We start from the raw sequence: 139368 nt of genomic DNA, 5'->3' as shown, positions 1-139368 counted from the left end.
TTTGTTGAGATCGACCTCGGCGATGGCGCGGCTGGCGAAATCGCAGTCCAGGACCTTCTTCAGGAGGTAGTACGTGATGAGCTCCTCGTCGGTGGGGTGGAATCGGAAGCCAGGAGGTAAGGCGGCGTTGTTGTTCTCCATTGAGATCGGATTCTGCGATCTGGAGTGTTGAATTGGGGATTTATACGGGGAGAGGATGGAATTGGGGAGAATCAGAGGCCTGCTGCAATCGGCAGCGGGGATAGCGTGTGTGTGTGTGAGTGTGTGTGTGAATTTGTTTGAATATGCGTGCGTGCGTGAGGAAGTGTGCAGGTAATTCTATGTCAGTGGGGGGAAATGAGGAGAGAGGGGGAGAGGTGATGATGAATTTCACCATGGATCGATAAAGCTGATGGATATCTTCGGGTGTCAGCGGCACAGTACAAGATTGGAAAATAATCGTGTGGACAGAGACAAGGTAAATCCATCTCTACCTTTTTTCCTTTTTTTTCTTCGTTTTTTCTGCGATTCACCGCTGTAGATTCACTTTGTCATCACATGCTCTATCCTATACCTGTTCATCTAACTAGCCACGTCACCCTCTTTTTTTTTTGGAACTAATTCATTATTTACTTTATTTTCAACTGTCTCAAATAGTTAAAATTAAACTTAATTTGCTGCAGTAATCATGAATCTAAGTCCAATTCTAGCTAGCGTATTGCGTAATTTTAAAAATCAGTTATAAAAAATGAATTTTAATGTTTTTCTTAATTTTTTACATAATGAAATATTCTGATTTTTAATATGTACTGCTGTGTTATTGATTTGACACTCATATTGTAATGCCAAAAACTCTGATAACTTGAAATTATAGTTGCATAAATGTACTCCCTCGTCCTGGTTTAGGAGTTAGAATTGGTTATGGATGAGTTTTAATAATTTAGTGGAGTGAGTTATAAATAAAGTGAGATGGTGGAGCCGTGGAGTGTATAATAAATGAAGTGAGTTGGTGGAAAGTGAGATACTTTGACTTTTCGGTTTTTCATTTTTTTTGTTTATTTTTATGTAGATAATGACATTTGGTTGTAATTTTGATGAATAATAGGGTAAAATTTTATGTCCAGATATGGAAGATTCTAAATATAATTCTTAAATTGAGACGGATTTTTATGGTAAAATGTGACTCTTAAACTGGGACAGAGGGAGTACTGTAGTAAAAGATTAATCAATGCCTATGGCCTATGGAGTATTGTTTTAAATTGATAACACAAAATTTTCGAATATGGAGTAGTACTACAATTTCTCCAAGGCCAAATCCCAATTGAAAATTAGAAAGATAGTAGGAGTATTAATATTCTTGGCTTTTATAAGTCCCATTAAAGTATACTCCTATATATAAAAAAAATAGTAACAAGAGATTTGCAATTGGTAATGGCTAGGTAAGGCTCTACTCAGGGCTATCATTTACTAACTACCATAAGTTTTCAGAAAAAAAAAACTTGTATGTTAAGCGATGAGTCATTAATTTAGTCAACGAATTATCCAAAAGAAAGGACTACTAATTATCTTAACTGGATGGTTAAAATTTCGCAATCGCATTAACTAACTAATTAATGTCCTACCTTTTTTTGTGCCTAATACTAGAATTATGCTAGATGCAATGACATAACCCTATTTTCAGTTTTGAAAAATGGAGTATTTTTCTACTTTCACGTTAATATTTTAAATTTTTTAAGTCATAACACCTAATTGTAGTGTTGCATCATCTTCTGCCTAAAAGTCAGCCATGAATTTAATTTTATTCATTTCGATATAATTTAATTATTCTTTAATTTTATATATTTATTTATATTGCCATATGATAAGTAATGATTCTTTAAAATTACATGATTCAGTTTGAACCTGCTCAGTTTGATAGATAAGCTATACTATAAAATCGACAGATACTGAATTAAAATTAAAAAATTACATTAATTAAATAATGAAAATTAGTGATTTAATTTTCTAAAATTACATGATTCAGTTTGAACATGCTCAGATTTCCACAACGAGCTAGGCCTTCGTGAAAAGAAGGAAGCATGTCGACTCAATTATTAGAAATGAGGCCACTTTGAGATAGATTGCGCTCGCAACTCTCTAGATCTAACTTCTTAATTGACTTAATTAGTTGTATGCGGTATTATAACAATCATTTTCCTCCCCTACGATCTATCAAATTTCGATAGTTTGTATATGTAAATCTAGAAACAAGAAAAAATGAGCGAATTTATAAACGATCTAAGTTGTGAACTGTCATTGCAAGATTACCAAAAACGAAAATACAACACCATTATATTATATAGTGAATGACCTATCAATCCTTCATATAAGTACAAGTGTGTGTTGTTTCTATTTTCATTATACCCTCAATCAAGCACATATTAAATGCTCTAGATGTGCTCTCTTTGATGAAAAATAAAGTACTACAAGAAGTAAAATTATTTTTTCTTCGTCCACACCTTGACACGAAACTTGTAATCAGACATCCATTCGACCAATAGTTGACTTTGGAGAGGCATGAGAAAAGACAAGAGATATGCAGCTGTAGCATAACTTATAACAAGTTACTTATATAAAGATGAGAGAGAGATAGATAGAGAGATGACGACAAGTGAAGTAAGGTGCGCGCCGCCCTCAAGTTTAGGTGTGGCAGTGGACGTAAAACCCCAAATATACACAAATATTGAGTATGGCGTGACCAATTGGTATTCCACCTGCTGCTCACTGTAATGGGACCACACCATCACACACCAGATCAACCCCTCTCTCTCCCCTTTATTTTCTTTTTCTTTTTCTTTTTCTTTTATTGGATTGAGTAAATTGTTAAAAAGAATCATGATTTTGGTTGAATCCTTATCCATTCTATAATTTTTAAAATTTTGTTTACAATTATGTCCCGGTGAAAATTGTTCTTGGAATTCATCTCATATTTGTATAGCATTGTTGATGAGTTAAACGATATAATTTGTAGTACTTTGTTCTTGAAATTTTATTTGAATAATTTTTATAATTGTAGGATAAATTAGAATTTGAACAAATTTCACGCTATTCAGTAACCAGATTATAGTTACACCCAATTTACAAATTTGATTTGATTTAATATTTGGCAACCCGCACTCTTTGGGTTCGATTGTATGCATATTTGAATTTATTTTATTTTACTATATTAGGTATGGTAAACTGTCAATATTAATAATTTAATTTGAATCCTGATCTGTTGTGCAAATTTTAAAAAAAGTTCAAAGTTTGGATTTATTTACAATCAACTCATGATAAAAGTTCTTAAGTAAATCGTAAGTATGTGATATGAAAATCATTAAATCATATATGGACATCATCCTCGGGTCAACTTCTTTATTTTCATTTTATTTTAATTTTATTTATATTATCTTATTTTCTTAAGTAGTAGAACATATTGTCGGAAAAATCATGGAGTTAGGGTAAATGCTGGTCTGTCAAGCAATTTTAAAAACTAGCAAAAAAATCAAAAGTTAGATACGTTTGCAGTTATTTCATATTGAAATAGTAGTTGGTATGACATACTACGTCCCAAGTTATTTGAGGCGTATTTCATTTTGGATTGTCCCAAATTACTTGAGTCATTTCTTTTTTGGTTAAAAACAAAACATCTAATCAAACTTACTTTATTCTTTCTTTTGTTTTACTCTCTCCCCTCTCTCTTACTTTATTCACTCTTCTACTTTATTTAACTTACTAAACACAATTTTCTTAAATCCAGTGCCAAAAAGAAACGTCTCAAGTAACGTGGAACGGATGGAGTATATTAACATTACGAAGAGTGGAGTTAGTTAAATAATGACACCCTTTTGTTAGAGTACATTGTTTGGTTGAAAAAACAACAAATTAAAATATTGTATGTAGGTTAATATTTTTTTTTATTGTGAGATAAATTAAAATTTGATCAAATTTTATACCACAATTTAACTAATCTAGTACTTGTAGTATTAGATAACTAGATTTCTAATGAAGCCCAGTTTACAGATTTGCTTTGATACCTCGTCTCATTGAAATTAGACTACCCGCGGCTCTTTGGGCTCGCTGTTTGAAATGCTCATTGAAAAACACAGGGCACCCAAAATTTATGGGTCCAAAATAAATTTATGGAAAAACTGTAACTGTCACAATGAAAAATAGTGGAGTATTCATTTTGTGAAGTTTTTGGACTTTGTTTGTGGTAAACTGTATTAAATGCCAATATAATGCAAGGTATTAATACTATGTTTAGTTACATACATCTAGTTATATGGCACAATTAAAAAGTGAAATTATAATGGTTTATTTCAGGTATAAAGTAAAAATAGTATTTCCTACATTCCACGGCAAGTGAGACACTTTTTATAAGCGCGATTTTTATAAAAATGATACTGCTTGTACTTATTAAATAGTTAAAGTGGGAAAAAAGTTAAATAAATAATAAAATAAAGAAGACTTTTTTTTAGTAATTTATTCATGTTAACCATTTTTTATATAACTAAAATGTTAAGAGTTACTCCCTCCGTACCGACTAAGATGAGTAGATGACACATTGCTTAGCCGGCACGGGATTTTAGGAGTTATTAGTTAAAATGTTTAATTGGAGAGAGAGAAGATGAATGTAAGTATTAAAGTAGAGAGATAAAGAAAGATGAATATTTTAATAGGAGTGAGAAAAAGTAGTTGAGTGTATTAACTGGAGAGAGAAAGTTACCAAAAAAGGAAATGTATCATCTTAGTTGGGGCAAACTAAAAAGGAAAACGTATCATCTTAAGCGGGACGGAGGGGGTACTTTATGTCTAGCAAGTACTCCCTCCGTCCCACATAATTTTACACAATTTGACTTGGCACGGGTTTTAAGAAATGTAATAGAAAGTGAGTTGAAAAAGTTGGTGGGATGTGGGTCCTACTTTTAGGGCATGTTTGATAAGTTTGTAATACCAAGATAGAGAATTATATATGGACATTTCTAATTGTTTGATATCATAGTTAAACTTAACTCAAAGCCCAATATAAGACCAAGACCCTATCTAATCTTACCAAAATTATAACATTAACCTTGTTTATGTATCCCACCAATTTGTCAAGTTAAGCCATGTTATTTAATATACAATACAAATTTAGATAATTTCTTTTCTATCAAACAACAACGGAAAAAAATCATATCTTTGCATATCTTGACATGAAGCCCGTATTTCTTATCTTGTTTTACATATCTTCTCATATCCCATCTTTTTTATCAAACGAGTCCTTAAAGTATTGGTTTTATAATAAAATGTGAGTATGAATAAATTAGTGGAATATGAGGTGCACTACTAAAAATGATAAAAGTGAAATGAGTAAAATTATGTGAGACAGACTAAAATAGAATATTGGGTAAAATTATGTGGGACGGAGGGAGTAGATCAAAAGTGAAAACTAAAATAATAATCAAGGCATAACTAAGACAAGACATAAAATAAAGTCGTACGCTTTGTATGTCGTTGAATTAATGGGTTCTTTCTAGTAGGAGTAGTACATTGAATTTAGCACAATTATGTAATTTCACAAAGTTTCCAATAATTAACAAAATACAATTTTTAATTGGTCCAATCAAGTTATAAATGTTCCCAATATGCAAAAATGTGGGAGCCAGTTGAAATTAATCCAAACGTCAGGTAGGAAACCCTAGATTAGGACCACCTCAAAAAATATTTTGGCAGATGCCAAATTTAAGTTCAAAGTGCAATCATGGTTGCTTGCTATATTGATACATGAACTTAGCTTTTATAACATCAAGTCTTACGTATTATGTGGGGATACCATGTCTATCCACCTGCTATATATATAGTACAAATATATCATGTTGTAACATGTACCTAGTTTAGTGATGTCGGAGCCGCGTGCTGATCGCACATGTACGTTATAGTACGTACACGAGTTGTGCTGAACACGCGGCACCCGCGGACGTATGCCTACTTGAGCATGCGAATTCACTGGCCAGTGAGACGATATGAGACCGACTATTTTATTTTATTTATTTATTATATAAACTACTGCTTTCTCAATTATGTTTTCCCTTCGATAAAATTACGTGACTTTATGTAATTTTTAGTTCTTTTAATAAAATTATGAATTTATGTTTTATTCATAACTCTTATTACAATTAAGATTTATTAAATCTCGTACCGTCCTCGATTTTTTTTTTGGCGTAGGAATAAAGTTATTTATTTGAGATTCAATATGTATTCCTTTTATTGCATTCAATCAAAATCTCAACTCAAAAGTTGGAATAAAAAATAAAGTAATCCATCCCCGCATAAAAGTTAAATTTAGACATCAACCCACGGGAACTATGGACCCAATATCAACTAGTGATTAACAGTACCATTGTTCTTTAACAATATATAAATTCAAATATATTGTGTTGAAGTCATAAAACATGTAATATTATTTATAAATTACAGCCCAAATTTAATTTAATTATGGCGATTTTTAGTATGGATTTAAATAATTTATAAATATAATTTTCAATTATCTTGGTATTTTTTAGCTATTTATACTACATCACTATTACACCACTAAACAATAGTTAAACACAATTTTCCATTTAATTACATGTAATAATTTAGTATGTTTTTAAGTACATCGTATATGAGATATACTAATATGCTAACTAATTTTAAAGTGATAACGTACATCCAATCACGTGCTGCCACGCGGCACGAAAAATGCAGTATTGTAAACACTAAAATGCAATATACATTCGTAGAAATGATAGATGCATTTTAGCAGATTGCATTTTAGTTATAGGAAGATTGCATATTTTATAGTTAAGTTTTGCATTTAGATATTGACTGTTTAATTTGCATTTTATATATAAACGGATTGCATTTATATATACTCCTAGTTTATTTTCCATTATAGACAATTTATGTTAAAATGCAAAACTTAACATTATAAAATGCAATTTGCCTATAACTAAAATGCAATCTGCGGAAATGCATGTACAACTTCACAAATGTGTAATGCATTTTTGTGTTTATAATATTATTTTTTTCGTGTCACGTGGCAGCACCCGATTGGATCTACGTTAGCATTCTAATTAAAAATGCACCCTAGCGCTCCCCCATCATATATGTTACAGAAATGTGATCATTACCAGTGTCTTAACTAAAATTAAAAGATACAAATAAAATCATCCAAAAAAAAAAAATATTATGAAGTGAGTGTTATTATTCTTGGTGTCTCATTTGAAATTAAAAAGCACAAATGAAAGCTTCGAAAAAAAATTAAAATACAATCGACAAATGTGCTCTCAATTTGAAGACTTTTTTTCGCATTGCGTCTTTAATTTTATTTACTTGGAGTGAAATGAGAAGTTGGATGTGGGACACATTTAATTTATAATAATATAATATTCTCAAGTATACAATTGGCTGTCACATACATCAAATAAATGCAATTCCAAATTTACTTGTCTATTTATGGCAAGGATGAAGACTAATTCGTCAAAAAAGTTGTGCAATTTGATGTCAACTTGCCGGCGGCGGTGGCGTCAAACTTTCTAATAAGTCTTGGATCTGAATTCTGACCCCAATACCCATTGGCTTAACCATTCTCAGTCCGTACGACTTTTGATTTTCTTTAAAATAGCATGAGGAAAATAGAGTGCATCTTTAATTAGTAGAATATGATATAGTAGTAATACTTTACCCATCTCTTCAACTTAAATTTAATTGGGTGCAAATCGAATTAATAAATTAATTATCTCATTTTAGACATAGTTTTACTGTCATTAAAAATGTATTGTGGGTGGAGAAAGTGATGGATCATGTAATAGGAGTATATAAGTTGATATATGGAGGGTAACATGTTGCAGCAAAATGATTCATATATCAACTTATTATTAACTTTGTAAACTCCATTAAATTAGACCCTTGGAAGTTGGGACTATCGCCGATCCCACATTGTGGTAGCTCTGAACCAATCCTCCGGGGTTGGGTTGGGCCCTACTTATGTTTTTAAGTTGGGACATGCATTAAACAACTATAGTTGTTGCACCATATCTTCACACATCGGTGGTGATCTTCTTCACTATAACAGATAAATGAAAAATAAAAAAACATGAAAAAAAAAAAAAAATACAAGATAAATAAAAGGTTTTGAAGTGTGGTAACTAAATATGCTAGGAACTAGGAAGTGATTTCAATCCCTCTAATTATATGCTTTATCATTGTAAGAGAGGATGACCCCACGTTGTACACTATCGGAAGCTAACTAAGTCATACTATTTGAAGCCACATAAAGGAAAAAAGGCCACCATATATGAGAAAGACATAGAAATTCAAAGGTCTAATTCTCAAACATTGCAAATATTCAGCTGTTGTTTTCTGCTTTTCGTTGGATTCCAGATACATATATGTAAGAATAGTCGCAGGTTCCACACTTTTGTTTATCAGACAATTTATATTTTATACAGATATACACAAGAACAAAGGCGCCTATAATGCCATGACGTGTACTGCTCGTTTGCTCGTTTGCTTCTGTTTCTTGTTTTTGTGTGATTTTAGATAGTACACTTGTTTTTGTTATTTCGATGATTTCATTACTTTTTATTGCTGTTATTATTCCTAACTATTTCGCAATTGATGTTATTACACAATGAATCCATGATTCTCGTTTGCTTCTATTTTCTTGTTCTCGTGCAGTTTTTGATAGAACTCTTAATTACCTTATTGTTTTGTTGATTTCTTTACTTTTCTGAACAATTTCGTAATTGTGAATTCATATTATGATTCATTAGATTCGAACACAACCACTTAATTGTAGTTTACCATAATCTAAGGCTTGAAACTAATTCTTATCTGATATTTTTGCACAAAAATTACATGCTACACATTCAATTAGACATCATGTCATCAATTGAACCACACACTAACTTCAACTTAAAAACAGTAACATAAACTATTCAAACAGTTTTATCTTATCCAATTCTCCATAAATAAATGGACATGATCTTGTTACTACAGTTGTGTAACCAACTCTATTTTATGCTAGTGACAAAAGCATACTCTTACTACTACTTATAATACACATATATCCATCTTATTAATTCAAATTCATTTAAAGCAAAACCAAGTTCATGCTCCAAACTTGGAACTCGATCTGTATTGCTATATTATAACCCAATTATTCATCTTAATCCCCAACTAGATAACCTATTTTATTAACTAGAATATATATATCCCAATCCCAAACCCCACCCCCAACCCCACAAACCCTAAAATCAAGAATAGAATAATAAACAAAAAAAAAGATAGCCTATTTCTAGACTTTCCATTGTAGGACCAAACCCACGTGAAAACAGTTCCCTCATGCATGAGAAGTCAGCCACCACCACCTATATCTATCTATTTAATTAAATAAAACAACCCCAAATCTCAATTTTTTCAAACCCCACTTAAATACTCATTAATTAGTACTTGCCTTCCCACAACAATCACCAATTTTGACATTCCTCCCTATTTATACACTCTCTCACACATTCCCCAAATCCCACATTCAATCCCCCCCCCCCCCAAAAAAAAATTTAAAAAGAAGAAAAAAAATGAACAATCAAGCCTCAAAAACATGCAAAATCCAGAAGAAGCGGCTGAGCCAGGAGCAGGTTCGGCTCCTGGAAGCCAGCTTCGACTCGGGCAAGAAGCTCGAGCCGGAGCGGAAATTCCAGCTGGCGCGGGACCTGGGGGTCCCGCCCCGGCAGATTGCCATCTGGCACCAGAACAAGCGGGCGCGGTGGAAGAGCCAGAGCCTGGAGCTCGACCACGGCGCCATGCAGCTGCGGCTCGACGCGGCGCTGGCCGAGAAGAGGGAGCTCGAGAAGGAGGTCGGCCTGCTCCGCGCCGAGTTGAGGCGGGCCCAGGACATGCTGGGCGCCGCGGCTCGGGGCGGGGGAGGGCCGCCCGTCTCGTCGCAGCTGTCGAGCTGCTGCGACGAGACGGGCGGCGGAGGGGGCAGCTCGAGCCTCAATGAGGACGTCGGCTGCTCGGCTAATTGGCCGAATGTGGAAGAGCTGTATGCTTGTTTGATGGCTAAGCCGGTTTCGGAAGTTGTGAATGAAAGAGATTATTGGGTATAATAAACTAACTTTTTTTTTTTTTTTTTTTTTTCATCTTTTTGGTTCAAATAAAGTTTCATATAATATTTATATTATATATAAATATATAATTGAATTTATCTCACTAATTTATTCGGGCAAATTATTAGAAAAATCAAACTCCACGTTTGTTAAAATTCTAACTTTAATAGTCGAAAAACCATGATTTTATTTTGTGAAATTGTATTTGGTCACCGTCAGTAAGTTAAACGATGCTATCATATATTAAAAAAATAACGACGTTTGCTTGATTTGCGAAACTTCATGGTTTTGCGATTGTTTTTGAAGTTATGGGAGGGATGTGAATTTGACAAAATTTTATGATTTTTTGGTGATTTGTTGGACTAAATTTGATCACGTTTGGGTTGTTTGTTTGTTCTTTTGGTTGGGAATATACATGTGGCAAGGTAGATAAGAATTTTTGAGAGTTGATTTCGATATTAGTTAAAAGAATTCGTGGAATATTCATCATGTAAAAGTTTGGTGAACCACTATGGTATTCGATTCTATGAAGGATGCAAATTCTTTTGGTACTTGGATTCCCTCATGAATAAAGGTTGAAACTCGAGATATATTGCTATTGGTGTTTTACGTTTAATTGACGAAGATATATATCGATAAAACATGCTACTTCTATTATTCAATAGTATTAGATATAAGATGGATTGGATGTTATATTTTGATGTCAATTAAAATAATTTGGGATCGATAAAGAGTTTATAGCTATTGTGAATTCTCGTGTTGGGGTATTGAATTCGTTGCCAAAATTGTTTGAGGATCGTATATGTTCAAACTAACTAGATCGTGACTTGTTTTTATAATTTGCCTCTCTTATAGTAATAAAAAAGTTAAAACTAATCAATCTTTAAATATAAAATGACGGATTAATTAGTCAATGTTTTCTTATATATTCTGTTCGTCGTCATATAACTAACTATAAAAGAAACAAATATCAAAATAAATTAAGTTGTACGTGACATTCACTTCTAAAGGTAACACACTAATCGATCTGACAAGCTTGAAGACAGACGTATCAATAAGCACATGCAGTATCATACTATGTACTTTTATGATTATGCTCCGATTCCGATTTGAAATAGAGAAAACCCGACATTCCACATAAAAAAATTAACACAATAACCAATTTGACAAGCTTGGAGAAAGACATATCAATAAGCAATTGTAGTATCATAGTATGTACTTTTACGATTATGCTTCGGTCGGATTTAAAATAGAGGAAATCCGATATCCACATAGAATGCATTTGGATCGTCTAATCTTAATTTTGAAAGCGAGATAGGCGCGAAATGCAATTGAAATGCTTTCTACCCTTAGATCGTGATTTGAAACTCTATAGTAGATTCATCGATCACTTTTTCCCTCAACTTTTGGTTTTGAGCTCAGCTCATTAAGAGCAAACTATCCAATTGTTGAATCCATACATTCACATTATTTAACAAAGATTCCATAGAAACATAATACTAGTACTAGTTAACTTATATTCTGTTGAAAATTAGTAATTATTTAAAAGAGATTATATGAGGTGAGCTATTAAGTTCATCTATATTTCCATAAAATTCACATTGTTCTCTAATAAATGAAGTGCATGAAGGTTTCTTAGCAAAATTTTCTTCCTCATTGTTTCACATTGCAAGGTTTATTCCTCATCATGACAAAAGTTTTGAAATTCAATATATTTCCCTATATTTCCCCAACCTTATTCTGTTATTCATCTAAAATCCCTATATTTTAAATATTTTCAAGCCAATTTTTTATTGAGAAAAGTGCATAAATTTTTCATTTTAGAAATTTCATAGTTTCATAACATATATTGATGGATATAAATACACACAACCATTTCTTTTATAAATGTACACTATTTATTTTTATCGTAAATATTACCAATGTTTTCCTATAATAAATTATTTTAAAAAAAGAAAAAATAAAATATTTATTTCATACACCGTAGTATTTTATTTCCAATTCTCATAGCAATAATATTTTTTATAATTTGTGATTTAAATAAATTACTAGTAAATATAAAAACATACTATTTGAAATTGTAGCCCTCAATTTTAGCTTGACGGCCATGGCCACTCGGTGCCTTCCCCTGCTTCGCCGAGCCCCTCTTCTCTCCCCTCATCCGCCGCCTTTCCTCCACCTCTCCTCACTCTCCACTTCCATCAATCAGCCCAAATTCAAACCCTCAATCACCCGTTGCTGCGCCTCAATCGAAGAATCCGCGCCGTCTACTCTCACGCAATCTGAAATTCCAACAATGCGCAGAAATTCAAACTGGAAGCCAATGTGCTTGTACTACACCCAAGGCAAATGCACCATGGTAAACACGCTCGAATACCTTCGAAACATGCTGTTAATTGATAGATTAGTTGGATAATGTGGAGTGATTTTGTGTAGATGGATGATTCTATGCATGTTGAGAAGTTCTGCCATAGCTGCTCGATTGAGCTGCGGGATGGAATTCCGGAGCTGAGGAATCTCCGGGAACAAAAGTTCGATTACTTTCTGGTGCTCGATTTAGAGGGCAAAGTTGAGATTCTGGAGTTTCCTGTGCTGTTGTTTGATGCGAAAACTTTGGATGTGGTGGATGTGTTTCACAGGTATTGTACCTTTTCCTGCAATTGGTGTTGGCTTACTTGTACCTAGATAGTTAGCTTGTTAATTTTCTTTGAGGGGATGGTCACTCTGGGTGATAGACTAGGGAAAAATTCCCAATTCGGGGTGATTTTAGAAAAGCGGTTCCAACCTTTTTTTGTATTGTATGAAGGTAAACATGTCAATGTTAACAGCGTGTTTCAGTGCTATAAGCGTGTTTAAAGAGAAGGCGGAGGTTTACACGCCATGAGAATTGGCGTGCTGTCATGTTTCCCTTTCGTAGAATGCAAAAAAAGGTTCACATTCAGGGGACCTTTTTTCTAGAATCATTCAAAACGAGAATTTCGCGATAGATTAGATTGATGATAAATAGGGCTGTGTTTTTGAAGGAGGTGTTTAATGTTTATTTTGAGTGATAGATTAAACGTATGATTGAGTGTTCTATGGTTTTGGATGATCAAACAACCTCAAAATTTATCAATCCATCACATCACCTAGAGGAAACACCCCCTCATAGTCTCCTTTTCACATGGAAATTCTTTTGCTTTGAGATTCCTCCCTATGGACAAGACTTCAAGATGCTCACGTCTCCTTCAGCCACCAACTTGCTTCCTTACTATATCCGCACCATCCTTCGATCACAAATAAGATGCTTTCTTTAGATCAATCGTTGAGTTGGTCTTCACATCCACATTCATCAAGTTCCATCACAAGGAACTGCGCCTTTTGATGCCTTCATTCGGACTCACACTTGCAACCTTTTGATTTATCTATCACATGATTTTGTTTGTATATTTTGTTGGGTGCTGTTTGACTTTATCTGCTGCTAAATCTGGGGCAAGCATTGGGTGTTTACCATGCACCGTGGTATTTATCAAGATTAACTCACTACTTATCAGATTTCTGTACTTTCTCCTTACTTCTTCAGGTTCGTAAGGCCTACAAAGATGAATGAGAAAAGAATAAATGAGTACATTGAGGGAAAGTATGGTGCTTTTGGGGTTGACCGGTATGGTCTTTCTCTCAATTACTTTGTTCTATTTTTAGTTCTATTATTCTTCTTACATTCAATTATTTTCTTTTGCTCTGCATTGGAGGGTTATTACCTGGATTATGTGGATTTAAGGACCGCCTTTGCAGATTACATAGAACACATAACTAAATTATATCATCGTCACTCAAAAGCGGGTCCTCTTTTCCTTCATCAGAGCCAATCATATTAATATCTTCATCCTCATCATCTTCATCCACAAAAGTATAAGCAGGCATAGAGTTTGAATCTTTTTCCTTGTATTTGTGTGACCTCATTGTTTGTACAAGCCTTCACTGTCACTTATCTGACATCATTATCTTTTAAGACGCTTTGTTCTTCATTGCTCTCTTCTTTTGGCTCCTAGCCTCCTATATTTCTTAGAGATAACCATATGATGCATAATTTTGATAATTGTTGCTTGCTTCAAAAACTTATCCAAAATATGTGATGTTTGTAGTGTCTGGCATGACACAGCCATAACGTTTCCTGAGGTCATTGAACAATTTGAAAGTTGGCTGAGAGTGGAGCGCAATGTGGGTAGTAGGTTATGGACAGAGGAGGGAGATGGACGTCTCAATGGTGCAGCATTTGTAACTTGGTGAGCTGCTTGCTAAAATATCTATGTTCTTGGAAAATATACAAATGCAACATGCTGTTTGGTTGATGAGTATGCCTTTGCATTATCATATGATAATATTTTAAACCTTTATGAAGTCCCCTTTGCTTGATAGTTCATATGCTCTGTAATTCCATTTACTTTGTTTTTTCCATTTTCTTTAACTTGAGCATTTTACCCTTGCTAGTTCCAAATGACATGATTATTGTCACATTCTTGAATTAGTTCGATTCATTTGCTTATATTGTTATGACTAATGCAATTGGTATGCACCAGTGGGAATTGGGATTTGAAAACCAAAGTACCCCAGCAATGTGAGGTATCCAGGATGGAGCTTCCACCATATTTTATGGAATGGATCAATCTGAAGGACATCTACCTAAACTTCTACAATCGAAGGGTGAGTAACCTACATGCTATGCTCCATGTGTCGATCTGGTAATCAAGATTCATATTTTTGTCCTTATATATCCAAGCTTGATGGAAATCGATAACTTTGTGAATTCGTGCACCACTTGTTGAATCCATATCGCAGAGCCTGATCCTAGCTTATATCCGTCCCAAAATATATGTTGTTGGTGCTGTATGATTATGTTGTTGAAGGACGATGGCTTACTGCACTTGTAGACCTTGCTTCTTGTTACGTCTGTCCATATTCACTTGGACATTGCTTGTCTGGATGCAGGCACCGGGAATGCTTTCAATGATGAGAGAACTCCGTTTAAAACCATTAGGAAGCCACCATCTTGGCATTGACGATTCAAAAAATATTGCAAGAGTGTTGCAGCATATGCTCACGGATGGCGCCTTCATGCAAATTACCGCGAAAAGAACTCACAGCTCCCCTAGCGCTGTCAGATTTCTCTTTCAGAATCGTATCTAGTTTCTCGGTAAGTAATGAGGTCGACTTTCCCCTCAGACTGAAATTCACAAGCTTATGGTTTATTTATGTGAATTGTGAGTTTTCGTTAGTGGAGTTTTGAGCTGAATGTTTTTTTTTGTTAATTGCGAGGTAGCTAAATTTGTTGGAATTTGGAAATATGTGTGTGTGTGTGTGTGTGTGTGTGTGTATTTGGTTTAATTATGTCTCAAGGTTTAAACTTTTAATCAACTACAAAAATATTGGAGTACATTTTTCTTGTTTGTTGTTCTGGAATTTTCCTCTTACATAAGCATGGTAGCATTAGACTGTTTTCTGTGTAGAATCACAAGTTAATAAGGGTGAAGCTTATTGAGTGTGTGTGTGTGTGTGTGTGTGGATTTCAGGTATGTGTACTGCAAATATTGAGTTTCATTAGTAGAGTTTTGAGCTGAATAATGTTTTTTGACTTGTGAGGTAGCTGAATTGTTGAGATTTGGAACAATTTGTGGAAGTGTGTTGGTCGTTCTGGATTTTTTCCTATTGCATAAGCAGGATAGCATAAGGCTGTTTCCTGTGTAGAATCACAAGCTAATTAGTGTTTGAAGCTTGTTGTGTGTGTGTGTGTGTGTTTGTTGAGTGGACTTCAGGTCTTTTTATTACATATATATACACATTCATCAAAAATTGGTTGAGCATATGGATGGTGGAGATTTTTATTTAGAAGTGTTGAGTGATTGATAAATAACTGCAGGGTATGGCCGTGACAAAGTGAAAATGGATCACAAGGAGGCTCAGGGGGTTGCTGAGAAAATGAAAGAAAGGTGAGGACCGGGAGTGTGGTTGGATCAAGTGTGGCCGGCTGTGTTTGTACAGCCCTCTCCATCTCCGGAATAGGCAGAGTTGCACTTGCTGCCCTTCGGGAACTTGGCTTTGTTGCCGCTTCTCCACAAAACTCAACGAAACTATCTCGAGTGAGGTAGGGAAAGCATATGGCAGGATGATGTAGGTTCACCTCTTTTGTGTAGTTATCCGAGTGTGTTATAGTTCAAGATATGCTCTTTTCTTCACATCCATAGCCTAGCTTTCGGAAAAGAACTTAGAACTTTTCTTCAGATTCATCTGCTTTATATTGGTGAGTAATTGTTCTACTTATGCTTGTATGTGTTGGTTGATTAGTTAATGTTTGTTTTAGCTACCTAGTCAAAGTTAAGATGTAATCTTCTTCCCCATATGTAAAATATTGATTGATGAATTTCTATTTCTACATTCTGCAATATTTTGGATGCATCCACTTCCCCTCTCGTAAACTTAATAATCTTGTATCTTGAAATTGAAAAACGGGCGAACCTCACTTGCCACACACAAATGTTGATTTTCTTTTCTGGTCAAATACCAAAAGTTTAATGCGGCCAACAGTTTATCTGGAAGAAGATATATCAAAAGAAGTAAAAACACAAATAAAGAGATTTACTAAAGGCCATGCCTGGTAACCCTATCAAGAGAAGTAGTAGAAAACATAACAGAGTCACCGTGAATATCATCTATCAGAATGTGACTCTCACAGTCATCTATCAAATAGTACTCCCTCCGTCCCGCTTTAACTAACTTTTATCATTTTTACAAAAATAGAGCAGAAAAGTCAATAGAACTGCTAAAGCGGGACGGAGGGAGTATTTGTTTCACATGCCTATGTTCCTGGCATAAACCAAATTCACTGTGTGTTCCAAAACAGAGTCATATGCACAAAATATCATCAATCAGAACAAAATTTGAGTCATTTGTTGCTGCCAAAATTTGAGTCATTTGCTGTTGCCAGTTTAATTTATGTGGGGTTTGGGTGCAGCTAGCTCCATCAGTTTTTAGGCTAGTTCTTAGCCGTGTGGAGGAATTGTTGATCAATTTTTGATCTAGGCAGATCATCCAAACTGATATATCTTCTTTGATAGGGCTTGTGTCTCTAATGCAGAGCATCCCCACTTCTTAAGCCTCAACTATTGATCTTTCCCAAAGCCTTTCTTCAATGCTCTTTTTAGCAATTTCATTGCAATTCCCTGTACGAAACGTAGAAACTTTTAGACGTATGAACTTTTGAAGCATATGCATGGGCCTAGGAACTTTTACCTTTTGTGGCGACATGTGAACAATCTTAGCCACTTCTTGATCGGAGAGTTGGAGATAGTCCACGTGAAGCAAAGATGACGAATTTGTCCTTCGGTCCAAGTTTGTAGTTGAAAATGGAAGGCTCTGATGACAGAACTGGAAATCTTTCGTGCGTTGTCTTGTATTTCTCGTCCGACACTAGTCTATTAAATTCCAATGTCCTAAGATAAGCGTCTGCGATGGACCTTGTAGCCTGAAATTGAACAAAATGTTTTCTGTTATAATGATACAATGGATACCAGCAATGATTAACATTGAGTTTCTCACCATTGTTAAGTCATTCACACGATACTTGCCATCTGTCTTTTCGAAGCCTACATCACGTGAATCGATTTGCTTCCAGACCTCCTCCCGCGCGTGCTGTTCACTTGCACAATGGTTCACCGAGGTTGTCACAATATTTGTTTTAGGCTTAATTAGGCCCCATAACACTGCCTTAGAACTTCCCGCAGTCACAACGCGTACCTGCCCCATTAGAGCCCTCGAATGCCCGACATTCGCTACATGTACAAAACCTACACAAATAATACCTACCAAACAAGATGATCCTACACAGAGCATGTGTGGTGTAACCTCCTTTTGTTCATTGACCAGCTCAAGAAATTGGGTGTTCAAATTCAGAATTGCTTGTTTTAAAACGTTGTTTGAGATTTTCCCATCAGGTGACGTTAATCCCCCATCACACGAGTAACATGCAAAGTAATTAGCTATACATGCTTTTATAAAGAGAACAAAAGACATCACAACTTCAACTACATTGATTCATGCAAACAAATTCTAACATAAAAACAACAAACCGACCTGTTAGAATTAGGGTTAGGTCGATACGGTGTATTGTACCAAAAATTTTGTATCGCTATCGTATCGAAAATATCGATATGAAAGAATTTCATATCGTTACCGTATCGAAAGTTTCGGTATACCGAAATTTCGGTATGAATAATATCTATAACGTTATCGTATCGAAATTTCGGTATATCGTACCGAACTTCAGTATACCGTTCTGAACTTCGAAAGTTAGTTATTTTTATGTCTTTTTCATTTACCTTCTTCTCTTGGAGTCCATTAAATTTTGAGAATGTATAATTACCTTTTTAAGAAGATAAATGAAAAATATACCTTTTCCCCTTGGAGATGCTTTTACCGATTCCCATTGTCTTTCAAGATGAATTGGAAGAAAATGCAACTATGATTTTTCCTTCTTGTTAGCAGTTGTTAATATCAGTGCTAATTAAACAACTGAGTTTCTCCCGCTAATTTAATCAATGAATTTGCAAAAAACACCTCTGTAATACCGTAATTTCACTCTGCCCCATTATAATAAGTAATTTGCACTCAACTTGTTTCCTCCTTTTCCATTTTAATCTGTTCCCAAAACGATAATTTTTTTATAATTTCATAAAGTTATCATTTTATATTTATAAACCCTTAACAATTTTTATAATCTTTTGCCACATAACTTTATCATGATAGCGATTTCTAATGCGCTTGCATTTTAGATGATCCGGTTCTGCTAACAGGTTTAGCACGTTCCGTCTCAAGAAAAATCACATGTTTAGACCTAAGAGCATGAGCAGTAGAGCAATAGTGCTCTTAATTAAGAGTTCGCTCAACACTATTCTGGACCCTACACCACTTTTATCCATATTTTTTCTTTCATTCCTTAACTAAGACACAACACTTACAACAACAATTCCTTTCATCAATATTCATGATTCCCACTATTTCACGAATTGTTCATTTTAATTTTACTCAACCAATATAATTTTAATTAAATATTAATAATGAAATTCTAAAAATGCATTTATATTAAATATATCATCATATTACCCATAAAATTTAGATAAAAATAGAAACTACAAAATGTAGTTACTAAATACTTCCTCCGTTCCATAGTAATGAAGACATTTTTTTTGGCACAGAGATTAAGAAAAATTGTGTTAGGTGAGTTAAGTAAAGAGAGAATAAAGTGGAAAATGAAAAAAGGTAGAGAGATGAAGAGAGAAAAAAGTAAAAGAAAGTAAAGTAAGTGTAGAAAAATGTGTTGACTCTATTACTATAGAACGTACTAAAATGACAAAATGACTCTATTACTATGGAACGGAGAGAGTACAATTTATTAAAAACAATAAAATTAAAATTCATCGAACAGACTACTCATCCCCAAATTTCGCCTAAACATGTTCGAAGGGTGAGTAACCTACATGCTATGCCCCATGTGTCAATCTGGTATTCAAGATTCATATTTTTTTCCTTACTAGCTTGCATAGTGACTCCCTTATATATCCAAGCTTGATGGAAATCGATAATCGCAGAGCCTGATCCTAGCTTATGTCCGTCCCAAAATAGATGTTGCTTGTCTGGGTGCAGGCACCGGGAATGCTTTCAATGATGAGGGATAGTTCTGCCCCCAACCAATTTAGATTTGAAGTTTGCTTGAATTGCTTCCATTCTTCCTCTCCTATCCATTGTGAGTGACTTTCCCACCAACAACGACCTTTTCACAGTGTATTATTCCACATATTTTATATACTGAATCCGTTATTAGCGGAATACGTAGAGATCTGTACATGTCACTATTGATAAAAATATTTGCAGGGTGTCTAGCTTATCAACAACCAAAAAATCATGAATTTGACATTTTTCGTAATTGCTCCACATACCTCTGTTGAAATCACACGTGATGTAACAACCAAACTTTGGGTTTTAATCTCCTCGAATCTTCATATTTACAATCACCATAAGTTTCACAACAATCAACCCCGATTCGGCCACATTATGAATTTGAGACACGTATGCGCCACACCAACTACGCGTAAAGACGTAAATACTTTACCATAGAATAATCGCTAAAGATATCAACTTAACAAATTTTAAAATTGAGGGACTACTACATATTTAAGTTTAACCACATGTTCTGATTTTCAATAAATTAATGTGTAGCCGTTCACGCGCTGACGCTGCGTGGCTTTCAATGGTCCGTGCGGTAGGGGCTGGTTTCAAGTTTTGAGAGAGGGGGAGACCGACTCGCGTGATGATGAATTCAGCAGTCCGTAGCTGGCTCATGGCTGCGGCATGCAAGAACGGAAAGGAGCGTGGGATTCTTCCTTGTCCGAAATTACTTCATTTCATGGTTAATAGACTCGTGTTACGTGACTTCTTGGACTCTTCTTGCTCAGCTCACCTCGTCACTTTCAACTGCCCAAGTGAATTGTTTTAGCAATAAAGCCTTTCCTTCCCATTAAATTATCGCAACTGTCATTACCCTACAACTTTAACTTGTTGATTTTGTTGATTTTGTTGCATGTGACAATTGGACTACTACTTTCGTCAAAAAGTGAAATTAAGTTTTAAAAAGTGGTTGGTTTTAACTGATCGCCAAGTTTGTGTACGTACATGGACATGCTAAATAGAATTTCCCATGAATTTGGGATAAAAAACTGCAGGTAATGGAGATGAGTTTCATCAAGAAAATTACTCCTTTGTAGACACGAAAATACTGGTTTGAAATCATCTTCATTAAGGGTGGATGCTGTTAGAAATTTGGGCTTCCACATGACTAATTTAATGTATATGGCTATTTTTCAGTTGCCCAATTAAAGTGATCCATTAAAGTTTAAAGTTTGGGCTAAAGTGTATTTATTTGTTATGAAAATAAGTGTAGATACCATATGGGATTTTCTATTTGATGAGGGACCGAATAAAAAATAAAGGGGTTTATATTTAATATAAATATAAGCTAGGGTTATAGGCCCCAGACGTCAGAAGAACGTTCAATATCTTTGTATTCTCTCGGCGGACTATTGTGAAGGACGTCTCTGATCGTTTCGAAGATCCATAGCCGCTGCAAAGCAATTCCGCCTTTCAATTCATTATGGATTAAGGTACGCTTCCGCTTCACAGTTTATGCTCCTTCTCTATAGTTCTCTATTCATTCAATTATTACAACAGATGCAAGTTGCAATTTGCTAGTGGCAAAAGCAAGCAAGGAAAAAGGAATCAGAATGTAATGATTAATCACTTATTATCTTCACCAACTCACATTGATGGGAATGACCATATACAGTACAGTATATGTTAATACCTCCTCAAACTTTTCCACCATTGACCATATCTCTCTCTCTCTCTCTCAACACAAGAAAGAAGCCATGTCTGATATATCACAGCCAAAGAAGCTCCACATCTTGATGTACCCATGGGTAGCCATGGGCCACATCACACCCTACCTCCAACTAGCCAACTCCACCTCCTTCCTCCTCCCTCCAAAGCCCCTCCTCCGCCTCAGCCACCTCAACCTCCACCCTGACCTGGTCCACTTCCACCCCATCACAATCCCCCACGTCCCCCTCCGACATCGAAATCATTCATAAAAACCCCCTCGCCATCGCCTTCGACGCCACCGCCCCTCAAGTCCACTCCCTCCTCCTCTCCCTCAAACCCGACCTCGTCTTCTACGACTTCGCCGATTGGATCCCCGCCCTCGCCGCCGCTGTCGGCGCCAAAACCGTCTGCCACAACGTCATCTGCGCCTCCTGCATGGCCATCGGCGTCGTCCCGGCCGACCGCCCGATGACGGTGGAGGAACTGGAGACCCCTCCCCCAGGGTACCCGTCCTCCACCGTCGTCCTCCGCGGCCTGGAGGCGCTGTCCCTGTCCTTCATCGCGATGGACTACGGCGCCTCCCGGTTCGCAGCCACCATGCGCGGCTGCGACGCCATCGGCGTCCGCACATGCCGCGAGCTGGAGGGCGGCATGTGCGGCTACTTGTCCGACCAGTACAAAAAACCGGTTCTCCTGACCGGTCCGGTCCTTCCTCCAGCTTCGGGGCCGAAGCTGGAGGAGAAATGGGACACGGGGCTTTCAAATTTCCCGCCAAAATTGGTGGTGTACTGCGCCTTTGGGAGTCAGATGATACTAAGGAAGGAGCAGTTTCAGGAGATGGTGTTGGGGTTTGAGATGACGGGGCGGCCGTTCTTCGTGGCGGTGGCGGAGACGGTGGAGGAGGCGCTGCCGGAGGGGTTTATGGAGAGGGTGGAGGGGAGGGGGTGGGTGCAGCAGGTGGAGATAATGAGGCACCCGTCGGTCGGGTGCTTCGTGAGCCACTGCGGGTTCGGGTCGATGTGGGAGGCGCTGCTGAGTGACTGCCAGATCGTGCTCGTCCCGCGGCTGGCGGATCAGATTTTGAACACGCGTCTGCTCGCCGCGGAGCTGGGGGTGGCGGTGGAGGTGGCGCGGGGGGATATGGGGTGGTTCGCGAAGGAGGATCTGAGCGCGGCGATCGGGGCGGTGATGGATGAGGGGAGCGAGACGGCGGAGGTGGTGAGGCGGAATCATGCAAAGTGGAGGAAGACCTTTGGTGAGGAAGGGTTTATGGAGAATTACATTGATGCTTTTATCCAACACTTGTATCAACTAATTTAGATTTTATGTTTTTACATATTTCACATGAAATAAGTGTTTGCATAACTATTGGACATTCTCCGTTCCATACTCATGGATGCGTTTCTTTTCGGAACGGAGATTAAGAAAAATTGTATTAAGCGAGTTAAGTAAAGAGAGAATAAAGTGGAAAATGAAAAAGGTAGAGAGATGAAGAGAGAATAAAGTTAGAAGAGTAAAGTAACGGTGGAAAAATGTGTTGACTTTTACTTAAAAAAAGGAAATGACTCTATTACTATGAAACGTAAAAAAATGGCAAAATGACTTTATTACTATAGAACGAAGTGGGTATGTTGTTTATGCAATCAATGAAAAAATAACACAGTTATGGATGGAAATCAGTCAAATCACATAATGTTGGAGTTTTGACAATCTAATTTCCTCGATATTGACTGTTTTTTTTATTTTTGTTTCAATGATTATATTTTTTTTGTTTTTAACTATGTACTCTTAATTTCTTTTTGCCTTAACACTGGATTAATTGTTATGTGGTGCTTGATTGTACGTCAAACCTAGGATTGGACGAAAATAATTAAATAAATACTCAGCCACATGGTATAGCTTCGTTTTTTATTCATTTGATTTGATAATTCCAATTTGTGTTGAGAATTGAGATTACCAAACATGACTTGTATTCCAATAACCGTCTCATTTATTTGCAACGTGCACAAGACTTTCATTTGTGGTTTTGTGTTCATTGTACGATGATGCCATAGCTGTAGTATTTGGGTAGGAACTGTCCATCCATGGTTTTGGAAAGGGTTATATTTATAATATATTCGCTCTGTTCCATTAAGTGGGAAACATTTTCTTTTTTTAATTGTTCTACTTAATGATACATCTCCTAAAATGGAACCAATATAATTTCTACTTTATTTTCTTTCACTACTTATTCTCTCACCGCTTAACTCACAAAACAATACTGTATAAAATTCAAGACGAAAAGCACATGCTTCATATTTAGAGAGATGGAGAGAGTATGTTTTACGTCCCGAAAATATTTCAAAAAATATCCTCAACTTATAGCGTTTTCATGAAAAGTTTCGATGTGTAAAATCTAGGCGGAAAAAGTTGATTCAACTCGTTGGAGTCTAAGGTTAAAAAATTTTCGCACCTTAACAACAATAACAAACGTAACCCGAAAACACAACAAACTAACATAAAGGTATGTGCTGAAAAGAAAATTAAAAATATTTTTTACAAAGTTGAGAATAAAACGCTATCAAACCGATTTAAATTGGGATGATTGAGGATCTTTACGTACCAAAAAATAAATGACTGAGGAAAGTTGATATATATAAAGCCATCAATCGATTTAAATAATCAAGTGGTTCACGCAGTTGGCCGGCGGCACCGCCGGTTCAGATGGTTACAATCTTAAATTATCGATACTTTTTTGGGTACTTTTTCCTTATTTCAGACGATATACGCATACGTATTTTATACAACATGGAGTATATTTAAATGAAATCGAAAATATAAATTATGATATTTTATTAGTATAAGAAAAAAATTGCATACCATTTAATCACTACAATACAAGGATTTTTAATGGTTATATTTTTAGATTTCTTTTAATATGCATAAAATTTATAATATATGGAAGCAACCAATTAAGAGTCGATAATTCGGTTTATTTTATATTCATCTTTTGTATCTTTTTATCAATGATGTCACAAATGAGATGGATGTATTTTAATTTGTTTTGTAAGAGTTTCTAGCGTCCCTTATGTTAGCCTTAATCATAGTATTTTTCTTCTTAATTTATAAGAGTGAATGAGCAGATTTTAATGGAGAAACGCACTATTAGAAATGAGTCACTCACCCTTAAAATGCCTTATAATGGGGAGGGTTATCTATACTTATATAGAGGAGCTAGGAACATCACAGCTAGGATTTAAGATTTTTAACACACCCCCTCACGTGTGGGCCGGAATGACATATCGGACTTCCATCACGTGGATAGACAAGAGAAGAGATAAAGAGATAAAATCCATCATCGACTTGTGCCGACTCTGATACCATATTAGAAATGAGTCACTCGCCTTAAAAGGCCTTATAAGGGAGTGAGTTATCCATACTTATATCGAGGAGTTAGGATAATCACCAAGTCGGTGCGGAATAAGATCTAAGAGTTTTAACCCGCACCCCAACTGGCAAACGATTAATCTTCGACTAATAAATTGAGGATTCGAATTAATCAACATTACATTTGATAAATAGGAAATTAACGAATATTGAATCCTTCATTTTCTACCTAAAAATATTGTATAATCAAAGTTGGGCCATAACTTAGATGTACTGGGCTAGGATTAATTAAGAGAGAGGGCTTAATTTGAGTTAGTGTTTGAACTATTAGAGAAATCCAAAATCTCTGTTTATTTAATTGTTTCCTCTATTTTACATTTTTTTTTACTATACAAGTGATAGTGCATATGGTCAAAGAAGGTAAGTAAGTTCAACACATTAATAGTTTGTATTTAAGACATTGTCTCATCAATAGTAATTGTATCTTCAACTCTTTAGCTATATATGTGGCATGCAAAATATACAAAATGTCATTAGTAAGTCTTCAACTAAAATATTTTATAATGTAAAATTATTAATTATATTAAATTTGTTTTATTAGCGGTTAAAATGGATAGCAAAAAATTAATTTTACAACTAGTGATTATTTTGTGGATTTTTTCACTAGCCGTTAAAGTGAAAAGCTTAATCCTCTCATAATTAACTACCATAAAAACATTCAAAATCGTATCCCTTGTATATATAACCACTTTAACAAATCCAAATTTCAAATTTGTATGAGAGTATATATATATTTAGTGGAGTGTAAAAGCTTGTATTGCCTCTTCCAAACCAAAGTCAATCAAATTCTCATCTTTAATCCTTCAACAAAGGTTCAATTTCAGTTACGCTACACACCTTGTTTGTTGTTGTTTTTTAATTCGATTCGTGACCAATTTTAAATAGGAATATTTTGTCATAGATTTTTAATGTTTCAACCCTTGGGGATTTTGGATTTTAGTAGAAAAGCATTATTTAATTGTATGAATGTTATGTTAGAAAAAGGATTACAGTTAATCATTTTACAAGTTATGTTGCATATACATGTATGGTGGTTTTTGTGGATATTTGCTGAATTTTATGATTTTCAAATACTACTAATTACTAAATTGAAAAAAAATGTATGTATTGTGGTTCATCATCTTTTTCTCTCTATAGCTAGTGTTAACTGGTCTTTGATTTTGATGTAAGGTGAAGGGAGTGATTATTAATTAATTAGTAATAGTATACTTTGTGTGACGTATAGCTAGGGCGAACTGTAGAACATTATCCGGGTGGGATTGTGCTTATCGTGCGAAAGTAAGAGGAGCCCTGTGCCCCCTTCTCACATGATGGCTAAGAAGTGGAAGTTTTCGACAACGACATCATCTGAGCATCGTGACTCGAATCGGCTGACTGAGATCGCCACCCCCTCTTCACAGCGAGGCAGGAGAGCCATGCTTGTTTGGGGGGTTATACCACTTATTCAATTGATTACTCCCTCCGTCCCTGAAATTTTGTCACACATTTTCGTCCGTTCCACAAAATTTGTCACATTTCATTTTTTTTACCATTTTTTGGTAGTGGATCCCACGTTCTATTAACTTATTCTCATTCACATTTTATTATAAAACTAATTCTTAAAAATAGGACCGACATCCTACCAACTTTTTCAACCTACTTTTCATTACATTTCTTAAAATCCGTGGCCGGTCAAACTGTGACAAAATTTGGGAGACGGAGGGAATAATTCTCATTAACCTGAATTTTATGATTTTCAAATAGTACTAATGAATTGCATTGCAGAAGTATGGTTCCAAAAGAGAAGATGCACTCAAGAACTTCACTATGCGCAAGTTTGGTTCAACAACACAAGCCCGTGACGACGACCTGCGTCCCGTTGCTAAGCGTGTCCGGAGTTTCCTCCCTCCGAAGCTGCTGAGTCAACACTGGGAAGTCAAGATTCTTGGGGAAACTGATTCTGAGGTCAAGGCCAAAGATTTGGATTGTGTCTGTAGTGAAACTACAACTCTCAACTTAGTGAAAAAGGTAATACCAATACTAATTGATACACATTACTTATAACTAACTCACTCAACTCAACAATTAATGCATTATTTGTATATAGGGTCAAGATCTTACAATTGGAAAAATTGGGGACTCGGGAGCTGTACTAGGGATGAGAGACGAGAATAACGCATTCGTTCCAGTGATGAACGTGGAACAAGACGACTTTGTAGTCTTAGTGCCAGCCGGGGTACATTTTTTTCATACTCCACTACATTTTGGCATAAATCTTTCTAAATTTTTCGCAGGTTTGGGACGAGCTCTTGTACAGGGATGTGCAAGCTATCGTGGCCAGATGCCCTACATGCTTGCGTGCAGCTCGAGCGGTAGTGAATGCAGCACTTGCTAGATGGAGGCGTATGTATAACGTTTATGATGACGATGAATGTGCAGTGATCTGCCTCTTCCTTGACTCGCCTCAAGAGTCCGACATGGCAGAAAAGAGGACCAAGACCGGACTTCATGTTTGCTCTCGTCCGGAGCTGTTTGTCGAGCGAGTGTGGCTATAAATATAATGATACAATACTAGCTAGCTCGCTTTGTTTTTTCTAGTGTAAGGGTTGTGAATCTTTAAAAAGTGACGTTTTGTTGATATTTTCTGTTGACATTAGATCTTGAAATCCAACTTTAATCCTACTTTTTTTTTATATATATAATAAGAAGTGAATGGGTTTAATTTGTACATCTAATTGGATATGAGATCACATGTAATTTCATGTGTTAAATTATCATTAGTGAGACTTATCCCATTATCATGTCAACATAGGTGACGTTCGGTTGTCATAACTAATAATCATGAGACTATCCATCTAGGATTAAGTTGTGGATTATTTTAGTTGGAGGGGGGAGGCTATGACTAATTATCATGAGATTATCCATCTAGGATTAAGTTGAGAGGTTAATCTTATGAACCAAACATGATACACATTTAATCATGAGATTTAGTCTTGTCAACCGAACACCCCTATAGTATACCTAAACTACTAAATTTTTTCTCATTATATTAGGCTTAATAATAATAAAAAATTTAATTTATAAGAGCGACTGAGATGATTTTATCGATGAAATGCCGCTTCATTTGTAAGACGATTCAATCGTTGATGAATAAATTAGGGATCAAGTCACTATCACTTTGGATAAATAAGAAATTGTTATTAATTAAGTAGTACTCCCTCCGTCCCATAAAAGTTGAGACAAAACTTTTGGGCACGGTGATTAAGAATTTATATTAAATAAATAGGGGAGATGAAAAAAGTAGGAAAGATAAGAGAGAGTAAAGTAAATGATGGAATAAAGTAATAGTGATTAGATGTTTTGTCTTTTGTTAAAAAAGTAAATGACTCAACTTTATTGGGACGGACTAAAAAGGAATACGACTCAACTTTTATGGGACGGAGGGAGTACTATTTTAGAAAAATAAAGAATCTTGGGTAGTCCATTCTCTAACTAACAATATTGTATGATCAAAGTTGGGCCATAACTTTCTTGTGTTGGGCCAGAATTAACTGAGAGAATGGGCTCAATTTGAGTTAGTGTTTTAATTAGAAAATCATTGTAATCAACATGTATAATTATTTGCCGCACCTATAATAAAAAAAAATAGAGGCATTATAGAGTTTTATTTCACACAAATATTGAAATAAGGCTTTAACACTTGTACCACTCGTTTCCAAGATAGTACCACCATTTTATCGCTAATGTATAGAATTTCGAAATTCAACAGCAAAATTATCCTAAGAATTAAATCAGCCACCACCAGATGTTGCTTTCTCAGCAGCAGCTCCGCCTCTTCTCCGCCCCAATCCACCTTCTCCCCTCCTTCCCATTCTCGCATTCCCTCAATTCCCCCCTCAAATCCACCAAACAATGCACTCGCTGCTCCGCCCCCAAATTATCGATTGCGCAGCTATCCGAAGCCCCCACCGCCAGCTCCCCGCCGGAGGAGGGCCCCGTCGAGATCCCGCCCTCAATTTCCCCACTATTCGCCACCGACGACGACCCCACACCTCTCCAAACTGCCACCAGCGTACTCCTCACCGGCGCCATCACGATTTTCCTCTTCCGCTCCCTCCGCCGTCGCGCCAAGCGTGCGAAAGAGACGGTAATGTTTGTGCTTTTCTCTCTCTAGAATTTCCCTAATTTTGCGTATCTTCTGTTTGATAAAAGTCGCAGCTGAGTTTTCTTATTTTTAAATTGATTCGATAAATTAATCTAATTATATTAATAATTGATGATTAGTTTATAAATTTGTAATTCCAATATTAGCTTATTGAATATATTGAAATTTGAGATATGTGTTGAATAATTTAGCAATGTGTAAATATATGATTTACATAGCTAATTTTACTTGTTTATTTTGTGAATGAGAGAATTGTTATAAATGTATACATTGTTGAATCCACATTTAACTTGTAATTTGTGAGCTTTCAAATAACTGGTGATTTTCTTGAAACAGAAATTTAGATCATCTGGTGAAAAGAAATCGCTCAAGGAGGAGGCGTTGGATAGCTTGAAATCCGTTACGCTTTCGCCAGCTGATACCAAGTCCCCGCCTTCGCCTGTGCAGGCGTTTTTGGGCGCAGTAGCAGCTGGCGTGCTCGCACTCATTCTGTACAAATTCACGACCACGATTGAAGCTTCTCTCAACCGCCAAGCAATTCCAGATAATTATTCAGTATGTTTCTCTTCGATTCTTAGAAATTGCTCGAGATAACGAATTTGGAAGGGTTCGTTCACGTGAATACTAATGCTAAAGTTTTGTAATTTTCCGTTTCCAGGTTCGACAGATAACCATAACCATAAGGTAATTGCGCTGTGCTGCTACGTGAATCATCTTATTCGAACTAAACTAATCGTTTTTCTGATCACCTCTTGCGCAGGACGATCATCAATGGTTTATGTTACCTCGCTACGTTTGTTTTTGGTATCAATTCTCTAGGTTTGCTTCTTTACTCCGGCCAGCTTGCGTTTAACTCGTTAATGGACGAATCCGAGAATGAGGACGAAGCGCCACCAAAACCAGATGATGACTCTGGCTTAACGAGTGCCACCGAGGATCAAAGCTCCGATGAAACACAGTAATAGATACGGCGATTGGATGGCCATATTCGTAGAATTCGAGAACTCTTTGTGCCGTGATACGGTAGTGGACTGGACAGGTTTGTGTCTTCTATTTGTATATGAAGAATCATTGATCTTTCACACTAGAGAAGAATCACAAACTTCCCAATTATTTATATGAAATTTTTGGTATTATTGTTATTGCCACTTCCTTTGTGTTTTGACTATGATATGAAGCAATAATACATGTCTTATAGAACAAGAAAAACACGAGAAAATCGAGTGTCCATCGATCTTCCCTCTCAGGCTCAGTGATCATCGATCTTCTTGTAAGGGTCGCAACTCAGTGGCCGAGCATACTGAGGCAGTGGGCATGTGTTCCTATCCAAGAACTGCAGAAGCATCACTGTGATCACTGAGCTGAGAAACATCGGAATCGGGCCAAAAATCCACAGCATCAAATTGGTGGCTAAATAGAGCGATCGGAGCCCGACCACCCAGAAATTACATCCCGTTATGACTGCATTCTCGACATTGCCCGCGAGCATTACGCAGTTGGGCAAGCTTATGAGGAAACCGGCATGAAGGAAGCTCGTTGCTGCGTGGACGAAACAAACAAAGGCAATCACGAAGCTGGTGAGAATTGCCAGGTATTTGGTGTAAACAATGGTTGGACTCATGTTTCCATAGACTCTCGCTGCTACGGGTTCGTTGTTGTACGAGTTTCCAATCCATGCCACGAGCAACGAGCAGAGAACAAGGGCGATGGACGCTAGAGACATCGCTGCAAATAAGTAGTTCCCTGTCACTGTAAGTGCCTGATTTCTATCCTTTACTTCAACCTGCAAATTTGTTCATCTAAGCTTAGTTATTGTGCAAAAATCACATAATTGGAATTGATATTCGGAATTCCAAATAGTTGCAAATTTGGATACATTCCAAAAACACAATACACACATTGTTCGCGCGCGCACACGCATAACACACACACACGTACACAATTCCGTATCATTATTTAATTTTTACCATATTAATCAATTTTTACCAAAAAAATTTGGAATTGAAATTAGAATACAATTCTTTCGAATTCAATTCCAATTTAAGGTACGAAATGGGCCCTTATTAATCTTACTTCTTTTTCTTCAAAAAATGTCCACAATTTGCTTTTTTTTCTCTTTAAAAAAAATCCCTGACTTTTGAAAAGTGTTTGATCGACAGTTTCTAAATTGAAAATGTACGTTGAGGACAGTTTTTCCACACGAAAGTTGGGGGGACAGACTAACTAAAACAATATCTAACCTCCAGCAATCGCGACACCCAAAGTCTCCGGTTGTGGTTTTCATATCCGACAACTGTGGTCTCAGCCCGATTGATGCATCTGTGGAGATGAAACATATGATATCCGACCATGACCAGTAAACCAGCGGGGACTAGAATGAAATCCAAGTGTTCTTTCGTCCATGTCGGCCCCATTTCCGAATTACCCAGTCTTAGATGAAGATAGTGTATAATCCTTCATTTATGATCCGTAGAGATATCACTGTTTGCCTATGTAATTAATCAGCTGTTGATTAATATATTGGTTAGGTGTAGGTTACGTTAAGGTGGCTTGAAATTATCTAGAAGTAATTCGCCGTCGATCATGTTTATTCATAAAGTGAAGTGAATGTTACTATCAGTGAGGTAATTGTTGGGAAAATCGACCCCCCTCTTTGTATTAATTACAGTCTCTGAATGGATTAGGTGAATGTTAGTAGTAAATTTTAGTTCATGTCCCTTTCCATGCAAATCTTAAATAATAGTACTACTAATTTCTTGATCCATTACCAATAGCAATAGACGTCACGAGTTTTAATGTGAAAATGATAAAGTAAAAGAGAGAAAAACTTGATTGAAATACAATAGTTACAAATTATAGATGAAGTGGAGGTTAATGTTATAAAAATAGAATGGTCCCAAAACCCTTGTGTATATTTCCGAGCAATTGAAGATACGTAACAACGAAAGCAAATTACACATCCGTTGAGATATGAGGAATCATTTTAAAGATATTTTGAATGATCCAAAGCCATCAATCAAGATAAAGTTCTAACAAGTATAGTTAGAAAACTCGTTGATTAATGGATCAAAGTTCCTAGGCTTATCGACCCAAAATGTGGAAGATGGATGTCACCTGCTACCTAACCAATTATGTAAGCTAATCGGTTTGGATACACGAGGGAAAAGGCTAGGCAGACCATAACAACGAGTCACCTATTTACACTAAGGTCGAAGCTACCCCATAAATCATGTCAAAATACACACAAAAAGCCAAATATGTGACTCAAAAGTGACCAAAGGCCAAAGCCAAATCCCATATCCCTAGACCTTAAATGTGAAGCATGCACTCTTGCTTAGAATGTGATCATTGGAGACCTACTCTTCTATAGGAATATTGTCTAATTTTAACTTAGTTGCCTTGTACACATTCTCCATTGTAAAGATTAACTCAATCCTAGTTGGAAATATTAATTCTTCACACAAACCTACCTTACTTCTACGAGAACTAGAGATCTATCGTTGCTCATAATTAATGAAGGAGATTTTTGTTAGATAAGTCCAAAAGTAAATTGAGTATGTTTTAGGAAACAACAAATCTATGTAACCAAATTTTGTACAACCAAAAACTAGTTTATTTGTATAAAAATAGGTTTATTTATGCATTTTATTAAAATATATGGATACATATATAGTACATGGAAAGTGTATAATATTATGGTCATATATTTATGATTTATGTATATATTTTTTTAATTTTTTGGAACCATTAATTTTATTTAGTGCATACTTTAATTCAAAATTTAAAAATAATAGAAAGAAAATTCAAATATAAAAATAAAAATGAGGTTAAATGCTAATAAGTCTTTTTAACTTATCCACTTACTATATTTATGATTTTAATATATAATTAATACATCAAATATTAATATTACCTTATTTTGGTTGTACAAAATTTGATTGTTTATCATTACCCGGAAGTAAAATGGACGAAATATAAAATAATACTCCATGTTTGCATGGATGGATCTTTTGGCGCAGATTATTAGGAGATGGTCTCACAAAAAGGAAAAAAAAGGTCTTTTTTTCTTTAGTATTATTTTCACTTTAATTGGATTCTCTAATTTGTCATGTTGTGTATCAATATGGTCAAACTCGTACAAAGTAATCACATTGACCCACCACTATCATTTTACTTATCATCTTTAATAGTGTCTCCAATCCATTCTTAACCACAATTGGCACCTTTTGTGTCACATCCAAATGCTACGACCATTGCATTAAAAATTAACAGTTGGACACAATGACCATTTCAGGTGGGCTCCAAATTCAAAGGGAGACCGATTCCATCTCTAGTATATAAGTATCGAAAAATTTCATTAAATTCGACTTTAAGACTGGTGCAAACTCTCATGGTAGGACAGTTTCTGTCCCAACCAATTTAAATTTGAAGTTTGCTTGAATTGCTTCCGTTCTTCCTCTCTTATCCATTGTGAGTGATGTCCATCGCATCCCTCCTGCATTCCGACACCAACACCAACCTTTTTATGGTGTTTCATTCCACACATTTTGTATTCTGAATCCGTTACTAGTAGAATACGTAGGAAAGTGTACATAACTATTGATCAAAAAGTTTACAGCTTAAATATCAACTATCAAAAAAAAATCATGAATTTAACATTTACCGCAATTGACCCCCGCACCTTGAATCGGGTGAAATCATACTTGATGTAACAACTAAACTTTGGGTTTTGATCCTTGAATCTCTTATGAATTTGAGACACGTATGCGCCACACCAACAATATACTACAATATACTACGCGTAAAGACTTAAATACTTCACCATAGAATAATCGCTAAAGATATCAACTTAACAATTTTTAAAATTGAGGGACTGCTACAAATTTAACCACATTTTCTGATTTTTAATAAATTAATGTAATCATTTTCAAATTAATCTGTAGCCGTTCACGCGCTGATGCTGCGCGGCTTTCTATGGTCCGTGCGGTAGGGGCTGGTTTCATCATAGCGGCTTTATGTTTTGAGAGAGGGGGAGACCAACTCGCGTCACGAAGCGCGTGACGATGAATTCAGCAGTCCGTAGCTGGGCTGTGGCATGCAAGAATGGAAAGGAGCGTGGGATTGATAGATTCGTCCTTGTCCGAAATTAGTTCATGGTTAATAGACTCGTGTCACGTGACTTCTTGGACTCTTCTTGCTCACCTCGTCACTTTCAACTGCCCATGTGCATTGTTTTGGCAATAAAGCCTTTCCTTCCAATTAAATTATCGCAACTGTCATTATTATCTTTTGACCATATAAATTGTTATTCTATCTATTTAATATGGCCCCTTGGGCCTTCACGGTGCGCCTTTGGTTCCCGTATTTTGCGGCAATCCGCTCCCGAATATGATCTCCCCCCGAAACTGTTTCCCCCCGGCCCCGGACGTGTCCGCCCGCAGCCGGATCCCGACCCTTTCGAGGGTTTTCCTTACCCGCTTCGGGCCCTTTTCATCGAACCCGGGGGGCCCCAAGGGCGACGCCGGGGGTTTTTTCCCCCTTCTTTCCCTTTAAGGGGGGTTTCGGGGGCTTCCACCCGAAGCCTCCGCTTGTCGCGGCCCGAGATTTCGTCGCCCTTTGGGGTTTATCCGGGTGTCGAATCGGGGCCCAAACACACTGGGAAAAGGGATTCCCGCCGAAAGGGAAAACGGGAGTCTCCGCGGGGGGGGGAGTCCGCAAAGGGAGACGACCCCCCATGGGAAATTGGCCTAGAGGGGAATTCCATCGCCAACAACGACCCGATCCACCGTTTTGCTTGGGTTATCCGTGCGGGGCAGTTTTTTTTTCTGTTTAGCATCCGAATCGGATATGCTCTTACGTAATAAATCCATAATACAAGTGAAAGTGAAGTAAATCCACCTCTTTCTACTGCATGATCGCCACAAATACAAAACACAGCTTTATCAGCATTCCCCACTCTCCCTCTCATTACCCCCACCATTCGTAACTTTTACATCAACACCCATTCGCCACCAAAACACTAGCGCAGTAAAAAAAAAACACACACTAAAATCAAGAATTAGTAGAGCAAATGGACACAGACAGACCCCATTTCCTCACCTTCTCCTCTTCCTCTATGAAGCTCTCCAAATCCCTCCTCAGCCCCGCCCGCCCCGCCCGCGACGGCCCCCCCGCCCTCTCCTCCTCCCTCAGCCGCCGCCTCCGCCCCAACGGCAGCCTCAAATCCGGCCACGCCTCCCCCTTCTTCCCCACCCCCAAGAAGCGCGGCTTCGACAACCCCGAGCCCTCCTCCCCCAAAGTCACCTGCATCGGCCAAGTCCGCGTCAAATCCAAGAAGAAGAAGAAGAAATTACAACCCCTCCCCTCCCGCTCCCTCTCCCGCCGCCGTAGCGCCGCCGCCGAAGATCTCAGTTTCAGAAAAATCGACCCTCCGCCGCCGCCGCAGCCGCCACAGGAGAGTCATCGGAATCAGAGATGGGTGCATCTCCCGATCTCGATCTGCGAGGCTTTGCGGAGCTTCGGCGCCGAATTCAGCTGCCTCTTCCCTTGCCGGAGCTCTTGCTCTCCAGCAAGGGAAAAGAGCGAGAATAAGCGGAGCGAGCACGGCTGCGGGGCCGTGCTCGCGCGCTGGCTCGTGGCGGAGCGGGAGATCGAGCTCGTGGTCGGAGACGGAGACGGAGACGAAGAAGGAAATGAAGAGAGGAGAGTCTCGATTAGAGCTTCGAGAAGGCACGTTTTCGAGGATTTTGAGGTGAAAGAGGAAACGGCGGCGGTCGGCATTTGCATTCCGCCGCCAAATGCGCTCTTGCTGATGCGGTGCAGATCTGATCCAATGAAAATGGCAGCTCTCGCTAACCGCTTAAACGATTTAGACGGCGACGACGAAAATGATAAGCTGCATTTGGTAGGAAATGTTGAAATTGAAGAAATTGGGGAAAACGCTTCGGAATCGGAAGAGAAAGGGGATGAATTAAAGGAAGGCGTCGTCAGCAGCGAAGAAGAGGTCGAGTCGAATATGTCGTCTTTCGAGGCTCTCCTCGACCAGGAAAATGCAGAACAGTATGAAGACTGCTGCTGCACTGCTCAAGTCGAGGAAAGCCCTCTTTCTGCTGTTACTGAACCCAATGAAGAAGTTCAAAGCAGAGAAGGCGAAAGCGAAGAACATGAAAAGATGGAATTTAGTGATGTAATAAAAGATAACGACGACGAGGAAAAACACGAAAGGGAAGGGTTTAGTGTTGTAATTAAAGAGAACGATGAAGAAGAAGAAAACGAAGAAATAGAGTTGAATGCTGTACTGAACAACGACATGGATGAGGATGAGGATGAGGATGGAAATAAGGAGAAAAAAGAAGCGGAGAAGAAAGGGAAAGAGGAGGCGTTATTGCCGGAATGTTTGCTACTGATGATGTGCGAGCCGAAGCTATCGATGGAAGTTTCTAGAGAGACATGGGTGTGCAGCACCGACTTCACGAAATGGCTGCCGGAGCGGCCGCGGAGGGCGGCGAGGGAGCCGGTGGTGAAGAGGCGGCTCAGCGTCGATTCCAAAGCCAAGCCGAATTTGAGCGCCGAGCCGCAGCCGCCGAGGTCGTCGTGCTCGCTGCCGGCGGCGGCGGCGATGGCGTCGATGATAGAGCGGAAGCTGGCGGCGTGCGAGCCGTTCGTGCTGACGAGGTGCAAGTCGGAGCCGATGAGGACGGCGGCGGGGAAGCTGGCGCCGGAGTCGTGCTTCTGGAAGAACGCGGTGAGGAAGCTGGAGCCGCACGCGATGGGAGTCGGCGCGGCTGGTGTCGGCTTCTGAGCTGAGCTGAGCTGGCGTGGGATTAATTAGTGCACAGTGGTTTTGCTTCTAAGGCATGTTTCCTGTCTGTAAATCTTTTTTTGGAATTTTAAGAAATTAGGTTTGATGAATGATGATACTCAATTTTATTTTATTTTTATTTTTTTATAAATTTTAATGGAATTTGTATCTTCTATTTTGGGTGTTGTGATGTAATGTGAAGGGTATCTTCTTTTAGGATGTATTGTTTGTATATATATATTTTGTTTTTGTTTTTGAAAATATAATTCATAATGAGCTTAGCCAGGTACAACAGATTCTTTGTCCGTTTTTTCTATCGTTTTGTGCAATCTGCTCATAATAATTAAATATTCTTTCCATTTTATTTAAAGTGATTTTTCTGGAACAAGATTTTGTATAGCTAATACTATTATGTCAGTCGAGAAAATTTATTTTTATTCTTTCTATTCTGTGTCGTTCACTAAAATTAGCATCTATCCCGGCGCAAAGTGAGATACTCTCTGCGTTCTATTTTAACAGAGGTGTTTCATTTTCTAAACTCATTTTAGAAAAAATAATAATAAATTATAGAAAAACAAGTGCAGGAAATGAATCACTTCTATTGATATATGAAACACATGGGGTATTTTTTTTAGCATGAGATTTTAAAAAAAATTACTATAATAAATATAGAATAAAATAAGAAAGAATAATTATAGTAGAACTGAAAAAATATTTATCTATTAACACTTGTATTTATTTTCCTCTAATAATGCTACGAACTACTTTTATTAAGTATATCTCTTATTTAATAAATTTTGTATGAAAATTCATGTGGTCTACTACTAAAATTTGTACGTAATACTCCTACTAGTACTATGATACTACCTCTGTCCCTGAAAATTTGATACATGTTACCATTTCGGTCCGTCCCTGAAAATTTAATACACTTCATTTTTACCATTTTTGGTAGTGGGCCCCATATTCCATTAACTCATTCTTACTCACATTTTATTATAAAACTAATACTTTAAAAATAGGGCCACATCCCACCAACTTTTTCAACTCACTTTCCATTACATTTCTTAAAATCCGTGTCGGGTCAAAGTGTAGTAAATTTTGGGAGACGGAGGTAGTATTATCTATAAAAAGATTACTGTACATTTTTATTTAAAAAAAGCATCATTTGTAACGGTCACATTTTGTGTTGTATTGACATGCCAAAATGAGTTAAAATTAGAATAGATTTGAACCATATATAATATGCAATCTAGGCATGTGCCTCCATCACAATCACTAATAAGAAATGTTTGCAATCACATGAAAAAGAATAATACTCTTATATAAATAAAGTAGATTAGATTAGATAATTGGAAAATCAAAAATGGATGAAGAATGTGGAGGGACAGTCGACAGGCTGGGGTCTAGCATAGTGTTTGTATGTATTTGTCGATTGAAGCAAAAGGAGATATCAAAGACATGTGAGGTTCAACATTGGAAAATACAGAAGCAACAATTGTTGATATAATAAAGATTATGAAAGTTGCAGTCAAATGGGGCAAAGGCTGCCACCTACAAAAATCAATGCCACTTTGGCCTATTTTTCATCATATTATTGTATATTTGTACGTATATAGGAGTAATATTATTATTTTAAAATTTAAGGTTTTAATTTAATAATATAATATTCTTTAGAGGGGTAAATAATGTTCTCTTCCTCCGATAATCCGTTTTTTTGGTTTGCATAATTCTGTCTCAGTCAATATTGGTTGAGTCGTATTCCTTTTTGGATTGTTTGATTATAGCTGAGTTATTTTTTCTTGGTAAAAAAATACTTTACTCTTTCTTTATCTCTCTATCTTTTTCATTTCTACTTTATTCTATTTATACTTAATTCATTTAAAACAATTTTTCTTAAATCTCGTGCTGAAAAGAAATTTCTCTACTACAAAGCGACGGAGGGAGTATTTTCTACATGCATAATAATTTCTACAATATTGTTATACTTCCTCCGTTCCACTCTAAGTGAAGCAATTCTATTTTGATACGGGATTTTATATAATAGTGTTGTTTTATGAGTTAAGTGGAAAAAATAAAGTAAAAAAGAGAAAAAAATAGAGAGACTTATGTTTCTAGTTTTAGAAATGTGTCATTTAAAATGCGACTCCCAAAAAGGAAAAAAATAGAGAGACAAAAGGAATATGTTAAATGTTGAGAGATAATGTTACAAAAGATCAAATTTTTTCAACACAAAATTTAAGAAAATGATATTTATTGAGTTAAAGGAAGAGAATTAAATATGTAAGAAAAAAAGAATATGATAGATAATGAGAGAATAAAATAAAATTATAATGTTACTCCTTTATAGAAGAAAAATCAATCACTTTCCGTAGGACAATCTAAAATAATGTATAGTTGATTACTAGGGATATGAGTGATAATAAAATAGAAATAGTGCTCCCTCCATCTCCTATTATTATGTTTCCGTTTTTCATTTTGGTCTGTCCCATATTAATTATCTTACTTCACTTTTACTATTTTTAGTAATAGACCACACATTCTGCTAATCCAATTTCACTCACATTCTATTATAAAACTAATATATAAAAGTAAGACATCATGTCACTAATTTTTCAACACACTTTCTTTTACACTTCTGTTGCAATTCTATCCTCCGAAATCAATTGTGTTGCCTTTGTGAGCATATTTCTTAAAAAGTGTGTCGAGTCAAAGTGGACACGTATCGGGAGACACATAGAACAACATTTTCATTTTTAGAAAGGGATTGCGATAAAACACAAAATTTGATTTGTCCGATGCTCTTTAATATGTAAATGATGCGTTATTCTTCTGATAATGTATGTGTTATGTTAGATTTGAAGATACTGTTGAAATATAATTGGAAATAATCAACATATTAAGTCAATAAAATCGACAACGTGCTAAAACAAAATTGATTTGAACAAATATTCAAATTGTTAGTCGATTATCATGCTCTTGACACTCTGTGCCGTCACAAACAGAGAAACTGAAACAAGAATCACATCATCACCATTTATCTTGCAGCAGACCCGTCTCGCCCAGCCTCGGCAATGTCCACACCGCTGTCTTCTTCAATTGGCTCGATTGGTGAGCACCACTTAAAAAAAGTGCACTCTTTTCTCCCAAAACCAAAGTAGAGCCTCCCTTTTAGATTTGCCATGGCTTTTGACGATTCGGGACGAAGCAAGTTTCTTGCAATTGCAAGACGAGCCGAAGGTCACATCGCCCGCCAATCTCACCGGACCTGGTCCCGTACCCTCTCTGTAGGTCGAACGCTCCATAGATTACGAACTCGAGTCACAACAAGAACTAGTGATCTTCGTTTTTCACTCACCGTCACTTAAAATGAGAGGAAGAAAATGAATCTTATTTTATTTAGAATAAATAATTTTATTTTCAAATAATTAAAAATTATCACCAAAATGATTAAAATACGTTGATTGTCAATATTTAACGGATCCATCTATTTTGGTCTGATTGTGATCCTAGTTGAAATTATGTGATGCAATAATTCAAAACGTAATATATTGGACCAAAATTATAAAATAACCATAAATTTAGGACCAATTTTAGTCTTCACTCTGAATTACGAATTGAATAATGATATACATTCTATTTTTAAATGACAATGGTTCATCTAAATTCATTGAAAACTAAAATAGTTCAAGAAATGCTAAAAGAAAACAATCTAAAATTATCTTAAGACATTAAATATAATGTAAATTAGACTGAGGCTAATTTTCAACGTGAAACTAAGCTCCCACTATACTCAACAAGCAGCGTGAGCTCCCCGAATTGATGTTCGATAAATTATTTTTTTGTATGTAATTTATTACAAGAATGTAATATTAATTAACATTGTGATCCGATTTAAAAATGGCGAATTGTGAAAAGGCGAATACCATTGGACGTGAGCTCCCCTGCTCGATAAATTATTTTTTGTATATAATTTAGTACACGGATGTAATATTAACATTGTGGTCCTATTTAAAAATGCCGAATTGTGAGAAGGCATCACTGAATACCATTGCACGAAACATGGTCTTCCAAAGGATGCCTATAAACTTATTGTTGGAATATGAGAAATATGTCGGAAGAGTAATGATGTGTAGGAAATATATGACAGAATAATTGGTAGAATTAGGAGATGGTGATATGCGCAAACTAAATAACATTTTATTTTCAAACTTCTCATCTTGTACAAAATGATACAATTCACATATTTATAGGCTTCCTTATTTTTAAATTTAGATTTTTCTCTATAAAAATCCAGATATATTTTTAGATAATATCTATATTCTAGATAATTCTATACTTTACTAAAATTATCTGATATTCTAATACCTAATTCTAGAAAATTCTATTACATAATATTTAAATTTAGATAATATATAAATATTATATTGATGTTGGTATGTGTACGGTGTTGTAATTTACCATATATAATAAAATGTCAGTATGCGACAGTATACCGCGGTATATGAAAGTTTATACGGTAATCCTACCAAAATATTTGAATAACGTATCATATCTTATCGAAAATTTAGTGTTTACAATATTTTTTCCGATACGAGAAGTTAGTATATTGGTATTTCGATACTTTTACCCACCCATATTCCTAATTTTGATTGAATGTTTTTTTCCTAATTAAGAATATCAAGACTTTTGTGGTACAAAAATAAAGATATTTTTAGATAAATATACTAAAATAAATAAAATATACATAGAAAGTAGAGAATTCCAAAGGAAAAAAAATAAGAAAAAGAATACACCTCTCCATTTCTACTACTATTAAATTGGGTGCTATATCTGCAGCCGTTGCATTTTAACATAATCTTGATGAATCCAGCAACTGCAGAGTTGAAACATAAACAAACTCAACAAATACCTATGAATCTTCCTTGTGCATTGATGGACCTTATGCTAAAGCCATTTCTCCACTAGTTTGTGAATGCTTTGATGTATCATCTTTTTCCTTAACCATAAATTCTCTAGCAAGATCGCGAAGCTTTTCCTTGATCGAACCCGGGGAGGCTAATATATGCTGATTCCGATAGAGAAATATGGAGAAGAATATTGCTAAAGCTGTTGATGATGCTAGCCCTACAATGAGAAATAAGCCCGTAAAACGATCCAAATCAAGGCTTTCCAAGCCATCACCCGAGCAGCCTTCTGGCCCAAGCCATCTTCTTGTGATTGTATCGATCTTCCCATTCTCCTTGAGATTCAATATAACTGTTGAAAAATCGGGGACTAGTGGCGAACCCTTTCTAAACACCTGTCGTGTAAGATTTTAGTGAGAGTATGCGACAAAGTACTAATGCCCTTCTTGGTATGATGAAATGGAATAAATGTGAAATGAAACAAAAATTTCTTTGCGTTTTCATTCCATTATACCAAGAAGGGCCTAAGACAGACTACTTACAAATGCAAAACCAGAAGTCCTGAGGTGTTTCGGATCAATCATGGTGTACTTGTGGCAGTACTTGCTGAGGAAGAGCCTGAGATACGCGATTTCATCAACAATGGCGGCTACGCCTCCATGTTTGCTACCTTTGGACAAGGCCTCGTCGTATTCCTCAAACGAGGTATACTTTCTGGAGTTGTAGTCGCCTAGTATTATACCGTTGGAGAATCCGCGGGTCAAGAAGCCAGTATGGAAGCCAACGTAATCGCTTTTCTTGATCATATCGGTCGACTTGAGCTGCTGTATCGTTAGCATGGATGCCAAGTTTGCGGTGTAACTCGACGACAAAACAAGCACCACGAACACCCATACAATCACCACAAATCTAGTTAGGTTGCTCTTCACTTTCTCCCCTGTCATAATAGTAGTTCAAAACTTTAAACTAGTTAAGACATGACAAAATATGGTATTTGAGTAAGTATTGGGGACCGATATCAGTTGGCAACACAAAACATATCAATACGGATATATTTTGTACTACCAACTGATGGTTCTCATATTTAAGATAGTTCTAAAATGTTCCATCTCCGTAAAGACTATATGTATCACTTACTATGTGCATAAACAAGTGTTGAGAAGGAGAACCAGAAGATCATCCCGACTTGCTTCCCAGGTGGGCCTTGGAAATGTTCATTTACACGATGCTCAAGAACCCACACAACACATCCAATGAAGACGAAAGATGCCCCAATGGTCAGCCATAGGCCGGTTGTTAAAGGTTTCATGAATATCCAAGCGCTCTTCCTCTCATTACCCTTGATTGGGACGACAGTGGCGATACCTGATTCTGTGTAAGGGACGGTGAAATCGACGTACTTTGTTCTGTTCGCTAAAATGGTCACGTCTCCCACAACAGCATCGTATCTCTGTCATTGACACAAGGATAAGTACTTCAATGAACATGTGATCAACGGAAAAAAATCATGACTAAACAACGCTTGCTTACATCGAGATATATTTGATAAACGAGTTCATCGTAATATTCGACACTCCATGCATCCGTGGTCTCCAAAGGAATATACTCAAATGGAACAGGATAAGGCAATGATCTGATGACTTCTTCAAAAACATCAATGCAGAAACCAGTTGCTTCAACAGCATTAGTTTCTTGATTCCTTTCAACCTTGATGTACTCATTGAATCCCTTTCTGACAGGAACTCCAACTCTCAACTTCTTCCCACTTGCTGGAATCTCCCAACCTTTAGGCACGTTGCTCGTTTGCCCCGGCCACAAGATGCCTCGAAGATTCTCCTTTTCCGTTGAGTAAACCGCCTCATCACCATCCAACCTCACATCCTTTGAAATCCCATATTTCTCAGTCCAAAATCCAACAGTGTTGTCCACTTTTCCAATCACATTCACTACCTCAAACGCAGACGGCTGCAACTCCCCGTTGGTTATGCTAAAATCGCCACTCAACCCTTTCGAGGCAAAGTTTCTGAGCACACGAGCAAGTGATGAATTTCCTTTAACTCGCTCGATAGCTTGTCCTAAGGCTGTCATGCTGTCATAAGCCCACAATCCGAAAACATTGAGTTCTGTTCTGTCCATATCCGGATTCTCCGCATGAAGCCTCTTAGCGAATCGCCTAAACTTCTCGGATCGTGGAACGTAAGCCTTCACGCCTAGTACACCCTGCATCGCTTCAATAGCGACCGAATCCACAGAGCTCAGAAAACTGGTTAACGGATCAGAAATCAACCAAGCATACCCTTCACTCATCATCCCAACTTCTTTCGCCATTTGGAAGAAGCGAGACGCGAGATCTGGAGGCATGTGCACGATCAAGACCCTCGTCCGCATCCCCCTCAAGGCATAGAGTTCATCAAGAACTTGATCATCATCAGCATAAGGTGATATACAGCTCATGTTTGAGACAACAACATTGTTTTCTTGTAGCTTTGCTGTCAAATGTGGTAATAATCCACTCCCAAATTTGGTATTTTCATACACAATCACAACTTCCCTCCAACCAAAAGCTTTAAGTAGTGCTGCGATTGCTTTAACTTGAGAAGAAGACGGCCTCGTTGCTGGAGATATGACCGGAACTCTCTCCCTGTCGCCAATATCCATCACGAGGTCCGCCTGAGTGGACTTCTGTGGCCCGAGTATCGCCATCACACGCGCGTTCTTCACCAAATTGTTAGCTGCAAGGAAAAAAAAAACTAAACAAAATTAGTCCTTTTTTTTTCCTTAATCCAAACTGTTTAATATCACAAGTTGAATAGCATAACAGCATCACCAGCAGAAGCTGCAGCAACGACATCGCCCCTCGAGTCCCTGAAGTGAGGCACGATCATCACGGTGGTGTTGTGATCGCGGTTGGAGTTCCTATCCTCGACTGCCATCGTCATGCAAGCCTTGCACATCTTCCCAAGAGGCGTATCGAGATCAAGAATCACTCCTACGTTCGCATTTCCACTTTTCGACAAATCAATGCAAAAGCTCATCAAGATAAGCGTAGCAAAGCAACACAATCTTGAACTCTCCATTGCTGTATAATCCAAAATGAGTTTTTTTAAGATAACTAAAATGAAATCCTCAGAGATGTGGAAGGAATCAAATTTTCCATATTCCCTTAAATAAGTGCTCAAACTTTGCTTGAATTTAGACACTTGGTGGAGATTTTATGGCATTGGATTTGCCACGAGATAAAATAACTTTCCAAAAAGGGGAAAAAAGAGAGAGATCATGATAACGAAATTACTGACCTTTTTTTTTTCCTCAAAGAGACTAATTTCATGTTTCACACTGAATGTTCATAACTTCATATGGCTGCCTAACCATATTCAAATCCATCACATAAACAAAATGTAATAGAAAATCTGTTTGAGAAAGCTTCTGTATATACTCAAAAGTCCAAAGCTGAGTTCATACTTCGTCCAACTTGAAATTTAAAATTTCTACTATGTGAAATCATATAATTAAATTATATTTATCACATTCTAAAAGTCCAAAACTGAGTTTTTTAATAATGTCACGTGAAAAATTAATTATATAGTAATTTTAACCCAGTTGAATATTGAATAATTGAAATTTTCTTAAGAGTCCGTAGAAAATTTGACCCTCCAACTAGGAAGTATAAAGTATACAATAAAATAAAAATATTTTCATTTTAAAAAGGTTAATTGCCTATAATTCATAAAATTAACTTGATCAAATTGTGATTAGTCCAACCGCTTCTAGATTTTAAACAATAAATCATGAAGTTAAAAAAAAAATACTTGGCACATGGGTTATTCTTGTGATAGATGTTTCTAGTGGATTGCGACTTTATTGTTTAATACATGCGTTGATGTGAAATTCAATATTATAGTAGTACTCCCTCGTTCCAGATAATTCGACCCAATATTTTATTTTGGATCGTCCCTCATAATTTGTCCCACTTCATTTTTACCATTTTTAATAGTGGACCCCATATTCCACTAACTTATTCCTACTCACATTTTATTATAAAACTAATACTTTAAAAGTAGGACCCACGTTCCACCAACGTTTTCAACTCACTTTTCATTAGATTTCTTAAAACCCGTGTCTGGGTCAAAGTGTCCCAAATTATCTGGGACGGAGGAAGTATATGATACTCCCTCCGTCCCGAGTATTAGACTCACTTCTTTTGGGCACATGATTTAAGGAATTGATATTTAAATAAGTTAAAGTGGAGAGAGTAAAGTATGAGAGAGGGAAAAAGTAGGGGAGAGAAAGAGAGAAAAAAGTAGGTGGAGAATAAAATAAGATAGATGCTTTTTGCTAAAAAAGGAAACGAGTCTAATATGTTGGGACATCCCAAAAAGGAAAGTTGGTCTAATACCTTGGGACGGAGGGAAAAAAAAATTAACATGTAGCTTAAGGCAATAAAATAGACAATGATGATATATTTACCTAACATATAATTTTATTTATTCATGTTTTTGGTCGGTTAGTTGACTTAAAAACGTATTAGCAATTCTAAGTATAGTCAAGTCATCCTGAATATCAAAACAGAGAGAAAACTATGAACAAAATAAAATTAAACATGTCTAATAACAAAATTCAAAAATCACGTGCAAAATTTATGACAAACAATCTTGTGTAGGCGCTTCGCACTATCCCCGCCGCAATTAACCTCCCCCCAAGATCTACACGCATCAGTGACGGACCTACTAAGGGGTTTGGGGTCCTATGGAACCCCAACATTTTCACTATTTATACTACATATAGTTATAGTTAATTAAAATTTGCTTGTTAGCTCAAGTGGCTAACCACTACTAGGCTCGGTAGTTTCCTTGTCTGAGTTTGAATCTTAGAGTTGGACACCTCAACGTTAAAATCTTGCGTCCGCCATTGACACGCATTATGAGCGCACGCTCCCGGGAGTATATCTCTCAAATCAATCAACGCTCCTTTGTTTGTTAACGCGAAGTTTTGAGCTCAACCCATCCACATGCATGTGTATTTACCAAAATACCCTTGACAGTCATATCCACTCTCCGTAGGAACTGATGAAATATCTTCGAGAAACTGAAAAATTAAAACAAAATAATGCAACAATTAACGGCAAAAGACCTACACCTCATAATTATAAATTATAATTAATTCGTGATTTTCCATTCAAACCCATATTTCCCTCCAAATTGCAGAAAACCCCATCTTTCATTCACCTCGGTAATCCTTCCATCCTCTCTTCACCCGTCAATTCGATCAAGAAAACATTTCAAAATGTAGTTTTTGATTGTTCCGATAGTTTTCTTCTTCAATTTTCAACACACATTTCACTAATTTTTATCGATTTTTACCGAGTTGTAATTTTGATGATCATGAATCACTACTCATTGCAAGTATCTTGTTAGGGTTTTTCCGCCCCTTTTTGTTTTTCAGCTCATCGCAGGAGCTGAAATTGGGTATTTAATTGATTGCTTGTGAAGAATCAAAGATTGGAAGCTGCAAAAGGTTGGTTTGTTCGATTTCTTTTTTAAATTCCTGTTTTACATTTTCACTGCATTTAATCATATGTTTCATATCTGTTAGATGTTGAATTCAACCAATTTCTTGTTTAATTATGTGTTTGTGGCTATATTAACTTAAAAAATGAAATGTAGATGTAGAAATTATCTTGCAACAGAGATTAGCAGAGATGGATCTGTTTGCCCTGTTTCTGTTAAGCATTAGTTGATAGAGCTGATGAGTGTTATAGATTCTTGGTTTCTTGAGTGACGGCTAATTTCGTTCGTTAAATGGATATACGAGGACTTCAGAGAGTTTCGGGATTTTATACTTTTTGAGCTATATGTGTTGATTGTTTGCAGTTTTTGCAATTCACCATTTTAAGCACATTTACTTTCACCTCTGTTTGATAGAACCGATGAGTTAGTTATAGATGCTTCGTTTCTTGGAGTAACGGTTAATTTGGTTCGTTGAAATGATCATACTAGGACTTAAGAGAGTCTATCTTACTTGATGCTTGTTGAGACTGTATCTTAGTAGTTAATTATACATGTTGATTGTTTGCAGCTAAGTTTTGTCGATTTTGAGCATATTTACTTTCACCCTCGATTTTAAGACACGTGATAATGTAAACGAGGATGTTTCCCCAAATTAGGCCTGAGTGGAAACTATGAGATATTGCTGATTGAAGTAAAGGCGTAAACTGACCGAGCTAAATTTGTATCTGTTCTGTATAAGCACCTGATCAGATATGGAGCATCGGAACAATCAGCATCCAGAAACAGGTCAAGGCTCTGGCCAGCAACAGCCCGATCCTCCCGTACCTAATCCCATTGTCCCGAACGTCCCTCAGCCTAACCTACAGCCAGTTGTTCCTTTGATTGCAGTATATCAATATAGTACTGCTGTCTTCTATGGCACAGCTGACGGTGCACTATTCGTCTATTATTATCACCATTATCTTTATTATTCGTATACGGTACTGCCAAATGGAGGAGTAGTTTATTGGCCTACATTTCCTGCCCCTTTTCCGCCAATAGTACACGTAAATGATCCAAATATCAGACATCACGACCCTCCTCGTTTAGAAGCTGTGCCTGAAGATGTAACATTTTTTTTTATCCCCCTTGCTCACCTCTTGTTTTCAAGATATATCTGTTGGTCATAAGTTATGCTCTTGAGATGGACTAAATGAAGTTATGGTGATTGTTTCGACCCTTTCGTGTTGGCGGCCATGTTTAGGAGGTCGTGGCTCCCGAGATTCTTGGCCATGATGAAGATGCGGATGAGCTAGATGTTCTGCGTTACTATCCAGGTGGAAACTCTTATGAGGTAATAAGGGAGTTTATCGCTCTAATTTAACGCGCCCTGGATATGTCGAACGAAATCACGACTGATTGCTAATGAGTTTTCCTAAGGTCTTGGTTTTGACATTATATTTGCAGGAGCTTCTTGAATTGGCAGAAACGATAGGCAATGTTAGCATCGGATTATCGTCAGAGTTCATTGAACGTAATTTGAATGTACGAACGTTTGAGTCGTTGCCAACTCGTGACAAAAAATGGGTTATATGCTTGGTATTGTTCCACTACTCTCTGATATTTATTCTCAGTTTTGCTTCTTGTTTTGATTTTGGTTAGTTAAATATGATCATCTACTATTGTGACTGATTCCGGTTTTCTATGTTTAGGACGAGTTCAAGGCCGGAGATATTATCGGAACCTTCGAATGCAACCATGAATATCACAAGCACTGCATAAAGAGGTGGTTGCGGGACCATAATACTTGCCCGTTGTGCATGTCCCCGGCCCTGAGAGTCGGTTGACGTTGGCCGGAATGTTAGAACCTCTTGCAGTTGATCTCTTGGTTACTATTCTATAATCAAGAGCATTCAATATACTAGTAGTATATGATAAAAAATAATGATGAGATGATCTATTTACTTAACATATAATTTTATTTATTCATGTTTTTGTTCGCTTAGTTGACTTAGAAACGTACTAACAATTCCAAGTGTAGATCCTGAACACCAAAACATAGAGAATACTAAACGAAAAATTAAACATTCTATTAACAAAATTCGAAGATCACATGCAAAAATTAAGACAAACTCTTTTGTGCGAGCGTGTTGCACTATATCTGCCGCAATTCACCTCCCTCGGAGATGCACACGCATTGTGAGGGCATTCTCGTCTGCATCCCTGAGCATTTTGAATTTCCCTTTTATAAAAAAATCCCATTTCGTGGGAGTATATCTCTCAAATCAATCAACGCGCTCCTTCATTTCTTAACGAGAAGTTTTGAGCTCAACCCATCCGCATGCATTTACCAAAATACCCTTGACAGTCATATCCACTCTCTATAGGAACTGATGAAATTTCGTCGAGAAACTGAAAACTTTAAAAATAACGCATCAATTAACGGTAAAACCATAATTATATTATATATAAACCTCATAATTATAATTAATTCGTGATTTTCCATTCAAACCCATTTCCCTCCAAATTGCAGAAAACCCCATCTTTCATTCACCTCGGTAATCTTTTCAATTTCTCTTCACCCATCAATTTGATCAAGAAAACATTTCGAAATGTAGTTTTTGATCATTCCGAGGGTTTTCTACTTCAGTTTTCAACACACATTTCACTAATTTTTATCTATTTTTACTGAATTGCAGTTTTGAAGATCATTAATCACTACTCAATATGTATCTTGATTAGGGTTTTTCCGCCCCTTTTTGTTTTTCAGCTCATCGCCGGAGCTGAAATTGGGTATTTAATTGGTTGCTTGTGAAGTTGTCAAAGGTTGGAATCTGCAAAATCTTGGGGCTCTTACATGATAAAAAGGTTAGTTTGTTCATTTTAAAAAAAAATTCTGTTTTGCACTTTCACAGCATTTAATCATATGTTTCATATCTGTCAGATGTTGAATTCAACCAATTTCTTGTTTAATTATGTGTATGTGGCTATACTAACTTAAATAATGAAATGTAGATGTAGAAATTATATTGCAATTAAGATTAGCAGAGATGGATCTGTTTGCCCTGTTTCTGTTAAGCATTAGTTGATAGATCTGGTGAGTCTTATAGATTCTTGGTTTCTCGAGTGACGGCTAATTTTGTTCGTTGAATGGATATACGAGGACTTCAGAGAGTTTCGGGATTTTATACTTTTAGAGCTATATGTGTTGATTGTTTGCAGTTTCTACAATTCACCATTTTAAGCACATTAAATTTCACCTCTGGTTGATAGAACTGATGAATTAGTTATAGATGCTTCGTTTCTTGGAGTAATGGTTGATTTGATTCGTTGAAATGATCATACTAGGACTTAAGAGAGTCTATCTTACTTGATGCTTGTTGAGACTGTATCTTAGTAGTTATCTATACATGTTGATTGGTTGCAGCTAAGTTTTGTCGATTTTGAGCATATTTACTTTCACCCTTGATTTTAAGGCACGTAATAATGTAAATGAGGATGTTTCCCCGAAAGCACTTTAGGCATGAGTAGAAACTATGAGATATCGCTAATTGAAGTAAAGGCGAAAACTGACCGTGCTAAATTTGTATCTGTTCTGTATAGGCACCTGATTGGATATGGAGAATCGGAATAATCAGCATCCAGATGCAGATCAAGGCTCTGGCCAGCAACAGCCTGATCCTCTCGTACCTAATCCCATTGTCCCGAACGTCCTTATCCTACGGCTTCCTGTTCCCACAAACCAGTGGAATCTTACCATTCCCCTGATTTTAGAATATCGATATACTGTTGTTTTCCCCTATGGTTCCGGCTATTATTACTATCATTATTTTCATTGTTATGATGGAGGAGCAGTTTTATGGCCTACGTTTCCTGCCCCTTTTCCGCCAGTAGAAAACGTAAATGATCCAAATATCAGACATCACAACCCTCCTTGTTTAGAACCTCTGCCTGAAGATGTAACATTTATTTTTTTCACCCTTGCTACTTCACCTCTTGTTTTCAAGATATTTCTGTTGGTCATAAGTTATGCTCTTGAGATGGACTAAATGAAGTTATGGTGATTGTTTCGACCCTTTTGCGTTGGCGGCCATGTTTAGGAGGTCGTGGCTCCCGAGATTCTTGGCCATGATGAAGTAGATGAAGTTGCAGATCAGCTACAAGTTCAGCATTTTGATATAAATGATCACTCTTATGAGGTAATAAGGGAGTTTATTGCTCTAATTTAACGCGTCCTAGATATGTCGAAGGGAATCACGACTGATTGCTAATGAGTTTTCCTAAGGTCTTGGTTTTGACATTATATTTGCAGGAGCTTCTTGCATTGACAGAAGCGATAGGCAATGTTAGCATCGGATTATCGTCAGAATTCATTGAACGTAATTTGAATGTACGAACGTTCGAATCGTTGCCAACTCATGGCGAATGTGTTATATGCTTGGTATTATTCCTTTACTGTCTGACATTTATTCTCAGTGTTGCTTCTTGTTTTGATTTTGCTTGTTGTGACTGATTCCAGTTTTCTATGTGTAGGACGAGTTCAAGGCCGGAGAGATTATCGGAACCCTCGAATGTACCCATGAATATCACAAGCACTGCATAAAGAGGTGGTTGCTGGGCCATAATACTTGCCCGTTATGCAAGTCCCCGGCCCTTACAGTCGATTGACGTTGGCCAGAATGTTCGAACCTCATCAAGAACATTCATTTTTGTATACACATTTGTTTGTTGTGGTTATCATGAGATGCAGTATTTTAGTTGCCACCACACTATCCCGAGAAGAAGTATCGTGTATCAGATTGAATCCATCTAACCGAACAACATTCATAAGACTGTATTCATTCGAAACCGAACAACAATTGTTAAAAGGCTTGTAGTATAGATATTAATATGTAGTTCCACATACATTACACAAGAAAGAAAATCAAATCAATGTAAATTCTGTTCACTTGTTCTTTAACTTGAAGATGAATTCCGGGATCACGCGCTGCAGCAACCGATCTTTTTGACTGGTGGAGCATCGACGTTTATGGTTTGCCCCTTCGGAATCGCTGCCGGATCGTCGCCAACCTCAAGAGCTTTCCGACTGACCACGGAGTATATCTGTGTGAGCACTTCCGTGAAAGCATTCTCAACATTCAAGGACTCAAGTGCTGATGTCTCCATGAAATACGTCTTCTCCCTCTCGCCGAAACCTTGCCCGTCTTCGGTCGAGACAGCCCGGAGGTGGCGCAGATCCGCCTTGTTGCCTACCACCATGATCACGAGGCTTTGATCCGTGTGGTCTCGGAGCTCCTTCAGCCATCTCTCAACGCTTTCGAAAGTTACTTGCCGGGTGACGTCGTACACGATTAGCGCCCCGACTGCTCCCCGGTAGTAGGCACTGGTGATCGCGCGATATCTAGAGGCATAAGTAATGATAACAAATTGATTAGATTCATTTTCTAGAAAATATTCCGAATTTACGCATTTGATATTTTTCTAGAAAACGCTAAATCCACCTAAGAATTTGACAATCTGACCCATCATTTTGTTGCCAAGTCACGTCAAGTGGAAAATAATCCAAAATGATGAGTCAAGTTCGTCCAATTCTTAAACGATCCATGTTTTCGATATTTTCTAAATCCACCTAAGAATTTGACGATCCGACTCATCATTCTGTTGCCAAGTCACGTCAAGCGAAACATAAATCAAACTTTTTGCAAAACGAGGGAAATTAAATTATCATAAAAAAGCAAAAAATTAGTGAGGTTTAGCAAAAGGAAACCATGGAGATTTCTGAATTGCAAAAGCCAAATCACATTTCATTCTTAAACATCAATCAATGAATCTCTGCTACAGTTAAATCAGCTTAACATCCAATCAAAATCAAATCAACCTGATCTACATTCTACAAATCACAAATTCGTTCGGAAAATGCAACAAAAACGAAATTCAATCCGTTCAAATCCCCAAAGCCCTAATTCTTCCCCCAATTGAGAAGAGAAATGAGAAAATAGAAGAAGGATTACCGTTCCTGGCCGGCGGTATCCCAAATCTGAGCCTTGATGACCTTATCATCGACGCGAATGCTGCGCGTGGCGAATTCGACGCCGATGGTGGACTTGGAGTCCAAGCAGAACTCGTTGCGAGCGAATCGCGACAGCAGATTCGATTTTCCGACGCCGGAATCGCCGATCACCACCAGCTTGAAGAGGTAGTCGTAGTCGTCCTCCGCCGCCCTGTAGCCGCCCGCCATCTCCGCTTATCCAAATGCGTCAGTGTATGTGTGTTTATATAGATCGATTGGATTTGGATCTGGATGATTGGATTTGCAAATTGCAATATCGCAGGCAATTTCCCGAGAGATTTGTGGGGATTTGTGAAGATGGTAAGTGGGAAAGAGCGATGAATGCATAATGCGAAGCAAAATTTTCTAGATTTAAATTTAGCGCCATTAATGAGCTCTATGTATATGTATAAAATCCTTGAAGTATAGTGAATAGTCAATAGTCTCTGTTGAAATGAGAAACTATTATCATAGAATTTGATGGAATTCACTAAATTTTGCATATAATTATGTTATAATGTTGTAAATTTAATACTATCAATGCTGTAAATTTATTATTATTATTTTTATTCTATAATGACACATGTGTTTTATTCAATGACAATTATAGTTAACTAAATTTAATAATATGACAAATTAAATATAATATTATGAAAAAGTGTATTTTTTTTAAAACCTTTAACTATCATGATGTTAACATACATGTGTGATAGGATAAATCCAGTGTTATCACGACATACATTCAATATTTTGATAAAGTTAATTCAGTATTACAATGAAATGCTTTCAAAATTATAAATGCATCCCTAGATATGAATTGATCGATCCAATTGAAGGATTTTAACCTGTCACACCCACACCCACTTAAATAGTTATGTTTTTGTATAAATGAACTACTTTCATTTCGAACAGTATTTGGAAAAATTCGATGAAATGGAAGAGTCGCTTAATAGATAGGCCAGCCTATTAAATCAAAATATAATGGATGAATTAAATTTAAAAATTAAGTACATATAGAGTTTTTATTTTTTACGAAAATTTTAAGTAGATTCAGAGTTGAAAATTACTACTACTATTCAATTCCATAATATTGATTGTAATATGGTTATATTTGGTTACGTTAGGGCAGTGCAGCACATTTTAGTATCATATGTCCACCCCATGTGCACTCTTTGCTTTTGTCCCCAAAATTTCCTTCTTCAGTTTCTTAGTGTTTTCACTATATACCAATTGGCCCATGGGCCATACACATGTAGTAGTATCAGAGAAATGTTATCTCTACTTGAATTAAGATGAAGTCATTAATAATTTGAAATGATCTTATAATTAAGTGGCTTGTTTGGGGTGTACTTATTGAGTGGGTATATATTAATTAATTAAGCGAATTTAAGGAGACACGAATAATGATTAGCGAAAAGTTGCATGTCACATTATAACGACTGTCATGCCTCATAAGAATTCTTAATTTTGAAAAGTCTCCAACCCTTAAAAAGTTGAGTAAAAAGTAGAATGACATTGGTTCGTGTAAATCGATTAAGCAAACCCCCTAACTAGTAGTATGAATTCCTATCATAAACGAAAGTGACTCAATTTTTTGAGATAGAGAGAGTACTACTACTAAAATTGGAAATAAATAAAAATGAAGATAGGTTCCAAAAATGTCACATCGGCACGTGGTGGGCTGTTGCCCCCCTCATTATACAACCTATACTTTCCATCAAAGCTGTTGGTTCAGTCACTTAGATTATCATCTTAAAAAATCCCCCCAGCTGTTGCTAGCTGTCCAACTTCCATGTGACACTCTTTCCCTCCTATTTCTTCATTACAAACAGATATGGCTAGTATTTCCTTCTTAAATGAAAAAAGTTCTTTTTCTTGGTATGAAATTTTACACTCCATTATTATTTTATAAATTATATCAAGAAAAAATAAATATGAGAAAAGATAGATGTTTCCAAAAAAATATATGTAGCATTACACTTTAAATGGAACGTCGTGCCAAAAAAAACAAGTCATTTTAAATAAGATGGTGGAAGTACTGCCTCCATTCACGACCAACGTAAATCCTTTTTTATTATAAGTCATTTTCTCTTTTCTATTTCTTGTACATTTTTCTCAAATGTATTTAGTCTCATTTTCATTAACATTGCTTTTATTTTATTTTTTCATATTTTACTATTTTTTACTCCATTTGATCCCAACTAAGTTGAGTCGTATTCCTTTTTGGGATGTCCCAACTAAGTTGAGTCATTTTTTTTAACAACAAACAAAACATTCAATCACTCTTACTTTATTCCTCCATCTACTTTATATCTTTCTTACTTTTTAATACAATTTCTTAATCTCCGTATCCAAAAGATTTGTTTCAACTTAGTCAGGACAGAGTTTACTATTTTTTATAGTAAACTCATGACGTCACTATTACAAGTTACAACTCACAACTATCCCTAGTAGAGTAGTTTACATTTTTCTATTCAAAAAATTTTCACAACATTTACTAGTTAAAAAATTGTCCAATTTAAACCAAATAGACTTTATTTGAAAATAACAAAACGCATATACCATGTCTCTGTAGTCCTCACTCTATATATACACAGACATAACATTGTCCCATCAGACACCTTAATTTTCTCGACATCATAAGGACATCTTTTGGTTTGGTTTGGTTCGGCTCGAATTTAATTAGGTCACTTCGATTGTTAGTTATTGTCACATATCGTTGTACAAAGTGAAACAAGAAATTGGAATCACATTCTTTCAATTGAAGTGCATGGAACATTTGCCCCCCAAAGCCCCCACCACCATGGCGGCGGCGCACAACTGGCCATCGTTTCAATTCCACAATACGCTGGCCGCCGCGCCACCAAGCTCATGGGTGGACGATTTCCTCGACTTCTCCTTGATGCGGCGAAGTTCCCACCGCCGCTCCGAGAGCGACCCCATTGAATTCGTCGAGGACGCTCACGGCGGCGGGTTCGATCGGATCGACGACGAGGAGCTTCGGAACATGTTTTCCGACGACCTCGTCGCGGTCGGATCGTCGTCGAATCCGTCCAGCGTCAACCCCTCCACGCCGTCCGATCAGAACAGCGACGGAGAGATTGAGAAGAGGGCCGCGACGGAGCTCCACCGCGTTCAGCCCAAGGCTGAACCGGTGGAGGTCGACAGCTCCGATAAAGCGGCGGAGGCGCTGCAGACATATAAATGCTCCGACAACGCCGCCGGAGATCCTAAACGAATCAAAAGGTGAAATTCTGTTGAATTAATTTTGCCCATGTTTTTCTTTTAATAAATTGCAAATTTAATCAATAATTTTTGAAATCTTTCAGTTTAAACGAATAATTTTTATTTTGACAAAAATCGACCATTTTTATACTCCATTTCAATTTTTTTCTACTTAGCAAAATTATATTAAAAATTATTTTTCTCAATTAACTTGAATAGGAGAAAATCGATCATTTAATTTTTCTTACTTTATTCTCAATTATATTTATTTTCTTTCTGTTTAACAATACAATAGTTTTCCCTATTAACTTGAAAGGAAGAAAATATTAAATTGATCTCTCTATTAATTAGTATATCTAGATTCTAGATAAATAAATATTTACACCTTCTCCCAAAAAAATTGTTTGTATTTTCATTTTGGTTCGCACGTTAAAATTAGACACATTCTAATAAATGAGACATGACTCATTTCCACTATAAATATTCAAAAAAAGTTTTGTAAATATCGTATTGTACACAGCAAATAGTTGTGAAGCAATACTCATGATTTTAATAACTAAGTAAGTATTTTGTCAATTATTCAATTTTAATATGGATTATAGTAATAATTTTATTAAACTCTCTTGCAGAATCATGGCAAACCGGCAGTCAGCCCAGAGGTCAAGAGTGAGAAAGCTGCAATACATTTCTGAGCTTGAAAGGAGTGTTACAACCTTACAGGTACATCAAATAAATAACATAGTTAAATGTTTAATTCTGTTTTCATGCTAAATAATTGCCAAAAAAGTAATTATGATAATATATTAGGCAGAGGTATCTGCATTGTCGCCAAGAGTAGCATTTCTGGACCATCAAAGGCTGCTACTGAATGTGGATAACAGTGCTATTAAGCAGAGGATAGCAGCATTGGCTCAAGACAAAATATTCAAAGATGGTAACTACAGTACATTTTATTTTTCAATTATCAAAAAGTTTATTACGGAGTACAATATTTCATCTTGTCAGGTGTTAGAAGTCTCATTTTTAGTAACTCAATTCACTCGCATTCAATTACAGTATAAAATTTGTATAGTAGAGATGAGACTCACCTTTCACTCAGAATATACACACCCAATTAATTCATTAAATTCTATATCAAAGCAAATGAGACTATGGAATTTAGTCAAATTCTAGTAATCACAAATTGACATCTTTTGGTGGTACTCAAACGGTATTGATGTTACGAGAAAATTATTTTTTTCCTTTCTTTTAATTTCTTTTCTTTTTTATTTTTTCACATTATTGCGAAGACTATTTGAGCATCACCAAAAGTCGGCATTTTGTATAAATATGATACGATCGAAAAACTTTAAACTTTGTGATTCAGTATTTCATTTTTAAACATTATAGATTGAAAGAATTTTATCAAATTTCATGATTTTAACAGATATGATCCCTTTATTATTTGCAAGTTGGGCATGATTTTTGTGTAAATTAACTTTTCATTTAATGTGGAATACTAATTAGTGTAACAACACGCCTCAAATTAATCTACCTAAACCGATTCACAACGAATAAAACTTATTGTTTGACATCGGATATACAGCCCACCAAGAAGCACTCAAGAAGGAAATAGAGAGGCTGAGTAAAGTCTTCCACGAGCAAAACATGAAGAAGAATGTGGAGGCGCCACCGCCGGAGCCGCCTTTGAGCAACCAGCGGCAGGCGGCGGAGAAGGAGGAGGAATAATATAATGATATTTATTAATTTAGGGAGAGAGAAGCATCACATGGTGTGTCTCTCCCTTTTTTTTTCTAATCTAATAGTGGGACTTTTTTCTATTTTGTTCTTTTTTAAATTAGGTGGGATAAAAAAAAAAGGGAATTTATAGAAACAAATTCTTGAAAAAATTCATTATTATTTGTTTGAGTTCGGTCCGTATATAACTTTGATCATTATTTAGATAATTTTTGTATATTTTGTTTAAAGGAAATGTTGTGCTACACATATCTTTAGATTTGTCCCTATTAGCCAATTTGACTGATGAGTTACATTTATGTGACTTATAGAGATATAACCAAATGATAATTATAATTTGGTCATTGTTAGGCTGTTGGATTTTCGAATGTGATGTTAACATATGACATATAATGTCAACAAAATATCTTATTTAAACTTGGTTCGCATTTTTATGACGCAAATTGATGTCTTTCATATGTTTTATGCCGATGAACATTTTTATAAAGAAAGTTGACATTTATGTATTTTAATCCTGATGATTCATTCTCTAAATCCAACCATCAATATTAGATTGTTATCCACAAAGATAGCTTAGTAGGACTCTACCTAACTATTAGTGTTGCATACTTGCGGCTCGTTTGATAAGAAAGATAGATATAACAAGATTTGTTAAATAAGATAAGAAATGCGGGCTTCGTGTCAAGATAAGCTCGGATGAAGGTTTTTTCGTTGTTGTTTGGTAGACAAGAAATTATCTAGATTTTGTATTAATAAATCATAATAAATGAGGTAGAAATGCTATCCGATCAAATTTATGAGATACATATCTTTGTATTTAAAGGAAAAATTTGCAGGCTCGGATGGGCCATAGAAAATACCACGGGCTGACATAATAAGTTAACTATGATATCAAACACTTAGAAATAGTCATATATGTATCTATATCTAGGCATTACTAACTTATCAAACGAGCCTTTATGGGTAACAAATGTTGCTCTTCATATTTTTTATTTGATAGTGTTGTAACCCATCCAAAAGTTAGGATTGTAGAACATGAATGTGCATTTACCTTCCAAAAATCCAAAATAAATCTCTCCCTCGCTATAGAAACACGCAATATCTAGCTCAGGACAATGAAACCAGTATCCCGAGCTAGGCTAAAAAGACATTACAAACAACTTAACAGTACATTCCACATACCTAAAACAACTTCCTTTTCCTGATCTTGAAACTGGATGACCGAATGACCTCATCGTCGGCAAGTAGTGTGTCGGAGAGAATTTTCAACGACTCGGGCTTGGTGAAGTAGGTGAAAAGAAGGTAGATCCCATCCATGTACGTGTTCGTCTCTCCGGCCTTGTTCTTCTTCTTGATGCTGTAAGCAAGTGGGATCACGCCACGGTTGAACACCTCAACGTACATCCCACCACCAGCTACTAGTAACTGCACGACAACCCACATTCAACAGAGTTTTACATAAACCATAACTTGTGGAAATGAATATTCTCCCTAAATTAGCCAGGTTGAAGCGCAATTTAGTTGGCAAGATACTTCTCATTTCCCACAACCTCAATCCCATCCAATTTCACACCAACACACAAAAATTATCGACCCAATGTTGTAAAATATAACATAATTCGCCTTAATCATCTAAAGGTCTATTTGCCAGGGTAGATAACTCCGCTATCTTGAGGTTATGTGATCTAAAATGATCTAAAATTTTTGTTCTTTATCACGTTTTACCTTATCTATCTTCTCTGCCCAATGACCCCTAAAGATTGTATTTATGACAACTATCTATCAATTGATTCAATTTCTCAATTAATGGCTCCCTAAATACGTCGATAGAATCTCATTCCTATAAACTCAACTTGGAACACGATCAACTCAACTTCAGATTCATCGACAACATGAACGCAAGTACGCTTCGTTCTCGATTCACCGAAAACTTCTAAAAATTTTGAAAATAAAAACAACAAAAAATCAAAATTCATCACCTCTTCATATTTTTGAGTGAATGTGAGGCGCTCGTCTTCCGACATGTCGGGGCGGAGGACGACCATGGTCTCGTACTTCCGGAGCCCGGGCGGGCACTGCGGCTCCTCCTTGTCCTCCGCCTCCGGGAACCCCGGCGTGGCCGGCGGCGCGTCGCCTCCTTCGAGGTCTCTCTCGAAGTAAGCGAGGTCGAATTCGGCCTTCACAGCGGAGACAGACGAATTCGGCCTCGCTCTTCCCGGGGTTCGGATTTTGAAGGAGGTGAAGGCGGAGAGGGAGGTGAGGGAAGAGGGTGGCTTTGATACTGTGAGAGCACACGACGGTGGAGAGGCTGTGGAAGCCATTGTTGTTTGGATTTGGAGCGGTTGATGGGGTTGTGATTTCTAGTTGATAGATAAGGTGATTCAAGTTATCAGCGACTTTTCTTTGCTGAAAACAGCGACTTTTCTTTTGGAATCTCAAACTCATTCAAAAATACCATAAATTTTTATTTTTATTTTTATTTTTATTTTTATTTTTATTTTTATTTTTCATCAATCTCTACTAGTATAGTAAAATAAAAGTGAAAATTTAAAGATAAGGATTGAGGAAATAGAGCCCGTGACATTTACACGATTGCAAAATTAATTACTCTGGATATCCTATCGTAATTAGGCCTGAAAATTTAATTCGTGGGTTTCGGGTATTCTCGACCCAGTCTCAATATCCAATGGGTTTTGGATACCCGAAACCCGAAATTATGGATTCCGGTACGGGTTTAGGTAGTTAATGTTAGGATTTTTCGGGTTTAGGGTACCCGAAACCCGTATTAGGGTACCCAACTAATACCCGATTAAACCCGATTAATTATGTATTTGTGATAAATATTTTTATTTAGTATATGACCTATGGCCCATAGGGTAAATCTAGGGTAACTTTATTTAATCACATGTAGATTTATAAATTTTTCGTGTGCCTCACTTTTTCAAGTTTCCTTCACGCCGTTGCTGCTGCTCTCTTTTGGCCGTTTGCTCTCTTCTTTATATTCGTGTTCGATTCATATTGCATTATTTATGTTCTTACTTGTTATCTTTTGAAAATATATAGTTAATTAGTTATGCTTTCTCCATTTTATTTACATGCTCATGCATGCTCATTTAATGTCTTAAAAAATTATTTTAATCTCTTTTATGTTTCAATTTATACCAAAAAAAATTTAATTTTAAAATTAAGTACTGACTATTTTTCTAATGTCTATTTTATAATATAGAATTGTGGTCAATAAATAGTACTCACTCCGTCGGCGAATAGGAGTCCCGGTTGAGTTGGGTGCGAGTTTTAAGAAAAGTTTGAGTGTAATAATTAAAGTGTGTGATAGTGGAATGTGGGACCCATTTATATTATTATTTATTTTATTCTTTGGAATAATGAAATCTAACATTAAGAGAGAGAGTGAGAAATTGCAATCAAAGTGAATTAAAATTAATTGCAGCTTCTAAATTAAGAGAACAATGGGGTCATTTTTTATACTCCCAAGATAAAATGTCTAACCGGGACTCCTAATGGCGCACGGATGGAAATGGCCAACCGGGACTCCTATTCGTGGACGGAGGGAGTATAAGTATTGTGTGATTTTTAATAATTTATATTCTCATCACAATTTAATTTATTATAAAAGATAAATTTAAAATATAATAATTTCTGGTTGTTGGGTACCCGAATAGTTGGGTTCGAGTACCCGCATCGGGTATTAGGGTACCCAAATTCACATACGGGTCAGGTATTGGGTATGATATTTTTGAGATTTCGGGTTCGGGTACCCGAATTTTCGGGTTTGGGTACCCGCGGGTACCCGAATTTACACCCCTAATCGTACTAGTTTGTAAATTGGTATTAATTTTTATGTTATTATTTAATTAACTTTACTATTTCATAAACTAATATTTTGATGAGTAGTGATAAATGTACATAATTGTACGTATATAATCGAATTTTTTAAATATTTTACATTAAAAATCGATTTGTAAACATTGATGGATTTAAAATAAATATCATACTAATTATTTTGTAACATTTTAAAAAATTGAAATTTCTTAAATATTTGTATATTATTTATTTTTTTACTATATACTGTATAATTAATTCGAATCAAACTTGAAATCATATTACAATTTAAAATAAAATTTCTACATCACTTCTTTTTTATTTAACAAATAATAAAATTAATTTTTAATTAAATTCAATTAAATTTTAAAATTCAAAGATATTATATACATATAAAATTTATGTATCTTTTCTCTATTTTGATTTATGTTTTTCATCAGTAAAAATCAACACCACCACACACCAATAGGCACTCGAACTACCCTTATGAAAATTGTATTTTACGTTATAATTTTATCATTTATCAAGGTTATATTACTATCTTTTACCTTAAAAAAGAAACAAAACAAGATACAAAAATGTTCGTTTATACCAAATTCCTTAGTCCCTTCCAGGCTTCCAACATAAAAAAAAGAAAAAATATCCTGAATCTAGACAACTAATTGCTTAATTAATTACAAATGTCTCTTTTGCACATTCTTTATCAACCAAGGTCCCGTAGCTCAGTTGGTTAGAGCGTTGGTCTTATGAGCCGAAGGTCGCGGGTTCGAGCCCCGCCGGGACCAATCGCATCTGTTAATTTTTTATTTGTTTAAAATAAAATACTACACAACACAACTGTATGAAAAAAAATTGTTTAACATTTTCTCCTATATTACATACAACCTTGGGCTTCCATAATGATTTATTGGGAAAGTATCATTATTTCAATGTCTAGCGAATAGCGATATAAAATATGTTTCTCCTAACCATTAAAACAACGTGATAATGAACCAAAAACCTTAGGATATTGAGCTGCGAACAATGAATATGACTATATACCACATAGCATGATTAAAATTTCTATAACTACTAAGTAACTCCAAGTAAAAGAGTATGGATCAATGGCGGATCCAAAAAACGAAAACTCATGGAGTCAGAGATAGTATATCAGGTCATTGTTGATGTCGGAAGGCAAAGACAGTGCCGATAGTCATTGCTAGCAATAGAAGACGGGTGATGAAATAAAACTAAAAATATGTCCTACAAGGTGGGGAATGGATAGAGCCACCGCACCATGGGGTCAACAATATCTCCAAATAACGAATTACTAAGATGCTATTCTTCACTCTTCTAGGACTCATGCAGTGAGTGAATTAAGATGTACCAACAACCATTGACAGACACCATGTCTTTGCAAAACATTTTATTTATCTTTTTTCAAATTTACTTCTTTGTTGTTTGTGTGTGTGAGGTAAGATAGAATTTAAGCTAGATTTCAAAAGATTTTAAAGGCACTGCAGGGTAGGGGACCATGAATACATTGATGACTAAGTTCCAAATATTGATGTGTGTGTAGTGAAAGGGCATCTTCTTTATTTGGCATCTCATTTCTTAGCCCATTGGATCTTCTAGTATTGTTCACTTAGGCACAGTGCAGTCTCATTTAATGAAGCATACCTCATATTTGAAGAAACTAGTTGTGGTCTTATATTATTTGAAGTGCATCCCATACATAGAGGAGAGATATGGACTAAATGCAGTATCATTCATTGAAGCATACCCCGTGTATACTTTGATTTCTTTTTACTTCACAATTTCGATACAGTATAACTCAATTCGTAGTATTTAATTTGATCTTATTCGTTGAAGCATATCTGATAGGTAAAAGGAAATCATTCAAACCTAAAGATGTTCTATCTGAAAACTAACTGATAATAGGAGGACCGACTCACAGTCTATATTAAATCCCTCCCTTATCCGGTCTGACTCGGGGGGGTCTCGATGTTGGTGGAAAACGACCATTATCCGAACGCTCCCCAACACCCAAGCACGGATGGAGACGGGGAAGGATGAGTCGCTTTACCTATTCCTTTTGCTGGACTAAAGAAGTTGATGAGCTTTCAAGTAGTAAAAGCAAAACAAGTAAAGATATAATTAATGACTTCCAACTATCTCTTTGACACCATTAATTTCTCTTCAAGTAACAACCTAATTATTCCTAGTTGTGTCATCTAAATTATACTCCTACTAATAAACAGCTCAATTAATTGTATTTTTCATAGAAAATGCAAGATTTATGGCATTCATACTACTTCACATAGTAAATATAACAAAATTCAAACTCACTTGATCAAACCTCAATCAACATGACATAACACCAAATTAAAAGCAATTATTGAGTTGAGTACATGACACTAGTTGAACATACAAAAAACAAAGTAGCAAACGAGAAACGAAACAATACATTACACGCAGACGACCAGAGTCTCTCGATCTTCTTCCTCGTCTTCCGCACAAATTCCCGATCTCTCTATTTAAAATTATTATAATATCCATTAGACAGACACAAATAAAGATCTAGATTCATAACAGATACTGTTCCGTATTTAAAAATTTAAATTTTAAACACAACGGTTAGAGAACTTACTTATCAGTGACGAGAGCCGGAGGAGGCGGAGGATGGCTTATCGGAATAGCCGTCCTCGTTTCGCGCGTGGGTGGCGAATCCGGAGAAGCCGGAGGCGAACGGATCGTCGGCGGATGGATCCATCCACGCGCGAATTGAAGGTGTGGTATTGGACTGAAGGGTTCCCCTCTGTGAAACAAATTGATTTTGACCTAACATTTGCTGAAATTGGTGGTGCTCCGCCCATCCTTCGATTCCGATCTGGATCGGATGCTGCTGCTGCGGCGGCGGCGGCTGGTGGTGGTGGAGGAGAATCGGCTCCTGAAACGACTGCAGCGAGAGCCTCAGATCCTGGCTGCGGAGCAAATCGGAGTCGGCGAAGGTGTGAAACAGCCGCATCGCGGCGGATCCGCTTTCCGGCGGCGGGAAACTCGAATTGGAGGCGGAATCGGCGGCGGAGAGGTCGAGAGAGGGCGGAGGGAAGGCGGAATTGGAATTGTCGGCGGCGGCGGAGGGGGCGGGGTGCCAGGGGGGGAGCTGAGCGAGGTCGTCGATGGCGGATTTGGCGTGGCGGAGGAGCCAATCGACGGCCTTGCTGGGGCGGTCGTAGCCGAGGCGGTCCTGGACGTCGTAGAATTGGATGGCGGTGTGGGCGGCGAGGCGGACGCGGCGGTCGCGGGGGCCCTTGGCGGTGGAGACCTTGCTGTGGCGGTCCTTTTTGCCGGTGGAGCGGACGATGTAGCCGCCGTCCACCGCCACGATCTCGCCGCCGGCGTTCCTCATAAGCGCGAAAAAATCAGATGTGGAATAATGTTTTGATTATAAAATATTTCATTTAAAGGAAATGCACTAATAAAATTGCATTGTGTTGATTTTATTCATTTGTGATTTAAATTATGTAAAGAGAGAGAATCGAGAGATGGATTTGGAGTAGCATCACTGTCATGTTGAGAACGACGTGATACAGCTTTTGTGGTATTTGTGGGCACTCATTTTTAGTCGAAAATATCTTTAATTTTGGCTGGAATTTGTTATTTTCGGTGAATTTTGAATTTCATCTTCGTAATAATTTAGGTCGTTATGTGAATTTGTTATGTTTGGGCCGGAATAGAAAATAATAGCTTACGTGGCAGTCCAGTGGCACTATATATGACATGGTTATGTTGTTAATTTTGTTAGGCTTAAAAGCTCGGTTCAAGTCAATGTATGCTACTCCCTCCGTCCAATTTAAATTAGGAGTCACACTTTGATCGGACACGGGTTTTAAGAAATGTAAAGAAAAGTTGGTTGAAAAAGTTAGTGGAATGTGAGATCCATTTTTTTATATTGGTTTTATAATAAAATGTGAGTGAATTGAGTTAGTGGAATGTGAGGCCTACTTACTATTTATGGTAAAAATGAAGTGTGACTCTTAATTGGGGACGGATAGAAATGGAAAAGTGTGACTCTTAATAGGGGACGGAGGGAGTATCTCATATCTACAGTACCAAGATTACATTATACTTTCATAATTAATTATCTCACTTTTTTCCTAAGGTTAATTTAATCTTTAGATAAAATCTTATTTTTGCTTATCATATAATTGTAGTATCTCATTAGCATAATTGTCTAACAAATTAAACGTCAGATTTCATCCTTCATCCTGCGTGAGTGACTCTCTTCTTATTTTACTAAAGAGGATTAATAATGAGACTTATCTTTTTAGTAACAAAAACTCCATATTTATTACACGGAGGATAAACATTTTACAAATTAAGTTGTGTTTCGTGTTTCGTCTACCTCTTTTTTTTCACCTTCTCTAAAAGAGAAGACATGCCAATATTTTGACGTCAATCACCTCTGCTAATTGTAATTGACATAATTTTTTACCTCCCACGTCTGGGGGAAGATTGATAAAGAAAACTAAATACGAAGTTTATAATTTTGCTCGACACAATTACAATAAAATGAAATAAAAGAATCAACCGAAAACATATGAGCTTAAGCGTAGCCTTGGAGGCCGCTTTGTGGCGCGGCGTTTCGTCTCAATGGACGGCCCAGGTAGTTGGGCCAGGTTACGTTCTCTTGGCTTGGTTGGCTTGCTTTTTTAGATCTACTCGGACTTGTTTATAACATAATGTCAATAAAATAACTTTATTTCGAATGCATACCAAATAGATCATGATACGACATAGAATATGAAAATTTATAAACTTCTTATTATAAAAGGAGTACTTAATAAATAAAAGGAGCGTCCAACTGCAATATAAACCACATCGTCGGCTCTTTGGGCATAGTGAGAGTATATTCCATCGTTCGCAACAATATTAATATCATAGACCACATAAGATTTTGAGGCAGAAAAGATAAAATGGTCGGTGATAGATCATTTAGTTAGTGCTAGTTTCTCTTATGATATTGGTTTTCTTTCGGTTAGTTGATTCTTCCCTTTTGAATGATTCCAACTACCCCAAAAAGTAAGTACTTTAAAACAAACAAGATAAGCATAAATTGAAAAATTGAAAACAATGGGAATTAGTGAGTGATCCAAAACAAATGCTTTTTCCATAGTTCTATTTTGGGTTTAGTTAATTACATAAAAATATTGCCACTTTTTGTGGTGGGGATTGCATTGGTCGGCATTTTATTTCTTTGTTGAAATTAACACTTAATAATACTACTATAATTTATACTACTATTTTTCCTTGCCCAATTTTCTTGGTAATAGTAAGGGCACACGCAATGCAGCCGCCCGGACACGGCTGCATTGCACAGCCCATTTCTCGTTCAGCTGCCTGCCAGTCCATCTCGACCGTTGATGGTCGTCTGGCCTCTGAGAAAATCTATGTTTAATTATATGTTTCAATTACTTTTTTTAGTAAATTTTTCATTGTTCCATTAAGGTTTGTTGAAGACTTGAAGTGCATATTATTTAAAGAGGATTTAATGTTTCTTTTCCATTCAATTTTTAAGTGCATCTTTTAGTGCTAGTATTATTTAATACCACTTAATCAAATTTTCACCTCTCTATTCAATTTATATTATATATATTGGGATGAGGCAAGTGTCACGGGGAGTTGGAGTGCATTGCATATCAATCTTACTTTCACTCCTCATGGAACTTACCGTTAGAATTAATTTAAAAATATTATATCAAATTACTAAGCAAAGATCACTTTTCAACCTGCTAATATTTATATCCTCTACCAAACAAGCTACCCTAGCTAATACCCCTAATATTTAAAAAAACAAAACAATAGGATAAGGATAAAGAGACATAAATAAATTAACCCTTTGAACTAACTAACTTCAACCTCACCCTATCCATGAATTATAAGACAATAAATTGGCTCTCTCCACCGGAAAGGCGGCAAAATATTGGCAATTGAGACTAAAGGAATGAATATATAACTTTTAAATCCACGTCGGCAATTGAATATACTTCAAATGGTAATGATACCCTCACCACTAACTCCACATCATATGCATAGAGTCTCAACCCCAAACCGAAAGAGGCGTAAGCTTAATTATCATATCACGCTTGACGGCCGTCCACGGTGAGTGGCAGACGCAGAAAAAAATATTACTATCAGGAGTTTTGCTACCTTTATAGGTATCAATTCGATTGAGATGTTTCATTTTAGAATTGATATATTTTATCAATATAATAACTATATAAATACTGGTATGTTTGATTAAAATGAAAACTATATATGTTTATTGATATAAGTTGGTCTAAAATATCACAAACTTTACATTTTGTTTGTTATTTCACATGGCAGGTCAATCACCATATCCAACTAATGTCCGTGCATTTTTTATCCTACTTAGACTACCGAGTCAACATGATTTTCTACGTAGCTTTTTATCCTACTTGCCGCAAACTTAAAAAGTAGTCTAAAATATCATAAATATTTCACGGTTATCCACATATAATAAGATTTTTGCCGAAGATTATTTGGACTGTCATGGCTAACAAACAAAATGTAAAGTTTGTGATATTTTTAGACCAATTTTAAAGTTAGTGAAAAATACTAAAATTTGACCAAAGTTTATGATTTTAGGGACCAATATCCCTAATATATACTGACTCAATATTAATTTGCATATTCATGGATGTTAGTAGGATTTTGTAATGCCGACTGATATAAACTAAGTGTAGTTTTCCTCAGGAATTTGATTGCATGGCGTTCCAAACATGAGCCCACTTTAAATCTCGAGTGGAAAACCTTCCTCTAAATTTGGCTTCTTATTCTATTCTCCTTCTATAAATAACCTCTCTCCAACCTCCACATTTCTACCTTCATCTCTATTCCTACACACACTTGTAATTGACATACACACACATATATACATACAATTAACAACATGGCTGCCCTCAAATTCTGGCTTTGCTTTGTCTTGATAGCATTCACATTCTCTGCCACTCAGTCGCGTCTCCTCCCTCGCGCCTCTGCACCTCCCGAGGGACGGGCATTGATCGACAACGCCCGAGAGGCGATCAAGGAGAGCTTGGAGAGGAAAGAAACGGCGGAAAACTGGTACCACGAAGACCGGGTCAGCCCGGGCGGACCCGACCCGAAACATCACTAATGTGTTATAGCCTATAGTGCTAAGAGTGGCTGTAAAGATGGAACATTAGAGACAATGAATGTGTTTCGAGAGAGTGAGAGACATTTTTCTTCTTTTTTAATTAAAGAATCAATTTTGTTTCTCCTTTTATCATGTGGATGTGCTGATTCGAAGCTCAGATTTATTAGTTGGAAGAGAAATGTTAAATGCTAGTACTATAGTTTTTCATTTTCACATTACTTTTCCCTTTTTCCTTTTTCCCATGCTCTTTTAGTTTGATTTAATTATACAAAACAGTTGGGGTCACTTGCAACCAATTTAATTTTTATGTACTTTTGGCCTATTAATGGTCTTTGCATTTTTCAATTTAATTAGTTTATAAAAGGGAGAATGCTTTACAGCTAAGTTAGTACAGTATAGTTTTTGTAATTCACTCGGTCTCATATTTTAACTTGACACAAATTTTAAAATGGAGTATATAAAAGTAAATAACAATTATTGGAAATTAAATCCTATATTTCAATACTCTAAATTAATGAGCTTTAAAGTTAGATTTCAGTGCAAAATGATGATTTTATACTTCCTTCTCCCACTAAAAAAATAATCTCTTCATTTTATTATTTACTACTACTATTTTTTTTCCTTCTTTTATTTCATATTCCCTATGTCCCATTATAAAATGAAACGTTTTCCTTTTTAGTTTGTCCCATTAAAAATGAAACGTTTCCTAAAATGGAAACATCTTTATCGCTACTTTTTCATTTCTCTTACTTTACTCTCTCTTCATTAACTCACAAAACAACACTACATAAAAACTTGTGCCGATTTTCAAATGTTGCATATTTAATGGGACGAAAGGAGTATATTTTACCAATTCCAAGTTTAAATTTATTTCATCTACTAATTAGGATGAAAAAAAATATTATTCTATTCACAATATATTAATATATTCATTACACTCTCCGTTCCACAATAATTGTTACATTTATTGTTAGCACGAGTTTTAAGAAATGTAAAGAAAAGTTGGTTGAAAAAATTATTGGAATGTGAGGCTCATTTTTTAATATTGATTTTATAATAAAATGTGAGTGAAGTGAGTTAGTGGAATGTGAGACCTACTTCCCATTATATTAAAAATGAAATATGACAATTGTTGTGGTACAGACTAAAATGGAAAAGAGCGACAATTATTGTGGAACGGATGGAGTACATGATTACCTCACTTCTTACTAGAGGCCATGTTTATTCTTACTCGTCGTCATGAATCTTCAACAAATGTTTCTTGGCGCAGTTTTGATGCAACCCGAAGAAACAGTCGGAGCACTCATAAACCAAACCATCATCACCCAATTTCAATTTTTCCCCACAAGCTCCACACCGCCGCCCGGCGCAAACTCCATCCTCCAGCCGAACAAGCGCAACGGGACATTCGTGGACATCCACACGAACATCCGCACCCACCTTCATCCTTGAAAGCCAATCGACCGAGGGAATGCAATCATAGTGGAACCACTGATCACACTCTCCGCAGCTGTAGTGCCACCGCGGCGGCCCCTCTCCCTCCAAAATCTCCTCACATACCTCACAGAAGAACTCATCCCGACTGCTGTATCTGCCCTTTGACTCTCTGGGGGCGGCTGTAGTTAGCAGGAGAGGGTGCGGATCGAATATATGGCGAACTGTGCGTGGAAGCAGGGCGCATCTGACGTGGAGGTTGAAATCGGTGCAGCTGCTACAGCTGTAGCTGATTCCGGTCAGGGTAGAGCTGCAGCAGCTGCACTTTTCATCGAATTCGGTGGTGGGAGACATGAAGAGGAAGTGGTTGCTCCTGTGAGGCGCGTGGGTTATTGCAGGAGTGATGAGGGCGCAGACACAAGGTGAAGTCGCAGGTTGTGCAAGAGTAGGCAAATCCGTTGCTCCAAAGATGACAACCTTCGAGAGACACATGGACTATATTAGGATATTCGAATTTAGAACAAACAGCCAGAAAAATTGCGAATTTTGGTTAAATTGTGGTCCGTCCTACACTCCTAATAATTTTAAAATTAAATGTAATAATCATGAATTTTAACATTTATCAATACGACCGCTAAATCATCAACATGTTACTACGAATAGGAACTGCTGATTTTTTAAAGTAACAGTATATACCAAAATTCATGATTTTTGTATCAATTTTGCCCTGAAGTTAAGGTTGGTTTTAATTGATTAATGTAAACAAAAGAATGGAAGTCATTGAACATAAAAATTCAGAATCTTTTATTGGACAAGTAATACGCTTGTTGAATCAGAGGTGTTCTAACTCTCTTTGATTGAACCATGTATCAGAAATTATTCCTTCATATCGATGGATTCACATGCAAGATTTGATTAAACGGTAAAAGCATTCACAATGGTGGTGGAGCCTATCTCACAGCCTATCTCCATTTTTCTCTTGTCACGTTAGCATTTTACACTAGCTTATCTCCCTGCAATGGTTCGCCCTATCTCACGGCCCATCCCACAACCCATCTCATTTCTACATCAGCACTATCTTGTTTTAATTTTCTGCACTATAATGATTATTATGTTATCAAATAAATTATGTGTGTGTGGGAACCACACCAGAGAAACGTGTTTTGAGCTGGTGGGCTTCCCGGAGTGGTGGGAGGAACGGACCGGCAAACCAATCCCGCCGCACAGGGGAGGAAAGGCAGCTGTAGCGGTGGCGGGTAGCGGAGGTGAAACCGTCGCCACCGTCAGAAGCAACTCAGGAGGAGCCGCTACTAACCAAGGCGGCGGGCTACCAGTGGGCGAGGACACTAAGACCGGAACTGCCTTGGTCGGAATTGCGGCGACGGGGAAAGCTTCCACACCGACGGAGGCGACGCAAATGGAGTGGGATGGTAAGTTAGGGTTAGGCGTGGGAAACTTAACCCTAAATTCTCCAAATTCTGCTAAATTGGAAACTGACCCCAAATATTTATATAAATTACACTTTGTACCCCGCCTAGATAATCCTTCCCTATTTCGCCCACCTAAAAACCGCAAAATACAAAACCGACCCCAAACAGCCCAAAAGTCCGAAAATAGCCCAATACTTTGCCAAAATTCCTTTCAGCCCCTCAATGATTTACCCAGTTCCTATGCTTTGTGTGCATCGTTGTTAAGTAAAAGTAAAAGTTGGATTTTTGATTGTGGAGCCACCGACACAATCACTTACGATGCGTCAGATATTACTGATATGCACGATGCACCACACAATTACATCCAAACTGCAAGTGGAGAATTAACTGAAGTAAAAGGGGCAGGAACCGTGAAAATTTCACCATCCCTAACATTGTCGAATTGCTTATATATCCCGTCATTATCTCATAAATTGCTCTCCATAAGTCATGTTACCAAGGAGTTAAGCTGCACACTTTTTGTCTTTTACAGGATATCGGAACAGGGCGGATCATTGGACGTGGCACTGAGAGGGACGGTCTGTACTACGTTGATGAGATAGCTCAAACCGGAACCGCTATGCTGACTCACGGGTCTACAGAAAGGGAGGCGTGGCTTTGGCATCGCAGATTGGGGCATCCATCTACGGGTTATCTAAAAGTACTTTCTCCTAAGTTTTCTCTAGATTTAAATTGTGAGACTTGTTCATTGGCCAAGAGCCACAGACATTCCTACAAATTGAATAATACTCTAGTTGATTCTCCTTTTTATTTTATTCATTCCGATGTGTGGGGTCCTTCACCAGTTATTGGGGGTCAAGGTCTTAGATATTTTCTTCTCTTTGTGGATGATTGCACTCGTATGACATGGGTGTATTTTATGAAATAAAAAACTGAGGTTTTTGAAAACTTCGTTCATTTCTTTAAGAAAATACAAACACAATTCCAGAAAACTATCAAGGTCCTTAGGTCTGATAATGGGGGGAATTTGTGAACTCCACCATGAAAATTTTCTTTCTCAAAAATGGCCTTGTACACCAAACCACTTGCCCATACACTCTAGAACAAAATGGCGTCTCAGAGAGAAGAAATCGTACCCTTCTAGAAATGGCTCGTTCCATGCTGATCGACTCCCACACTCCACGAAAATTTTGGCCCGAAGCTGTTGCCACTTCTGTCTACCTTGTAAATCGTCTCCCAACAAGCACTCTAAACCTTCAAACCCCACTCAAAACACTTTCAGTCCATACTCAAATTCCTTTACCTTTAACCCTTCAGCCTAGAGTGTTCGGTTGTTCAGTTTTCGTCCATATACCCAAATATGAGGGGAGGGATAAATTATCTGCTTGTGCAGTCAAGTGTGTATTCGTCGGATATGGGGTAGATCAAAAGGGATATAGGTTTTATGACCCTAAGTCAATTCGCGTTGTTACTACCATGAATTGCGATTTCCTTGAAAGTGAATACTTCTTTACCCACCTTAGCGGTCAGGGGGAGAGTGATACCATAGACCCGCTAAGTCATTTGTCAATGCCAAGTCAACCCGAAGACCCTTCAATGCCGAGTCCACTGGAAGTCATCAGAATCACAGATCAAATCTCAAACGTACAACAGACCGCGACTCCTAGTGACATTGTTCCAGATCTTCCCCTACTGATACCTACTGTAAGTTCATCTGAGCCTGAAACTGTCGCTAATAATGATACTTGGGTGGCTGATAATTCTGAGACAGATACAGAGGCTCATATTGAGCCAGAAATTTGTGACTTAATCGAAGAGCAGGTGACTGAAGAGGTTGGTAGATACATGCTTCCGCATCGGTCAACAAGAGGAGTGCCACCTAAAAAATATAGCCCGGAAAGGATAAGAGGAGCGAAGGCCCGATACGCAATTGTGAATATTGCAACGAGGCATATATCTGAAATGGCTAAAGCATTTGAAGCAGCATTATATGAAGAAGAAAAAATTCCATGCACAGCAGAAGAGGCTTGGAGACACAAGCATTGGAGGGAAGCAATGCTAAAGGAGATGGGGGGACTAGAGAGAAACAACACTTGGGAAAAATGTCAAATCCCAGATGGAAAGAAGGCAGTGGGATGTCGGTGGGTCTTCACAATTAAGCGACGACCTGATGGTTCTATAGAAAGATACAAGGCACGACTGGTTGCCAAGGGATATACCCAAACCTATGGTGTAGATTATTCAGAGACCTTCTCCCCGGTGGCAAAGATGAACATAATCCGAGTTTTACTATCAGTTGCTGCTAATAGAGATTGGCCGCTACACCAGTTCGATGTGACCAATGCATTCCTTCATGGCGAGTTAAAGAAGGAAGTGTATATGGAACCACCTCCTTGTTTCAAGAATGGTTTCGAAAAGGATGAAGGGTGTTGTCTGAAGAAAACCTTGTATGGTTTAAAACAGTCTCCTAGAGTATGGGTTCTGAAGATTTACTGAGACTATGATGAAGAATGGGTTTAAGCAGAGTAACTCGGATCACACCTTGTTTCTAAAAAGGCGTGGAGATCAAATTACATGCTTGATTATCTATGTTGACGACATGATCATCACTGGAGATGATGTTGAAGAGATAGAGCGTCTCAAGGGGAGTCTATTCCAAGAATTTGAGATGAAAGACCTCGGAAACCTGAAATATTTCCTAGGGATAGAGGTATTGAGATCAGAAGGAGGAATCTTCCTAAGGCAGAAGAAGTATACTTTGGACATCCTTGCTGAAACAGGGCTATTGGACTGCAAGCCGGTCGAAACCCCAATGCTAGTGAATCATGGACTACAGATCTCTGAGAAGGCAGAACCAACGGACCAAGGGAGGTATCAACGTCTAGTTGGAAAGCTCATCTACTTATCTCACACCAGACCTGATATAGCTTATGCCGTCGGAGTAGTAAGCCAGTTCATGCATCAACCTCAAAAGGACCATTATGAAGCTGCATTGAGGATCATCAAATATCTCAAAGGAACAGTTGGACATGGAGTAATGTTCAAGAAGAATGAACAGCGAGGAGTCTATGGTTACACTGATGCAGACTGGGCAAGTAATCTAGTCGACAGGAAATCTACAGCAGGATACTTCACATTTGTAGAAGGAAACTTGGTCACATGGAGGAGTAAGAAACAAAAAGTGGTTGCACTGTCAAGCGCTGAAGCAGAGTTTAGAGGAATCAAGAGTGGATTGACAGAGATTCTGTGGCTACGAAGATTAATGGGTGAAATTGGACTAAGCCTAGAAAAGAGTCAACTTGTCAACTTTTCTATGACAATAAAGCATTAATCAGTATATCAGAGAATCCAGTTCCACATGATAGAACTAAATATGTGGAAGTCGACAGACATTTCATTAAAGAGAAGATTGAGAGTAGAGTTGTGGAATTCCCGTTTGTTCGGTTGGAACATCAGCTAGCCGATATCCTCACGAAAGCGGTCAACTCGAAGAACCTTATTAGTGTACTTTGCAAGTTGAACTTTGGAGACCTCAATGCTCAACTTGAGGGGGAGTGTTAGAAAATAAAACAAGATCAAATCAGAATCAAATCTTCACACCAAGTCCAGAAATAGATTGATCCTGCATTTAAATGTAATTGATTCTAGTCTCCACTCCAAGTCTTACCATGTACATAGACTATGTAAATCTCTATTTAAAGAGAGACCTACAATGAAATATACACACAGTAATTAAACCAAACATATTACACGCTCTTTTCCTTTCTTCCTTAATCTAAAATGTTGCTCGTACCATTTGAGAGTAACTCCTAAAATCCCGTGCCGGCTAAGGAATGTGTCATCTTAGCCGGGACGGAGGGAGTAACATTTTCTTTAACAAGCCTACATTATTCAATTTTCGCAGTCGTTCCGAGGCATCGCCGGCTCGGCCGTTTGCGTCCCCGAAAATTCTGCTAACAAAACCCAACTCACCAGAAAGTACTTTATTCAACATTGGCTCATGGGAATCCGGCCCAAGGTTTTAATTAAACTCAACCCAAGACTCATACACTTTGGCCCAATAAAACAAAATCCACCTGGGCCAACACTTAAAAGTAACCTGGCCCAATTTATGATAAAACAAAAAGAAAAGAATGAGGGAAGGAGTGAGGTTGTTCGAAAGTGTTGGGTGATTACTTCCGATTGATATAACCGATTGGATCACAATTTTTGCAGATTGAGGAGCTCTTGTACAAAAAAAACGCATGGAATAAAATAAATAATCCTCGTGGTAAGGAATTATTAAATTCAAATTGTGATTTCATCGTTACATATCAAACTGGTAAAATAAATTATTTAGTGCCTGGTGTTATTCCAAGCACTTAAAAACAATTAAAATCTATTCGTTCGAAAAACACAAGCACAAAATTAATCAATGTGCCTCATCGCGTAATAAATGAAGTTAATTAAGTCAATCGCGCAATCAACCACTTAATTAGGTCACAAAAATATCAAATAAAAATATCTAGTAACATGTATTTCACTCGAGGCATTTAAAAAAACATTAAATGCAAAATTAGAATTCAAAATGCGGGCGTTACATAAAGTCTCATTTATTCCCTTCATTTCACACCAGTTGATTCTAAGTTTTGACACGAAATCACATCATCCGACCCAAGTTGGTTATGGATAGAGTATGAAAATCACACCATCCGTCGCATCATCAGTTGAGTCATTAGTTTATCAATTTGTATGAAAATTTGTATCTACCATTAATAAGATTATTTGTAATAGACAGAAAGAGTATTATTTTACTAAGGCAAATGTATTCTATATTCATTATTTCATTACAGTGCTTCTAACTAAATGTCATGTTTATTTTGACTCATCGTGAATCTTCAACGAATGCTTTATTAGAATATTAAAATATAAACTTGTAAATATCTAGATATTATATAAATGAGTCATATTATAATGCTTATAGCACCCTAATCCAAAATCAAGATCAAATCTCCACCTTTAAATTTTAAAATGAGTGGAGAGATTAAATCTTACGAATCTCAATAAATAGTAGACAAAATACCAACAAAAGGGTAATATCGTCATTATGTTATCATATGATAATTTTCGTGAATGTTTTTTTCATATCAACAGTGTATTACAAATATCAACAATATGACATACGAATATCAACACTAGTACAAGAAAATATCTAACACATATTTATTGAGATTTTTACATGGTTTTATTGAGATTTTTTGATGTATTTGTTGATAAAAATCTGATTATTAACATTTACGAAAACTAAAATAAAAAATATCAAATTTCATCATCCGAACGTCGTCGGAACATATGCAATTGAGATCTCGTTGGAATCCTTATAAAATTATCTTTAATTTGATATATTTTTTGCAAAAAAATAATTTAAATCGAGAGAGTTACGTAAATTTAAAGTTTTAAGATGATTTTAATGAGAGGGAATTGACATTAATACCCTCTAATTTTATTTATTAATTTTCTTAATTAAAAATATAATCCGTGACATTATTTCAACCACTAGATCTTCTAATCTAATGGCTAAGATTTAGTCTTAGTTTGGGATTGCTAATTAGTTAGCAATTGATCACTTCCCTTATACAAAACAAATATCTAGATATTATGTAGAATTATCTAGAATTGGGGAAGGGAATATCTAGATATTTTGGTAGAATTAACTAGAGATAAAATTCTCTAGAATATAGATATTTAGAATATAAAAGTATTAAGAAGGAGAATATCTAGATATTTTGGGAGAATAGTCTAGATTAATAGATATTATGTAAGAAATATCTAGATTTTTATAGATAAAAATCTAGATATTTAGAATATAAAATTATGAAGTAGATGATTCTAGAATAGGAAGGGGATGTCTATAAATATGAGAAAGTTGTAATATTTTGTATAAGTGGACAAGTTGAATTCTTGAGAAGTTTGAGAAATAAAAGTGTGTCTTACTTTCCCCACATCATCAACATCTCCTAAATTATTTCCTACATAATCTACCCATCCTCCTCTCAAATATTTCCTCGAAACTAAATTACTCCAACATATATCTTATATATTCCAACAAAGCAGTACCAGAGCCATAAGTTCCTACCTGTAGTATGGCTAACTTGTCGTCGTTCCAAGTCCCCATGCTCAATAAGAGCAGTTTCGATAATTGGAGTATCAAGATGAAACTGTTATTGGGAGCCCACGATGTTTGGGAGATCGTGGAGAATGGCTACGAGGAGCCGCAAGACGAGACCTATCTATCCCAACAACAAAGGGATAGATTGTGAGATGCGAGAAAGAGAGCCAAGAAGGCTCTCTATCTCATCTACCAAGCTCTAGGGGACGACGATTTCGAGAAGATCTCGAGTGCAAGCACCGCCAAAGAAACGTGGAAGAAGCTCCAAATCTCGTGTGCTGGTGCGGAGCGAGTAAAGAAGGTACGCCTCCAAACTTTAAGAGGGGAATTTGAATCTTTGCATATGAAACAGTCCGAATCAATTTCGGATTATTTTTCAAGAGTCTTGGCGGTGTCAAATCAAATGAAAAGAAATGGTGAAAAATTGGAGGATGTTAGAATCATGGAGAAAATATTGCGCTCTCTAACCCCTAATTTTGAGCACATAGTAGTTACAATAGAAGAAACAAAAGATTTGGAGGAAATGACCATCAATCACTTATTGGGTTCGCTACAAGCATATGAGAAGAAACAAAAGAAGAAACAAGAAATTGTGGAGCAACTTTTGAAGTTGCAAGTAAGCCCAAAGGAGAAAGAAGAAAGCTCGAGCAATGGTGGTGGCCCACAAGGAAGAGGTTGCGGAAAAAGACAAGATCGTGGTCGTGGTCGAGGATATGCTCGTGGACGTGGACGTGGACGAGGATATTTTTCCAACAATGAAGAAATAAAGGAGTTCCCAAATATGGGACGAGGAAGGAGCAATCCACAGTCGAGGTACGATAAATCTTCAATAGAGTGTTATAATTGTCATAGATATGGGTACTATGCTTCCGAGTGCAGAGACACATAATCAAAAGTTGAAGAAAAGACCAATTACGTGGAGAACACAAATGAAGAAAATGGATGTGTTCTTCTAGCTTATAAAGGAGAAGTTGGAAGAAAAGATGATATGTGGTACCTCGACACGGGAGCGAGCAATCATATGTGCGGGAACAGGAGCATGTTCGTGGAGCTTGATGAATCAGTAAGTGGCAATGTCTCCTTTGGTGATGAATCTAAAATTCTAGTTAAAAGAAAAGGCAAGATTCTAATTCGTTTGAAGAATGAAGCTCATGACTTTATTTCTAACGTATATTATGTGCCCAATATGAGAAACAATATATTGAGTCTTGGACAACTCTTAGAGAAAGGTTATAACATTCATATGAAAGATTATAGCCTTTCAATAAGAGATGGAAAAAATGATTTAATTGCCAAAGTGCCAATGTCCAAGAATAGAATGTTTTTATTAAATGTTCAAAATGATGTGTTGAAGTGTCTTCAAGCATGTTATAAAGATGAGCCTTGGCTATGACATCTTCGATTTGGGCACCTGAATTTTGGTAGCTTGAAATTGCTATCAAATAAAGAAATGGTATGAGGATTACCACCCATCGAGCACCCCGATCAACTCTGTGAAGGATGCTTAGTTGGGAAGAACTTCAGAAAGCCATTCCTAATGGAGTCAAGTTCGAGAGCTCAGAAGCCATTGGAGTTAATCCATGCAGACTTGTGTGGACCAATCAAGCCAACCTCCCTCGGTAAAAATAATTATTACCTACTTTTCATTGATGATTTTTCAAGAAAAACGTGGGTATACTTCTTGAAGCAGAAATCAGAAGCATTTGACGCCTTCAAGAAGTTCAAGGCTGCCATCGAGAAAGAAAGCGGTCTACAAATCAAAGCAATGAGGACCGACCGAGGTGGAGAATTCACATCCACGGAGTTTCTGGAATTTTGCAAAGAAAGCGGAATTCGACAGCTACTAACAGTTCCGAGATCTCCCCAACAGAATGAAGTGGCTGAACGAAAGAACAAGACCATCGTTGAGATGACTCGAAGCATGCTAAAGACGAAGAATTTGGCGAAAGAGCTTTGGGCAGAAGCAGTAGCGTGCGCCGTGTACCTGTCCAACAGGTCCCTAACAAAAAGTGTATGGGGAATGACTCCTCAAGAAGCTTGTAGCGGGAGAAAGCTTGGGATCGCCCACTTAAGAGTGTTCGGGAGCAAAGCCTATGCACATGTACCAGATCAGACGAGGAGTAAACTCGATGACAATAGCAAACCATACATTTTCATCGGGTATGACTCTAACACTAAAGGCTATAAGTTATATGATCCAAATTCGCAGAAAACCATGATTAGCCGAGATGTGGAGTTTGATGAAGAAGAAGTATGGGATTTTGGCTCAAACAATGACTTCACCTTCATACCTACGTTTGGAGATCAAAGAACAGGCGAACAGATAGGAGAGGAACATCAAGAACAAACGACTCCACCTACATCTCCCACATCAGCTGTCAGAGGCTCACCACCATCTTTCTTGAATGAAAGAGCAACACAACGCACAAGAAGTTTGAGTGAAGTGTATGACGACACCCCAAGGTTAGAAGATCTCACCTTATTTTGCTTATCTGCTGATTGTGAACCAGAAGAAGCTACAACAAGGGAAAATTGGCGAGTTGCGATGGATGAAGAGATCAAAGCCATAGAGAAGAATGACACGTCGGAGTTCGAGTGGCCACAAAAGGAACGAACAACTATTTGTGTGTATAACAAGTCGGCGATTGCGCTATCTAAAAATCCAGTGTTCCACAACTGAAGTAAGCACATCGACACCCGCTACCACTACATCAGTCAGAGAATGCGTTGCAAATCAGAAAATTCAAGTCGAGTACGTGAAATCGCAAGACCAAGTTGCCGATATTTTCACAAAGCCCCTCGAGTACGAAGACTTTATCCAGATCAGGACGCTGCTCGGAATGACAAATCAAGTTTAAGGGGGGATGTTGTTATATTAAAATATAAACTTGATTTTGTAAATATCATATATTATACAAATATCTAGATATGGGGAGTGTTATATTGCTAACTCAATACCTAATTGCTAACTACAACTAAATAATAACCATTAGATATTCAAATTAAGGGCCTAGATCATCAACCACGAAATGTCAATACGATCAACAAAAAACGTCAATAAAGCCATAGGATTAATTCCATAAAATATCAATAGGGGTATTAATGTCAATTAACTTCATGTTTAGTTATAACTAACTTTTAAAAGAAATCCCAAAACGTTAAATTCATATAACATATATCAAATTAAAATTAATTTTATAAGGATTCCAACGATATCATACATGCATATGTTCCGACGTCAAAATTTGAAAAAAATTTGAAATTTTTTCAATTTTTTCGTAAAGCAGAAATGTCAACATACTATATAAAATATGTCAATATAATACATGTAGAATATCAATATAAGCAATGGGTTAACATTCTTAAAGCATTGTGTTGACATTCTCAAAGCATTATGTTGATATTTCCGAAACACTATATTGACATTTTTTTATGGGGAGTTTTGAAGGGTGAAGCATCTGAAGAAGATGAGAAAGCTGGCATCAAGAAGCAGGATCTTCAAGATAAGGCATATTCCACTCTGATCCTCAGCCTAAGCGATCGAGTATTGAGAGAGGTTTCAAAGGAAGAAACCGCAGCTGCTGTGTGGAAAAAGCTTGAGTCATTGTACATAACTAAGTCCCTCACCAACAGACTTCTCTTGAAGCAGAAGTTGTTCACATTTAAGTTCTCCGAATCAAGAAGTATTGGGGAGCAGCTTGAAGAATTCGCTAAGTGTGTGGATGATCTTGAAAACATTGAGGAAGAAATCAAAGATGAGGACAAAGCTCTTATGCTCCTCAACTCTCTGCCTAAAAGTTTTGAGCAGTTCAAAGATGCCATTCTTCTTGGCAGGGATTCTAAAGTCACTTATGAAGAAGTACATTCTGCTCTAAAGATGAAGGAGTTTCAGAAGGCAACCACAAAAACTATTGATCCCGCTGCAGAAAGTCTCAATGTGAAGGAAGACTCAATGAAATCTGGGAAGAAAAAATCACATCGTAGAAGCTCGATTACACACACAAGGATTATGGGGCCCTCACTCGCTTGGGTAACAATTGGTGGATGCGTGCATTTCTGGACATTCATTGATGATTTCTCTAGGAAAATACGTGGATTTATATCATGAAAGAGAAGTCGTACACTTTTGATAAATTTAGAGAATGGGCGCACCGAGGTAAACAGTGTAAAAGAAAACGCCATCGAGGTGTCTTAGAACGGACAATGGGTTGGAGTTTTCTTCACATGAGTTTGATAGCTACTTTTGCAAACTCAAAGGGATTAGTAAAAGGCATAGAACTATGCCAAATAACCCCCGAACGGAGAATGAGAGAGCTAACCGCACCATCCTGGGAAGAGTAAGACGCATGCTCTCTCGTTCGGGAATGCAAAGTTTGGGGAGAAGCTGCCGCAACCGGCCGTGCATCCGCTCGAATAAATGTCCATCCTCACCATTAACATGGACACACCGTATTTGAGATGGTATGGATCTCATGGAGATTATGCAAGATTGAAGCCTTTCTTGGACGCAAGGCTTATTCTCATGTTAAGAAGTAAGCTGGAAGCAAGGGCAATCAAGTGTGCAATGCTCGGGGTATTAGAAAGGTGTGAAAGGGTATAGGTTATGGTCTAAGGAGCTTGGTAACAATGAGTCATCATCAAGCCGGATGTGACGCTAGTGGTTCGCCCTATATTGAGCGTAATAAATCGTAATGAAGCAAGCTAGGCGATAACACTTCAGCTGAGGCGGAGCCGCTTGAGAAGGAGAGTCTGTGGATTTGGCAAATGAAGATCCTCAGATAATATCAAATGATGAAGTTAGTCAAGAAGTTGATGATCTCGAGAAACTATCGCCTTGCTAGAGACAGACAAAGAGTGATAACTCCTCCAGCCTGATACAACAACTCCAACTCAAGCTCATTATGATCTCAGGTGGCGAAGGGATAGAATGTTCGTAGCCATTGAACTACAAGGAAGCATTGAGAAGCAATGAGAGCATTAAAATGGATTTTGAGATATCTTAAGGGATCTGATGATTTAACCAAGGATGCAGCCTTGGGTTTCTGTGACTCGGATTCTGCCACCAACATACATCTTCACTTTGTATGGTTCTGCTATCTCTTGGAAATCTGGTCCACAATCTGTAGTAGTTCTATCGACAATAGAGGCCGAGTACATTGCACTTGTTGAGCTTGTAAAAGAAAGTTTTTGGGTTAAGGGAATTCTCAGAGATTTTGGGATTTATCAAAAGGCTGTCACTGTGCATTGTGATAGCAGCAGCGCGATCAGTCTAACTAAGCATCAAGTGTTCCACGAACGGATCAAGTACATAGATGTAAGGTTGCATTTTGTAAGAGATGAGGTGAACAAAGGGGAAGTCAAGATTCAGAAAGTGGGAACAGAAGACAACCCTGCAGATATGCTCACAAAGGTGCTGCATGTGTCCAAGTATGCACATTGCTTGGATCTGGTGACTGTGGTTCAGAGATAAGACAGTAAGGTGGAGACAAAGGGGGAATAGAAGATTGATCATTGTCCAACCTAGGTGGAGATTTGTTGGAATAAAGGTTGAGAAATGATTCAATTGGGTAGGCAGTTATTTCAGTTATGAAGAGGTTCAAGATTTGGTTAAAGAGTTAATTCTTTTCTCAATCTGATTGGTGGCGCTTCGGTGCATATAAAGACTAAATCCAGCTCATTTTTTGGGATTCATTATTCAGCCATTCAACATTCCAAGTAGAAGTCGATCTTCTTCTACATTCAATACAACATACAAATCTTCTCTCTTCTCTACAACTTCATGATCGAGGGTTTCTAAGGAGTGATGCAGAGATGGTGTTGAGTTAGTGAGTGTGTGTTGTAACTCGTTTCTGAGAGTGTATTCGAGTGTGTGTGTTGTACACGATTAATCAATAAAGCTATTCCCTTCCCGTGGACGTAGGCCTACAAGGCTGAACCATGTAATTCTCCTGTGTTCTTTCTTAGTTTCTAGGTGTTTCGATTGTTCTTGAGAGTTCTTCACCGAAGCAATTCTAGTTCAGATTGAATCTTGTTCACTGATTCACAGTATTATATACGAAATTAATAGGAAGGGGATGTCTATAAATATGAGAAAGTTGTAACATTTTGTTTAAGTAGACAAGTTGAGATCTTGAGAAGTTTGAGAAATAAAAGTGTGTCTTACTTTTCCCACATCACCAACATCTCCTAAATTATTTCCTACATATTCCACCCATATTCCCCTCAAATATTTCCTCCAAACTAAATTACTCCTCCAACATATATCTTATATATTCCAACATGTTTCTTGGCGCAGCTTTGGTGCAACCCGAAGAAACAATTGGAGCACTCATAAGCCAAACCATCATCACCTAACTTCAATTTTCCCCCACAAGCTCCACACTGCCGCCCGGCGCAAATACCCTCCTCCAGTCGAACAAGCGAACAGGACATCTGTGCACATCCACACGAGCATCCTTACCCAACTTTATCCTGGAAAGCCGGTCGACCGAGGGAATGCAATCATAGTGGAACCACTGATCACACTCGCCGCAGCTGTAGTGCCACCGCCGCGGCCCTTCTCCCTCCAAATTCTCCTCACAGACCTCACAGAAGAACTCATCCTGACTGCTGCTGCAGCCGCCCTTTGCCTCTCTGGGGGCGGCTATGGTCAGCAGGATAAGGTGCGGGTCGAATATATGATGAACGGTGCGTGGCAGCAGGGCACATCTGACGTGGAGGTTGAAATTGGTGCAGCTGCTGCAGCTGTAGCATATTCCGGTCAGGGTAGAGCTGCAGCAGCTGCACTTTTCATAAATGCGGAATTCGGTGGTGGGAGACATGAAGAGGAAGTGGTTGCTCTTGTGAGGTGCGTGTGTTATTGCAGGAGTGATGAAGGCGCAGACAACATCCATGTTGAAGTCGTCGCAGAATATGCAAGAGTAGGAAAATCCATTGCACCAAAGATGACAACCTTAAGAGATACATGGACTATAGATTAGGATATTAGTAGAATTTATAACAAATGGACTAGATTAGCTTTCGACCGCCCATACATTTACCTTTTTTCCAGTTTTGGTAATTAAACTCATACTCAATTAATTCATTATACCAGTATAAAATTAATATGCAAAAATAGATTCATATTCCACTAATATTTTCACTCGTTTCTTTTATAAAGTTAAATAAAATTTTAAAACTCATATCGAGTCAAAATGTGACTCTAAATAGCGGGCAAGTGGAGTAGATTATAAAACAAATGGACTAGATTAGAATATTAGAATTTAAGACAAATGGACTAGATTAATTAGAATATTAATAGAATTTAGGACAACTGGACTATATTAGATATTACTCCATTCGTCCATCATTAACGTTCAATTTTGTCATTTACATCCATCCACCAGTAAATGTCACATTTGTCTTTTTACTACTTTTGGTAATGGGCTCACAATACACACTTTATCCAGTTCACATTTTATTTTAAAACTAATATAATCCACTAGCCTTTGCTTTTTAACTTTCTTTTACATTTTTTGGAATTCATGCCCGATGAAAGTCAACCAATTATTGTTGGACAGAGTGAGTAGAATTTAGGACAAAAGTTTAGAAAAATTGTGAATTTTGGGTAAATTCGGGTTCATCCCCTACCTTTAAAACCAACAGTAAAGATCACAAACTTTAACATTTTTCTCAATATCCCTATATGCTCTAATTTGTGTTATACTCCCTCTCTCTCATATAAATCAAGATATTCTCTTATATTTTTGGTAATTTCTTTCTTTCTAATAAGGTGGGTGATAAGTCGTATTCTAAGCCTTGATTACTGGTCAGTATGTCATGAAATGCATGTATTATCTCGCAAAACAGTTGCTCAAGTGTGCAGAATTAAGGGATCCAAGCCAGTTGGAGACGATTCAGGCGACGCAAGTGAAAAGAAGTGCTAGAAGGGTGCAATACTGACCAGGATGCATGCCAGAGAAAAGGCTCGAGATGGAGAAGAAGGATAGCTGGGATGATCATTAACAAGGGCAGAAAAGTCAAATCGACAAGGAAGTCTACCCTAAAAGCAAGGGCAAGCCTCCCTATAAAAGAAGCCACTTGGAGAGAGAAAAGAGACTTGGTCGTTCACTCTTCACACTTAGTAGAATTCTCTCTAGAAGATCAATCCTTCAGCATTATCCAGTCTCTCGTTCCTCGCCACAGCTATGGTCACTTGACGTCCAAGAGTCTGCCGGAGAAGTCATCAATCTACCGTTCCAGCCAGTTTGTCGTAGTAGTATAGCAGTATCACCGCCCGGAGTGGCAAAACAATCGTTATTTGCTTTCTAGTTTAATTTTTACCTGTTTTCTTCGTTGGATCTGTTGCAAACATTTATTTTTGTTGCCTTTTGAAGTACTTGATGAAGATCCAAACGTTTGTTATGAAATTTCTATTCCGAATGTCTCTTTGGTTTGAGTTTGCTTCATTTTGCCTAGAAAAGCTAGATCTAGTTATCGCCTTTAATTTCTAAGTGCGTGCATGTATTTTCTTTCGAGTAGGCTAGATCTGTAGTTTTTGATCGAAATTTGTAGTTATGTCTCAGTTTGAGTTTCCGTGCATAAGGTTTCCTGTTCTGCACTGTGATCACCACCTTGCATGTTAGTCAGTAGAGGTAGTCCGCAATTTCAGCTGTTCATCTTAAGTTAAGCATTTTAATCAATGGATCTTGAGTTTGAAATTATGAATCTGAGTTTAGTCATGGAGTTTGTGTTCATATGATTTCTGTCAATACTTGGTGAAGAAGAAAGCATCAAAATCAACTTTACATTGGACCACTTTTGCTTTTTAGTTACTTTTGCTTTTGTCTCCTAGTTTTCAGTTGTACCTTCCAGACCTGTCAGAAAAGCCAACCAGCCACCAAATATACCATGTTGTCTAAATTTCCTTTTTTAGTAACTGTCTACTTTTCACATGTCTCTGAGATACCTTGTCCCCTATTTTCACGAACATAACCACGTGCCTGTTATTTTCCCGCCTACTAGCCAGTAGAGTACCATCTTTATTTCTCGTCTAGGTAGAATCCCAACCCCAAAAGCGTGGTAGCTAACCAAAAACACCCAGGAATATCACCACAGCTATCCGAACGTGTCCATCCTTGTGGGATTCGACCCTTACCTCCATTATATTAAGCAGTAGAAGTGGATTGAGGAAATTTGTTTGATACCAGGTTCCGGTTGTCGCACCAACGACTCAGCTAGGTCGGAATCTCATTCTGATCAGTTGGATACACCCTTGCATTTACACACCCAACCGAAAACCTGCACTTTCAGTGGGTCACATTCTCCACTAACAATACTATAAATACTTTTTCTTTCTATCTCCCTCTTATTTTACCAATTGTGCATTAGTTCTTGTGGCATTACATACCTTTGCATGAGAATCCTGCAGAGATACCATCCGAGTTAGGTGCTTTCGGGCAGAGCACGAGATAGTGTTCTCTGAGATCGTGAGCACGGTGCTCGATTCGGGTTGGAAGATGAGCGCAACAGCCATGGAGATAGAAATCCGGACATTCAGAGCAGCTGTAAAACGGGGGGAGAAACATATTGGGTGCATGCATTGCATACGCGGTGCCAAGATCGATTGCCATCATCGTTTTCATGGAATATCAATGGATGTTTGTGGACTTCAGAGAAACCATCACTGCTGCTGTCAATTGCAGTAATATCATGTCTTATATAGGGAATGAGACTCGTCCGTTCGTCTTCCATTGGCAAACGACCAAGGTCGGAAGCTTTTGCGTCTCGCATAAGCACTGCATTTCATTTTCAAACAAAATCGTACGACAATATATAATACTCCCTTCGTCTATAAAAAATAGTTATAATGTCCAAAAGTGTCAGATTTTGCTTTTTATCGAATGTAAGCGACTAGACGAAGAATTTAAGATATCCGCAGTCACGGGCTCTTTGAACAATTGAGCATGCATGACATAAGAATGACTGAACTCGTAGAAAAACACTCAAAAACCCTAGTTTATTTTAAATTTGGTAAACCCTAGAAACTCAAAAGAAAATAAAATGAAAAATAAGAAATTAAAAATAAATTTGGAAAAACAATAAAAAAAAAACTATTTAAGCTTTTATACTATTTCGGATGGCCAAATTCTATCATATATCATTCCATATAAATTCTTTGATTACTCATTTTCAATTTTAGAATCACACTTATGTAATATCTACATTATTCTCTATATATTCACTTAACATACAAAACAATATCGCATAAATTACGGAATAAAAGTAGATGTATACATACCTGGCTTGAAAGTTTGAGGGCTCCGGCGGGCGCAACTGATGTGAACAAGATAATCAGTACATTTGAGACAAACAAATGCCCCAAAACTCCCAGTATGTACTTTAAAACAGATTAAACATCGGGAAGAATATGAAGTAGGGAAATTATAGATGAGAAAAAGAGAATGTTGGTGTTGTTTATAATTTAGGGCATTGAGTAAAAAAGCACAATCTGGATGAATCCAGTAACCGCAGAGGTTACAAAAATAGGAAATAGTCAGCCTCTCCGGCTTCAGATCATGCTTCGTGTTGCATGCGCCGCAAGTTAGAGAAGATGACTCCCTTTGCCTAATGACCGTCAAGGCATGGTTGTGGCTTTTGTGCTTGATCTTGAGGTTTAAAACACAAAATAAGTCGAGTCGAAAGTCACAACTAGGGTTAGGGCAATGGTAGAACGAGGTCCCACAGGTTTCGTTGCAGTAGCGGCATGTATAGGAAGTGTCATCTGGCTGCGGATCTTGAACCAGCTGGTTGATCAGGACTAGGGGTTTGTGCGGGTGAAGCTCGTGGACATATTTAGGCGACAGACTGACGCATTGTTCGTTCAGGAAAAGCTTGTCGCTGCCTAGAGAGAATGAAATGGATGGAGTCGAGAAGATGGGCTGCCTGCAGTAATGAAAACATATTTTCGTTTACTTGACTCAATACGACAAGTTAAGATATTACGTAGATTTTATAATTATTTTTTAGTTTACAAGAATATTTATCTTGATAAAACTAGGAAATAAAAAAAAAAAAAAAAAAAAAAAACTCTAAAAGAAGATTAAGAAACCAAACATACTCTAAAAGACGATGTTCTCTGTCCTACGGTTATCTGACCTAAAAAAATGTGTGCTCTTATCATGTTTAATGCTTTAAAGAAAATAAGGAAGCCAATTCACTTTCCGAATTTCAATTCTATTTTACAACACATGCACAAAAGCACGAGCATATGTATTGTTAGTACATAATTAGCATTCGCCTACAAGATAAGACATGTAATGACTTCTTTAAATTCTGTTTTACTTTTCGCATTTTAATAATTTATTTCAAAAAATATGTACAAAACCAAGAAAATATGCATGTTTTCTCAGCATAAACATTTTGAAGAATTTTTGGAGTTTCAGTATTTACTTTCCGCATTTCAATTCTATTTTACAATACCGTAACTGCAAGCGCAGCACAAAGAAGAGGTTTCGCTGTCCGGATCCACAACTCTTTCAACCTCGAGTTCTGTTGGAAATTTATATGGAGATAAATGAAACAAGAACAACAAAGTGAATACTTTGTGTAGAAAACTCTTGTTGAATACTTGAATGAATAATGAGTACAAGGATCATCCTATTTATACTAGTATAGGAATGCACTAGTTGGATGAACCTACACAAATACATGTATCAAAATTTAAGTAATACATAGAATTAATATTAGAAGTTGGACCATTGGTTCATGAATCTAGGAAATGCATTAACCTTCAATAAGTTCGCTGCCGGAATACCAATCTCTTTCGAGCATCCCAAAATTAGGAGCTTCTTCTTCTAGAGCAGAGTGTGTTCGCACTCTGTAATACAAGTTCCGCGGACCCATTTTAGCGTGTGGGAGTTGGTCTGAATGAGGATAAGGACCAAGATGTTAAATTTATATTGCTATGAAAATAAATGCTTTTTTTGGATTTCCAAATAACAATGGATTAAAATAAACAATGAATTCCTAACCTAATTACAAAGGAAAATCGGATTCTGTCGGGTGATGATTCTTATGTCAATTTTGTTTTGCTCATCTGTTTCTTTACCATTATTCCACGTTTCGTATATTAAGTACTTTCACCATATGATATTGTCATATTGATATAACTTTATCACATCGTCTGTCAAATAATGTCTCATTTGGTCATTTCAACAAGTCCCTGATTTAAGGTCTCATTTATTTTCTTCATCTCATATTAGTTGAGTCGTTTGTTTTGCCATGGAATTAAAAATATTATACTTTCTAGGTTATATATGTAGATAAAATAAAGTAAGACAGAATAAAGTAAAATTACTTCATCTGTCCCAAGTTGGTTGGGTCGTATTCCATTTCGGCAATCCCATTGTAGCTGGCCTGAAATTCTGGTTTTTCTTGGTCTTGATTATATTCACATTCTTCGTCTCTCAGTCGCGTCTCTCCTCCCACCTCTGGAGAGACGGGCATTGACCGACAACGGTCGAGAGTCGATCCAGGAGAGCTTGAGGAGGAAATAAATGGAGAAAAACTGTAACCACTTCGATCGGGTCGGCCATAGTGGACCCGGCCGGAGACATCACTAATATATTATAGCCTATTGTGCTAAGAGTGGCTGTAAAGATGGAATATTAGATACAATGAAAGTGTTTTGAGAGGCATTTTTTTCCTTTTTTAATAAAAAGGTTCAATGATAATTTCCCTTTATCCTTGACGTGCCGATTCGAAACTCAATATATTAATTGGAGGAAAATGTCACATGCTTTTTTCTATAGTTTGTTATCTTAGTTTAGACTAACCAAAAAAGGAAATTGAGTCATCATACACAGATGGACTATAAAATAGAATGTTACTTGCAATTTATTATTCATTTATTTCTTTCTCATTCATCGATAATATTATTTTTCACGGACAGATAGAATATTATTTTATTCACACAAATGTAATATATTCATTACTTGATTACAGAGCTACTGGCTCGATGTCATGTTTATTCTGACTCGTCATGAATCTTCAATAAATGTTTCTTGGCGCAGTTTTGGTGCAACCCGAAGAAACAGTTGGAGCACTCATAAGCCAAACCATCATCACCCAACTTCAACTTATCCCCACAAGCTCCACACCGCCGCCCAGCGCAAACGCTATCCTCCAGTCGAACAAGCGCGATGGGACATCCGTGCACATCCACACGAGCTTCCACACCCACCTTCATCCTAGAAAGCTGATCGATCGAGGTAATGCAATTGTAGTGGAACCACTGATCACACTTGCTGCAGCTGTAGTGCCACCGCAGCGGCCCCTCTCCCTCCAAACTCTCCTCACAGAAGAACTCATCCCGACTGCTACTGCAGCCGCCCTCTGCCTCTCTGGGGGTGGCTGTGGTCAGTAGGAGAGGGTGCGGGTCGAACATGTGGTGAACGGTGCGTGGCAGGAGAGCGCATCTGACGTGGAGGTTGAAATCATGGCAGCTGCTGCAGCTGTAGCAGATTCCGGTCAGGGTAGAGCTGCAGCAGCTGCACTTTTCATCGCTGCCGAATTCGGTGGTGGGAGACATGAAGAGTAAGTGATTGCTCTTGTGAGGTGCGTGTGTTATTGCAGGAGTGATGAGGGCGCAGACAACATCCATGTTGAAGTCATCGCAGATTGTGCAAGAGTATGCAAATCCATTGCACCAAAGATGACAACCTTGAAAGATATAACCATGAACATTAGTCAAATTCTGAAACATTATAAAATCGGCAGTAAAAATTGTGAACTTTAACATTTTTCTCAATTTTCCAATATAATCTAATTTGGGTGAATGAAAATTTCTATAAGGACGAGACAGACAATCCATGAATTTATCATTTTTGTAAACACATTAACAAATATAATAACTAAACGACGTCATGAATTTAAAAATCATATACTTTGAATCAACAATATATTGCGAATAAAATAAATTGAATATTTCATCATGGAAAATCGAGAAAAAATGTTAAAATTTACTCCCTCGTTCAATTAGTGTTGGATCATATTCCATTTATTTCATGATGTGCCAGATTCTGGTCTGTCCATTGACATTTGAAATCAGAATAAGAAATCAAGAAGTTTCATTTTTTTCAATTGTCTCATCCGTATACTATATGTCGTCTTTTAAAAACGACGTGTTTCTTTTCTTATTTTTGAAATATTGCCATTTTTACTATCACCAAAAGACGTCAATTTGTGTATAGATGAGACAATTAATTGAGAAAAATTGAAACTTAGTGATTTAATTTTTCACTTTCGAAATATCTGTCTTTAAATGAGTTTTCTAAATATCATCTTTAAATGCTAAAGCCTCATTTTTGTTACAAATCTAAATCATACTTCTCTCTCTATTATTTTTGCCGTGTATCATTAGATGATAACACGAATTAATAACATTGCATGAAGGAGTTTAATTTCTACACTCCATAATTTGAGATTGCATGCAGTAGAAATTTCAAACTCATCGTCTAAGGCTGAAAAATGATTTTTACACAATATCTGGGGGGTATTATCATATTTTCCAGAAGATACTAGATTCTTTTGTGAAGGAATTTAGAGGTTGCTGGGGGTGTCTTTGCAAAAGAATGGGGTGGCATTTTATATATATCAAAAGTGGAAGGGTCTGGGGATAGATCGTAGACTTGGACGAGGTCAGCTCTGACTCCGAACGTTGTTGCGAGGCTCCGCCATAACGCCTTGGCAGATTGGTGTTGAGCAAATTGCAAGACGAGTTTTGGCTCCATGTTTTGGATGAGCCAACAGCGAAGTCGGAAGCTTGCCATTTGTTGAATTCTGATCGGTGGTTTTTGGGGGATTCAGATCTCCTTCGATGTATTCGAGTTTCTCTCGATTGCCGATGACTACTCGCATGAGCCGGGACCATACAGAGAAGTTTTTTTCCATCTAACTTGAATCCTAAAGATACAGATTCAGTTTGTTTGGACATTTTGTGTTTGGTTTGGTTGATACTCACTTGGTTTTGGCTGTTTTTCAGGCTTTGGAATGGGTGGTGGTAAGGCTGATTTTTGCCTTGAGGGGTTGAGGGGTATTGAACGATGATGAGCACTTCTCTGAGTTCTCAAAGAAAATAGGATCGAAATCTTGCTCTTGATACCATATTGAGATTGATAGTTTTGTATATTTGATTCATTGAAGAAGATAACCAACATCCATGAATTTATACAAGTGTTGGTGACTGTTGGGATACAACAATAAATACAATCTTGGAACTAGTCTACTCTTGAAACTAGATATTATAAATGTTCACTTCTTGTAATTTTTGACGTATATTTTTTGGAACTCATACAAACGTTCTTATATACATTTTTCAGAAAAATTGGAGTATTTCTTTCTGTCGTGTTCTCCACTCTCTAGTCCCAACCTCTTCAACAAATGTTTCTTGGCGCAGTTTTGATGCAACCCAAAGAAACAGTTGGAGCACTCGTAAACCAAACCATCAACACCCAACTTCAATTTCACCCCACAAGCTCCACACCGCCGCCCGGCGCAAACGCCATCCTCCAGTCGAACAAGCGCGACGGGACATCCGTGCACATCCACACGAGCTTCCACACCCACCTTCATCTTAGAAAGCCGATCGACTGAGGGAATGCAATCATAGTGGAACCACTGATCACACTCCCCGCAGCTGTAGTGCCACCGCCGTGGCCCTTTCTCCAAATTCTCCTCACAGACCTCACAGAAGAACTCATCCCTACTGCTGCAGCCGCCCTTTGCCTCTCTGGGGGCGGCTGTTGTCAGCAAGAGAGGGTGCGGGTCGAATATATGGTGAACAGTGCGTGGCAGCAGGGCGCATCTGATGTGGAGGTTGAAATCAGTGCAGCTGCTGCAGCTGTAGCAGATTCCGGTCAGGGTAGAGCTGCAGCAGCTGCACTTTTTGTAAGTGCGGAATTTGGTGGTGGGAGACATGAAGAGGAAGTGGTTGCTCTTGTGAGGTGCGTGGGTTATTGCAGGAGTGATCAGGGCGCAGACAACATCCAAGGTGAAGTTGCATTCGTCGCAGGAGTATGCAAATCCATTGCACCAAAGATGACAACCTTGAAATATATGTAAAACTAGATTAGGATAATTTAGGACAAATGTTCAGAAAAATTGTGAATTTTGGTAATATCTCGTTCATCCTCCCTACCTTTAGTAAAACTCTTAAACTTTAACAATGTTCTCAATTATATGGTCTAATTTGGGTGAAATTATATTTAAAAATTCTACAAGGATCATATCGCACGTGAACTTTATTACTCCCTCCGTCTCCCATTAAATGTCTCATTTTTCCTTTTTCGTCCATCGGCCAATAAATCTCTCATTCACTTTTACCATATTTGGTAAGTGGACATTACATTCCACTAACTCATTACACTCACATTTTATTATAAAACTAATTCTCCCCCTGTCCCATTAGAAATGAAACGTTTTCCTTTTTGGTCTGTCCCATTAAAAATGAAACGTTTCTAAAAATGGAAACAATACTCTCTCTACTTTTTCTTCTCTCTTACTTTACTCTCTCTTCAATAACTCACAAAACAACACTACATAAAATCTCGTGCCGAAAAGCAAATGTTGCATATTTAATGGGACGGAGGGAGTATATAAAAGTAGGTCTCACATTCCACCAACTTTTCTATCCACTTTACTACATAAAGTCAAACAAGTTCTTAAAACCCGTACCGATCAAATATGGGACATTTAATTGCGGACGTAGGGAGTATTTTTCTCAACCTATTGAACAAATACTAATAATTCAGCCAATTTGAAATAACTGCAGTCCAAATCTATAATATTATAAATAGAAAAGGGAAATATTTTATTATGGGAAAATTGAAAAAAAAATGTTAAAAGTCGAGATTATGACTAATTTTTTAAAATTACGAAATAAGCCAGAATTTGACAAATTAATTTAATAAATTAAGATTAGATTTTATTTAACTAATGTAATCAAAAGAATTTAAGTCAATGGGGAATTTAGAAAATACTAAGAATTTAGAACACGTTTGTTCGATTAAAGATTTTTATAGTTTTCTCTTATTGAACCGTATATCACAAATTATTCCTACATGTGGTGTGGCGTAGGGCGTACGTACCATTTTTATTGTAAAAAGGGCAAACGTATTAATTAGTAGATGATGACATGAATTTATAACAAACCTTTGCATGAGAAGCCCGCAGAGATTCTATCCGAGTTGCAGGGTGCTTTGTGGTAGAGGTATAGATAGGATTCGTGAGCATGGTGCTTGATTCTGGTTGGAAGACGAGAGCAGCAGCCATGGAGATAGAAATCTGGACAATCAGAGCAGCTGTAAAACGGGGGAGAAATATATTGGGTGCATGCATTGCATACGCGGCGCCAAGATTGGTTGCCATCATCGTTTTTGTGGAATATCAATGGATGTTTGTGGACTTCAAAGTGACCATCACTGCTGCTCTCAATTTCAGCAATATCATGTCTTATATAGGGAATGAGACTCGTCCATTCGTCTTGCATCGGTGAACGCCCAAGGTCGGAAGCTTTTGTGTCGCGCATAAGCACTGCATTTTATTTTATTTTAAAAAAAAAACTAAGAAATTAAAACTAAATTTGGAAACCCAATACAAAGACACTTTCAGCCTTTTAACGATTTCAGATGGCCAAATTCAACATATTCTATTTCACAAGCCCAATGAGAATTTCAAAGCACGCACTCAAGGTGACTAATTTTGGAAAATGGAAACACTATTATCCATATATTCACTTGACGCACAAAATAATAGTATCGCATAAATTGCGAGATAAAACTAGAGCTATACATACCTGGCTTGCAAATTTGAGGATACCAGCGGGCGCACCAGATGTGAACAAGATAATTAGGAGTACATTTGAGACAAACAAATGCCCCAAAACCCCCCCTATGTAATTTAGAACAGATGCAACATAAGGCAACATAAGAAGTAGGGAAATTATAGATGAGAAAAAGAGAATGATGGTGATTTTTATAATTTAGGGCATTGAGTAACAAAGCACAATCCGGGTGAATCCAGTAACCGCAGAGGTTACACAAATAGGAAATAGTGAGCCTCTCCGGCTTCGGAGCGTGCTTTGTGTTGCATGCGCCGCAAGTTAGAGAAGACAACTCCCTTTGCCTAATGACCGTCAAGGCATGGTTGTGGCTTTTGTGCTTAATCTTGAGCTGCAAAACACACGAAAGGTCGAGTCGAAAATCACAACTAGGGTTAGGGTAATGGTAGAACGAAGTCCCGCAGGCTTCTTTGCAGTTGTGGCATGTATAGGAAGTGGCATCTGGCTGCGGATGGGGAAGCAGCTGGTTGATCAGGACTAGGGGTTGGTGCGGGTGAAGCTCGTGAAGATGTTTACGCGGCAGACTGGCGCATTGTTCGTGCAGGAAAAGCTTGGTGTTGCCTTTGGAGAAGGAAATGGATGGAGTCGAGAAGATGGGCTGCCTGCGGTAAAGAAAACATAGTTTGGTTTACTTGACTTGATACGACAAGTTAAGATATTACTTAGATTTTGAAACCAAACAGACTCTACTCTAGGTTTCTCTGTCCTAAAGATATGTGTTTTTATCATGTTTTGTTTTATTCGTTTTTCCTACCAAACTACCTCTTAGTTAATGCATTAAAGAAAATAAGGAAGCCAATAATTTCAGTATTTACTTTCCGAATTTCAATTCTATTTTACAACACATGTATGAAAGCATGAGCATATGTATTGTTAGTACAGAATTAGCATTTGCCTGCAATTTCACAAAATACAAAACCAAGAAAATATGCATGTTTTCTCAGCATAAATATTTTGAAGAGTTTTTTAGTTTCAGTATTTACTTTCCGCATTTCTATTCTATTTTACAATACTGTACCTGCAAGCGCAGCACAAAGAAGAGGTTTCGCTATCGGGATCCACAACTCTTTCAACCTGTTCAGGATACCAATCTCTTTCAAGCTTCCTAACATAACGAGTTTCTTCTTGTTGTTCTTCTTTACCTAAGAGTCTTGGCTCTCTGACCATTTTAGCTTGTGGGGAGTTGGTCTGAATGAGGATAAAGACCAAGTGTTAAATTTATATTGCTATGAAAAGAAATGCTTTTTTTTTGGATTTCCAAATAAATCAACAATATTCCTAACCTTATTACAAAGGAAAATCGGATTCTTGTCTAGTGGTGATTCTTATGTCAATTTTATTTTGCTCATCTTGTTTCTTTACAATTATTCCACGTTTCGTATATTAATTAAGTAGTTTCACTTTTACAATAATATGATATTGATATAACTTTATCACCTCGCCCGTGAAATAATGTCTCATTTTGTCATTTTGGTACATCCGTGATTTAAAGTCTTATTTATTTTCCTTTCGTCTAACTTTAGCTGAGTCGTTTGTTTTGGCATGGAATTAAAAATATTATATTTTCTAGGTTATATATACGTAGATAAAACAAAGTGAGACAGAATATATAAAGTAAGAAATTACTTCATCCTTCCCAAGCTGGTTGGGTCGTATTCCATTTCGGTCATCCCATTGTAGCTGGCCTGAAATTCTGGTTTTGCTTGATCTTGATCACAATCAAATTCTCCGCCTCTCAGTCGCGTCTCTCCTCCCACCTCCGGAGAGACAGGCATTGACCGACAACGGTCGAGAGGCGATCAAGGAGACCTTGAGGAGGAAAGAAATGGGGGGAAAATGTAACAACTTCGACCGGGTCAGCCATACTAGACCCAACCACAAACATCACTAATACTCCTTCCGTCCACGAAAAATAGACAAGATTGAGAATGACACGGGTTTAATGTATAATTAGTAAAGTAAGAGAGAGATAGGAAAAGTAAGAGAGGGGGAGTGAAAAGGTAATGAAATGAGTGTTGGTGGATTGTGGGGTCTACATTTAGAATGATGTGTAGGGTTAGTATTGGTCGAAAACTTTCTTTTTTGAACTTAGTCTATTTTTGTTTGATGGATCAAAATGGCAAAACTTGTCTATTTTTCGTAGACGGAGAAGTATATTATTTCCTATTGTGCTAAGAGTATGAACTTTGCGTTTTGTTGCTCTTTCCGGTCTTAAGCGAGAAAAAACAGCCATTTTTTGGGATGGGAATTGTATGAATGGGGATATAAAATTTAAATTGCGGTTTTTTGGATTTCGTTTAAAAACAACACTGAATCTTCCTAAAATAACTATAAAGAAAAATCCGATTCTCCCGGTTGATGATTCTTTGGATTGGGCTCATCATGTTTCTTTATAGTTTCTACGTTTAGTATATTGAATCCTTTCACCATGTGATATTGACATAGAATTATTTATTACAGGGAAAGGAACAAGAATCAAAAGATGCAGAATATGTGTCTATTGACATGAATTATTTATTGCAGGTAAAGGAACAAGAATCTTTGGTAAGGATCACTTACGGCAAATCTTAATTCATCTCCTAATACATACACACACATGAGTGATGGACCCCACCATCATTTATTATGCATGTATGTGTGTATGTATTAGGAGATAGATTAGAGTTTGCCGTAGGTGATCCTCTCCGTTATCCCATCTTTGAACATCAAATTGAGCCCTAAAAAATGCAAAGGACCAATCTAGCTGCCATCTTCTCCACAACTCTCTCTAAATCTCCAACCGACCCGGCGAGGGGCAGCAAGCTGCATTCCGAGAGTAACGTCCCGTCCTCCTAGGGTATAATAAATTCGGCGGTCGTTAACTGGGCAACTTAAATGCAACAAGAACAAGGCTAGGGTTTCATTAAAAGGGATTTGACCTAGGTATTTAACAACTAAGGAGGAAATAAAACCAGGTTTAATCAAGAATAATCAATAAAAAGTAGCTAACATAAATGACGATCAATGTCAAGAGTTTAACAAGAAAATCAAAGGAGAAAGATATCGTAACTACGATCCAAAAACAAACGGTTGACGTAAGCTCAACAAAATCCACGACATGTCTCAATCGTCTAAGCGAAGGGAAAAAAAATAAGTTCAAAATGACTAAGTGATAATAATGAGTTTCGAAATTTAGCGGAAGCATCCAAGAGAAAGTAAAGCCATGTATGAAGACACGACTACACTCGAGGTTCAAAATATCCATCTTATTAATTAAGTTTGCTCAACACCCGCCAACGCTCGTCGCCATTCAACCTGCACATAAGGAAAACACATGCAGGGCTGAGTATTTTGAAATACCCAGTGAACTCGTTGCCAAAATATTTTATTTAATAAGTTATGCCACCCTTACCATAGTAAACTCGAGTTTTAAGCATTTAAAAAGAATATCACGAGTATCACAAAAATAATTTCTTAGACTGGCCAGTCAAACATCTCCCCGCTTTTCTCATCAATAATCACAATCACAATCACAATCTTTCCATAGTGCGACGAAAGTGTGGCCACACTTTTCGCCCACGAGACCGGCCGACTAGCAAGGACGGCTCCCGATCCCACCGTGTACACGGCCTGGTAGGGTTTGCGGCCCATACTCAGACCCGAATTCGTTTATATATATCCATTGCCACTATAGCCTAATGGAGCGTACTCACAAACTAGGCATCAGGCACACAGTATCATCAAAACAATCACATGCATGGCATAATGTTTCAAACCACCCTTATAACACCAGTCAATATTTTTTTTCAAGAAATAAGAGAGTTTAAGAATAAAGCCCACCTCGACTGCTTAGATTTCAAGTATGTTCTTTCCCTTTGTTATCCTGCTTCGCAACCGAGGTTTCACCTTTTTACCACACATGTACATACCAAGTATTAGTCCCAACATAAATTCCTAAATCATGCATGTCTCGCGTTCTCCCTTTTCCCATCGATTTATCTTAATCTTACCAATCAAAATCAAGTCATATTCATCACATAGATTCATTCACATCTTAACTCTAGATCTACCATCAACATATGTCGCCAAGAGTATTTTGCCAACATACACACACCACACACACGACGCACACACATGCACACACACACGACGCACACACATGCACACATATATTCCACATCCCCTTTATCCCACTTTCACTCGATCAAGATGCATGAGGATTCAAGAATACCGATTAATCGGTTAGATGAAGAAGAATTAATATAAGAATACCTTTTTGGAGAAAAACGAACGGTAGAAACAAAGTAGAGACTTGGTTCTTCAAAAATCTTGAGGCTCAAACTCAAATTCTTCTCAGAGGATGAAGGATTATTGGAGAAAAGTAGAAGAAAATTAAGAGAGAAGAAGAAGAGAGAGGGGGTGAAAATTTGGAGGGTTGGGGTTAGGTTTTGCTCTTATTTATAGGGTCCAATAAAATCTTTAGGTAATTAAATAGAATATTTGGAAAGATTTTATTCTCCACAATTAATTAAAAACAAATATTGCAGAGTAGAGAAGAAGAAATTAACAAAAATAAGCTCTAGGGCTCAAGCATGAAATTTTCGAAAATGGTGGCTTTTAATTAGCCAAGATTTTGTTTTGTATATTTTACGGAGTAGAATAAAATATCACGGTGCAAAATAAAAATAAAAATCCTCCCATTGGAGAAGGAAAATAGGCGTGTAGTAGGCCTTTTAAATAAGGAATGGATTTTTAATATTAACTAAAATAAGATATGGCAAGATCTCCTTGAGGTATGGTAAGATTTGCTAGAATATTTAATTATAGGTATGGAACGAAATCAATAAGGGATCAATTAAAAATAAAATAATTCTTTCCTTCCCAAATATAGGTGATTTTCGAAAATCACCTAGAACAAGTGGGGGCCGATTTTTCTCATTAAAAATAGGGAATAATTGGGTTTTGGATTTAATTTGGATAAATATCCCAAGAATTAAATTAAATCCGGAAAATTAGGATTTTCTCCAATAAAATGAGTGGTTTTCGAAAATTCCAAGGGAAAAGGTTATGGAAAAAATATCCTAATAATCTCATTCACCCATAAACAATTAAATCATCACATAATTCCACCTTTAATTCAAATATTTGCATGCCACGTCATATAATCAACAAGTTTGACTTTTCAAACTTCCAACGCAACCCTAAACTCGACTTGGTCATAACTTTGTTCCTCAATTAATTCTCGTCTCCTAAGTCATAAATTAGGAAATTAAATTCTTGGCTCTAAATTTAGGGTTCGAAAATGTGGGGTGTTACACCGAGTGTCCAACTTCCCGAGAGCAGACCGACACTTGGGATTGCGATAGGTCAGAGAGGAAGTCGCAGTTGGTTGCGGTGAGGAGGGCGAGCTTCCTGGCGTTGACGACGGATTTGGATGGGGATATCTGTGAGATGAGGTGCCGGAAGAAGAAAATCCGAGCAACCAGTCAGGCGGCAGTGGGGAAAGTGACTACCATTTGGTGGAGATCGAATCGCAGGTGGCGATTTGCAGTATAACCATATGTACCCGTGATTCGAGTTGATACATGAGTCCTGTCACCGGTAGCCTGACAACTTGGCGTTAAAGTCCTGTAATCCTCAATCGGAACCAAGCTGTATACACCGGATTTCATTGTGAGCCGACCCGCTCCTGAACAAGATTTTAAATGAAAATTAGCATAGTGTTATTTATGGCACCAAGCGCTACAACTTAAGAAAAAGGAGTAAATTTGCATTTGAATATTAGTTTGATTTTGTTCGGAAATGGGTTTAATTTCACTCTGTTTCGTAGCTTGCTTTTAATTAATTGTCCCAAGATTTTAATTTCACTCTCATCATTTTGATGTTTACAAATTGGACAATAATGGAATCGGACTGGTGCAGCAATGATGGAGATGCACTAGTGTGTGAGAGGGAAAATCTTAGAGGTGAGATTATCAGTAAAAACTAAAAAGGAAGATGAATGCATTGACTCTAGTTTGTGAAGAAGGTGCCACATAGGATTTTGGGTGTTTTTTAATATTTTAAAGAGTACATACATGTTACAATTTTATTGGTGGGGTAGCAAATGGTATATAATATGGAGGAGGTGATCCGCTCCGGCTTAAACCAAGGAAAGGAACAAGAATCAAAAGATGTAGAATATGTGTGTATTGGCCAAACAGTTATGTTTAAACCAAAGGGAGTTTGAATCATTGTGGCGCTGCCCTAAAAAATATTGTTATTAAGACCTGATTCCATCATAATAGAAAATCCAGAAAAGAGTTTATTAATATGCTCGAATCTTAAGATTAGACAGGAACGGATCCAAGTGGGTCGGGAGGGGTTGACTGACCAACCCATTGACCCATATATTTCCGACTTCACGGCAACGGCTCTGCGCCTCTGCCCTTCTCCTTTTTTGTGTTTCCCTCTTCGGGAGTATTTATTTAATTTATTGATTGGCAAAAATATTCTTCTTACATATGGAGAAAAAATTCTCATAGTCCAGAGTCTAGACGTACCAAATGAATAGTTGAATCTATAGAGTTGAATAGTTCTATGATAAGTTTGGTAAGAAAATGAATCCTATATACGAACTAGTAGGACCATATATAAATTGGAATGGATTACTAGACTACAATATGAGAACATTATACAAATATAAATAACACCGACAAAATAAATTTGACTTTATATATAACACCACCACCACCGTACTAAAAAATCAAGAAAATTATATACTAATTCAATTTTATTAAAACTACAATCTTCTGGTCTTCAAACTTCTGCACCACAAGATGAAGAAACAAAGCAGTCTATATCCCACAACAAACCCAAACATCACCCCCAAATTGCTCCATTTATGTGACTCCTTCAACCCTTGCTTCCTCAAATACTCATCCCCAGAAATCACACACTCTCCCACCACTCTCTCCACACACTCCCTCCCTCCATACTCATTGATCACCAAGCACTCAAATGGGTACTTGAACATGCTCAAGTAGTGCATGAACACCCAGTACTCCGGTATCCTCTCCTCCGCGATGAAGTACCCGGAGAAGAGGAAGAAGGCGCCCATGATCCCCGCGATCAGGGACGCCCCCATGATGAAGTCGGGCACGAGCGCGGCACAGCACGCCGTGAGCGAGCTCGACATCATCACCACCGCCCACGCGACCAGGGCGAAGTAAAGGAACCCGCCCGGGTCGCGGCGGAGGCCCACCAGCCAGTAGGCGGGCGCGCTGTAGAGCAGCGCGACTGCCCCCAGGAACGGGAGGAGCACGAGCGCGTTCGCCAGGGCATATGACGAGACCCTGTAGGCGCCTCGTGCGACCTCCCGCGCGAAGATCCTCCTCTCCTGGAGGAAGATCGGGAGGCCCTCCGTTGTCGAGGAGAGGAGGAAGCTCAGTGTGAACGCGAAGAACCCGAGGCGGGTCTGCATCACCGCCTCGGATTTTTTGCGGTCCCCGCCGTTGTGGACGTCCATGTACACCGTGCCGAGGATGGACCCCACGGCGAGTGCCTGCAAGGCCCTAGCCGTGAAGAGCTCCTTCGTGCGGAATATATTCCGCGCAAATCTCTCTCCTAGAATCGCCACCTCCTCAAAGTGCGAGTTCGCATACGATGAGGTGGCGGTCTTAGCGTTGACCGAATCTATTTTCCTGCAATTACTGCAATCGCGACTATCGAGGTCGTGACCAGCAGCAACATCGATCCGCGGATCGATGTTGCTGCTGCTGGCGACCTCGATGGCGAACTCAAGCACGTTTATATGAGGGGGGATGCGGTGGCCGGAGCTAACGAGCCGCTCCTCGAGCGACTCCAGGGAGCCGTTGTGGAGCGCGCGGCCGCCGGAGAGGAGGAGGAGCCGGTTGATGAGCTCGAGAATCCGGAAGCCGGGCTGGTGGATGGTTAAAACAACCGTCTTGTGTTTAGTAACCGCCATTGATCTCAACAAGGAGACGATGTGAAGCGCCGAGGCCGAGTCCAAGCCGGAAGTCGGCTCGTCGATGAGGAGCGCCGCCGGGTCGTGGATCAGCTCCACGCCGATGGAGAGGCGGCGCCTCTCCCCGCCAGAGATGGACCCCACTCTGGACCCCGAGATGTGGTCTAAACCGAGGTCCTTCATAAGCAGCTTGGCCCTCCTCCTAGCGCCGCGCTGCTCAGGCGGAAGCCTGAGCAGCGCGCTGTAGGTTAGGGTTTCCTCCACGGTGAGGAGAGGAAACAAGGCGTCGTCCTGTGTGACGTATCCTGAAGCCCGGCCGAACCTTGCAGGTTCGGCCGGGTTTCCGTTAACCAGAATCTCGCCGGAGATTTTTCCCGATGGGATTTCTCCAGAGAGAATCTGGAGAAGCGTGGTCTTGCCGGCTCCACTGGGGCCAGCAATCGCGGTGATCTCGCCGGGACGGGCCTCGAGGCTGACGTTGTCGATGACGAGCTTCGTGGCCGGGCTAGCCCGGCGAGGGGTGAGGGTGAAGGATAAGTTGTTGGTTTGTAAGGTGTAGGATGAAACCGGCGAAGTGACCGGCAAATCCATGGATTGAATAGTGGAAAGGAGGGAAGGAAAGGGAGAAGGGATATTTAGGGGGTGTGAGAGAAAGGGAGGTGGTGAGCTAACATGCACCAAACCATGGATATATTTGGTTAGAGAGAGAGAGAGAAGAGTGTGGAGAAGTGGCATTGGCTTGACTTGAGAGTGTTTCTTGTGAGATGGGACAAGATTTGGGGGTGATTGAAGTTATGTGCAGGTAAACTGTATGTTGACCATGCAAGGTTGGTGTTGGTGGTTTCATTTGTTTTCTACTCTATAAAAATCTAACATCTCTACTATGTTTAACCTTTTTTATTTATTTTTTACTCCTATATGTTTTATTGATGTATAAAATTATGTGCCACCATGTCATTCCATTAGTTTATTAAAATTAAATGATTAAATATAATTATAGATTAAACTAAAGAAAAGTGAGGCATCAAATTTGGTAGATTGAATCCAATATACCCCCACCAACAAACTTATTAAATCATAATCTTACTGACACAATGGAAAATGATAGCATATAGGTAAACTATGTTTGTCTAAAAACAATTGTTTGGACAGATATCACAAGTTTTTATCCAAAATTAATAAAATAATAGTAATATAGAAATAATTACAATAAATAGATAAAGATTAATTTAAATGAATTAATCAAAATATAGTTACATGACTATTTTTCAAAAATGAGATAATATTAAATTGACTAATAAACAAGTCTCACACTCTCATCATATGCTCATTGAGCTTTTCCTTTTCCTTATTGAATATTCGTTGTTGTTGGTTTTAAATCATTTCTCCATTCCTTTAAATGAACCTTGTATTAGAGTAAAAATTTAATGGTCCAAACATGTTGTCTTATAACCTATCTAGTCGATTATAATTGTAGAAAAAGAGAAAATAAATGGAGAGGAAATATTCGTGTTATTATGAATGACTAGACATATTTGACAATATATTCGGAGAACTATATTTATATTCCTAATACTCGAGGTTGAAAGCAAGAAATTTTGTTCGATTTTAATTTGATGGTGTTGATTGTTTCATTATACTCCTACTCTATAAAGATCTGACATATATCAATATTCTAATTGCAAATAGTTGATTCATTCTTTTCTTGGGTGTACATGTTATGTTTAAGCTCAAAAACTCTCATGCGTAGGTATATCGTTGTTCTCTATTGCACATATAATCTTACTTTAATTCGTTACACCTATAAAAATGTAGAATTTTTCCACTATATATCTACAATACCTATTTAAAATAGACACCAAAAAATACTACTGTATATGTTTATTCATATTTATGGCTATTCAAAATTAATTATACAAGAATCGCACAAATGTACTCTCTTCATCTCTAAAAGTAATACTCCATCCGTCCCAAGGAAGATGACCCCTTTCTTGGATGGCACAAGATTTTATGTAAATTTATTTTGTGTGTTGAGAGGAGAGAGTAAAGTAAGAGAGAGGGAATAAAGTAGAGATAAAAGTGTTTCCATTTTAAGTAATGTGTCATCTTAGTTGGAACAAACTAAAAAAGAAAGTGGGTAATCTTCAATGGGACGGAGGGAGTATTTGTCATTTGATCTGTCAGCACAAGAACTTTCCACTGTTACTATTTAATCACTCTGTTCGTTTCAAAATAATATGAATTCAATATTCCTTTTTAGTTCGTCCACAAAAATATACACTTTGAGAACTCTATCTTTTCAAAGAGGTGAAACTCATTCTCCATTAATATACTTTAATTACTTTTTCCTTCTATTTTTCTATTACTTTACCAGTTGTGCATTAAAACTCATGTTCAATTAAAAGTGCATATTCTTGTGTGACGGATGGTAATTTTTTTTCTTTTTATCTTTAATTTTACCAATTTCACAACTAAATTTTCCAAAATCATTATTTTTACAGGAAGAAGGAAATTTATTTCTTTAATTTTTAGTTATAAGACTTTGATCTTGTTTTCTTTCTTATTTTACTTCATTATTTTAATTCAACTTATCCAATTCAACAATTTTAGAGGATAAAGGATTGAGAATTTTTAAATTTTGTTATTTGTTATTCAAATTTTTTAAAACAAATTAGATTAACTAAATTTCATTATTTTATAGACAATTTACTCTTTTGTTTTTACCTATTTTCCTTCACAATATTTCCAATTTTGTTATTTATTTTTCCATTAAAAAAATCTCTTATTTTCCCTATTACAAATTACTAGGGGTGGGTAGGTACGGTATACCTTACCAAAACTACTATATCGTATACCTTACCGTAAATACGATATGCGAAAAAGTCATACCTTTACCTTACCAAAATTTTCGGCATACCGAACTTCAGTATACCTTATTTTCGGTATGACGAATTTTCATACCGATACCGTACCTCATTTTCGGTATACCGTACCGAAGTTCGGTATACCTTACTTTTGCGGTATACCTGACTTTCAACATCAATTAAAATGTAGAAAATTAGATTTTTAGAGTATTATTTATATTTAATAATTTTAAAAAATAAATTAAATATAATTTATTCATAATTATATTTATATTTCACAATAGATTTTATAATTTAAAAATATATAAAATATATTTTATATATAATTGTGTTTATATTTTTGTGATATATACCTTAGTTTACGGTATATACCTTAATTTACGGCATATACCAAAATTCGGTATGCAGCGGTATACCGCGGTATTTGAAAATTCATACCGTTACCTATCTTTCGGTAAGGTATCATAACGTATCAAAAGTCACGGTATACCGAAAATTCGGTATTTTTTTATATTTTTTCGATATGATAAGACCAGTATTTCGGTATTTGGATATTTCTCAACCCTACAAATTACAATGTCACTATTTCCAATTCGACTTTATCCAATGCACTTCCATCCCCGCGCACGCAACCGCAGTAACCGGTGGCGGCTTTCAACTGCTACGCATCGAAGCGACACCGTTTCACCCCCACAGCCGGTAACTCCCAGCTCCTCCATCACCGGCTACGCCGGTACCTCGTATATTCTAACCCCCTCCATATTTATCTACAATATTCTTTTATGTCGTATTATAATAATTCTCGATAAATCTCCAATCATTCTTCTCCTTCAACCTCCGTTACTTCCGCTCGATCGTTATCTCCACTCCTTTTTCTGTAAGTAGTCTCCTCCAATTCATCGATCGATTGTCTTTGTCGCGGTGATCGTGGATCCGTTTGATTGATAATTTGATGGTTTGACTTGATCCGAATTTTGTTCGGTTTTGGTCGGATTCAATCCTTAATTGCGGATCTCCGATTGTTAGCTTTAGCTGTTTAGTTGATTTAGCTGGTTTTTCACTTTATGATTCTGATTTTGGCTTGATTGTGTGTGATTACGTTTGTTATTGTGATGGATTTGTGATGGAAGAGTTGCTGTAGGCTATGTTGAGATTGGATTTTAGGGGGAAATAGTAGTGGAAGTACTTGTTGGCTGTGTTACTTACTGATTTGGTGAAGTGAGAGTTTCTGTGGGCTATGTTGATGGATTTTCTGGATTGACTAGCTAGCATCAAATCGAAATCTATCAGCATCGCCACCGGAACGTGCTGAGAAACGAGCAATATTGTGCTTGAATAACTATGCTAACTTTTCCAGCTCCTTGGAAGATATGAATAAGCTAGGTAGGAGGTAGCGATCCGCGTGAATGATAGTTGATAACGGCAAGCCATATGTGGATAATGGTTATGTATACTTGTACTATAAACTATACTGTTTGTTGTCGGATTCACATTCACCGATTCACGTTGTGGAAAATGTTGTTGAATTGTTAATGTATTGGGATATTGGTCCATAAAGCCAAGAACTTTTGCTTAATTCCGGTATTTCCCACCAACTTCAAAATTGGTCCAAAATAGCACAAGCTTTACATTCCGTATTTGTGTTTCCAACCCGACCCAGATAAGATATTTTCGACAAAAACATATTCTACGTGGGTAACATTGAAACGTTTATGATATTTTAGACCACTTTTTAAGTTCGTGACAAGTAGGATAGAAAGCCATGATGATTTAGCTATACCAAGTAGGATAAAGAATCCATGTATGTTAGTCGGATATGGTGATTGACCAGCTGTGGGAAATAACTCAAAATGTAAAGTTTAAGTTTGTGATATTTTAGACCGGTTTCAAAGTTCGAGGGAATACCAGAATTAGGCCAAAGTTCATGGTTTTAGGGACTAATATCCCTAATGTATTTCATGTTTTTGGCAATTTTTTAGGGCTAATATTTTTGTAATATTTCATTCTGTAGATAGGAACTATTGGTGGGTTGGCAGTCCTGTAAATGGCCGATAATGAAGAAGCGAAGGAAATTGGTCCAAGGGGAAATGAGTGGGAAGTTGTATCGCTCACCGCGTCTGCATATGCTGCTGCTCCTGGACCCGAACCAGTTGACTCAAGCGAAGATAGCATAATGATGTTAGATAAGCACGAGGGTGAAACTTCAAATGCCATGTTTATGTCTGGCCATTTTGTTTTTCCTCCAAACCAGCACGAGAATTTGCCAATTGAACCTGAATTCAACGAAGTGGACAGTGAAAAGGGTGGAGAAGATGATGTTTCTCAGTTGGGTATAGAGGATAGAGTTAAATCAGATCCGAAGGATGAAGACAGTGCAACTATTGAAGGACTCATGACTGAGGAGTTTCCTGGAATTCAGGTACTTGATATAAAAGGTAACACACTATCTCTAGGTGGAGCGGATCTGGGAAAAGATATGGCCTTTGACAAAGCGCAAAGTATTTACACCCCTTCGGAGTTTAGTTTGTTAAATAGTGAAACGGCCATGGGCATATCCAATAATAGTGGGGACGGTGCAGGAACTGATGATTCAGTTGAACCTCTTGATGCCTCTGTGGATCCTGACTTGCCAAATTTCCAGAAGGCCGTGGAGGGGGGCAAATATGATGATGCTGACCTTCCTTGTGAAGCTTGGTGGAAAAGACGGGCCTTATCAGTGTATGCTCATGCAAAAGAAGCAAATACGGTCTGGTCTATTTTCCTTGCAGCAGCTGTTATGGGACTTGTAATTATCGGCCACCAGTGGCAGCACGAAAGGTGGCAGATTTTGCAACGTAGGATACAGTTTGGTATTAATGATGAGGTATTCCCTCTTAACTATATACACTCATTTAGTGAATTGTCATCCTTATTGTATTTTCCAGAACACTATGCTATTATTGTATGTTAAGCAGCTTATACGTACTCTCGAGCTAGACTGGTGACTTCTGGTTTAATTAGATGATTGCTACTCCTTAAGTTTTCTAGTAGATGCCTTGATATTCCTGTGGAACGTATAGCCTGATAATTAAAGAAGGAAAGTAGAATGTAGAATGAAACAAGACAAATTAGGAGCAAGTGTGTCTTTGTTGAGGCATTCTACCCCTAGCCATTGTTCTATCAAAAGTATGAACAAGCACGAGAAGAAAGATGACGGAAGAATGTTGCTTGTGTATTTGAAATTGAGGCTTTGCTCTCAAAGATATTTGTCATTGTATATTTCAGATTTACACGGCCAACTGCTCCCTAGGAATAATTGTGTTTGGATAAGTGAAAAGTTAATAAACATACGAGTTGGAATATCTTTCAAAATCTGATGATTTTTTTCCCATGAAAGCAATATATGATGCTGAAGATTCATCTACCTATTCGCTCTGTGTTAATTGACTAGATTTTGTAATTTGTATGTGGTTCATGTGCAGAAGATGAGCAGGTTGCTTGCTCCCATATCCCGCCTTAAAGACGTTGTAATTGGTGGCCACAGACGGGGTTCACTGATTAGAGGGAGCGCCTCATCAGAACGCTAAGATGATGACGAAAAAGTTTCATTAGGGGTAAGAGTTCTACCGCATGTCATACGCAAGTTCTATCAAATTTGACTGTATATCTCTCGAGTCTCGACTAAGCCTGTTAATATTTTCTTCGTCATGCTTCCATCATGATGAGGTTTTTCTTGATATTTGAAACTGTGGTGTTTAAAGTAAGTTGTCAAATTACTTATTTTCCAACCTTCTGCGCTCTGATTTACTTATATGGCTGCTGTCTCTGCTTCTACTGGGCTTCATATTGATGCATCTTTATGTTATATTACTACTCTAGTATGTGAGATGGGATGCTAGTTTGTGCCAAACGAGGTTGAAGTCCATCATTTGAAGTATTTTAGATACAAAATTATAAAGTGATTATAGCTTATTGAAATCATGGAGTTTGGTTTGGTCAAATCCTGCTTAGATTGAAAACAAAGTAATGAAGGTTCAATTGTTCTCAATTGTCTTATCCGTATACAGAACGACCGACGTCTTTTGGGGATGCTCAAAACAATGTTGTTTGGTTAAAATAAGTAAAGAAAAATACTTATTTTAATAATACAATATCATATTGAGTATTCCTAAAAAGACGTCGTTTCGTATATGGATGATACAATTGAAACTTTGGGATTTAATATTATGTTTCAAATCTTATGAGACTCAATAGAATTTGATCAAACTACGTGACTGTAATCATTATTATTCCCAAAATAAGCATATGGTATTTGTAAAAAATTGGTGGAACAACCATCCATCCTTGCCTAGCTCATCAACTAATTGTGCAACATATATACCATAATACCATCTTTATTTTTCTGTCACATGCATGTGAATTGCATAAAATAGATGGGGGGGGCCTTAAGATTATGATTGTAGGAACAAATAATATTATTTTGGAATCATGTTCATGTGAGAAAATAAAAGGGCCTTTTTATTATGATTAGTTGAGGCTTTTTCAGAAGGATCCCACAAACTCCTCACTCAAAATATCCAAAACAATGCAAGAAACGATAAAAATGGCCATTTTTTTCTTCCAATTCCCATGTGAACTTCACGTGATTTTGCAGCCCATTTCATGAAACTCCCTATCCAATGTGTTTGTTCTCAATTTGTGATATTTATGTATTTCCTTTTGCAATATGTGGAAATATATAAGTATAAATTGAGAGATATACAATGTAGGAGATTTTGTTTATGTTTTTCTGATATTTATAGCTCAATTATAATTTGGTAAGTTATAACAAAACAAAGGAATGTTTTGGACTGCCTTAGCTCTTGATTTTTAAAATCTTATTGTAGATTAATTTTGAGGATTATGAAGCACTTCATATTTTTTTATTCATGAGGCACGCATCTACTTTTATACTCCCTCCGTCCCGGAGTATTAGACTTACTTCTTTTGGGCACATGATTTAAGGAATTGATATTTAAATAGTTAAAGTGGAGAGAGTAAAGTACGAGAGAGAGAAAAAGTAGGGGAGAGAAGAGAGAAAAAAGTAGGTGGAGAATAAAATAAGATATATGCTTTTTGCTAAAAAAGGAAATGAGTCTAATATGTTGGGACATCCCAAAAAGGAAAGTTGGTCTAATACCTTGGGACGGAGGGAGTATTATATATGCTTCCAAGTATTATGGAGCAATTCACATATACTCCCTTGAAAGCTTATTTTTCTATTTTGATTCGTCCGCAAATAGAATTTTCATTTTTTTTGTTAATCCATCAAGAAAAGTATCATTTCACTTTGTAAAAATAGGATACACATGGCACTACGTCTTGCAATTCATATTTTTTAAAATTCATACCGAAAAGAAATGAGACTCTTGCTTTTGAATAAAGGGAGTACTATTCATTTTTTTTCTTTTCTTATTTAAAAACAGATGCTAGAATCGAAATCGGTTATAGAAGGATGGTGTGTGCTGATGCCACACCATTGGTCGAGACACGTCAACAATTGTACAAGTATAACTGTGTTACGTGCTTTGTTGAAGACTTTGCAATGTTGTGCAAACCTTTTTTTTATAGCACAAATTTGCACATGCTCTAAGAAACAATGTGTGTTCACACACAAACTCTCACTCATGTGCATAAACATGGTGGATTCTGAAACATGATTATTGGGTCTGCAAAACCATAAATATTTTAATATAAATCCGTACACCTAAACAGTCTGATGTTAGGTATTTCGATGCATTCCTAGTTGCACTTCTTTCCACATGGCACCTCCACTACTCACACATCTCATTACTAGATTTAATTATTACACCTATCTTTGTTCATGAAAAAAAAATCTTTATAATATACGCTACAAATTTAACTGAAAAAAATTGACAACTACTAATAGATAGAATAAATAGAGATTAATTTGGTGGAGAGAATAAATGAAAAAACATGATTATTTACATGGACATAGATAGATAGTACTATCAAAGATATATTCAATCAAATACAATTTGACATTTGATTCTTTTCTTTAATATTTTTAATATGTTTCTTTTAGGGTATCAAATTTAAAAAGTAGTGTTTTGTGAATTAAGTGAAAAGGATAATTAGAGAAATAGATTGATTTTGTCAAAATAAAAGATGACTTTTTATTCCGAAAGTTCTAAAAAATAATACGAATCGATTAAATTGAGATGGAGGAAGTATATAAATGTTAATAGCTAAGCAGTACAAGACTTTAATATATATATATATATATATGGGGACGGGTTTGGGAGAATAAATTAGGTTGGCCAAAGAGGAAACAAACTTTTTACATGGAACGTGGGGTTGCTTATATATTAAAAGAGGGCCACTATTTACATAATTATTGGACAAATCATATGCCACATAATTCTACATCGTCACCTCATAATTATTTTGGCATTATCCTTGTCTTCAATTTCTCTTTATCTATATTTCTTCAGGATGATAGTACATGTGAAGAATAGGATTATAGCTAGTGATGTCAATTCAATTCAAATTCTAGTATGAATAAATTTAAAAATTGAAAATCATTTAACTTGATCGATCCATCTCGAAACTAGCCTACTAGAGATAGCATGATTAATTGATCTAGGTTTGAGGTTTTTATAGGTTAGTATGACTATAGTTCAAATATAATAATACTAGGGAATTCAAGAGACGAAACTTGTGGGCATGGCAAAGTGAAGAAGAAGATCGTGGGTCGAAAGCAGTATACCAATAAAATGAAACAAGTCAAAGTGAGATAGCAATTGACAACATAACAAAGATGAGCAATGTAGCAAAAGTAGTTTTTCTGATATTATTGTAATTTAGTTTAATAGGGCCAGAGTATATCTATGTATGTATAAAACTGTATTACTCCTACTATTATGAAATATCAAGAAGAATATCCTATATATATGTCTGTTTTTATATTCTTCATCTCACTTTCTGCGATTTGAAAATGTTTGAAACTTATACTTCATACGTTTATGAGAATAAAACGTATCAATTGGTGTTTTCACTAATATCGAACCGAACGAATCCTCACACTGAACTCACTAGCTTTTAAATTTGGATAACTCATTATTCCTCAAATAATACACTGCTCGCTTTCCTACACACTCATGCCTTCCTGGACCCTAGCTGGCAATACACATGTTCATCTTTACCCATATATACATTTTATATTTTTATTTAAATAAAACATTATATACTCCATCATTTGATCTTTTATCACACATTGATTTAAATGTTGACAATTTTTTTCTGGTCGGTTTTAACTTTCCTTAATTTTCTAAATAATAATAATTTTACACTTCATTATCTTATTTTATTTATATAATATATGTCAAATTTAATTTAATTGTCTTAAATATTTTCCTCTCTATGTCCCCGGGACTTGGCTCAGCCACTGAAAATTTAATTTAGTAAGTATGTAATAACCAAATTTAATTGAAAACATTAATAATAATAATTCTCATTTTCTTGGGTAAATAATCATAAATTAAAAGGTCACGACCTGAAGGACGTGCAAAACCTTTAAATTCAGACATTAACCTTTTATTGCTTGGCAACTGACATATAAAATAATAGTTCTTCAGTTCTTCTGGCGTGTAACTAATATAGGTGTATATATATGTGTGTGTTTTTTTTTAAATAAAGGAAGTTTAATCTAAATTAAATTTTCAGTTACAGTGGTTAGTGGTATTTGCCGTTTTATTTAATATGATACAGTGTTAGTGGACCCGCAGTTGATAAATAGTGATGATACATTGACACGTTCATATGGATACATTTTATTTATTTTGGAATAAGGTTGCATTTATTTTATTTTATTTAAGAATATGGACACATATTGTGTTTGTGCGATTTTGGATGCATCTATATACAGATAAGAAAAAATAGTAGTATCAAATAGAGGTCATACAAATAGAAGCATTAATATTGTATGTATAAAATTACAATTAAACTACTCCTAAAACTCAATGTCCATTGATATTGTTTTGCATGAAAGTCAAGTCAACCCTACACTATCATAACTAAATGAATCTCGATACAATTTTAATTATTCGATAATATATTACTCTAGTAGATGCGAATATTCGGAGATATACATGGGTTATGCCACCACCAATTCAATTTTAAAATTTTGAATTTCACAAAATTAGTTATGCAAAAATCCTGTTAATATACACATTTGTTTCTTGAAAAGGAAGAAAATATAGTTTCCAAATGAATCTATGACTTATGCTAAAAATATTATCTATAGATCTAAGCACTTTCATTAAACAGCATAAGCTTAAATCGAACAACTCAAACATTTTATTATTTTCATTTTAGCGATTTTCTCATTTAGTTTGGTGTTAAGTATACTTGAAGTTAATACTAGTAAATACTGATGGGTGTTTGTCATGTAAAACCAAGTCGCGATTCTACTATAGTCCGTCAACCCGTTGGCAATAAGATGTTACGTTCTTGCCAAGCTAGAGTAGCATCTCATCAAGAAACTAAATACATTGTCAAGTTGATTATCTGGTTGCACCAAATTGTAGATGTAGGAGGAGTTTTTCGATCATGTGCGGATCCAGCTATACTAATTGTCTCTTCTTAAATTCATAAATTTTTCTTATATAACTAAATTTTGCTCTCCTCAAATGAAAACATGGCTGCGTCCCTGTCTCTGAACCATGATAAATAATATTAATATGTATATTTTCAACTCAGACGTATTACTGAATTATCGTCACATAGTAAGCATAACATTTCATACAACTAGCTAGTTCTTACACATTCATATACTCAATTTCACAAGAAAAAAAAAAAAAAAAAAACTTAAGAGAGTGAGAACTGAGAACTTAACTAACACTAATTATTACCTTGTCAACTACATACAATAATATAGGCTCAAACCTTCGTAGTAAGTATTAATGCATATGTGATAATGTGAAGAAACAGAATAAAAAGCCAGTACAGAATGGCCGTAGCCTGCAACTCCACTTTCCTACAAAATTCATTTTCCATATAAATAAATCAAATAAATAATTTGTGGAAATTAAATTTATTCTGACTTGTTCAAGAAATTAATTTTAATTAAATTAGATGGGGGTTGAAAAATTAAAACTAAAGTGTGCTGAAACGGTCAACCCATATCGTCATTAACTTGATGGAACAATTAATTTATTTGGTGCATGATTATTTGTTGATCAACCCCACAACCTAGTATTTAATCCTCAATTATGTTTGCACTTATTTCTAAATTATCCCACTCTACTAAATAGAAAATGAAAAGATTCCATTAGTTACACTTTACGTTACTCTTAACATTATATAATTATTTTATTTATTGTTACAATTGGTTTCCTACTATCCTAATATTATAATGCCAGATGTTAACCTACTATTTTGTACAAACAAATAGTTATTACGTTTTCATATTTATCTTCTCATCATAAACAATCGTCTAATAAATAATTTATACAATTTGAAAAAATATGATAGATATGCATAATTTTGCGAGAGTTGGAAAAGGACATGGTAACACATCTCATCTTAATACTATTGAAATTCTTCAATCATAGTCAAAATCTGTACAATTTGTGTAATTTTAACTTTGGAATACAAATTATATGTGTAATTCTAAATAGCTTTATTAGTTTTCAGAAAATCATGTCTACACATCAGTTGAAATCTTGATCTCAATTTTTTGTCAATGTTCTAAGTTTCTCCTCCCAAATATAAAAAAAAGAAAAAAAAAATGGAAAAGAAATATCAGAAAAGGTAGCAAAAATACTACTATAACAAATAAAGTGGAATAATATTTGATCAAAATAACTAAATCTCACATACATTCGATTAAGTTTCTCATGATTTCACACGAAAATTACTTAATCTTTTGAAAAATGCAAAAGAGAAAAGTAACATATTGTATGATATTTAGTCAAACAATAGTAACATATTGTATGAATACAGATATGATTACAATTATATAATACGTGTAATTTTGACTTTCCAACTACAGAGATCATATATGTGTTCTTGCCAAAACTAAAAAAAGGAAAGTGTGTTACATTCATTGTAATGTTTAATTGAACATTGATAACACATTTTATATTTAATGCAAGTGTGTGGTATGAATTTACAAATATAGTAGTAGTCACTACCGATTTATGCAAATAGAACCAAATGCACATAATCTTGTGTAATTTTGACTTTCAACTATACAAAATAGGCATATTCTTATTAATAAGATTCGCAATACAATTTAAACAACCGGTGGATTTGAAGAATAATTTCAAACAGTCACGTCTCCTACACATCAACTAAATCATGATATCATTTTCTTTGACAATGTTCTAAAAGTTCACCAAAATATTAAAGAAAAATTAGATGAAAAAAAATACCACTACCATAGAAATAAAGTAGTAGCATTATATTTCTAACAACTCTTCCTTTGAAATGAAGGATTATCAAGATGCCTTTTGAAAAGAAACAAAGAAAAATGACCTTCAAACCCACTCTACCCATTGTATACTATAGTATTTATTTTCTATTATATGAATATCATTAATAATAACACTATTATGAAGTCAATTTTGTTAAATTTAGGCTTTATTAATTATTATGAAAACTACCCCCGGTGGAGCATATAAAAATAATACTCTTCCATCCATAAGTTCATAAAAAATAATCACTTTCTCACTCTAATAATATATATATTTTTTAATTTCATGTTCCACTAGTAACACTCTAATCAACTTTATTTATATTCATTTTTTCATCAATGTTGTATTAAAATTCATAATATTATCTATTATCAAAACTATCAACAAATTGAACCTGTCTAGTTTAAAATATTATTCCCTCCATCCGCGAATAGGAGTCTCATTTTCCCATTTTAGTCCGTTCGTGAATAAGAGGCCCGGTTTACTTTTACCATAAATGGTAATAGAGTCTCATCTTCCACTAACTCATTCTACTCACATTTCATTTAAAACTAATATATAAAAGTGAGACTCATATTCCACTAACTTTTAACCACTCATTTTTTTAACATTTATTAAAACTCGTGCCGCCCATAAATAAGACTCCTAATGGCGGACGGAGGGAGTATATCTTATGAGTAACTCTATGTTTGGTTTGTAAGATTGGATCTCTCGTCTTAAATCATAGATGAAAAATTAGATGATAATGAATCATAGTCATCCCTACCAACGAAATAATCCACTAACTTAACCATAGATGAACTCGTCTTAAATCATAGATGAAAAATTAGATGATAATGAATCATAGTCATCCCTACCAACGAAATAATCCACTAACTTAACCATAGATAATAAATTATATGATAATGAGTCATAACTACTTAACGACACGTTCAACTAAAATTTATTATTATTTTTATATTAAAATTCATATTGTCTAAAACTATTTTTTTTGATTGAACGTACACTCTACTGTACCATAAAAATTTGAGTGAATTTTAGTAGATTATATTAATGAAAATCATAAGTACTTAAGTGAAATGAGCTTCTTATCCATAAATCTAAAATAGAAAAATGAGACTAGTATTTTCGAATGAAGAAATACTACTACTCCAACATCCAAGAAAAATGAGACTAGTATGCAAGTAATTAAATCCAAATCGACGCCCACAGACTCTTCTCAATCAATGAGAGTGGGTTGTATAAAGAGTTGGAATATGCCAAATAACAGAAATAGTTTTTTCTAGAGAGAGAAAGTAATTAAATAAAGAGAGAGTAGAAGAGTTATCGAATTTATGTAGAGGGAAAGATAGTAGAGAAACCTGTCTCGTGAATAAGAAAGAAGGCAAATTATTTATATATATAAAATTATAAAAAAAAAACTCTTCTTTTCCCCCTCCTCTCTCTCTCATCAATACTTCAATTCCTTCCTCTGTAAAACCCACTCTGGTTTCGTTTCTCTCTCTCCCATTCACATTCATTCTTTGCTTCAACCCTTTTAAAATCACGAGATCCCCACCATTTCTCCCTTTCCCCTCTCTCTCCCCTTCTTCATAATCATCTCTCCCTCTCTCGCCATTGCCGCCTCCGCATTGCCGGCGATAATCCCAAAGACTGCTCCTTTCCCCCAAAACCACGACTCCCAAACCTAATTGAACAAATGTCGGCCAAAATCAAACCCGAATTAGGCCTCGATTCGCTCTCCGATCGCCTCCGGACCACCCTCCCCTACGCCGAGGCCGATTGCGCCGCCAACAAGCCGGATTTCCGCGAGCTCGATCTCGGCTCGCCGGTCTCCCCTCTCCGAACCCGAACCGCCGCCGCCACAACCACCACCACCACCACCACCACGAGCAGCAGCTCCAGCTCCTCCGGATCCGTTTCGGGTCGGAACCCTAACCCGATTCCGCCGCGGAAATCCGATTCCAATTCGGGAGAGCTCTCCGCCGAGAGCTCTCCCTCTCCCTCCGCAACCCGGAGCTTCAAACCGGGCCACACCCGGTCCGATTCGACCGGTTCCCACCCCGGTTCAGTGTCCTCTCCGCCTCTAAACGTGCTTCCCACCGGCAACATTTGCCCCTCCGGCCGGATTTTGAAAACCGGGATGGCGAGCCGGTCCGCGAAAACCGATGTGTTGGGTTCCGGTTCGGTTAATTACGGCCACGGCAGCATAATGCGGGGCGGTCTTGCTTCAAAACCGGGTTTAGACGCCTCCCCTCCGGCTTTCTCGAGAGGGCTGATGGTGGGGGGCGAGCCGGTAAAGAGGGCGGCGCCGCCGCCTGCCATCGGCGCCGCCGATCCGGAGGAGGTGAAGAGAATGGGGAATGAGAGCTACAGAAAGGGGAATTTTGCGGAGGCTTTGAGCCTTTATGATAAAGCGATCGCTTTGTCGCCGGGGAATGCGGCCTACCATTTTAACCGGGCGGCGGCGCTGATGGGGCTGCGGCGGCTGGTGGAGGCGGCGAGGGAGTGTGAGGAGGCGATTGGGTTGGATCCGGGCTATGTCAGGGCTCACCACCGCTTGGGATCTCTGCTTCTTAGGTGAGTTGATTTAATAAAGTTTGGATCTTGATTTCCTTTTTTGTGTTCTTGATCGTTTTTGTGGTTGCATTGGATTTCATTAGTTGTATTTTGGGGTTTGTTTTGGAATGTATTGATTATGTGATCTTAATCTGTGTTGGCATTGATATGCATTAGCTTCTTCTAGATCTGGTTGAGTTGAGCTGAGCTGAGCTTCAATGGCAAGATTGTTTGACTGTTTGTTTTCTTGTGGTAAAGTCACTGTCACTAGTTACCCTATTTTGCACTCCATCTTTAACTTGTGTGAGTGTACCTTTTCCCTCTCTTGTTTCCAATGGTTATTACTCATACACGATGGATGTTGGTGTCTGTTCTTGAGCTGCATTCAATGCGAATTGACCAATTATCGTCTCGGGTTTCATGCTGTTCTTGTTGTTAATTATCTTGGTCAATTGAGTTTCGTATGTGTATCATGTTATGAGTTTCGGACTACTGTCTTCGAATTCTTGGTTGTATATTGAGCATTAGACTGTCACGTCAGCTAGCTAATTCCTTGAAAGAATCACAGCTTAGGTCATATTGAGAATGCGAGGAAACATATTTGTTTTATCGGGCACCAACCGGATCCTGTTGAGCTGCAAAAGTTGCAGTCTGTAGAAAAGCACATGAGCAAGTGTACTGCTGCACGAAGAGGTGGTGATTGGAGGAGTATGTTGAGGGAAGTTGAAGCAGCCATTGCATCTGGAGCTGATGCTTCGCCTCAGGTTAGCATTTATTGCGTTCAACAAAGTTCGATTTTTTGTCTGTTTGTATGGAGCTTAGCGCGATTGCTGTGATTGAACCGTTTGAATTGGAATTTGCAGTTTTGCTCGTGTAGGGCGGAAGCTCTTTTGAACCTCCATCAACTAGAAGATGCATTTTTGGCGTTGCCAAGTATCCATAATTCTGGTCCGTCTTCCCATCTCCATTCCCAGTCGAAGATATTCGGGATGCTTTTCGAAGCATATCTGTATTTCGTGAAATCCCAAATTGAGTTGGCGAAAGGAAGGTGAGTTTGGAAATGTTTGCACGACTCCATCAGATACGAAAGATTAAATCTTTAAACTTTGAAGTATGAGATTAATCGTAAAATGTCTGCAGGTTTGATAGCGCTGTGACAGCCATTGAGAAGGCTGGACAGATAGACCCTCGCAACGTTGAAATAGCAGTTCTACTTGGCAATGTGAGGCTGGTTGGGCGTGCTCGTGCTCGTGGTAACGAATTATTCAAATCAGAAAGGTACACCGAGGCGTGCTCAGCTTATGGGGAAGGCCTCAAACACGATCCTTCGAATTCTGTTCTCTACTGCAACAGAGCGGCTTGCTGGTTTAAGCTTGGCATGTGGGAACGTTCAGTTGATGATTGTAACCAAGCCCTCCGTATCCAACCCAATTACATCAAAGCTCTGCTTCGGAGGGCTGCCTCAAATAGCAAGGTATAGTAAAACCTCTTTGCCTGTTCCAAAATGCAGCAATATTATTACATTTCATGGTTTAAATAAACATTACTACTTACAGCTCGAGCGGTTGAGTGAAGCTGTGAGAGATTATGAGGTGTTGAGACGGGAACTCCCGGATGACAAAGAAGTCGCTGAATCTCTGTTCCATGCCCAAGTTGCTTTGAAGAAATCTCGAGGAGAAGAGGTACATAACATGAAATTTGGCGGGGAAGTGGAGTCTGTTTCGGGTCTTGAGCAGTTCCGAGCTGCTGTCTCATCACCTGGTAAGTGTGTGCCCTGAACTAGTATGTTTTTCGTTGTCATACCAGTGAATCATCAAAGCTACGAAATGCAGGTGCATCTGTGGTCCATTTCAAGACGAGCTCCAGTGCAGAATGCAAACAGATATCTCCGTTTCTTGACACATTATGCACCAGATACCCGTCTATCAATTTTCTCAAGGTCAGTTGCATTTCTCCTTACGATTGTGCTTGTTCCGACGTTCTCATCCCTGACATTGTCCATTTCTCGTCCAACTGAAGGTGGATATCGAAGACAGTGCTTCAATAGCTCATGCTGAGAACGTCCGAATAGTGCCAACGTTCAAGATATACAAAAGGGGCACGCGAGTGAAGGAAATGATCTGCCCGAGCCCCGAGGTCTTGGAGTCATCGGTGAGGCATTACAGCATATAAGAAAGATGATGATTCTTGTTTGATATATGCATTCCTGTCTAAGAAAAAAGTCCGGGTTAGTCGGAAAAATCACACCTTGACATTAGTTCCATCTCTTGCCTAATAACCTCAATAGGATCTGTGGAATCAATCAACATAGAGTAGTAGCCTTTGCCCTTAAAAATTCATTCTTTCGTCCGATCCCGTCTTCGTCTTCGGCCCTTCTTCTCTTCCCATTTATATCTTTTTATCTTTACCATTTCTAGTTAGACCAGAGCCTGTTCCTAGTAAATGTTCACTGGAGAAAGGAGTAGTAGTGAGGGATGTGTACAATTATTTGCCTTTGGATCTTTAGTTGAAAGTTTAGAGGAAGAGAGAGAGAGGATGTGTGTATGTACATAATGTGATGATGAAATATACACAAGACTGGAAGGGCCCCTTTGGAGGAAATGAAATTGTGTGGTGGGTACTTATGTATTGGGTTGGTGAAAGAAGGATGAGGTCATTGATATTCATGTTTCTTTGTTCAATCATTTAATCAATAATAAACAAAAAATTCTACATTTTTTTTTTCATTTGGATGTTTCTTCCATGTATTATCATTGTAGACCATGTAAACACCTTCATATTTATACAGATCTTTTTTATTTTATTGCTTCTTTAATCATTCATTATCTCACTCTTACACACTGTACAAACAAGACTTTATCTTTTTGTTCCATGTTGTATTCTATTGCTCACTCTTTTTGCTCGAATCGATCTGGTTTGAGTTTAATTCAAGTTGGAGTCTTTTATCGAGTTGTATAAATAGGGATTCGTCCTTTCTTTTGCCTATCGAGTTGTTATCTTCCGTTATGCAAATCCATCGCTGTTTTACTTTCAAATTGATCATCGACTATTGTTATCTATTTTCGTCCGGGTGCTGTTATATTTGTGTAATCAACAACTTCGTTCCGATTGATCATGTCGATCGTATCATATGTTTCGTATACCAAGATATCACTTAGTATCAAGACTCGAGAGGGTTTATCAATAAGACACTAACCCGTCACATTATTTTTATTATTTTTTCTAAAGTAAAGATTAATATTAGTGTTGCAAGATACACTCTTTGTCCAAACAAAGACTTCTTTGATGATTTAATTTTTCAAAGATTAAAAAGAAATTGAGTAATGCTGAAGATGAAAAAAATGTAGTTGGATTACAACTGATTATTTACGGAGTATATTTTTTTAAATAGAAGTGTGATGTCTTTATTGTGCCATACTGAATTGAAGTTATACTGAATATAGAAAAAATATACTGAGTATAATTGTTTTTATTTACTCCTTCAAAAATAAAAGTGTGATGTCTTTATTGCAACATACCAAAAAAATAAAGTGAGACATCTTGGTTACAGCCAGGAACTACTAATTATAGTTGATGATTTGAAATAATTTATTATAGATTGGGATGGTGAGTCAAAGCCATAATCCCTTGACAAAAGGGTTTTGCCCAAAATCACATGTGAGCAATAAATATTTGCTAACTTCCAAACAATCCCCACAAATGATATAATAAGTATAATAATAAATCCCATCATTGAAGGGAATTGTAAAGCGGAAAAGCAGTGAGAAGTCGGTGGAAAGTAGAGTAAAAGAAATTAGGGTTCTTGACTTTCTATTCGATTTTTTTGGTAGTAATGTGTAATGCATTGAATACTTGCTGCATTTTCTTGACTGACAAATGCTACTGCTAACATTTATTTTGAATGGGAAATTGCCCTATATTAGAGACTTCCCCTCTTCAACTATCTTTTAGTATTAGAAATAATTATTTCAAGTGTTTTTTTTGGGTAAATTGCTAAATAAATTAAGACAATTGGTCAAATTTTGGTATGACTCATTTTTTAAAATTAAAAAAAAAAATCACGAAAGATGAAAATTTTGTAATTGTCCCACCCATCTATTTTCTGGTGAAATAAGATGATCTAGTAGTCAGTCTAAAATGCATGGACAAAACAATAATTTAAAAACGATAAGTCGATCCCGTCTGAAATAGTGTACAATCATGTGTAATTGCAATATCTCAGTATTCATATGCAAGATCAACCGTCACATTACCTTTTTTTCAAATTTTGTTAAATGTAGGACGAACTAGAATTTTTAACCACCTTTCAAGAAAAGTTACCCTTTATTTTTTGTATCAAGATATAAATCATCATCTAAGAAATAGGAGTGGACATAGTGTTGGGTGAAAAGATGGCGTGGATAACATAGGGCTCAAATTCATTTGAGAACACGTGGTTCTACAAATATACTTGTAGAGATAGGGGAAAATGTGGCATGTATATATAATTTTCTTTGTTATGGAAATGAAGTCCAAATGAAAAGTAATTTGCAAAATGGGAGAAAAGGTAATAATGAACATGGTGTTAAATTTTTGAAGGACCACTCTTTGTAATAAAGAAATTAATGCACCAAAATTGGGATATTATCTGAACCCAACTTCTCTATTCCATTCCTTGTTAATAGAGACATTTCTTTTCGGCATAGAGTTTAAGAATAGTGTGTTAAATTGATAGTGAAAAAAGTAAGAGTAATGGCGAGATAAAAAAGTAAATGAGAAAATTACTTTTTGCCAAGAATAAAAACAACTCAATTAACTTGGAACTTCTCAAAATAGAAAAATGACTCTATTAACATGGAACAGAAGGAGCAGTATTGAACTCAAGTTTTAAAAAAAAAATGACTTTTGTAAATGAAAGTGAGTGAAATTTTTTAATGAAATACTACTATAACTTTCACTTTTATGTATTGATTTCTTAATGGATTGTGAATATAGTGATTTAGTGGATTTCTCACTTTAGGAAGAGTAATAATTTTGCAACTCTAGCCAAATGTAAAATGTCGACAGCCAATCCTAGTCTATTACTAGTTGCTAAAATGAAATAAGATGATCAAACTCCCAAAAAAAGCATAGACATCAATGACGAAGAGAAGAAATGTGAAAATGATATGTAATGATAGTAGTTTCTATGAGATAGATAGCCTTTTTCATATTTATAGAATAATTGACTGCACATAAAAGAAGAAAAATACTAAAATTTCCCATGATAGGTATCGCCACCCAACTTTGTGTTGTGCTGCCTAATTTATTTTAGCCCTAAATTTGATTCAGTTACGCCAACGCATGCATGTGATTATCAGTTTATCACTATATTTTGGATTATTATTAGTAGTATTTATTACTCCTACTATTACTATTAGGGCAACTGGTCCCAATAATATGAACTCTGATCGAATTTCAATTTTTTTCACAAACTTAAAACTTTGTCATAAATGTCACGAACTTTTTTATTGTTGTCGTCAATTTCTAACGATCCCCAAGATTGAAATTAGTGTGTCAATTTAAAGCCGACGTGACAAGATAAGCGACTCACATTCCTTTTTGGGACGTCCCAACATAAGTGAGTCATTTCTTTTTTATGTATTCTCCTTTTTACTTTTTCTCTCTACTTTATTAATTCTATTACTTTATTCACTTTCCACTTTACTAACAAAACCTCATTTTCTTAAATCTCGTGCCAAAAAGTTTGTGCTCACTTATCTTGGGACGGAGGGAGTATTATTCATTTGAAAATCTGAAAAAAATCTAGAAACATCAATTGGGAAAACAAAATAAATAGACTATAAAGCCAATAACTCATAGACTCATTGCAAACGACTGCTTTAACATCCAGTTCAAATCACTATAATTATTCGTCACACATTAAATCGAAATTCTATCTCTAAATTGCATGGTGTATGATGTAGAAGCCCCACAAAATTGAGGATGAGGTGAAGCAATAATAATTACTTTATCCATCCCACAAAGTTCCAGTTTACTATTTTCGTCCGTTCCACAAAGTTTGTTCGAATTGGAATCTTTTCAAAAATAGACATTAAATACACCACTCAATCTCTTCAAAATGGGACCACTATTCCAATGCACGTCTTTATTTAATAGTACAAAGTTAACAATTTATTAAAACTCACCCTGGGTCAAACTTGGACAAATTTTATAGGCCGAATGGAGTAATAAATATAGTTCATGGCAGCATATATGCAAGGGAAATAAATATAGACTTCACAAAATGAATCCCATCAGCATACGTCTCCTATAAATCTGTAGATTCCAACACTTTTTCAGTAATCGATTTTACTTGTCAGCCACCCTATTTTTTGTGATGAAATCGTACATACTTTCACTATTTAGACCCTCTTCATTATTTGTATTGCATTCACATTTTTTGTCGGTTATGTTCATTTTTAGTGGAGTATTCTTTTTCTTTTAATTTTAAAGAATACCGTCATTTATAAATTTTAAAAATTAGTTAACTTAAATAGAAAATGAATTAGTGGAATGTGGACTCCTCCACATTTTGTAACACGGCAAATAAAACAAATTGGCCGCAGTTTCCCACCCAAATTTTCGAGAATTTGTATAGTAAACCCTTCTTTAATTTCACGCGAAGCTGGAAGATTTATCAAAATTTATGGTCCAAGAGTCGTCCCGGCATGTGTTCTCCCCAAAGTTTCATTTTTACCCTGAGCTTCGACATCGGTAAGTTTTTTCGAGAGAAATTGCGATAGGTCTGTACGCAGCACATACAAAGCAACAAAAAAGAATTGGAGTATTTGGTATTCAAACACAGTTCTATTAAAAAATCTCATTAAAAAGAAAGAGAAGGATAAAGAGAGGATGTATCAATAAGGGACTACATTTCGTGCAGCTTAGATCGACATTTTTTCTGGTTCAACTTGCCTAACAATGGCTTAAGTATTTCTGGGATGTTAACAGACAAGGCGTAACTTCAAAACAAAATTACCAATCCATGTGATGAAATCGGTATGGTTTCCTACTCTGCTTAGGCCAAGATAAACTAGTTGACGAACATCAAATTCTAGACACAAGATAGAGTGTTCTTAACTCTCACAGATCACACTTGTAAGTTGTAACAGAAGCATATTATAATTCATTATACATTTTGAGCAGCAGTTTAGAACAGGAAACGAGTACTATATTCTCGAGTTTTGAGCAAGATCATTCTTCCAATTTTCCATTCCAATTGAGGTCAATAGGATACAATTAGGTTATTTCTTGGGAGTCCTGAGTTTTTCCATGGCTACTTCATGCACCACTTGCATATAAACGCGTCCATTCTTTAGCTGCAACATCACCAACAAAAGAACACTCTTGATTGTCTAGTGGTTGTATTTGACACCAAAGCAAATACATGTTTCCATTTGAAATTAGAAACGGGGATAAAAGCGTACCTGTTTCAACAGCTTCGGCCTCATTTGATTTCCAATGCTTTGCAATATTTTCCGAGAGCGGATCATCAGGATTTGGAGCACTCAAAAGTGCTTGAATGCTAGAAGCAGAAAAATAATGTTGTTGAGTGTTACAGAAATTGTCTCCAATTTTAAACATTTTGAAATTAATTGAAGGCTAAAATACATACTAGAGTGTAACCTGAGTCATACCTCAAAAGTACAGTTCTTATCTGAAGTGCAGGACTCCATTTGTCTTTAAGAATGTCCAGGCATATTCTTCCAAGCTGCATTGAAATTTCATCAGCCAATATGAGATATTACATCGAGATCAGTCCAGTCCATACTAAGAAAAACCAAAATCAAGACAAACCTTGTCAATGTTTGGGTGGTAAATTTTTGTTAGGAAGCGTACCTGTTGCAAAGAAAGTACATTTAGCATTGTTCTAACCCAGATCAAAAAACAGATTACAGAAAACTTTTAAATTTAAATTGATCCCCCACCCCCCCCCCCCCCCCCCACCCAATAACAATCGTAAGAAAGAAACAAAACATAAAGTACCTTTGGGGCAGCCATTGGGTATTCTTCTGGTAAAAATAACTCCAGCTTAAAAACACCTCCTAAATAGCACAGAACAAACAAGAACAATTTTGAGAAAATCATATTTTCCCATTTAATTAAGAAGTAATCCAAGCAAAAAACAAGTTTCTGCTAAACTAAACATACAAGACATTGGACCATTACAGCTACAATATAACATCTCAAGTGAGTAAGAGGATTTTCCGCCACTCACTTAATCTATCCCTTCGAGAAAGGTGCTAAATTGAGGAACACGGCTAGTAAATAAGCATGGCTAATTTCCAAGAGAGAGAGATGTAAAATATGTGCCTAACATATTCAAATAGATGAAATTCATTCAGAGATGCCAGTTTATCCAGGGGTATCAATCATTTTGTCAAAGAAAGTAATTATTTCTGTTGCACTCTGGAGTGGGTATTGATAAGTAGAGAAACCATATCCTAATTTCCGGTTAAACCTGTATACTGCAGTACTACTCCTATTTCTGAAAATTATAATCACTGCATGGGAATAGTGTACATTAGAATACAGAGGTATAAAATACAATAAATGTTATCAAGAGAGTATCAGTCATTCATTCAGTCAACAGAAAGTCCAGCTCTAGTTACCTTCATAAGGAGACTGTGTTGGCCCAAGAATCATTACATTGAAATACCGCATATTTTCTTCTGAAGGCGACGCACTGATTCCTGGGGCTGCATTCATACATAAAATATATTCAAGAACCTCAAAAAAAGCTTTACTTGCTCAGTTGGTGAACAGGAATGGCATCAAATCTTTATCCCAAGGACAACTGCACAATCACACTGCATATGACAAGCCATTCCCTCCCTTTCCTTCCCTAAACTATAAACCCAGATCATTATTAACTAGTCAAGAGAATAATGGCTTTTTTCAGTTTTTATCCTTTTAAGTATAAATAAAAAAAAAGGCCACAGAAGTAACATCAACAAACTCATCACCTGCATCTGTGATCAAATCCTTCTCCCAATTCTACAATAACTCACACCAATCACACATATGAATATATACCTTGAGTCCTTGACCTTCATATCTCAGTCCCTTCTTATCTTACTTTAGCATCTTGTGGACTATTCTCTTCTCAAAAACCTATAAACCTAAGGCTACAAAACTTAAAGAAATGTGCTAGAAGGGCTTTTATTTCATTTAATTTTTCTACAATAGGTGGGAAAATGACTAACCCAATCTAAGATTTCGTATTTACCTATAACATACTATTGTCCAACCCTGAGCAATTTTCTCCCCCAATTTCAATTCGACCTAGTACCCTCAACATATAAATCCAAAATCACAGTTTAAAGTTTTCTTCAGCAAGAAATCAAGATAGCCAATAGCCACAAAACTCAATACAATTAATAGGCATAGACCTCAACATTAAGTTCAATTCATTTTCAAATCACATGTATAAGTAGAAATTGAGGTGTTTTACCTGGTTCGCTTAGAAGACGCTGGGTTTCCTATAACATAAAAATAGATAAAAGAAAAAAACATCAATAATCACACCAATTAAACTGGCAGCACGCTGAATCGGATGAAATAAATCCAAATAGCAACGAAATACACGATTTACAGATAATGAAAAGGACAGATCGGAGGTTCAGGGCGACAATCGGAGGCTATACCTTGATGATTCTGCGCGGTAGATTGCTATTCGCCATGGCGATTGGATCTGCTCTCCTCTCTCTCTCTAGTCGGGGAGTTTACGCAACAGTGGGATTTCTTTGTGTTCTCACAAAGGGAAAGAGGAATGGGTAAAGGGTAAAAATAGAATAAAGAATTGAAAAGAAAATAAAATAAATAGTCAATTGGATTCGGATCGGGATCGGGATCGGGATCGGGATCGCGATCGGGATCGGGATAGGTGAAAACCCGCCAATTCTTAACTGGGATCGGAACTTTGACTATCGGTTAAAAACGGATATTAACTTGACATGCTTGTTATAGTTTCATTTTTCTTCGAATCAGAATGCATTGTCGATATTAAGAATAAAATGTTATTGCATAGTCGAAGTGATTAACTTATTACTTGTTGGCACATATTCAATTTTGGCATTGCAACGTTGTAAGCTTGGTTGCACCATGAGCATGGTTGTTTTGTCGACGCGGTAAGTACAATTGTACTACTGTGTGCATTGTTCCTCATCGGTATTATAACTTGTAAGCTCATTGCAAAGTGAATGGAAATATTATTGTACATACCTTATTTATGGAATATAGTCTCATTTGTTGACAATGCGAGTTTGATTGTTTGATTGATAAAGTAGGAAAGAAAATTAAAAATTGAATAAAGTAATAAAAACGAAACACTAATTCAAAGGATTTTATAAATAGAAATGATACTAATTTTATTGAATAAATTAAAATAAAGAAATGATATTATTTTTCGCGAATAAAGGGGATTAGTTTTAAGGCAAACTCCAAAATGTTAATTGTGTATTGCCTCTATACTTGTTATTTTTATAAATTAAGTTTTCTTCTTGAGAGAAAAGTCCATTATAGACGACTATTCATAGTTGAATACCACCACAAAACAAAAACAATTAATAAATAAATTTCCACGAAACATATATAAATGAAAGAAATCAATATATTTCATTTATCATATTCTTTCACAAGTTTTATTATTGATTACACATGGACAAGAGAAGACCAAAGTCAACATTGATGAGAAGATCATATCTTCAAAATGGCATAGGCTCAATTTTTGTGTTCTTAACCAACGAATTAATTCTCAATTTGGTCGACCAAAATCTCTTTCAACACCGATAAGCACTGCGGGGCAGCATCCAAGGTCATGAACCCTAACGGGTTAGCGAAGCGGGCATCGGTGTGGATCCCACTGTTTGTGGTGCACTCGATGCGCGACACGGTCACGTCATCCATAGGCATGTTGCATGCACTATCTGGGCTGCTGACGGCCATCACCTCACACGTGTCGTCTTCGTGGTCGCCCACAACCTCCACCACGTAGTGGCCTTGCTCGTTGGTCGTGCCGTTGACTGAGAAAGTCAACGCCTTTGTCTCAGTGTTCCTGCATTCCACTCTAATCGCGGCTCCTGCAATACATACACATATTTTGTTTTCAAACTTATGCTATCATGAAAACTAGTTGAGATTGATGAAGTATATTTTTCGAGATAATTTTTAATGCCACAATTATATGCATTATCTTGAATAGTAATTTATATTTTTTTTATGATAAACCTGACTTTTATGCAATAGCATGCAAACTGATTTATGCTCGTTACCTGAGAGCTTTGTGCTGAGAGGGGTCTGGAACTGGACGCGGCAAGGGTCGCAATATACATCGCCTTCGACTCTAAAGAGCTCGTAGGCACGGCCGACGGTTACAAAGGCCACAATGCATATCATGGAGACAAGAGATGCGGCCTTTGCCATTTTTTTTTTTTTAAAGATATTTTCCTTCTCGTTTAAATATAGATATTGGCTTCTCTTGGTGTGTGTGTAGATGTTTATTTGAAGCTTGTAAAATGAGTTTTTATAGGGGTGCAGAAAGATATAAAAAATAGTTAGTGGTGGAGCGCTTGATTCTTTCACCCTCTTATTTTTTTGGATGTAAAAGATTGAGATTAATCTATTTCTAACTTTTTATAATTCGGAGTTACTAAATTATATAGGCAAAAATGGAAAGTTTGTTCTCATATTAGTTGGGGAAGATATTAAACGTGAAATTATACTTGTTTTATTTGAGATAGGTTACGTGGAACATAAAACGATATACAAATAAGAAATACTACAAAAGATATCTATAACATATCCATACAAATCTAAGTCTCGTTACATGAGGTATGCAAGAAATAAAGAACAGTTACAAGTAAACGACAAAGATAAAAAAACTTAGTCTAGCACACAAACTTATTGGATGCACACTTTAACAAAAATCTCAAGGGGAGACTAGTGACAAAGTACCCAAGACCACAAGACATGACCCTAAAATCCCTACATATGGCCAGAAACCAGAATCCACGTACAACAACCTCACTAATACCACGAAAAATCACCAAATAGCCAGTAAGAAAACTCTTGGATCTCTCAAAGTACATAACTTATCCAGGCCAAATTCTAATAATGAATTTAGACCACAATAAATTTGCATGGAAAAAGAGAATCAGAGGGTACCACTAGTCACTCACACTACTCACAAAGGCAGTGAAATACGATGAAGAATCCAACCAAAGATGACACGAGAGAACACTCATAGAGAGAACTTAAGCAAGATAGAATAAACAGTGTGAATTCAGATAAAAAGAGAGAGTAGCAAGTTGTGAGGGCGGTGAAGGGATTCGGCTTTATAAGGTCTATCCGTCTCCTAACCACGTAAGAAAGACATTTAGACCATGTTAAACAAACGTTTTCTTTCCTTTTTAAAATATTCAATTATTTTATTTCTTTCTGCTTTACTATTTGTGGTGTGGGAGGAGTAAGAACTAATCAAAGTGTCATGTGGTGTGTCTGAACTATTTGTGGGAAACGGTTCACTCATTGCCTGTCCACCGATTGAATTCCCACTCTTCAATAAATTTGTAATCATATATCTACATTACCTTATTTAGCCAAATTAATTGATGAATCAACAACCTTCCCCCCCAAAAAAATGTCTTCCAAATTCGATCCATTTCTCCCACTCAATCCCAATCTCATCCTTCCCCACCCAAACCCTCCCCCCAACTCCCCTCACCTCCCCGCCGCCCCTCCCGCCGCCGCTAAACTCGTAATCACCGGCGGCAACAGCCTCTCCGGCCACGCGCCCATCAGCGGCTCCAAGAACTCAGCTCTGGCGATTCTTGCGGCGACGCTCTGCTGCCGCGGCGATTCGAGGCTCAGCAATGTGCCCCAATTGATCGATACGACGACAATGGCCGCCGTTTTGAGCTCTTTGGGAGCTGAGATTGAATTCTCCGGTAACAACTTGGTGGTGAGGACGGAGCGGGTCGGGTCGGTGGAGCCCGACGCGGGTCTGGTTGGGAGGATCCGAGGCGGGTTCTTTGTAGTCGGGCCGCTGCTGGCCCGGTTCGGCGAGGCGGCTGTTGGGCTTCCCGGCGGGTGCGATATTGGGGCCCGGCCCGTTGATATTTATGTTCGTGGGCTTAGGGAGCTTGGCGCCGTTGTGGAATTGAGGTTGGGTTTATTTCTATTTTTGTTTTTTTTTGTATTTTATTGCTGTTTTTTTTATTGTATTTTGCGTCTATATATTTTTGGATTGGAGATTTGAAGTGATCAAATCAAATCTATCAATTTATGTGGATATTGTGAATTTATGAGTTGCTAACTCTTCGATTCTTCCCAACCACGGAAATTTTTTTATTTTCTCACTTTATCATTTAATTTTTCTTGATTGTATTGATTTATTGAATTGATATTATAATTAAATTCCATTGTAACAGTTGAGTCATTCACTTGAGCTCTGATTTTTTGTTCTAGAAGATGATCTATTATTTTATTTTTGAAAATAAATTGTATGTACTATAAGATGACCTATTATTTCATTTTCGAAAATAAATTGTATAGGACAGTTTTCAAAATTTTATTTTAAATTTTATGTTTTAGTAAACATTATTTGAAAAACGATTGGTAAATTTCATATAAATACAAAAGATAGAATATAATAAATAAATTGAAAAGAATGAGACATAATTGTATTTCCTCCCCATTCAAAGTTCTAAGTTTTTCTTAAAATGGAAATACCAATACTTTGGCTGCGTTACGCTATAGAATTCTGACTATAATGTAGCCTTTTTTACATGAATTTATAGCTAATAGAAAATGTGAAAACAGAACATAAAGACATTGCATCAAAACATCTTCCACATCAAGACTTCTTCTTGTAGTAGAGAGATTGATTTAGCAGCATCTTCAGGGACAACAAGCTCGTAGCACGTGCAGCGAACGGACGAGGTCTCGTTGGCGGGAGGTTCCGCCTTGACTACCCCAGCGTCGGAGCAACTCAAACTCTGATGATGGCGGCTTGCTTGGCCGAAGGCACGACGCTCCTCTCCAACGTTGCCCGAGTAGGACTCTCCCCATCCGAACAATACGGATTAACTTAACTCAAGTACTAATCTGTTAATTACTCTGCAGGAGCCAGAGATAGCCGATCTTGCTTCCTTCCTCACAAGCGCGGGGGCTCGTGTGGAAGGCGTGGGGACGGACAAGATACGCATTCACGGGACGAGGCAGCTCTATGGCGCTGAACACGCGATCATGCCTGATCGGATTGAGGCAGGCACGTTCATGCTCGCTGCTGCCATCACTCGCTCGCGCATTTCCCTCTCCCCTGTCTGGCCCGAGCTCTTGTCTGTCTTGATTGACAAGCTCTCGGGCGCTGGTTGCACGATCTCACACATGCGTGATGAGCTGGAGGTATCGTTTCTTCGTCCTTTAACGTAAGTCTTGAATCTTGATCTTGATCGATTGTGTGCTGTTCACATCAGCTTTCCGCCATTCCTCGAAGAAGTGGAGAGGGCTTACGCGGTTTTGATGTTAGAACGCTCCCATATCCCGGATTCCCGACGGATCTCCAGCCTCAGACAATGGCGATGCTGTCAACGTGTGATGGTTTGAGCATTGTAGAGGAATCCGTGTTTGAGAACCGCTTGACTCATGGTATTATGTTATGTTCGTTACACCTAAACGCATTCTTTTAGGATGAATTCTCCTGTTTGGTCTGTCTGTAACTGTCTAGCTCCTTTGCAGTGAAAGAACTGCAAAAGTTCGGAGCTAAGATTTACACCGAGGGAAGTACTGCATTTATACACGGGAAAGGGAGAGGAGAGTAAGTTCTACAGTTTATACTCTACAGATACGCCTTATTGTTCATCAGGATTTACGTCTCGTTAAAGCTCCACGCTTGATTTGAACCTTTTGGCAGGAAACTACGTGGTGCACGAGTTGATGCAGCTGACCTAAGAGGCGGGATGTCGTTAGTATTAGCCGGCTTAGCTGCAGAAGGAGTAACTCAGGTCAGCAGAATGTCTAACATAGACCGAGGTTACGAGAGTTTGGAGACGAAGCTTAGATCACTGGGAGCCGATGTGAAGAGGCTAGAGGAGCCCCAGTCCATCTTGAGATCATGAAGTACTTTTTTTGTCCCATTCAAAAGCAAATCATTTCTTTTTCTACACTAGATTTCATGCAGTGTTGTTTAGTGCGTCGAGTAAAGTACAGAAAGTAAATGTTTTCATTTTAAAAAATATATAGCAATATAATACAAAGAATTGTCAAGGAGAAGAGAGCAGAGTGAACTATGTAATGCAGTTGCAGGGGAACTGCAGGGGATTCACGCGCGTTGAGCCTGCTCGTTCAGAATGCATCTTCGATGATTTCTGTTGGGCAACGACGCTGGCTCGACGTGGTAAAAGGGGTTCGACGGAGATGATCATTCGGAGAGGGGACCAAGTTTTAAAGTACAGACATTGCTGATACCACAATTTGTATCTTTAACCAAATGTTGTGATCCTTTTTCATGTATATGAATGAGAACCTTTGCTGTGTAACTAATGCAGTTTTTTAGTTTTACTGTATGTATTTCTTCACTCAGAAGACATGAATAAGATTTAAAGAAAATTCACAAAAGAGGTGACATAAGACATATGAGCAAATCGAAATAATGAAAAGACCAGATTTAATACTGTGAAATCTTAAATCTGGACGCGTAAAGTAACAAACATATTTAAATTATAGGCACTTCAAATTAGGTCCCCTAAAAAATAGAGTTTGGATCTATTAGATCCTTGAATTTAAAGAATATCGCCATATGTATCTGAAAAATTATTAATCTTCAGGTCATTTTTAACTTTTTTCTTTCCCACTCCTGTGAACCCCTTGGATGATGTTCGGTTTCTAAGATAAAATAATACCAAGATTAGTCTAGAATTGAGTTGTGAAATTATTTAAGCCATAAGAGTTAGTTTATGACTAATTGTCGCATGATTATCCATCTAGGATTGAGTTGTGGGAAATCTCATGAACTCACTACATATTTAATTTCGGGTAACAATCTTACAAACCGAACACCCCTTGAAAAATTAATTAGCTTAAATTAGTATTTTCTAAATTTTGCATGTACTTATTTATAATTTTTTTTTAATTTACACAAAAATATAATATAGCTAGTGTGAACTTTTTAAAATGAGAAGTGAAAATTATATAAGTACTCTGATACAGTGATATCAGCTGATATCATAAAATACATATCAAAATATATAAATTCCTGAAACTGATATGTTCTGTGATGCCAACTGATATGAATGTATTTGCAACTGATATATTTTTCTGTTCTGCATTTTAGAAAGAGTGAACTACAAAAATAGTCCCTGGACTATGCATTTATCTCGCCAGACAACCCTGGACTTTAAAAATATCCCCAGACAACCCTGGACTAAGCCTTTATCTCAAAATTGGTCCTTTTTCACTGTTTCGTACCGAAACTACCCTTTTAGGGCTTTGGGCATTTTCGGAAGTTAAAAAAAAATCACTTTTTCAGATGTCAGCACATTTAATGAGATGTTGCAGGTTGTCTCATTATATTAATGCAGATGTCTTTCTCTCTCTCTCTCTCTCATTCTTTCTCTCACCTTCTCTCCTCCATCTCTCTCTTCTCCTCCCTTCTTCTTCCTCCCCTTCCTTTCTTCTGCAACAGTCGAGAAAACATCTCGACTCAAGAAAGAAATCAAAATGGAATGTTGTATCCCTTTTGCGAGCAAAAGGGTAAGGCTGGTTGGAGGCTGCAAGTATTTTCGCTGGTGTCATCCACCCCAACTGTGTGGATTTTGAAGGCTGCAATTACTTGGTTGAGCATGGCGGGAGTGAAGAGGAAGTTGATTCTGAAGTATCTCCTCCATATCTCTCTGACCTTCTCTCCTCCATCTCATCTCATCTCATCTCGTCTCTCTTATTCTGCAAAAGTCGACGCAACATCTTGTCTGAAATGGATTTTTGCGAGAACAATGGCAAATGATTAATTTTGGTGGTGTTATCCGAATTGTGTAGATTTTAATTTGGTTTGGCAGATTTGGCGTGAAGGTTGGGTGGGGGGAGAGGCCGGACGAAGTTGATTTGTTAGATAGACTGCAGTTAGTGAGTTTTGGGCAAATTTTTGATTGGCGTGAATTTTATTTGATTATGTGTTTGTAAGTTGTAAGTTAGGAATTTTATTAATTTTGAAGGTTTGAAGGTTGTGATGTTGTAGTTCGGAGAATATGAAAATCACTTTGTGTTAAGTAGAAGTATGGAATAAGCATTTTCAGTCGAAATGTCCAAAATCTAGTTTCGTTTGCATTTTGGGGGCACTCTAACCTTGCAAAGATACTTCTCAGCTTTTCTTTAGACTATTTTCCACCAATTTGTGTGTTTGGATTTCTGTTTTTCTCCATTTTGTTGTGTTTAGGCGTATGTATTGGGTTGTGCAGGTGTTTGTATTGGTTGATAATGTAGGGTTCAATGAGTTGAATGAGTTCGTTGGAAGTTGGATGATTTTTCACGCGTGTTTGGATGATCATTGGGTACCGATCAAACTGAATTACACATATCATATACAATACTAATATCAGTTCGAAACTAATATCACATGTGGTTTGGAAAACAATATCATCTTTATTAATTAATATCACATGTGGTTTAGAAAATAATATCATATTCGGTCACATTCTTAGAGAATAATATCATCTTTGGTACTAATATCTGAAGATTGAAAACACTACTACACAAAACAATATCATGCTGCATACAAATAGTAATCTGGCCATAGTGGATATGCATGCAATCTCGCAATATCCATTTCATAAAATATGCATGCAATCCCACAAAATGATATCAGGTTCAACAGACGAAGGTTTAAGTACATCAGTACTACTAAGTTATGCATGCAATCCTACATAAATGCATACCAAAATCATCATCAGTCTGCACATCTCTTCCTATTCCATGGGAAAAAACAAACAAAAGGAGTTGCAACCCAAATAGTGAAGGTTAGAAACACAGATTGTATGTGATTTACACCAACAAAACCATAAAGTTCCAATATTTGTAATGCCATTCACCAAATACACCATTTGCAAGGCCAATTCAATCAGCCGTCTTGCGACGACCACATCTCTGAGCTTTCCGAACACGGCTCGGCCCAGCAGTCGTCTCCGTAGTAGGGCGAGGAGGTCGGTCCCTCTGCGCGTCTTGCTCCTGACTCCCACGCACACTTGATTGAGCACTTGCATGACTACGTTGGCTGTTGGGTACTGAAGGGTCGTTCTGGCAAGTCCGCCTATTATGCCCAATCTGTCCACACCGGCTGCATGAGAGCACTGCAGTTCTTTGTAGTGATTCAACTCCATTCTCATGAAGATGTACCTGTCAGGAAATCAAACTTGCATCCGTAATCAACGTTGAACAACACAAATGTGATACATGTAATCTGAAAAAGATGTGTTACCTGAGGCTGTTCTCTCCTCAGTTTTCTTGGGCGACCACGTTGCCTTTTTGTGTTCGGAGGGTCCAGCTCAAAACCAACCTCCGAAGACCTCGACCAGTTTTCCATACCGTTGATAGGGTACAAGACATGCTCATATAGTGCCGCCATGCTGGACCTCGAGTAATATGGTGAAACATAATCAGTCAGAGGGAGTTTACACTTGAGTATGGATGCTGCTGCATGCACGCATGGGATCCCACTGATTTGCCAAAGCCTACACGTGCATGACATATTGGGCATGTTCACCACAAACTGACCAGCAGGGCCTGAGACCTGGTATTCATTTTCTCCATTCCACAATGCTCTCCAAGAGGTAGAGTTGGATGCCGCCTTATCAAGAAGCTCTTTTATGACAGGTGGGACAAGGTAGTTGTAGTTCTTTACCCACTGACCTCTTATCTGGATGCGCTCCAGTTGGTTTGTTCTAATTTCTTCCAACAACGTCAGAATGGGTTTTTCACGAGGCTCGACGATCTTAGCATTAAACGTCTCACACATATTATTCAGCTGTAGAATAATGTCGACATTAGACAGTTTTGACTCCAAATTCAATACCCAAAACAGTGTTATATAAACTAAACGTGTGTTATTGACTTAAAAGTTGTTCACCTGCGTATCACATTTAGCATGTCCAGAGAAGTACGCCTTAACCCACTTTTCCTTCGGAGCCGCACCCAACAAATGCTGATAAGCCGCCTCGTTGTACACCCGAAGTTCATCCATATTCCTCTCGTAAACCTCCAAAGTTGTGCTTTCAGATACTTGCCACATCTTTTTCTTCAACTCTTTACCC

At 37.1% G+C, this 139368-nt stretch overlaps 21 protein-coding genes, 2 long non-coding RNA genes, 1 other non-coding gene and 1 pseudogene across 36 annotated transcripts in view; 12 read left to right on the top strand and 13 right to left on the bottom strand.

The window, feature by feature from the left end:
• Nucleotides 1-531, bottom strand: part of LOC125213377 (protein CUP-SHAPED COTYLEDON 2-like) — a 2581-nt gene extending 2050 nt beyond the window's left edge. The window contains exon 1 of the mRNA XM_048113892.1: nucleotides 1-531. This exon is cut by the window's left edge and continues 22 nt beyond it. Coding sequence (XP_047969849.1) covers nucleotides 1-141 — 141 coding nt within the window. The 5' untranslated portion in view covers nucleotides 142-531.
• Nucleotides 348-2868, top strand: LOC125213385. Its single transcript, XR_007174936.1, has 2 exons — nucleotides 348-457; nucleotides 2501-2868. It is a non-coding gene; the product is annotated as an uncharacterized LOC125213385 (long non-coding RNA).
• Nucleotides 2869-9568: 6700 nt separating this feature from the next.
• On the top strand, nucleotides 9569-10156 carry LOC125202207 (homeobox-leucine zipper protein ATHB-52-like). Of its 2 annotated transcripts, XM_048100572.1 has the most exons (2): nucleotides 9569-9940; nucleotides 9995-10156. In XM_048100572.1, exons 1-2 carry the CDS (start codon nucleotides 9603-9605, stop codon nucleotides 10131-10133), a joined length of 477 nt encoding a protein of 158 aa, XP_047956529.1. In that variant the 5' UTR covers nucleotides 9569-9602; the 3' UTR covers nucleotides 10134-10156. The 2 variants fall into 2 exon arrangements, with proteins under 2 accessions (XP_047956529.1, XP_047956528.1); XM_048100571.1 differs by having other exon boundaries at nucleotides 9569-10156.
• Nucleotides 10157-12223: 2067 nt separating this feature from the next.
• On the top strand, nucleotides 12224-16565 carry LOC125212750 (uncharacterized exonuclease domain-containing protein At3g15140). Its single transcript, XM_048113000.1, has 7 exons — nucleotides 12224-12492; nucleotides 12570-12772; nucleotides 13696-13776; nucleotides 14258-14398; nucleotides 14693-14816; nucleotides 15102-15306; nucleotides 16030-16565. The coding sequence occupies exons 1-6, from the start codon at nucleotides 12241-12243 to the stop codon at nucleotides 15297-15299; spliced, it is 999 nt and encodes a 332-aa protein (XP_047968957.1). The 5' UTR covers nucleotides 12224-12240; the 3' UTR covers nucleotides 15300-15306; nucleotides 16030-16565.
• An 859-nt stretch (nucleotides 16566-17424) lies between these two features.
• On the bottom strand, nucleotides 17425-17912 carry LOC125189191 (probable protein phosphatase 2C 67). Its single transcript, XM_048086456.1, has 2 exons — nucleotides 17706-17912; nucleotides 17425-17631 (listed from the first exon to the last, which is right to left on the bottom strand). The coding sequence occupies exons 1-2, from the start codon at nucleotides 17910-17912 to the stop codon at nucleotides 17425-17427; spliced, it is 414 nt and encodes a 137-aa protein (XP_047942413.1).
• Nucleotides 17913-21539: 3627 nt separating this feature from the next.
• LOC125213405 lies at nucleotides 21540-22905 on the top strand (annotated as a pseudogene).
• Nucleotides 22906-28675: 5770 nt separating this feature from the next.
• LOC125192061 lies at nucleotides 28676-31749 on the top strand. 4 transcript variants are annotated; one of them, XR_007171318.1, is made up of 6 exons: nucleotides 28676-29091; nucleotides 29446-29664; nucleotides 29768-29793; nucleotides 29870-30148; nucleotides 30308-30860; nucleotides 31356-31749. XR_007171318.1 is itself a non-coding variant. In XM_048089550.1 (4 exons), the coding sequence occupies exons 1-4, from the start codon at nucleotides 28750-28752 to the stop codon at nucleotides 30069-30071; spliced, it is 789 nt and encodes a 262-aa protein (XP_047945507.1). In that variant the 5' UTR covers nucleotides 28677-28749; the 3' UTR covers nucleotides 30072-30257. The 4 variants fall into 4 exon arrangements, 1 of the variants encoding a protein (XP_047945507.1); XR_007171311.1 differs by having other exon boundaries at nucleotides 31269-31749; XR_007171313.1 differs by having other exon boundaries at nucleotides 31255-31749.
• On the bottom strand, nucleotides 30359-31523 carry LOC125192217. Its single transcript, XM_048089767.1, has 2 exons — nucleotides 31350-31523; nucleotides 30359-30892 (listed from the first exon to the last, which is right to left on the bottom strand). Exons 1-2 carry the CDS (start codon nucleotides 31521-31523, stop codon nucleotides 30359-30361), a joined length of 708 nt encoding a protein of 235 aa, XP_047945724.1.
• A 9957-nt stretch (nucleotides 31750-41706) lies between the features above and the next one.
• Nucleotides 41707-43139, bottom strand: LOC125202748 (glutamate receptor 2.9-like). The gene is made up of 3 exons (XM_048101196.1): nucleotides 42952-43139; nucleotides 42357-42751; nucleotides 41707-42209 (listed from the first exon to the last, which is right to left on the bottom strand). Exons 1-3 carry the CDS (start codon nucleotides 43121-43123, stop codon nucleotides 41850-41852), a joined length of 927 nt encoding a protein of 308 aa, XP_047957153.1. The 5' UTR covers nucleotides 43124-43139; the 3' UTR covers nucleotides 41707-41849.
• A 166-nt stretch (nucleotides 43140-43305) lies between these two features.
• Nucleotides 43306-44891, bottom strand: LOC125189182 (glutamate receptor 2.3-like). The gene is made up of 2 exons (XM_048086443.1): nucleotides 44642-44891; nucleotides 43306-44546 (listed from the first exon to the last, which is right to left on the bottom strand). The coding sequence occupies exons 1-2, from the start codon at nucleotides 44889-44891 to the stop codon at nucleotides 43306-43308; spliced, it is 1491 nt and encodes a 496-aa protein (XP_047942400.1).
• A 2268-nt stretch (nucleotides 44892-47159) lies between these two features.
• Nucleotides 47160-52084, top strand: LOC125204644. 2 transcript variants are annotated; one of them, XR_007173606.1, is made up of 4 exons: nucleotides 47160-47328; nucleotides 48072-48654; nucleotides 48768-48899; nucleotides 51834-52084. It is a non-coding gene; the product is annotated as an uncharacterized LOC125204644 (long non-coding RNA). The 2 variants fall into 2 exon arrangements; XR_007173604.1 differs by lacking the exon at nucleotides 51834-52084 and adding an exon at nucleotides 49013-49269.
• Nucleotides 52085-52159: 75 nt separating this feature from the next.
• On the bottom strand, nucleotides 52160-53706 carry LOC125204635 (ras-related protein Rab11B-like). The gene is made up of 2 exons (XM_048103344.1): nucleotides 53312-53706; nucleotides 52160-52701 (listed from the first exon to the last, which is right to left on the bottom strand). Exons 1-2 carry the CDS (start codon nucleotides 53536-53538, stop codon nucleotides 52281-52283), a joined length of 648 nt encoding a protein of 215 aa, XP_047959301.1. The 5' UTR covers nucleotides 53539-53706; the 3' UTR covers nucleotides 52160-52280.
• A 2281-nt stretch (nucleotides 53707-55987) lies between these two features.
• On the top strand, nucleotides 55988-58426 carry LOC125202158 (basic leucine zipper 61-like). Its single transcript, XM_048100511.1, has 4 exons — nucleotides 55988-56595; nucleotides 57204-57294; nucleotides 57382-57508; nucleotides 58160-58426. Exons 1-4 carry the CDS (start codon nucleotides 56120-56122, stop codon nucleotides 58300-58302), a joined length of 837 nt encoding a protein of 278 aa, XP_047956468.1. The 5' UTR covers nucleotides 55988-56119; the 3' UTR covers nucleotides 58303-58426.
• A 911-nt stretch (nucleotides 58427-59337) lies between these two features.
• LOC125202159 (30S ribosomal protein S6 alpha, chloroplastic-like) lies at nucleotides 59338-60673 on the bottom strand. Its single transcript, XM_048100512.1, has 2 exons — nucleotides 60291-60673; nucleotides 59338-59736 (listed from the first exon to the last, which is right to left on the bottom strand). The coding sequence occupies exons 1-2, from the start codon at nucleotides 60630-60632 to the stop codon at nucleotides 59494-59496; spliced, it is 585 nt and encodes a 194-aa protein (XP_047956469.1). The 5' UTR covers nucleotides 60633-60673; the 3' UTR covers nucleotides 59338-59493.
• A 2189-nt stretch (nucleotides 60674-62862) lies between these two features.
• On the top strand, nucleotides 62863-62936 carry TRNAI-UAU. The gene has a single exon. It is a non-coding gene; the product is annotated as a tRNA-Ile (tRNA).
• A 1543-nt stretch (nucleotides 62937-64479) lies between these two features.
• Nucleotides 64480-65680, bottom strand: LOC125209111 (transcription factor TCP4-like). Its single transcript, XM_048108721.1, has 2 exons — nucleotides 64781-65680; nucleotides 64480-64663 (listed from the first exon to the last, which is right to left on the bottom strand). The coding sequence occupies exon 1, from the start codon at nucleotides 65540-65542 to the stop codon at nucleotides 64784-64786; it is 759 nt and encodes a 252-aa protein (XP_047964678.1). The 5' UTR covers nucleotides 65543-65680; the 3' UTR covers nucleotides 64480-64663; nucleotides 64781-64783.
• A 9015-nt stretch (nucleotides 65681-74695) lies between these two features.
• LOC125189172 (uncharacterized mitochondrial protein AtMg00810-like) lies at nucleotides 74696-75526 on the top strand. Its single transcript, XM_048086430.1, has one exon. It carries the CDS (start codon nucleotides 74696-74698, stop codon nucleotides 75524-75526), a length of 831 nt encoding a protein of 276 aa, XP_047942387.1.
• A 15823-nt stretch (nucleotides 75527-91349) lies between these two features.
• LOC125189158 lies at nucleotides 91350-93241 on the bottom strand. The gene is made up of 2 exons (XM_048086407.1): nucleotides 93034-93241; nucleotides 91350-92044 (listed from the first exon to the last, which is right to left on the bottom strand). Exons 1-2 carry the CDS (start codon nucleotides 93239-93241, stop codon nucleotides 91350-91352), a joined length of 903 nt encoding a protein of 300 aa, XP_047942364.1.
• Nucleotides 93242-93540: 299 nt separating this feature from the next.
• On the bottom strand, nucleotides 93541-97388 carry LOC125202120. The gene is made up of 4 exons (XM_048100460.1): nucleotides 97240-97388; nucleotides 96177-96823; nucleotides 95534-95914; nucleotides 93541-94428 (listed from the first exon to the last, which is right to left on the bottom strand). The coding sequence occupies exons 1-4, from the start codon at nucleotides 97386-97388 to the stop codon at nucleotides 93686-93688; spliced, it is 1920 nt and encodes a 639-aa protein (XP_047956417.1). The 3' UTR covers nucleotides 93541-93685.
• Nucleotides 97389-102897: 5509 nt separating this feature from the next.
• Nucleotides 102898-104842, bottom strand: LOC125202497 (ABC transporter G family member 10). Its single transcript, XM_048100897.1, has one exon. The coding sequence runs from the start codon at nucleotides 104755-104757 to the stop codon at nucleotides 102982-102984; it is 1776 nt and encodes a 591-aa protein (XP_047956854.1). The 5' UTR covers nucleotides 104758-104842; the 3' UTR covers nucleotides 102898-102981.
• Nucleotides 104843-107659: 2817 nt separating this feature from the next.
• On the top strand, nucleotides 107660-110797 carry LOC125201147 (ATG8-interacting protein 1-like). Of its 5 annotated transcripts, none has more exons than XM_048099110.1 (4): nucleotides 107758-107907; nucleotides 109042-109465; nucleotides 109610-109893; nucleotides 110492-110797. In XM_048099110.1, exons 2-4 carry the CDS (start codon nucleotides 109075-109077, stop codon nucleotides 110594-110596), a joined length of 780 nt encoding a protein of 259 aa, XP_047955067.1. In that variant the 5' UTR covers nucleotides 107758-107907; nucleotides 109042-109074; the 3' UTR covers nucleotides 110597-110797. The 5 variants fall into 5 exon arrangements, with proteins under 5 accessions (XP_047955064.1, XP_047955065.1, XP_047955067.1 ...); XM_048099109.1 differs by having other exon boundaries at nucleotides 109042-109528; XM_048099107.1 differs by lacking the exon at nucleotides 107758-107907 and adding an exon at nucleotides 107660-107729 and having other exon boundaries at nucleotides 109042-109893.
• Nucleotides 110798-118904: 8107 nt separating this feature from the next.
• LOC125201450 (TPR repeat-containing thioredoxin TTL1-like) lies at nucleotides 118905-122849 on the top strand. The gene is made up of 7 exons (XM_048099564.1): nucleotides 118905-120067; nucleotides 120615-120810; nucleotides 120910-121094; nucleotides 121187-121520; nucleotides 121603-121807; nucleotides 121879-121985; nucleotides 122066-122849. Exons 1-7 carry the CDS (start codon nucleotides 119187-119189, stop codon nucleotides 122216-122218), a joined length of 2061 nt encoding a protein of 686 aa, XP_047955521.1. The 5' UTR covers nucleotides 118905-119186; the 3' UTR covers nucleotides 122219-122849.
• Nucleotides 122850-127122: 4273 nt separating this feature from the next.
• Nucleotides 127123-129865, bottom strand: LOC125202501 (ubiquitin-conjugating enzyme E2 36). 2 transcript variants are annotated; one of them, XM_048100905.1, is made up of 8 exons: nucleotides 129715-129864; nucleotides 129522-129549; nucleotides 128680-128766; nucleotides 128054-128112; nucleotides 127865-127906; nucleotides 127705-127778; nucleotides 127495-127592; nucleotides 127123-127386 (listed from the first exon to the last, which is right to left on the bottom strand). In XM_048100905.1, exons 1-8 carry the CDS (start codon nucleotides 129748-129750, stop codon nucleotides 127349-127351), a joined length of 462 nt encoding a protein of 153 aa, XP_047956862.1. In that variant the 5' UTR covers nucleotides 129751-129864; the 3' UTR covers nucleotides 127123-127348. The 2 variants fall into 2 exon arrangements, with proteins under 2 accessions (XP_047956862.1, XP_047956863.1); XM_048100906.1 differs by lacking the exon at nucleotides 127865-127906 and having other exon boundaries at nucleotides 129715-129865.
• A 792-nt stretch (nucleotides 129866-130657) lies between these two features.
• On the bottom strand, nucleotides 130658-131557 carry LOC125200727 (anther-specific protein LAT52-like). The gene is made up of 2 exons (XM_048098473.1): nucleotides 131341-131557; nucleotides 130658-131148 (listed from the first exon to the last, which is right to left on the bottom strand). The coding sequence occupies exons 1-2, from the start codon at nucleotides 131489-131491 to the stop codon at nucleotides 130817-130819; spliced, it is 483 nt and encodes a 160-aa protein (XP_047954430.1). The 5' UTR covers nucleotides 131492-131557; the 3' UTR covers nucleotides 130658-130816.
• Nucleotides 131558-132086: 529 nt separating this feature from the next.
• Nucleotides 132087-135633, top strand: LOC125202076 (UDP-N-acetylglucosamine 1-carboxyvinyltransferase 2-like). Of its 3 annotated transcripts, none has more exons than XM_048100399.1 (7): nucleotides 132087-133231; nucleotides 133971-134121; nucleotides 134192-134473; nucleotides 134545-134716; nucleotides 134807-134885; nucleotides 134982-135187; nucleotides 135368-135633. In XM_048100399.1, exons 1-6 carry the CDS (start codon nucleotides 132708-132710, stop codon nucleotides 135184-135186), a joined length of 1413 nt encoding a protein of 470 aa, XP_047956356.1. In that variant the 5' UTR covers nucleotides 132087-132707; the 3' UTR covers nucleotide 135187; nucleotides 135368-135633. The 3 variants fall into 3 exon arrangements, with proteins under 3 accessions (XP_047956356.1, XP_047956355.1, XP_047956354.1); XM_048100398.1 differs by having other exon boundaries at nucleotides 132088-132430; nucleotides 132667-133231; nucleotides 134982-135633; XM_048100397.1 differs by having other exon boundaries at nucleotides 132088-133231; nucleotides 134982-135633.
• The last annotated feature ends 3735 nt before the right edge of the window (nucleotides 135634-139368 follow it).

This window comes from Salvia hispanica, chromosome 1 (assembly GCF_023119035.1).
Source record: "Salvia hispanica cultivar TCC Black 2014 chromosome 1, UniMelb_Shisp_WGS_1.0, whole genome shotgun sequence".
In the NCBI taxonomy this organism is placed as follows: domain Eukaryota; kingdom Viridiplantae; phylum Streptophyta; class Magnoliopsida; order Lamiales; family Lamiaceae; genus Salvia; species Salvia hispanica.
Note: the sequence above shows the minus strand (reverse complement) of the source record. Positions and strands in the feature narration are given on the sequence as shown.

Bases quoted from the DNA above. Each gene is read 5' to 3' on its own strand.
- LOC125202207 (XM_048100571.1), top strand. From the start codon at position 9,603: ATGAACAATCAAGCCTCAAAAACATGCAAAATCCAGAAGAAGCGGCTG.
- LOC125212750 (XM_048113000.1), top strand. From the start codon at position 12,241: ATGGCCACTCGGTGCCTTCCCCTGCTTCGCCGAGCCCCTCTTCTCTCC. The intron at 12,773-13,695 runs GTATTGTACCTT...TTACTTCTTCAG, and splicing joins GTGGTGGATGTGTTTCACAG to GTTCGTAAGGCCTACAAAGA. The intron at 14,817-15,101 runs GTGAGTAACCTA...GTCTGGATGCAG, and splicing joins TAAACTTCTACAATCGAAGG to GCACCGGGAATGCTTTCAAT.
- LOC125189191 (XM_048086456.1), bottom strand. From the start codon at position 17,912: ATGGGGCAGGTACGCGTTGTGACTGCGGGAAGTTCTAAGGCAGTGTTA. The intron at 17,632-17,705 runs GTGAGAAACTCA...GTTCAATTTCAG, and splicing joins GTGTGAATGACTTAACAATG to GCTACAAGGTCCATCGCAGA.
- LOC125192061 (XM_048089550.1), top strand. From the start codon at position 28,750: ATGTTGCTTTCTCAGCAGCAGCTCCGCCTCTTCTCCGCCCCAATCCAC. The intron at 29,665-29,767 runs GTATGTTTCTCT...TTCCGTTTCCAG, and splicing joins CAATTCCAGATAATTATTCA to GTTCGACAGATAACCATAAC. The intron at 29,794-29,869 runs GTAATTGCGCTG...CCTCTTGCGCAG, and splicing joins CAGATAACCATAACCATAAG to GACGATCATCAATGGTTTAT.
- LOC125192217 (XM_048089767.1), bottom strand. From the start codon at position 31,523: ATGGGGCCGACATGGACGAAAGAACACTTGGATTTCATTCTAGTCCCC. The intron at 30,893-31,349 runs GTTAGATATTGT...ACAAATTTGCAG, and splicing joins GGGTGTCGCGATTGCTGGAG to GTTGAAGTAAAGGATAGAAA.
- LOC125202748 (XM_048101196.1), bottom strand. From the start codon at position 43,123: ATGAAACCTTTAACAACCGGCCTATGGCTGACCATTGGGGCATCTTTC. The intron at 42,752-42,951 runs GTAAGTGATACA...CTATTATGACAG, and splicing joins AACACTTGTTTATGCACATA to GGGAGAAAGTGAAGAGCAAC. The intron at 42,210-42,356 runs GTAAGTAGTCTG...CTTACACGACAG, and splicing joins GGACTTCTGGTTTTGCATTT to GTGTTTAGAAAGGGTTCGCC.
- LOC125189182 (XM_048086443.1), bottom strand. From the start codon at position 44,891: ATGGAGAGTTCAAGATTGTGTTGCTTTGCTACGCTTATCTTGATGAGC. The intron at 44,547-44,641 runs GTGATGCTGTTA...TTTTCCTTGCAG, and splicing joins CGTTGCTGCAGCTTCTGCTG to CTAACAATTTGGTGAAGAAC.
- LOC125204635 (XM_048103344.1), bottom strand. From the start codon at position 53,538: ATGGCGGGCGGCTACAGGGCGGCGGAGGACGACTACGACTACCTCTTC. The intron at 52,702-53,311 runs GTAATCCTTCTT...TTATGCCTCTAG, and splicing joins GATACCGCCGGCCAGGAACG to ATATCGCGCGATCACCAGTG.
- LOC125202158 (XM_048100511.1), top strand. From the start codon at position 56,120: ATGGAACATTTGCCCCCCAAAGCCCCCACCACCATGGCGGCGGCGCAC. The intron at 56,596-57,203 runs GTGAAATTCTGT...ACTCTCTTGCAG, and splicing joins GATCCTAAACGAATCAAAAG to AATCATGGCAAACCGGCAGT. The intron at 57,509-58,159 runs GTAACTACAGTA...TCGGATATACAG, and splicing joins AGACAAAATATTCAAAGATG to CCCACCAAGAAGCACTCAAG.
- LOC125202159 (XM_048100512.1), bottom strand. From the start codon at position 60,632: ATGGCTTCCACAGCCTCTCCACCGTCGTGTGCTCTCACAGTATCAAAG. The intron at 59,737-60,290 runs GTGATGAATTTT...GTTGTCGTGCAG, and splicing joins TCACTCAAAAATATGAAGAG to TTACTAGTAGCTGGTGGTGG.
- LOC125209111 (XM_048108721.1), bottom strand. From the start codon at position 65,542: ATGAGGAACGCCGGCGGCGAGATCGTGGCGGTGGACGGCGGCTACATC.
- LOC125189172 (XM_048086430.1), top strand. From the start codon at position 74,696: ATGATGAAGAATGGGTTTAAGCAGAGTAACTCGGATCACACCTTGTTT.
- LOC125189158 (XM_048086407.1), bottom strand. From the start codon at position 93,241: ATGCGAGTAGTCATCGGCAATCGAGAGAAACTCGAATACATCGAAGGA. The intron at 92,045-93,033 runs GTCAGAGCTGAC...ATATCTTTCAAG, and splicing joins GCCTCGCAACAACGTTCGGA to GTTGTCATCTTTGGTGCAAT.
- LOC125202120 (XM_048100460.1), bottom strand. From the start codon at position 97,388: ATGGTCAGAGAGCCAAGACTCTTAGGTAAAGAAGAACAACAAGAAGAA. The intron at 95,915-96,176 runs GTATGTATAGCT...AATAAAATGCAG, and splicing joins TCCTCAAATTTGCAAGCCAG to TGCTTATGCGCGACACAAAA. The intron at 94,429-95,533 runs GTTTGTTATAAA...ATATATTTCAAG, and splicing joins TGCGGGCTTCTCATGCAAAG to GTTGTCATCTTTGGTGCAAT.
- LOC125202497 (XM_048100897.1), bottom strand. From the start codon at position 104,757: ATGGATTTGCCGGTCACTTCGCCGGTTTCATCCTACACCTTACAAACC.
- LOC125201147 (XM_048099107.1), top strand. From the start codon at position 109,075: ATGGCCGATAATGAAGAAGCGAAGGAAATTGGTCCAAGGGGAAATGAG. The intron at 109,894-110,491 runs GTATTCCCTCTT...GTTCATGTGCAG, and splicing joins AGTTTGGTATTAATGATGAG to AAGATGAGCAGGTTGCTTGC.
- LOC125201450 (XM_048099564.1), top strand. From the start codon at position 119,187: ATGTCGGCCAAAATCAAACCCGAATTAGGCCTCGATTCGCTCTCCGAT. The intron at 121,095-121,186 runs GTGAGTTTGGAA...AAATGTCTGCAG, and splicing joins ATTGAGTTGGCGAAAGGAAG to GTTTGATAGCGCTGTGACAG. The intron at 121,986-122,065 runs GTCAGTTGCATT...GTCCAACTGAAG, and splicing joins CGTCTATCAATTTTCTCAAG to GTGGATATCGAAGACAGTGC.
- LOC125202501 (XM_048100905.1), bottom strand. From the start codon at position 129,750: ATGGCGAATAGCAATCTACCGCGCAGAATCATCAAG. The intron at 129,550-129,714 runs GTATAGCCTCCG...TTTATGTTATAG, and splicing joins TACCGCGCAGAATCATCAAG to GAAACCCAGCGTCTTCTAAG. The intron at 127,779-127,864 runs GTTTGTCTTGAT...ATTTCAATGCAG, and splicing joins ACCACCCAAACATTGACAAG to CTTGGAAGAATATGCCTGGA.
- LOC125200727 (XM_048098473.1), bottom strand. From the start codon at position 131,491: ATGGCAAAGGCCGCATCTCTTGTCTCCATGATATGCATTGTGGCCTTT. The intron at 131,149-131,340 runs GTAACGAGCATA...TATGTATTGCAG, and splicing joins TCTCAGCACAAAGCTCTCAG to GAGCCGCGATTAGAGTGGAA.
- LOC125202076 (XM_048100399.1), top strand. From the start codon at position 132,708: ATGTCTTCCAAATTCGATCCATTTCTCCCACTCAATCCCAATCTCATC. The intron at 134,474-134,544 runs GTATCGTTTCTT...TGTTCACATCAG, and splicing joins ACATGCGTGATGAGCTGGAG to CTTTCCGCCATTCCTCGAAG. The intron at 134,717-134,806 runs GTATTATGTTAT...GCTCCTTTGCAG, and splicing joins TGAGAACCGCTTGACTCATG to TGAAAGAACTGCAAAAGTTC.